This window comes from Pelobates fuscus, chromosome 3, assembly GCF_036172605.1.
Source record: "Pelobates fuscus isolate aPelFus1 chromosome 3, aPelFus1.pri, whole genome shotgun sequence".
NCBI lineage: Eukaryota > Metazoa > Chordata > Amphibia > Anura > Pelobatidae > Pelobates > Pelobates fuscus.
The window spans coordinates 397,479,551-397,619,825 of record NC_086319.1 but is presented as its reverse complement, the minus strand read 5'-3'; the positions used below and the strand labels follow the sequence as shown (position 1 = coordinate 397,619,825).

Here is a 140,275-nt window from a genome sequence, read left to right as displayed (position 1 = left end):
AGCGCAGTAGTGATTATAGCTCAAGTTCCCCAAACATCAGCCTAGACTTGATGAAGTGTAAAAAGAATCTGTTTAATCTGGCCAACTGGCCCACTAATATACAAAATCAGGAGGCTGGAAAACACGCCCAGAACACTCCCACAATACGCCCACAAAATGGTTACAAATTCCAGAATCAGCATGACTAGGCATGAAAAACAAATTATCAAAAACACATAAAAATATTCATAAAACATATAGGAACCCCCATAAATATTACATCCCCGGATAGCTTGGATTTGAGCACCCAAGTTGTCCAAATAGCGCTCAGATCCCAAGAACACAGCCAAATCGCCACCGGGGTAAAGTTTTGACCGACCGCAGGCGGTCAATATGGATTAAGAAGCACAGAGGTGGTCCGCAGTTTGTGAGTCTGTTTGGATCCCAAACAGTACAAATAAACCCCACAAATCAAGTCTTACAGGTCCTTTCCAAGGCCCATAGTCCTGGGGCAGGAGGCTAGCTAGCAGGCTCCTCCAGGAGCTCATGGCGAAGGCAAGTTCGTCACAAAATCCTAATTAAATATACTCTGGGATGGATATGCCACTGTCCACACACTCTGAAAATGTGTCCATTACCAATAAAAAAAACTACCTAACCCATTCACCCTAATAATAATGACTAATACCTTCCATATAAAAATTAATTATAACCAATGTGGCTATTAAAAATAAAAAAAACAAATAATTCTTAGTACCACCCTTCATTCTATTACCAAAAATTTAATTAGTTTTAATTTAACCATTATGCCTCTTCACCTTAATGATTTAATTAATAGTAAGAATGGAATAGATCTGTACACCCTACCTTATTCTTTAAATTGAAGCCACCAGCTCATGGGTGGTGCCACAGTTGGACCTTATTAGCAAGTGGGCAGCAATAGCTACCCAGTCTCGAGTCTACTGTTACAGTGAGCGCATGTTAACAGATATGCCCACACTCGCAACATGGTGAGTGGGACAATGAAGGAGGGATAAAACCTCCCTTGTACTAATATGAAGGGCAAATTAACTATCACAAGCTTTTTAAATAATCTGCATATATTTTTTTTAATGACCTGCACAAGTTTAAGTGGTAAACCATACAAAAATATACAATATTCAGTGAGTATTCATAGCAGTGGTAGCTAGTAACTGTTCAAGTTGGTGCGGTGCCAGACTGGACAAAGTCAAATACATATGTATTTGAATCTATGCATACATGTATATTTGACTTTGTCCAGTCTGGCACCGCACCAACTTGAAAAGTTACTAGCAAACCAGTAACCAACCTCATGCTGATGAGTTGCATTAACAACAAAACAGCTGTCCATGAGTGGTTCGCTGGTTTTGCATCTTTTCCTAAGTTGTGTTTCAAGCTGTTGTATACAGCAAACACAGATTAAAAGGAATCCATGTTTAAAATGGAATGAGGCAAAAATGTGATTCTTTGTTAAACTAATTTGCATATGCCCACCCAGAATCCTTTGCGGTTGTAACATCGCTGCAGTTTTGGGATTTCTGTGGGAAAATCAAGTCTTATGGCTTGACTGGTGTGCAGATTTTTGTTTAACATTGTATTAACTATATATATATATGTTTGGTTTTTAATAGGAATATTTCTATATGGCTCTCCTACCTCCAAATATGTGGATTATACCATATATGGGGAAAAAAACCATAACGACATGTTCTATCGTAACAATGCGTCAAATAAATAGGCTATTTTGGGGCTTAACTCAAATTACAAGTGTAATACAGAGTTTGGCCCCTAGATGCCAACAAATAATTATTTTTCAATTTCTTTTAACAGTAAAATGCAAGAGAAAATATATATTGCATTAGATACCATGTATTCCGATTTTTGGTTATAAAAGGAGGAGATTCTCCTGATAAGAACATTTAATAATAATAATTATAATACAATAAATAAGCAGCTTTACCGTGGCCAGACTACTTTAGTGACAGGTGCCTACTATTGGAGTGGTGCCTGTCACTGGCCACACTACCCTCTGGGTCTTGGAGATCTATTTTAATCCTATTAGGGCAGGCACCCAGTTGAAGCAGTGCTGGCCTTAATAAGGTCATTCAAACATGCAGAGGTTTCTGTTCGAGGAGAGAGAAATCATTTCATGTTAAAGCGGTGCCCGCTTTATGTTGTTTATTCAAATGTTTGGCAGCCTGAGGGCACACATTCAAACCACCCCTTCCTGATTCCCATTCGTTTTCCTTCCCCATTCTAAATCTGTCCCCAGTTCCCTTTTCTTTCACCTATATCTTTAGCCAACTTCATCCTTTTCTTTTCTTCCATGTACTTTCAAGTCAAATTTTATTTTCGCTAATTTCGTTTGGAACTAATAATCCTTTTCATTATTTATTTATATTTTCAAGTTTCTATCCATTTATCACTAAAAAAGTGGGGCCATTGTTTCAGATTCAACTTTACTATCACTGAATAACTTTATCATCACTGTATCCTACAAGGGCAATGAGACCCAGTTGGCCTCTGATCAGAAATACAGTAGTGATTGATAAAAATACTATATAAAAAAATGTACTCTCAGTGTAGGCTTTAGCAATCCTTAACTAATACCATAGTACCTCTAATCACTAAGAAATACAGTCCCTTCTTCATTAATAGAAAAAACAATACATATAAAGGCCTTATAATACATATAGACATTGCACAATAAAAGTAAAAGTACAAGTAAAAATAAAGGTAAAAATACAAGTCAAAACATCTATCCCATTAAAAAACACCATACCTTGTGCAAGAAAATATACCAAACTAACATAACATGAACACTAGTGCAAATAAAGTATCTAATCTTACCATACACCTATTTCCTGTGAAAATTAGCACATACCATAATTTAATTAATCAAATCCATTATACGCACAAAGCACAAACTGTTAAAACTAAATTATGATATGGTTTGCATTTGATAATTTTAATATATACATTTTACATGGATCCAGCCTTCCACCTGTGATTTCGATCTTGAATTTTAAAACTTTAAAGCGACTATTCGAATCCCAAATTAAATAAAATCACTGTTTAGTAGATACACACCCAATGAAAATGTGTGTGCGTTTCATTGTGCATTTTTCCATTGTGGGTATAACCATATAAACATCTTGCAAACGCTGCAGATCTCCCTTCGTTCCAAGCCAGACTTTTTGTCGCTGTCCAATCTTGAATTTAGTTCCACTGAGCGAAACAACCAGGAAGTAACGGGACAGACTGTCTGATTGACAGCCAGGGGGATTTTAAGAAGGTTCATTTATAAAAGTGCCAATTTCTACTGAAATGTGAACAGTTTGAAAAATAAAAAAGGAGGACACAATCCACACATAAAGCACATTAAGAAGCAGAAGTGTAGATCCAATCCTTAAACGTCTGTTTACTTACTCTGTTAAAGTTACATTTCAACAACATTGCATGGTAATTTTATTTGTTTTATTTGTATTGCTAATGATCTTTACTAAAAATAAAAAAAATAATAATAATTTTTACAAAATGAAAGCCTCCAATTATCAGTTGCCAAATGTTTCATCTCGTGACAAGGAAACTATCGGCAATTTCTTCCTAGTGTAATGAACAAACCACTGTCACCGGGGGAACAGTCTAAGGAAGGTGTTTTATAAAATTAATGTGACTATATTATAACAAATGGGTAATGGATCACTGAGATAGTTATTTTACTAAATTTACTGTGTCACTGAGCTAATTTTAAAACTTAAGATTGGTTGTCAAGATTTAAATACCATGTTGTAACGGCTACCCAGGTAGTGAGAGGGTATCAGCCGTTGGAGACGTCCTTTTTCCCGGCAAGCTGCTGTATAGTAATGAAGTTGGTTATTCCGATCCACAAGATCCAAGAGGAGAGTCAGGTTCAGCTGTTAAAAAGTAAAGTAATAATGCAGTAAAAATCCCCTTCCAAGAACGAGACGAGGCTACGTTTTGAAGGGTCAAGAAGAACTGAGTGCTGGCACACCCAGCCTGGTTTTTATTACGGTCTTGCATATACAGAACACACCCACTGGGAGGTATAAAGTAACCAATCAAATAACAGTACAACCCACACATTCCCTCCCCTCAGATAAACAGTTAACACAATCAGTATACACACATTTTTACCCGAGTTTTGGATGTACGAATACGAATGGTAAGTGCCGACCTGGGAAGTAAAATACCACATAATTAACTAGCAGGTTGGTCCGGTGTTCGGTAGTTTGTGTTCATTCTCATACATGCTGAATCTCTACCGTATGGATTGCACAAAATAGACAAAAGTGTTTAAATGTCCCGAACTGGGTTAAAAGTAATCCACATGAACCAGGTAAGCACATTCCATTGTGGTTATAGTCTCTGTTAATGTGCATGTACCTGGTTAGTGGTTAAAGGGCCAGTTTAGCAATAAATGTTCCCAGGCCAAGGTAAGGTTCTGTTACACATGCATAGAATTGTTTTCCGGTCAAACCACTGGTCTAACTGATGACAGTATTGGTATCCTTAACAATTGGTCTATTGCGTTCCAGACATATATTACTAGCCCTTTAAATAATTGATTAAGCATTTTTTCGTGGTTTTTGTTTAGTAATATTTAAATATGACTGGATATTTTCCTGTTTTTTTAAAGGACGATAACCTGCTCTACTCAACAGTGAATCACTCAGCATCTTCTGGTCCTTCCATACCCAAACATCAGCCTGTTCCTGATCCAGATCTTGTCTATGCTGCTGTCAAAAGAAACTGACTTTATTTTTACCAACTTAAACAGGAATTTGCAGCTAAAATTCTCAAGTAGAGTTGATATGGCTGTTGTAGGTCTTACAGAAAGCACATTGCTATGAATCTCCAAATTTGGGGAATTTTGGTATTGGTTCTGTTGCAGGATTATACACAAAATATATATACATGAAGATAACATTTTAGATTCTGGAGATTTGGTTTATAGAATTAAATTTCAATGGGAGATCATAAAGCCATGTGATTTTAGTTTTCACTCTGAAACTGAAATTATATTTTGTAATTGTTTTATTATTATTATTAGAACTTATTCTGTGATACTTAAAGGGACACTCCAGGCACCCAGACCACTTCTGCTCATTGGAGTGGTCTGGGTGCCAACTCCCACTACCCTTAACCCTGCAAGTGTAATTATTGCAGTTTTTTATAAACTGCAATAATTACCTTGCAGGGTTAAGTCCTCCCCTAGTGGCTGTCTACCAGACAGCCACTAGAGGGCACTTCCTGGTCCATAGCACATATTATCTGTGCTAGATTGTCGCTGGACGTCCTCACGCTGTGTGAGGACCTCCAGCGTCGCTCTATTCCCCATAGGGAAGCATTGAAATTAATTTTCAATGCTTTCCTATGGGGTGCGCCAAATGCGCCAATTGGGACTCCTCGGCCGGTGGGCGGGATCAGTCTCGCCCACCGGCCGACGGAGGAAGAAGGTGGAGTGGCGGGGGGGAGCAGGCAGCGACGTGGGACATGTCGCTGCCTGAGGTAAGTGACTGAAGGGGTTTTCACCCCTTCAGTAACCGGGGATTGGGGGGTGGGAGGGAGAGGGACCCTTCAGTGCCAGGAAAACTGATTGTTTTCCTGGCACTGGAGTTTCCCTTTAATGGTACTTTTTTTATTATTATTATTTATTTATGTATTTTTCTTTCTTAATCATCCATGCATGTATCATGTGTATACCACTTGCCTGCCGCTATGAAAAATAAAGGTAATAAGAGAAGACTTAATTGAAACCTGAGGGAATTCAAGCACTTGTACAAACCCAAACTGATATGAGAGGCCTTGAACTATGTAAGAATATGATAAAAAAGTAATATTGGATCATGTGACAACAATATCAAACTAGTAATAACGTTTTCCTTTATTAAATTAATGTAACATCTAACAGGATTCCGATGACCATCTTAATATCGTAGGCAATACATTTGAGAAATATACAATATACAGATAACTAACCACTTAGTAAACGGGAGAAGATTTACCACCTGTAGTGGTTATGAAGCCTGGAGTACTTTGGCCTGGTGCGCAGGTTGTAAGTAAGGGTTTGTGCCATTACTGGGTCTCCGCAAGGCACCTACTCTCTTCTCAGCACTGGTTCCACTAAAGTGGTCATGGTGCTTGGAGCAATGATTAATATATAATTTGTTAATTTTATTTTATTAAGAACTGGATGGGGAAAAAAGGGTGGAATTTCTGGCGGAGAGGAGCAGTCGCATGGCCGAATAGCTTTGTGCATAGGATGCCTAAAGCGACTATTCTGAGTGGCAATTGGGCATGACAAAGCCAACACTATTATCTACTTACCTTACCTTCCCATGATGTCTCCAGCAAAAATTCAAAAAAGCCACAATTTCTTTCAAAGATGGCAAAGCAGCAGGGCACTCACTGACCCACTCCTCAGGTCCAGGATTAGAGATTGAAATGCAAGTGACCCTCGATATCAAGGCACAGACGTGTGCAAGTGAATACCTATATTAGGTTCGCTCCACTACTAACTATCCCGCTATTGGTTAGGCTATTATAAACTTTCATCCATTGATACCAATTCTGTACATCATTTGAGGCAGCCTATAAGAGTTAAATAGGCTGGTCACATTCTGAGATCAATTCAAGTATCAATGATGACATTCAAGTTAATGTCACTGGTCTAATTTCATGCAAGCTACGTTGCCATTGTACTTTTACCAGTCTATTATGAAGCACTTATACCTTGTTGATACATCTATATATTCCAATAGAGTCAGCATACCAGAGCTACTTAGACTGGTGGTACATCTTGAGATTATCTCAGTATCAATAGGGACATTCCAAGTTAACGTTACTGGTTTTAGTACTCATTATTTTGTTCACCTTTTGTACACGAGCACTTATATACACTTATATAGCTTTTTCATCTTTTTCTATTGAATTTGTCTTAATAAAATGTATTTATTTTTTGCTTTTATTATCATTTAGTACCTAGTCTGGCAGCTATTTTTTGGATAATTGGTACTCGCATTTGAGTATATTTTATTCATCCCAGTCCCAACCAGTACACTTCCCTCGTTTGTCATGGAAGACATCCAAAAACATTTAGGAGATCTTGGCTCCAGGACAGTTGCTCTGGAGGTCAGGATGGATAAATTATGCTTAGCTTACAATAAACTAGAGGACAGGCTTCAAAAAAGTAGGATGACAACAAAATCATACTAGGGAACTAGGAGACATAGAAGACTGCTCCAGACGATAACATTCCTCTGACCTCCATTTGTAGAGTTGGATGATGGCGAGGTTAACAAAGATACCACAACTGCTAAACTCTGTAGGCATTACAACATTTTATCAGCTTCAATCTGACCATGACCTCACAAAAATTTAATTTTTTTTCTTTCGTACATATTAAACACATTCTCAGAGCATCAGTCCACCATCCACCCTCATTTAGCTAATACAGCTGACACGTCTTCAGAAATATATGTCAACAAAAACACTTTCACTGTAACACAGTGTTAACGACTTATCTAGACCATGTAAACTAAAATATGTGGAACAATGGGAGAAATAATTAAAATGGCAATTTTCACAGAACAACAGGCTTCAGCGTCTTCTCTAATAAAATTTACTAAAGTATGTTTAAACCATGAAGAAACATGCAGGAAACTACTAATGAGGTGGTACCTAACACCACTCCGCCTATCAAATATTGACGCAATTACGTCTTCTACTTGCTGGAGATGCAAACAAGAAGTAGGGGCCCTAAGTCACATATTCTGGTACTGTCCACAATTGGGCTCTTACGGGTAGACATGTAAGACCAAAAAATACATTTACAGGGAACACTGTTCAGCATAAACCAGAAGTATTTCTACTTGACGTGATACCAGACCACATTCGGAAGCTGGATAGGATTATGACAATGCAGATTTTAGTATCAGCTAAATTTAGTATTACAGCGGCTTGGAAATCCCCCAAAGCCCCAACTAGAACCGAAGTCTTGGATCGGTCACGCAATAATAAAATATACGAAGAGAAGTCACATAGGCTAGAAGGAACCACACAAAAATTCAAGAAGATCTGGTCCAGATGGCACAATCAATGATAACAATGTACCAATTTCTTTATGCTTTACCTAAACTATACCATTTGTGTAATGCACTTGTATTATTGTATTGTATGTTCTTCTATAAAATGTTACAGTTCTATATTATACTTGAAAAACTTTCAATAAAAAATTGGACATGGGAAAAAAAATAACTAGTGCAGGAGTCAATATAGGTGTTCACGTGGCACATAGAGCAAGGTGTATGTGGCACAGTGCAAGGAGCAGGTCCACCTATGAAAGGTGTGGATCTGCCCCTTACTGACAGCCTGCCGTCTAATGGCAGAACATGTACAGAGTTCGGATAAAGCTTGGCTGGTTTCAAAATGCTGTGCAGATCACAGACTACATTCAGATTTAATTCTATTCTTCACTTTTCACTTTTTCACAATCTCGAGTTGGTATTTTGAGGCTAAAAATATCTCCTTTTCATATCTTCAGCTAATTTTCTGGAATATACAGATAGATAATGTTATATTTATAAAAAAAAAAAAAAAAGAAGTCTTGTAAATATTAAAAAAATGTATAGTTTCATAATGAATTTTCTAACAAAAAGGCCAAATCAGCTGATATGAATCTCTTCGGTTTCTTGGTATGGTTATTGAAAGCTCTCTGGAAAGAGATACTTCCCTTAATTTAGTATATTTATTTATAGCCCTAGGCAAAAACAAACAAAAAATACAATAACAACACTGTTATAGTAAAGAGAACATACATTCTAGGTTAAATGTTGCTGTTCACTCAAATTATACCAAATAAAGAAATTAAAGACAAATAAATAATGCTCATTTTAATTTGCTTTACATAGACAAGACTGCAGCTGCCAGAGGGTGATGGTCATATCCCTGTGAAATAGCATGTGAGGGGAGGTGAAATCACTCAATACACTTCCTGCTGCAATGTTCCTAAGTGAGTGTGTGGAGTTGTAGCAACTCTAAGCAACTGTTTGCAGAAACACAGCAATGGGATATATATTTCATTCTACCCTAGGCAAGAAAAATAGTTGTTTATGGTGTTTGGAATGTGCTTTAAAGCAACACACCACGTACCATAACCACTGCATCTGTTCCAGTGAGCATAGTGACAGGAGGATCCTCCTTGTGCAAGTAGTCAAACTATTCAAGACATGTTTCATAACTTAATTGGGATCTGCCAGGTGTCTGTTTTTCCATAATTCACTGCTCACTAGAATTTTATGGGATAAGATCAGTCCTCATAGATTAGAAAAAAATATTCTTAAAGGGACACTATAGTGACCTGAACAACTTTAGCTTAATGAATCAGTTTTGGTGTATAGAACATGCCCCTGCAGCCTCACTGCTCAATCCTCTGCCATTTAGGAGTTAAATCCCTTTGTTTAAAGTCACACCTCCCTGCATGTGACTTGCACAGCCTTCCATAAACACTTCCTGTAAAGAGAGCCCTATTTAGGCTTTCTTTATTGCAAGTTCTGTTTAATTAAGATTTTCTTATACCCTGCTATGTTAATAGCTTGCTAGACCCTGCAAGAGCCTCCTGTATGTGATTAAAGAAAAATTTAGAGATTGAGATACAATTACTTAAGGTAAATTACATCTGTTTGAAAGTGAAACCATTTTTTTTTTTCATGCAGGTTCTGTCAATCATAGCCAGGAGAGGTGTGGCTAGGGCTGCCTAAACAGAAACAAAGTGATTTAACTCCTAAATGACAGTGAATTGAGCAGTGAAATTGCAGGGGAATGATCTATATACTCACACTGCTTTATTTAGCTAAAGTAATTTAGGTGACTATAGTGCTCCTTTAACCCCTTAAGGACCAAACTTCTGGAATAAAAGGGAATCATGACATGTCACACATGTCATGTGTCCTTAAGGGGTTAATTGGAGCCAAAGATGTATCGAGAGTATTTGGCACCTGAGGTGGAACTGTGTGATGGCCCTTCTCTGGAAATTAAACAAAACCAATTTAGTTGCACCCTCATGTCTTCCTGCTCCCTTTCTGCCCTTGTGTGTCTTCCCTGACTTCCTGGCATCATTTTGTGTCTCTCCTTTTCCTATTTATCACATTGTGTATATATATATATATATATATATATACACCGTATTTTTTCTGACATATGGTGGCAGTACATATGGGTTGTGCTTCCCTAATTGGGACAAGCATCTAAATGATAAGAATTGATTAAAGACCCTCCCCTTTACCATGTACAGGGCTTCCCCCGGCAAAACCACCTCAGTTTTTTCTTGTCCCATTCCGGGACAGATCAGGCATCTGTCAAAGTGGTGAGGCACACTGGTTGATGTCTGGGGGATGCCTGGATGGCAGGCTGAGTGGCCAGGCTCCTTCCACGGAGGTTCGGAGCTTCTTCATGAGGATATGCTGAGTAAGTACCGGAATTTGTTTGTCCAAGAGGATGCTTGAATTACATTGCAGGCTTTGCGCCTGAGCACAGTGGAGGAATGCACTCTCGGGTGGTGTTACGTTCCACTGAAGTTCCAGGTGCGCTATTGCACCTGTGCTCATGGAACTTCTTGGAAAAGGCCAAGTTCAGTTCGCTGTGCAGTTCCCCCTGGCAGTAGTATGCTTGTCAGTGGGGTTCTCCATGTCACCAGGCCCCACACGCTCAGAGGTTTTCAAGGTAAGATTAGTTAATCTTTACTTTGAAAATCTTTTCTGATGTAGGATAGAAAACTTGAAGAAAAGGAAGTTGTGGGTTCTTCTCAACATTGTTTCAGGGGATGTGGTTTATATATGCACCTAGGAAGCATGACCAAGTTCTTAGTTGGTAGTAGCTGTGCTACTCCCCTTCCTTATGATACCAGCGTATCTAATTGTAACCTAAATGCTACAATTTCTAGGTAAAATTTTAAGAAAAGACTATGCAATCATTTCTATCCTGGTGTTAAGGTTCTAATCCTATCTTTGTATTCTGGGGAGAATCAAATAGGTACTCCAGGCAGCAAAGGGACTAAGCTGTTCCTGCATTTCAGGGTGCTATAATATGGACTCCATAATGACTTAAATCAACTAAAGTGGTCATTTAACCCACACTATCCCCTGGTCATTATTAACCAACCCGTATGCTTAAATACAAATTCAGGCTGTGCCTGAGACGGTCCACAGAGGCAGATAGTTAAGAAGGCCTTTGGCTAATTCTATTGTGGATAATGCTCGTCTATCGCTAATTAAGACTTATCTGGTTCAACATATAGTGTGGAGTTGGTTCCCACCTGATGTACTAAGTAGGTTCATGAATCAGTCAGGTTGTAGGAGGACTCTGCTAAACTTGTATGAGGGTTTTCTATTCCTCAAACCCAGTGTCTTTTTATATGCAGAAATTGGGTAAAACCCTGTGTAACGAGCCTTTATGGCCAGATGTCTTAATATGTTTTCCATAAATGGGGTATATGTAACATCCCCAAGGTACACTGAGAATCCAGAAATATCTGCATTTCTCTTCCCTAATCCCATAGGTGAAGTAGCTGCTTTAAGATCCTATGGTAAACAATGCCGTGACTCTTACAGGCGTTGTTTTCATTAAAAGGCTGGCAGGTGCAGCGGTGTCCAGAACTAATAATATTGATGCATTAATTAATGAAGGTTTTTGGAGTCTACAAATAAGCAGCTTGTATGTTTACTGCAGTATTTGTGAATGTCGTATGCTTTTGTGATGGATATGACTAATATACTTTGAAGGTCTCAGCCAAGATCTTGGGTGACCTTCTGTTGCCCTTGTGATGTTTTTACTAGACTAAAGTGGTTAAAATGTTCTATTCCTTTTATTCATTTTGTAGCCCGCCTCCTTATAGTGCCATAATATTTGTATGTCTATTTTTCTCCCCAAGAATGTATCCAGCCAGTGATGTTATTTTGAGTTGACATGTTCACATATACACAAGGTCCCTGGACTCTTTAGATATTTTATTTTCTATCCAGTAAGCCCCTGTACTTTTCAGTAAATACATATTTATATATATTTTTAGAAGTATTTCCCCAAGGTCCATGTTACATCCTAACCCCACTGTAACAAAAATCGCAAATAAAACTAATCTTGCAAAAAAATAAAAATAAAATGTTTTATTCACATATGACACTATTGTTCTTACTGTAAAGCATCTTCTATATTTAATTCTGCCTAGATCATGAAGTGACTCAGCCAGTCACGATGCTTTCTTAACTTTTACCAGACGTGCTTGCACAACTGTGCTTTTTGAACACTGTGGGGTTTCTAGGAATTGTAGTTCAATTGCCAATTTTCTACTGTCGAATGAAAACATACAAACTGCATCTCCCAGAAGGGTTTGTTGTGCAGTCTGATTACATGACATATAGGTGCTATATTTAAACAGTATAAAACTGGCAACTAAAGAGTGTTTTTTTATTATTTTTAAAATGTGTTCTTAGTGAATTATCTGTATAATCCAGTTTTAATGTTCATAGATTTGTACATAGATTTTATCTAGAAAATATTCTAAACAAGTGTTTATCAAATCCAAATGGTAAAATAAGCAGCCGCATCGTGAAACATATGATACATTAATTATTATTTCTCATTAAGATGACATGACGGGTGCATAGTCACTATACGGGCAGGTGGAGATTACTTCCAAAACCCCATACCAACCCCTGTTACCATTCAAACGCGGACACTCAGAGGTATGGGTCAATATGTCCACAGCTTTATTGAATACATCATATATATAATAACCTTTTACAAAATATCAACTGAACTTGTAAAGTCATTGCCCTGCCCCTCCACCCCATACATCACCATACATCACGATACATCACCATACATACCAATCTGTCATAAATAAAAGTAAACATTTGCATAACAGTGTAACGACACATAAATATATACATAAATAAAGTGCAACATAAAGCTTAACTGCCTCCTGGTAGGGGTATACCCGGATACCCTACACCTCCAAGGTTCTGAGCCACCGACGGACTCGACACCCAACAACATTATACCAACATTGTAACTGACCAATTTGTAATCAATCAACCAACTTTCTTAACTCTTCTTAATTTGACCACAGACCATAGTTCGCCCTTGCCTTCCCCTCACCAACCAAGCTGCTGTGACCAAGCAAGGCTGTAACCCTGGAACCTAAATAAAGGGAGGGAGGGACAAACCCTAATGGTTAGTAGATTAGTTGTGTCAAAATTAAGATTGCCGCCCTATATATACTAGGCCTGCCCCCATCCTAACCAGCCAATCCCTGCCATCCCCACCTAAGCCTGCCTCCTAGCCCTTCCACTTTAGCTACGCTTGTTCGATGGGGCTACAGTATAGAAAAAAAATATCGTTCTGCTATTACAATTGAAATTGCTGCCTATATATTCATATTGTATGATACTGCTTGATGCTTGGAATACTTCCTTTTTTATTTGTTGTAATGCTTTGTAATTTACGTTGTTTATTGTTTGTTTTTATTATATATTATGTTAAAAATCCAATCAGAAATATTTGACTAGAAAAGAAAACGAAACAAAATAAATAAATTCAAATGGCAAAAATGGGTTATCTGGGAAAATTTCTAAAACTTATCTATAATTACAATTTGACTCTGTCAGCCCATTGTGTCTTTCAGATTTTAATTGGCTACAATTCAGAGTATAGTGACTATCTGTATGAAAATAAACAAATATAACAAAGCCATTTGTCTCTGGCAGTAGTGGTTGCAAAAGAATGTTGTATATATTTTTTTTCCTCAGAATAAGGAAGAATCAGATAAAGTGGAAGTGATGAAATTCACTTGTCCTACCAGTTGTAAGATGTTTGATGAGCAAAAAGAGAAGTGGACTGCAGAAAATAATGATACATCTGATAAAAATTCACAGTTTGATTGCAGTTTAATATAGTGAAAAAAAACAGAAGTCTATAGAATAAGCTGATAATAAGACTAACATTATCATATTAGGCTATTTGTTAAAGATTCAGATATTATTGATGGAAATTTGATTTTATAACTTTGATTTTATAACTAGGGGAGGACTGGCAAGAGTAAAGAGGGGGGCAATTACCCCAGACTGGTGGAGCATTGGGATTGTCTGTAGGCAGAGTACACCAGGATTGAGGTTTCAGGCAAGAATTGTGCAGGGAGTGGGGAGAGTTTTTCCTTTGATTTGGGAACTCTGTAAGTTTTCTGTGCAAAAAAAAGGGTTTTAAATACATAAAGGGAATCAACACAGCTGAAGTGGTAGTGGTTAACACAGTGAAGGAGTTTAAGCATGCGTGGGATAGGCATAAGGCTATCCTAACTATAAGATAAGGCCAGGGACTAATGAAAGTATTTAGAAAATTGGGCAGACTAGATGGGCCGAATGGTTCTTATCTGCCGTCACATTCTATGTTTCTATGTTTGCATTTATAATTGTTCAATCATCCGTTGATCCGGCCATCAATTTCTCAATTTCCTGATATTTTTCTTTTTCTGTTTAACAGTCTTTAAATTCTTTATACTTCCACATTGTTAATGTGCCCAAAGAAATCATAGTTGTTTGGGAAGACATGGTCAAAATGGTAATTATATGATATTTATTTGCTAAACATTACATTTTATGAATTAAAAAATTGAATTTTAAAAAATCAGGCTATACGGACAAATTGCCTTTAAAGCTGACTTGAATTTTTTTTCCAAATGAGAAACTTTAGCCCAAATATTTCCATTTGCTGCAGCCTTGCTGGGAGAGTGTAGCTTGGCAGTGGGATATTGCCACTAGGAGATTCCTGAAGGAGGACTAAAGGAGAGGATTGGAGGGTTGTTACTAGGAGTTATCTTGTTGCGAAGAAGGATACAAGTGTTTAGCAACGGCTTCTACAAAACAAAAAGAAGAAAAAGTCTAAAATTGTCTTGTTGTGAGAAATGATAGTTTTCTCAATGGAATTCTAGAAGTAAAATGCACATTTTCCCTTAATCTACACAGATGAAATCCATCAGAAAGAGATCAGGTAAGGGCACACTGCCAGTGAGTCCTCATGGCTGACACGTTCTATTATTCTTTCCTCAGTACTCATATTAAAGCTTTAATTTACTGAAATTGGTTTTCTGTTTTGTTCTTTTTTTTTTTTTTATTTTTTTAACCAAACACAGTTTTTTTTCTTCCTACAGCAAGAATGAGTGAAAAAGCAGAATCAGATTGTGAAATTTTCAAAGGAAATGACTGTAATAATTTAAGCTCTAACTTTAAGTGAAGAAGTCAGCTTTCTCAAGTGTTGTAATACAAGCTCTGTGCGGTTATACTATTCTTAAAAACATATTGACCATACCTGCCACTTACTTTAAAGGAATGCCCACTACAGTGCTTTGTGGTGCCCTGGTGACCTCTCAGATAAGTAGCCAAACCAGCACCCAACTACTCCACCAAGAGAAAGAAAAGTCCCCTACATTGAGTTAAGTCCAGCAGTGCGCTCAGCTCACATTCTCAGCCAATGAACTAGCTCTATACTGCAATGGAAGCTTCATGCAGAAACATCTGGCTCTTCTGGAGACTGTGACTAGTGCCCAATGGAAACAATTTGCAAATGGTTTGGTTACATACCATAGGTTGGCACCAGGACACTTCTGGCTATTCTACTTAATATGAAATTTGTCACACCGAAATCTTCTAAAACAGCACTTATTAGCCAAGCTCATGTTACAATGTAAATGGCTTAGTTTAAAAAAAAGTTTAGATCTTCACTTCTGGTGGTTAGGAAAGAAAGCCAGAGTCACCCTTTTACAACATTTTGTTAATATCGCCTTAGTCTTCTTTCCTCCACATACTCAAATCCAACCTAAAGTTTTCCAAGGATTAGTATAGGTGCAGTCACCACAATAATACCAGTATTTGTTGTTAACATACTCCTATATGTATGTCACCAAGCAGGGTCCTGGCTACACATTGTACGCACCATAACTAATTTTGTAAAATCATGAGTATCTGTTATCAGTTTAATCAAATCCCATTATTTAATAATGCCTGAATATCACTGGGATACCATAAATGTTACTCTTTAAATCTCACTCCCATATTATATTATAAAAGAAATACACTCGTGGCGAAATGTGTTGGAGAAGTACCAAAAGTGCTAGGATCCGTTGAGGTTGCCTCTACATCTGTTCTACAATCATTGTGTTTACAATCATTGACATCACTCTAGTGCCATGTATCTTGAGGATGGTGGATTTTGAGTCCAAATACAGTGGACTATAACATTGGGAGGGCTGACAAGGAATGACATTTTCCGGGGCAACTAGAATTCTGAGATTGAGGGCTTTCGTATCATAGTGGTAATCTACTGCTAGTTAAATGTAGTGGGAGGTGTGTTGTGAGGCTTTTTCTAGAATCTGAACTGCCCATGTTAACTGTAATGAGTGTGTCTGGTATCCTGGAAAGTTATTTGAAAGTGGCCACAGCTAGGAAATACACAAGATGCTCAAAATAATTCTAACAAAGTTGTTATCGGTGGCAATGGATTAACAAGAAGTAGATTAAATGCTGAATTAACTGAATTCTCTGTGTATGCTCCCTCCTGTTGTGCAGTTTTTACTGATTTAAATTGATGGAATATATGATGCCACACTTTTAGTCTCCTGCATCCTCTACCTATCAAATATATATGTTTAGCATACTCCATTAAAGAAGGACCATCCACTCACAAATCTATTACTTTTATGAGCAAAGGCCAACTGATATCAGTATTAATGAGTACATTCTTAGAGTGAATAGAACGTCTGTAGAATCGATTTCTCTATCTTCCTAAGATGTATAGAGTACATACTGCACATTACAATACTGAATGCTGCACAGCTCTGTGATACACTCATTTACTCTACACATTAGTGTGGGATCTAATGCATTGGAGCTCTGTGATACAATTAATTATACACACTGCACATTAATGTGTTTTTCTAGTGTAACTCTGTGGCAAAGTCATACATACAGTACATGCCTGTGGAGTTTTGTCTGCTGCGGATCTCAGTAGGTATAGCACATTGCTACGGATTTTATTACTACAGTGATCTGTCTTACACTCATACAGTACAATGCTGTGATTTTCTCATTAACACTGCACAATGCTCTGAGTTGTATTGCTGTAGAGCCCTATTATACATTCATACACACAGCACCTAACTAAGTTTTATTGGTATGGAATTCAGTCATGCACTCATACACATATTAGATAACTGCAGGTTTTACTGCTGTGGAACACTGAGATACTCTTATTTTATTTTATTATTTATTCATAAAATATTTTACCAGGAAGGATACATTGAGATTTCTCTCGTTTTGAAGTATGTCCTGGGTAATATTAATACACAATAAATACAAAAAATTTAACATAGAACAGGTCGGAAATATATAATCAACCATGACAGGTGCATTCTGTTTTGAGGTATGTAGAGAGGGATCTCTTAAAGGGCTTTAGGCTTGGGGAAGATTTTAAAGTGTGCGGGAGGTCATTCCACAATTGCGGTGCTCTGTAGGAGAAGGAGGTTCGGGCTGCTTTCTTTTTGTATTGAGGTAGACTAAGTAAAGTGTTGGTACTGGATCGGAGGTTATAGGAAGTGGGAACAGCTGGGAAAGCATTTTGTTCAGGTAGGGTGGGAGCTTCCCAGAAAAGCTCTTAAACACAAGACTGGAAAGATGAAGGGTGCGTCTGGATTCCAGCGACAGCCAGTTTAGTTCTTTTAGCATGTCACAATGGTGGGTCCTGTAATTACATTGTAGCACAAATCGGCAGAACGAGTTATACAATGTGTTGAGTTTATTAATGTGGGATTGCGATGCAGATGCATATACTACATCCCCATAATCAATGATTGGCATCAGCATTTGCTGTACAATCTTTTCCTTTACTGTAGGGCTTAGGCAGGATTTGTTTCTGTACAGGGCACCTAGTTTTGGATGAAGTTTAGATGCAAGCTTTTCTATGTGCAGGCCAAAAGATAGATTGGGGTCTAACATCATACCCAAGTATTTGAAAGAGTGGACTGCGGTCAGTGTGCCATTTGAATTTGTTTTGATGGATAGGTGGGAATTGTGTAATTTGTGTAATTTAGGTACTGTTCCAAAGATCATTGTGACAGTTTTGTCAGTGTTCAGGAAGAGTTTGTTTTTAGCGATCCACTTTTCTACCTCTGTAAACTGGTTTTGGAGCACAGCCTCAAGCTGCGGTAGATCGGATTTGCTCGCATAGATTGCTGTGTCATCTGCGTACATGTGTACATTTGAGGATTTGCAGACATTAGGCAGATCATTTATAAATAATGTAAATAGTAGGGGGCCGAGAATGGAACTTTGGGGAACACCACACGTGACTGATTTCAGCACAATGTCCCTCAATGCTTTCCTATGGGGATTTTGAGGATGCTGGAAGCATGAGAATGCCTAGCGTCATTTCATAGACTCCAGATAGGGCCCCTAGTGTCTGGCTGGTAGACAGCCACTAGAGGAAGTTTTAAATATATAAAGTAAACATTGCAGTTTCTCAAAGAGAACGGGGGTCAAGAGAACAGGGACACTGCACCTAGACCTCCTCAATGAGATGAAGTGGTCTGGGTGCCTATAGTGTCCCTGTAAACGGACTGATTCTAAGAGTGAATGGGCAGATGCCAGAGTCTGAGAGTGAACTGATTCACTGTGAGGCGAATGTGCAATACATACTCAAATTTAAAATCTGGTTTTCAAATCGTTTTGGCTGGCATTTACTTCATCAAACTCTACTTTGGTAAGTTTGTGCACATTCCTAACAAGGTTTAAATAGTGCAGATTGACTTCTGCTATCATTTGAGAAATTCACAGAGTATTTGGTATAACTTGCAGTGAGAAGTGTTTTCTCTGCATGTGAAGCATTGCTAAAACATTTCATGTGATTATCAGAAATTCTGAAATGGGTCAATATTTATTAATGATTCGGAAACAAACATCTGATAATAAATTAATTGTCACAGCTGCAATACATTGCTTTTGGGATAGTCCTTAATTTATACATTACTTCCCAGGTATAAAAGCACAGAGTAGAGGACTGCACAGGCATATATATAAAAATACTACTTTTGTGGTGCCAGGAAGACTGGAGTGGCTTCATTTCTATTCATAAAATAAATCAAAGAAAGGTTTGGGCACACACGGGTCATCTAAAGCAGACTTTATTGGATAAAGGAGTGACAACATCGAGGCTTGAGAATTATCCAATAAAGTCTGCTTTGAATGACCGGTGTGTTCCAAGAAATTACCTTGATTGTACTTCTACTAGATTATTACACTGCCACACTATAGAATATGGTAAAAGAATATGGTGGTCACTGATGATGACTTTTCTGCTGGACATGAAGTCTTCTTACTCAATAAAAACAGTAACCACTAGATGATATGGAACAGCCATCTTTGGATAATAAGGTTTCACATTTTAACCCCCAATAGTTCTAGGGATGGGCCTAGAAAAAACCTTGAATACATCATAGTCCAAATATTTTATTTGAATACTGTATATTGCTGGTCAGATTGGTATGAATTGAACAGTACAGAAAAAGAAACATTGTATAACTCAACATAGCAATATAGCCCGAAAAATGTACATACATACAAACATAGATTGCCATTAAATTTCATTATTATCCAATCGAGCTCGCACGCAGGACAGTTAAACTCACATTTACACCCAGAAAGGCTCACTTGTGCTTAATGTTCTTTTCCATTAAGGCCTAGTATTTTATTTATTACTGGCATTTCTAAAGTGCTAACATTCTGTAAAATCCTTGTAATTTGTATATTCTGGTTCAAAGGAGTTTAATGATCATCAAGGGAAATAATATAACTTTGTTCCTGTTACAAAGCTAGTAGAATTATTCTTCATTTCACATGTATCCACCTCTTATTACTTCCAATAGAGCCTTATTATCGCTACTTTTTACATATAATTCCCTACAGCACAAGGGAGACATATGTCCCCTGGAAACCCCACCAACAATCCAGACATCACTGTGCATTGACTGCATCCTACGCAGCCTTTCATATTATATTCTTTAAGAATAGATGGGTGATATATATCTTGCCTGAAATTATTAGGATGATAATCTGTTTATGTGTATTACTTTCATATAGAAGATCTAAACATGTTCAGAAGTTGTCGTATACCAGCACTAAGGTGTTGGTTTGCTGTTTTACTGTCCTGTGTATAAGGTATATAGATTACAAACATGATTATAAAAGGATAGAATATAAAAACAATAGCAATGCATAAAGATGCTAAAATTAGCAATATGTGCCCTAAGGACCTTCACAAAACTCCACTGTCTCTCTTTACTTCTTTTGGAATACCTTACCACAAGTTAAGGAGGAGAGGAAGGAAATTGCTGCAGTTGATCTCACTTTGCTGAAACACATGCTTACCATCACAAGCCAGGTCCTAGGCAGACACCTAGGTTAATTAGCATGTGACCCAGCTCTACATTTACTCCCTCCAGAGATGATCAAACCTAGTGTTGTACCAGCCCAATGCCACCCATGATACTGGGAGTGATAGCTGTTACGGTACCCCAGGGATGAAAGGGGTTAAAACCGTGTAAGATGCTCCTTTCCCGAATACGAAGGCAACTACAGATCACAACAATCAGCCGAACAGGAACCATACGAATCATACACTCTCCAAACAGCCGAACGAGAATCACCATACAAATAAATCCCCCCAAGTACGGGACAAAGCTCCGTATTTAGGGTCAGCAGGAATCTGGTTTATTATGGGCTACATGCCCGGTATTTATGCAGGTCTTCCACCAGGTGGACACTCCCCTAGGGGAGCTGGTGGAAGACTGTGACAATATGTGTACATTAGCCAATCACAAGGTTTAAGACATAAACACTCCTCTTGTGTTATATAGGACCCTCCTCTCTGCCCTGGAGATAATTGGGAAAAATACATAATACAAAAACTACCGAACGCAATAGAAACGTTCAACACATCCCCAGATAGCTCGGACCTGAGCACACATTATTACAGAATGGCGCTCAGATCCTATACACACAGTTCAATCGCCATGGAGCCAAAGTCTTTCACATAGTCTTTCGTTATACGAATGGGCTCCATGGCACAGCTATCTGGGATAAGTCTATTTGTGAAAAGAAACTACCAAACGGACCGTTCGTATGCTGGAATAATAGAAGGGAGGTCGGCGGCTTCAGCGGTGTTCATGAGAAATAGTGTCCGTTTTTAGTTCCATGAAATCGTCGACGAACACCGCTGAGCATTCGTATGTCCAAGATGGCCGCCACCTTGTGGTCGGCATACGAACGACGACCACCCAGTCGGCATTCGACAATTAGGAAGTGTCTGCGGTTAACCACAACGTTCTAATGAGGCCAAGAGGATAACCAGCAGCACACTTCCATGCTGGGTGGCCGGACGTTCGGTGAATTGTTCGGTATAAAAGAAACAAGCGTGGCGGCTGAACGGACAGGAAAATAGCCGAAGAAACAGACGAATGAGGGAACAATAAAAGTATTTCACAAGCAGTTGGTTCTGTCACAATAGCATACACATTCATACCTCCCTATAGAATCCCCACTAATAAGTGGTCTGTTAGTGAAGAACTAGATCTACTAAAGTGGATAACAATTATGTTTTTGAAGACATTTCACAGATATTCTCAAGACGTTCCCAATAGTTGAATAAAATAAAAATAAAAACATGTAAATGTGTCTCTAACTGGAGAGAAATAACCTGACCATGTCTCAGGACATTTTATTTTTATTTGGCAATGTCATCAAATACATTATCCTATTACTAGTACTACTACTAATAATCTCATATTTCATTAACCGTAGCATATGTATTGTCTGATTGAGGTGTTTTAACAGCAGCATAGAGGACTTGGGGTTCCTTCTCACATTGGGTTTTTCTCTTTAAATTTTCATCGTTACTTGGTGGCATATTTAATTGGGCGTACAGAACCCCTCCAGCATCCTGCATGGATACAACAAGTGGAAGGTGAAACAAAAGAAAGAGAGCCATAGCGCAGAAAGGATGAAAACCATCAGAAACATAATAGAGAAAAAAATGAGAGTAAACAAAAACAGCACACAAGAGACTAAAAGACAGGATAAAGACAAATACAACAGGAGAGAGATTAAAAAAACAGGTAGAGAAGACAAAAGAGCAGAGGAGATTTGGGATGATAATTAAAACATGTTTGGATATGAAAAGAGAAAAGGGAAGAGAAAAAAGATGTGGAAGTAACCCGAGGAAGAAGAAGAACATGTTTATATAATGAAGGAGTGAAAGGGAGGTAGTTAAGAGATAAACAAGATATTAGATGAAATAAGGAAAAAAAAGAGAATAAGGATTACATTTATCACCACTTTTCCAGCTTCCGCATGTGAATTGTTCTCATAAGCCGATTCTGGATTATAAATTGATAAAAGTCATCATTAACTATACAATAAGTGTAACTCTGGAATGCCCGTTCAATCTGTAGTAATATTAAATCAACAGCTATACACAACCTTGTCATCTCTAACTGACTCACAATACTGGCATTCACTGAGACCTGGGTGTCCCCCTCTTATAACGCTACTCCCGCTTTTTTATGTTTCGATGGACTACAATTCTCCCACACTCCCAGACTCAACTGTTAAGGAGGCGATGTAGGTATCCTTCTCTTCCCTCAATGTACCTTTCAACCTATCCTCCCTGCCCTTGCCCTTTCCTTTACTTCCTTTGAAGTTCACACTGTCCACCTTTTTAAGCCCACTCCTTGAAGAATTGCCATCATATATTGCCCCTCAGTCATCCCAGACTATTCAGTGAACACTTTTCTTCCTGGCTACCCCACTTTCTCTCCACTAGCACTCCCTCATACTCTTATCTCTCCCAACACTCATTCAGTGTCTCCTTTTCCAAGGACACCTCCTTCCCTTGTCCTGTCTCGGTTGGAGTTCCCCAAGGCTCTGTCCACGGTCCCCTTCTATTTTCACTTTCTACTGCCTCTTTGGCAAATTTATTGCCTATTTTGGATTCCACTACCACTTGTACGCTGATGACACCCAAATATATCTCTCCTCCCTGGACTTCTCCCCTGCCGTCCTGCAACGTGTCACTGCCTGCCTTTCTTCCATCTCTGACTGGATGTCCTCCCGCTTTCTGAAACTCAATCTCTCCAAAACTGAACTCCTTGTCTTCCTCCTCCTAATAGTGATCCTCCTCTTTCGCTCTCCCTTCAAGTCATTGGTATCCACATAAGTCCATCCTTGCAAGCACGCTGTCTTGGCATCGTACTTGACTCTGGCCTCACCTTTGAGCCTCACATCCAGTTTGTTGCCAAATCCTGTAGATTCCAACTTAAAAACATAGCCTGCATCCTCCCATTTCTTACAAAAGATGCTACCAAGGAGCTTGTCCATGCTCTAGTAATTTCCCGCATGGATCATTGTAACCTTCTCCTGATTGATCTTCCCAAAAGCCGTGTCGCCCCACTACAGTCTGTAATGAATGCTACCGTCAGACTGATTTTCCTCTCTAGTCGGTCCTCTCATACCTTCTGTCAGTCCTTACATTGGCTTCCTGAATCCTATGAGTCAATTCAAAGTGCTAACCCATACATATAAAGCACTGAACAATTCTAGCCCCTCTTATATCTCTTCACAGATCAATAGGTATGCCCCTCCTCGTTCTGCCCGTGACCACCTCCTGACCGCTGCTCGCACCCGTATGGCCAACTCGCACTTGCAGGACTTCTAGCGGGGGGCTCGCTTCCTACCCTCATCAGACTCTCCCCTAGTCTTCAATCCTCTAAAAAGTGCCTTAAAACCTATCTCTTAAGGAAAGCTTATGGCCTCCCAGAGTAACCTATACCTTACACACCTGTCTCTTGCTCTCTCCTATAAGGCAGCACTTTATTCTCTCCTCCAGCTCTGCTTCACTCCCACCTTATTTGATTGATATTCCTTTCCTAATGTGTTTTATACCCCCCCTCCTATAGACTGTAAGCTCGTTTGAGCAGGGTCCTCTTCAACCTATTGTTCCTGTAAGTTTTCTTGTAATTGTCCTATTTATAGTTACACCCCCCCTCTCATAATATTGTAAAGCGCTACGGAATCTGCTGGCTCTATATAAATGGCAATAATAATAATAATACTTGGGGACCTTAAAATCCTAATCAACAACCTCAACTGCCCTGATGCCTCCCGTCTGCTCTCTGTAACCTCCTCCTTTGGCCTTGCGCAGTTGTCTACTTCAGCAACTCCTACAGCAGGAAACACTCTTCACCTCATCTTCACCAATCTCTATACCACCTCTAATCTCTCCACTGTTCCATTTCCTTTGTCTGAACACCATCTGCTAACATTTGGCATCAGCATGCCCTGTGCCCAAATTTCACCACCCTCAACTCTCCAATCTTGCAGAAACCTCAACTGCCTTGATCTTCAGTGTGACAGACCCATCCGTCGGGACTAAACCTATTTGGGTTCGTCTGATTTGCCCAGTACTTATGGTCCCTGAGAGATTATGCGAAGGGTTGTGACTTTGTACAAATGACATTTCAAGTACAGCGGAAACTAATGAAACGCCCAAGCTACCAAAGTCCTCGAGGTGGCCGACATCGGACAAAGGACCACGTGGCGGCGGCCATTTTAACTTCGAACCCGCCGACCCGTACTATCGACGATACTTCGACAGTTCAACGAAAGTCGAAGTACCGACCCACCTCGAACGGGACTTAGCCATTTTTAGGCCAGCAAGTGACCGACCGCACAGCCCGAATCCAGGGAACTATTTTGGGCAAGAAAAGGTACCTGCGGTCGGTCATAAACGGACTTTCGCGTAACTTTTTATTCACTGAAGGGATTGATGTGATTTTTGAGAATGTTTATGTTTTAAGTATGCTGAATCTGAATATGTGTCTCTTATGTGAACATGATGGATGGATTTGAAGTTATGAAAGTTGTATAAAAGTATATTTCAAACTGTATGTATAATAGGATTATGTGTCACACCAAGGGGAGGGAATGTGTGGGATGTACCATCGATGCCAGTGGTTATTTTATGCCTCCCCTTGGGTGTGGCCTGTGTGTGTGAAATGCAAATAAAAGGCAGACTGGCTGATCCAGTCCTCAGTTCATGTTTTACCCTCATAATGGAGCTTGGTCTCGTTATTGGGGGAACCGGGAATACAAGTGACTAACGACTGTGTCTGGAGCTCGGAAGGTGGTACCGTAACAACTGGTGGCAAGCGACGGGATGATCTTCAACGCCCAAAGAAACCGCTACGACCAAGAATAAAATGGAACTACAATACCAAAACCTGAGAAGAGCTACCTTAAAAGACTTATTGGAACAAAGGGGCGGACAGGCCAGTAACCTCAAGAAGAGGGACATTATTGCTTTATTGCTGGAAATGGATGGAGTACCAGCGGCAGAGGGAGCCAATGGACCCAGCCCAGACGACAGAACCCCCGAGGAGGCAAGATTTGACCGGGCGGTAAGAATTCGGCTGGCCCATTATGGCCCCAACCCCTCCGCAGAGATCATCACCCAGGTTCAAGCCGCTGTGGAGGCCAGCCTGCTACGCCAAAACGGTACTGCAGCGGCCCCAGTCACAGCAAACCCGGGGGACAAACAGAAAGTGCCATTTGCGGCCTTCAAAGCCTTCAGTGAGACCGAAGGAGAGATTGACGGGTACCTTGCGGATTTTGAGCGGCAATGTGCTCTGCACAAGGTACCCCCGGCAGACTGGGTTGCTATACTGTCCGGCAAGTTATCCGGCCGGGCCAACGACGCTTTTCGGGCTATTCCGGATGAGGAGATCGGGGATTATGTTACCGTCAGGGAAGCTTTACTTGCCCGGTATGCCGTTACACCCGAGGCATACCGGAGGAGGTTCCGGGACACTGCAAAGACCACTGGGGACTCATACGTGGAATGGGCCTGCAAGGTACATCGCACAGCCGCCCACTGGATGGCAGGATGCCAGGCGGTGTCGGGAGAAGAGGTGCTGCAGATGTTTTTATTGGAACATTGTTTCGACAAATTGCCGACAGGGGTCAGAGAGTGGGTACGAGACCGTAAGCCTTCCACTCTACACGAGGCGGCTCGCTTGGCCGATGAGTACACTGACGCTCGCAGACTGGACAATTCCATCACCAAGGCCACAGCCCGAGCGGAATACCAACCAGCCGCTGCCACGTATCAGCCTCCCATAAACAGACCATCCGCACCCCCTCCGGCTGCCCAGTACCAACGTCCACCCCGGTTTAACGCCCGAGAGTACTCTGAACCCCTTCGGTGCTTCCTGTGCAATCAGCTAGGGCACCGGCGACAGGAGTGCCCGATGAACCGTGCCAACAGGAACCAGTCCTGGAGGAAACCCACGGGGGCCCCTTCCCCAGCACCTCTCCCAGCAGTCCACTGTGTAGAGGAAGAGGAATGCTGGGGCATATTACATGAGGCGGACCCTGTTCAGGCTGCCCACCAGGACAATCGACAACACCACAGACAGAGTGTAAAGGTCAACGGAAAGGAAGCCAGTGGGCTACGAGACACTGGTGCAACCCTGACTTTGCTCCAAAAGCACCTAGTGTCCGAAGCTCAACATACCGGGGATACCGTGGCAGTACGAGTAGCCGGGGGTGCAGTATTTCGTCTACCCGTGGCCCGGGTACATTTGGATTGGGGAGTGGGCGCTAGACACGTGAATGTGGGGGTCATTAAGGATTTACCCGCTGATGTTCTTCTTGGCAACGACTTGGCCCCCCTGGTTTCGGCCTTTGCTCCCATGGGCCCCGCTGCAGTGGACGCTGTTACGACCCGTGCCCAGACCCGTGCCACTGAGGCCGGCCCACCTGCTGTTGAGACCCAGGTAAGACTCTCTACCCCGACTTGTACCTTAGACCAGGCCCCGTTCGGCTGGGATACCCCAGAAATGTACGGGAAGGAAACTAGGGAGGACCCGACGTTAGCCAAGTACAGAGCCAGGGCCGACGCTGGGGAAGAAGGAGTAGGTGGGGAACACTACGAGTGGGTGGGGGATAGGCTGTACAGGATCCCAAAACCTTCCCCGAAACCGAATGCCCCTCCGCAGAAACGACAACTAGTAGTACCTGCAAAGTATCGGCAGGAGATTCTGCGGATTGGGCATGACGTGCCGTTAGCAGGTCATCTAGGTTCTCACCGCACAGCTCATAGAATCACCCAAAACTTTTTCTGGCCCAATTTTAACCGAGATGTGCGGATGTATTGTAGCACGTGCGACACTTGTCAACGGGTAGGTAAGCGGGGAGATCATCCAAAAGCTAGGCTACAGCCGATGCCTATCATTGGAGAGCCCTTTTCCCGCATAGCCGTTGACATTGTGGGTCCACTGGCCAGGGCTAGTCCATCCGGTAAGAAATATATTCTTACTGTGGTAGACTACGCCACCCGTTACCCAGAAGCAGTAGCGCTGTCTAATATAGAGGCAGAGACGGTTGCTGATGCCCTGGTTAAAGTCTTTACTAGGGTCGGGTTCCCTCAGGAGATCCTCTCTGATCAGGGAACCCAATTTACCGCTGTGCTCACCCAGCAGCTGTGGAAGGTGTGCGGCATCAACCCGCTACTTAGTTCACCCTATCATCCACAGACTAACGGTCTCTGCGAGCGATTTAATGGTACCCTCAAACAGATGCTGAGGACCTTTACTGACTCTTGCAGAGACTGGGAGCGATTCCTGCCTCATCTGCTATTTGCATACAGAGAGGTGCCCCAGGAATCAACTGGGTTCTCCCCCTTTGAGTTACTCTATGGGAGAAGGGTTCGTGGACCCCTAGATCTCATTAGAGGACACTGGGAGGGGGAGACGGAGCAAGAAGGGACCCCCATAGTGCCATATGTTCTGGAACTCCGGGACCGCATGGAGAAACTATCCCTGATGGTAAGGGAAAATCTCCGGGCGGCCCAGGGGAGACAGAAGCGATGGTACGATCGGGGCGCTCGACAGCGGGTCTTCCAGGTTGGGCAGAAGGTCCTAGTGCTCAAACCTGTGAAGGCAAACAAGATGCAAGCATCTTGGCAGGGCCCGTACAAGGTGTTAGCTCAGGTATGTGATACTACCTATCTTATAGCCAGCTGTTCGGATGAAAGGGTACAACGATCCTTTCATGTGAACATGCTCAAGGAGTATCAGGAACGACCCGAGGATGTTGCAGCAGTTTGTGCCCCAGCTACTGACGACCCAGAGAACTTACCTTTACCCGACCTGTTAGAAAGGGATCCCCAGACCGACCTTACTAGCCTCGTACAGTTAGGTGACCGACTAAGCCCGGCCGAGGAAACCCAGGCCAGACAGCTTCTGTGGGAGAAGCAGGCGACGTTCTCCCAAGAACCCGGGTACACCAACCTAGCTATACACAAAGTCGAGACACCCGGACAGAACCCCCTACGACAACCCCCATACCGTATCCCGGAAGCAGTCCGAGAAGGAATGCGGAAGGAGATACAGGAGATGACCCGGCTGGGGGTTATTGAGCACTCAGATAGTCCGTGGGCGTCACCCGTAGTCCTAGTACCCAAGAAGGATGGGACCACCCGGTTCTGTGTGGATTACAGGCGGCTCAACGAGCGGACTACCACTGACGCCTACCCGATGCCCCGGATAGACGAGTTACTAGACCGCATTGCCAGGGGGCGCTATCTGACCACCATTGACCTATGTAAAGGGTACTGGCAGATCCCCCTGGCCGAGGATGCTATCCCCAAGTCGGCATTCGTCACCCCGTTTGGCCTATACCAGTTTAAGGTTATGCCATTCGGGATGAAGAATGCTCCGGCTACCTTCCAGCGTATGGTGGATAGGCTCCTCGATGGCTTCCAGGGATTTGCATGTGCCTACCTGGACGACATCGCGGTCTACAGTGAGTCTTGGGAAGACCACTTAGTACACGTAGGGGTAGTGCTGGACAAGATTCGGGCCGCCGGCCTGACTCTGAAACCAGACAAGTGCCATTTAGGCATGGCAGAAGTACAGTACTTGGGTCACCGGGTGGGCTGTGGGAGCCAGAGACCCGAACCTGCAAAGGTGGAAGCGGTAGCTAACTGGCCCACACCTATCACCAAGACCCAAGTGCTTGCCTTCCTAGGGACGGCAGGGTATTATCGACGTTTTGTCCCCGACTACAGCACGATTGCCAAGCCCCTGACTGACCTGACTAAAAAGAACTTACCTAGGCAGGTCCTGTGGTCTCCAGCTTGTGAAGCCGCGTTTCGGGCCCTGAAGCAGGCTCTTGTGAATGCCCCTGTCCTGGCTGCCCCAGTCCCTAACAAACGTTTTCTTGTCCACACAGACGCTTCCATGTATGGACTGGGGGCTGTGCTGAGCCAGGTCGGGGAGGATGGAGGAGAGCACCCTGTCGCATACCTCAGCAGAAAGTTACTACCTCGAGAAGTGAGTTATGCGGCAGTAGAGAAAGAGTGTTTAGCCCTGGTCTGGGCACTGAAGAAACTGAGCCCTTACCTATACGGACAAGAATTTTCTCTCGTAACAGACCACAACCCCCTTGTCTGGCTTAACCGGGTCTCTGGGGACAATGGCAGACTGCTGAGGTGGAGTTTGGCATTGCAGCCTTACAATTTCACTATCAGCTACCGGCCCGGTAAGCAGAATGGGAATGCGGATGGGTTATCCCGGCAAACAGACGTCCCTATTCTCCCTAAGTCCGGTCATCCCCAAGTTGACCCGCCACAGGGTCAAGCCGGGTCTGCCGGAGTGTTCCACAAGGAGGGAGCCATGTGACAGACCCATCCGTCGGGACTAAACCTATTTGGGTTCGTCTGATTTGCCCAGTACTTATGGTCCCTGAGAGATTATGCGAAGGGTTGTGACTTTGTACAAATGACATTTCAAGTACAGCGGAAACTAATGAAACGCCCAAGCTACCAAAGTCCTCGAGGTGGCCGACATCGGACAAAGGACCACGTGGCGGCGGCCATTTTAACTTCGAACCCGCCGACCCGTACTATCGACGATACTTCGACAGTTCAACGAAAGTCGAAGTACCGACCCACCTCGAACGGGACTTAGCCATTTTTAGGCCAGCAAGTGACCGACCGCACAGCCCGAATCCAGGGAACTATTTTGGGCAAGAAAAGGTACCTGCGGTCGGTCATAAACGGACTTTCGCGTAACTTTTTATTCACTGAAGGGATTGATGTGATTTTTGAGAATGTTTATGTTTTAAGTATGCTGAATCTGAATATGTGTCTCTTATGTGAACATGATGGATGGATTTGAAGTTATGAAAGTTGTATAAAAGTATATTTCAAACTGTATGTATAATAGGATTATGTGTCACACCAAGGGGAGGGAATGTGTGGGATGTACCATCGATGCCAGTGGTTATTTTATGCCTCCCCTTGGGTGTGGCCTGTGTGTGTGAAATGCAAATAAAAGGCAGGCTGGCTGATCCAGTCCTCAGTTCATGTTTTACCCTCATAATGGAGCTTGGTCTCGTTATTGGGGGAACCGGGAATACAAGTGACTAACGACTGTGTCTGGAGCTCGGAAGGTGGTACCGTAACATTCAGCATTTCCCCAACAAACTCCAAACTCTCCTTTTACCCATCTCAAATCTAACTTGCTCTAACTCTGTAACCTCACTCTAAAACTGAACTCTCTCCTCTTAACTCGAAATTATGGCACCTACTACAATTAAACGCAGCAAGTGACCCCCCAATTACAACCCTTGCACACCAAGCTGACCCGTTACCTCCACAAATGTTCTAGAACTGCTGAAAGCTGCTGGAGAAAGTCTCACTTTGTATCTGACTTCCTCCACTATAAATTTATGCTGCACTCCTACAGCCTGGCTCTTTCCGCTGCAAAAGTAAATTACTTTAACACCCTCATAAGTACACTGTCCCATGAACCCAAACACCTATTTCATACTTTTGATGCTCTTCTTCATCCTTTTACTCCCCCTCCTTCAACCACCTTGTCCGTCACAAACTTTGCATCTAACTTCACTGAGAAAATCTCAACAATCAGAGAAGAGATCTCTAATTTCTCTCCTTCCCCTACCAATACATCACTCAACCCCACTCCCTCCATCACTCTTCACTCATTTGCACCTGCTGAAGCAGAAGAGGTTTCTGCTCTGCTCCAGTCCTCCCACCCCACCTCCTGTTCCCTCGATCCTATTCCCTCATATCTCATCCACACCTTGTCTCCCTCTCTTGCTTTTCCTCTCACTAAAATTTTCAATCTCTCCCTTTCCTCTGGCACATTTCCCTCACCCTTCGAACATGTAACCCCGATTCTGAAAAAGCCCAGACTTGACCCTACTGCGATCTACCTCCAAGTTTCAGGAACTGTTCTGATGTCTGACCATGGCTTCTGGTATCCAGTACTCTTTTTACAATTCTTGTTTAGTTTTTCTGGTTTTCTATTCTGTGTCTGGTTTTCTTGATGCTGTGTTTTCTGGATTCATGCCTTTATTCCGTTCCTGGAATTCCCAGTCTCCTGGATTCCTTTATATGTTTGTTTTATGTTGCCACACCCTTTCCTTTTCCATTTATCCTTTTGTTTCAGTTGGTTCCGGCAGGCAGTTGTTTCATGTCCTCTGCCCCTTCCTTTGCAGATAAGTGCTGTGTGTGTTTTATTATTGTTTATTTATATACATATCTAGGCAGTTTGGACCCACCGTACTTGGAGTACTTTGGTGCAGTGGTGGGCTGCATACATCTTGGCCATTTATGTATGTCTAAATCTCCAATGTTTTACATATATAGTACTTAGTTTTGTCTCCTCTTGTTTTGCCTTATATCGCTTGTCTTGTTTTATTTTTCTATGTCCATAAACGGTCCTGCCCCTGTTCTGTTAATGTTCCCCTTATGTATTGTGTACATGTTCTGGGTTCTGCTTTCTGTCCTTCTCTGGTTCTGCTAGTTTTGCCTTGTTTTCTTGTTTGGTGCCTATTCTAGTCTTACCTTGTTTCTAGTACTGGATACACATTAGTAATTCATCTGCTCTGGCTTCCACTAAAGTTCCATCAGGGTTCTGGTTGGTAGCTGCTCAAACGCTGGTGCTCAACACCAGGGGGCGTGTGGTTACCCTGCACCAGGCCATACTTATCCACTTCCATGCTGAAGACTCCGATCATCTTCTACATCAGGCACAGGGGCCTCAGACTTTGGACCGCCACCCTGACACCAAGGTCCTCGAGAGAGTTGTGTATACCAGACTGACTGACTTTCTCAAATCCAACTCTCTGCTTGACTGCCTTCAGTCTGGATTCCGCGCTGGTCATTCTGTCGAAACGGCTGTGACCAAAATATCCGTTATTTTATAATTGCTGATAAATGTTGCGGTCATTACTCTATCCTAATTCTCCTTGATCTTTCTGCTGCCTTTGACACTGTTGATCATCAACAACTTCTTCGCATTCTCCGTAATTTTGGTCTACGGGATACTGCTCTCTCATGGTGCTCCTCCTACCTCTCCTAGTGCTCTTTCAGTGTTTCTTTCTCTGACTCTTCTCCCCAACCACTCTCTGTCGGTGTCCCCCAAGGTTCTGCCCTTGGTCCCCTACTGTTATCTATCTATACTGCCTCCCTTGGTAAACTCATCAGCTCCTTTGGCTTCCGTTATCATTTCTATGCAGATGACATGCAAATCTACCTGTCCTCTCCTGATCTCTCTCCAACCATCTTGACTCATTTCTCTGACTGCCTCTCTGCGATTTCCAACTGAATGGCTGCTCACTTCCTTAAAAATTACCTACTAAGCCCTCAGTGAATACTTTTCGAACAATCTACTTCGTACCCCTATTTTTACCCTTTGTGTCACTATACCCCACTCCCTCTAGAATGTAAGCTCATTGAGCAGGGCCCTTCACCTCTCTGTTCCTGTACATCCAGTTGTCTGGTTACAATTACATGTCTGTTAGTCCACCCATTGTACAGCTACGGAATTTGATGGCACTATATAAATAATAAATTAATAATAATAAATGTTCATAGTTATAATAAACTATTATTTCTACTATACCATTGTTGAAATGCGCCTCGGTCTCAGGATGGTGTGTGGTAAGGTGATTACCATCATCCCTGTACGTAAAACAAATCTCTATATTATAATTTATATGATCAACATCAAACTGGGCACATACACACATATTTATGCACTTACAAAGACACATACAATGTATGTGCATATAATGTTGATAACAGAGGGGGGGAGGGGGGGAGTGGAGGAGGGCTGGTGTTTTCCATGTCCCCCAAGTGTTCCCCCTTGTGGCTAGGGCTACCCAAGCCCCTAGCCAACCCACACCACAATAAAAAACAAAACTACCTAATCCCTCACCCTAATAATAGTACGGAAGTCGAATAAATCTAAATATCTGTTACAAAAGTCAGGTATTTGTCCTTAAGTGTTCCCCAAGTGGATAGGAGTCCCAAAGTTCCCTACATAGCATTAGATGTCCTATTTCTTATAAAACATATTTTCTTCAGCCCCAAATAAAATTCTATTAAATGATGACACAACTTAAAATAAAAAATGAAACAGGATTACAAAAAAAAAAGACAGAAAATATAAAACACAACGCAATAAAAAAATAACTCTTGGGCGTTAGATTCAGTATTGTGAGAGATAGCTGTGTATATTATATAGAGAGGAGTAGAGTGAGAGATAGCTGTGTATATTATATAGAGAGGAGCAGAGTGAGAGATATCTGTGTATATTATATAGAGAGGAGTAGAGTAAGAGATAGCTGTGTATATTATATAGTTATGTATGGGAGGAGTAGAGTGAGAGATAGCTGTGCATATTATATAGCAAGGAGCACAGTGAGAGATAACTGTGTATCATAAAATAAAGCACAAAACAGAAATGAGTGGAGATGAATACTAACTGAATATGTTTAAACTAGATATGGATACTCACATAGTTTTGGATTTCTTAAAAATTTTACCTGGCAAAAAAAAGCGAATGCATTAGTTATCCATTCAAATACCTCCCTATTTGTCTGTGTGAATATCTTTTTTTTTTATTAATTATTTCATGAAGTAGATAGATACATGGAACATTTATGTAGTTGCAATAAAACAACCAGTTTGATAACTAACTTGAAAATTACTTGACTGGTGTATAGTCGCCATACGGGCAGTCAGAGCCTTGGACAACCCCCCACATACCTTTCCCAAGAAAGCACGGACACTAGGGTGTAAGGGTCAAAATTGTCCACAGCTTTTATTAAACAGTTATAATAATAATAATAATAATAATAATAATAATAATAATAATAACTTAACATAGAAAAACATGGGTCATTGCCCCCTGTCCCCGCCATCACATCCCTATCCTTCTGCTAAATATCAAAGAGCAAGGACCCCAATATAAATAACATAAACATAAATATATATAACATACTTCCATTAATATTAAAAACTGAAGATAACTTAAAGTGCCAAACATAAATTAACCATGGCAGGGGTATACCCCACCAGGTTCTGAGCCACCGACAGGACTCAAAACCTACCAACTTACCAAGGACCACAATTTGCCAATTCCATCCTCCTCCAAATGGGGAGCCTATTTCCTCTCCTTTAGCTCCCTATCCCGCCGCTGTGACAAAACGAGACCACTTACTTAAAACCCAAAAAACTCAGGGAGGGTGGATGGGACAAGCTCAGCCAGGGAGGTAATTAAAAGTGACTGTTTCAAAGATGACTGCCTATTTAAATGGTCAAACCCCTTCCCACAAAACACCAGTCCTTGCTTGCTTCCTCCTAAGCCCGCCTCCTAACCCCGGTCAAGGCCCTTTTCCGCTAAGCTGCACTTTTGCTTCATGGTGGCTACATGAGCAACTCACTGTCAAAAAAGGACAATAGACGTGACAACTCGTGGAGCCATTACCTCAGTAAACACTATTGCAGCATTTACTGAGGTCAATAATGAAGTAGCGGCAGTGGCGGAACTACTGCGGTCGCAGGGGTCGCAGCTGCGACCAGGCCCGTCACTCCAGGGGGTCCCACCAGGTAATTAATGCGGCCCGGCCCGCGCGGTATAACCGTTGGGGCCGCATGCATGGCCCATGCTGTTAGGGTCACCCGATGCCAGTGGCATACACACAATTCATGGGGCCCCGGTGCAAAAACGATGCATGGGACCCCCCATTCCCCCCCACCGCCACCCCATACAAACACGCACACATACATACTAACACATACATATATAGACACATATACAGACAGACATACAGACACATACATAGACACACACAGACACATACATAGAAACACACATACAGACACACATACACATAAACACACACACATACAGACACACACATACAGACACACACAGACACACAAACATAGACACACACAGACAGACACACATACATACAGACACATACACAGAGACACATATACGCATACATACAGACACACAGACACATACACACACATACATAGACACACACAGACACATACATACAGACACACACACATACACTAACACACACATGCAAAATATTGTAGTCACCCTCCTATTTAGGTGCAGGAGGGTGACTTCCCTGGGGTCCAGTGGTGGCTCAGGTTGATGGGAGTCAGAGTTCCCACTCTGACTCCCTCTCCTTAATCCCGCGCAGCTCCTGGTGGTTGCTGGGAGGAGTGACTGCGGCAGTCGCGCTGTTACCAGGCCCACTCTGATGATATTAATTTCCATTGGGTAGCCCTAACAGCATGGGTCACTCGATGGGCCCGTTCACCTGCGGCCCTGGCAATTACACTGCGCAGTCGGGGCCACAACACATGGCAGCGGGCGCCCGGTCGCAGGGGTCCACAGGGCGGCCAGGCCCCCTGGAGTGACGGGCCCGGATGCAGCTGCGACCGCTGTGACCGCGGTATGTACGCCACTGCCCGATGCTATGTAATTCCAGGGGGCCCAGTCAATGCTTTAACAGTGCGACCGAGCCTGCTGTGATGACATCAGAGGCTGGGAGGAAGTGACTGCCCCAGTCACTTCCTCCCAGCAACCAGTGGGAGCCAAGCGGGAGGAAGGAGTGGAAGTCAGAGTGGGAACTCTGACTCCCATCAGCCTGAGCCACCACTGGACCCCAGGGAAAGGTATGTGTGTCTGTATGTGTATTTGAATGTGTGCATGTGTGTTTCTGTATGTGTGTGTATGTCTGTCTGTTTGTGTGTCTGTATGTGAGTTTGTGTATGTCTGTCTGTGTGTCTGTATCTGTGTGTGTATGTATGTGTGTATGTCTGAGTTTGTGTCTGTATGTGTGTGTGTGTCTGTATGTATGTGTATTTATCTGTGTGTCTGTATGTCTGTCTGTGTCTGTATGTATGTGTCTCTGTGTGTGTATGTATGAGTGTGTGTTTGTATGTATGTATGTATGTGTGTGTGAGCCTGTATGTGTGTCTATGTGTATGGGGTAACATAGGGGACGGGGACAGTAGAGGAGGGTGGCGGGGGGTGTTGATGTACGGGGGGGGGGGCAGGCAATTTTCCCAACTGGGGCCCCTTGGTTTCTAGTTACACCTCTGAGTAGAGGTAAGTAAAAAGCTTACCTCTGATATATTTCCTCATTGTAGTGACCTTGCCGTCCCATGATATTCTATGACAATCTTGCACTTTGGCATCAAACACAAATATTGTACATACACAAGCACACTTGCCATTTTCTCTAGCAAGGTGTGGAAGTGAGAATTTATTTACTTTAAAAGGACACTGTAGATCTTTAGCTTAATTAAGCAGTATTGGTGTATAGTTCATGCCCCTGCAGTCTCACTGCTCAATTTTCTTCCATTTAGGAATTAAATCACTTTGTTTATACAGCCATTGGCACACCTCCCTGCATGTGACTTACACAGCCTTTCTTAACACTTCCTGTAATGAGTCATCTAATGTTTACACTTCCTTTATTGCAAATACCATTTAATTTAGAGGTTCCTATCTCCTGTTAGTAGCTTGCTAGACCCTACAGGAGCCACCTGTTGTATTTAAAGTTCAATTTAGAGAGCAGATTATACAAACTTTTAAAGTAAGTTACATCTGATTGAAAATCAAGCCATTTTGTTTTCATGCAGGCTGTGTCAGTCACAGCCAGGGAGGCATGGCTGGGTCAGCTTGGAAATAAACAGAGGTGATTTAACTCCTACATGGCAAATAATTGAGCAGAGAAAATTCAGAGGCGTGATCTTTACACTAAAATTGCTTCATTAAGCTAAAGTTGCTTTGGTGACTATAGTGCCCCTTTGAGTAATAAAATAACCCTTTAAGGACTGAGCCAAATGTACAAGTTGTGATCAACACAAATTGTAAACAAACACAGGTTTCGACTATATGTCTGTTCTACAATAACTTACCTCTTTCGTACTAACTGCACCCACACTTATTATATATAATTTTGTTCAGGAGAAATAAAGCACATTCATATATGGAACTCCATTTTATATGAATAAAACTAAAAAAGTTTTTAAAAATTATGAAATTTTTTATTTTTCAATTTCTGCATGGCAATTTAACTGTTAATGTCAGGATACTGTTTGATTTTACTGCAATAAAACATGCATATTTGTATTTAGAAATGTCTCAAGAGTAAAACAGTAGCCCCCATGTACAGGTTTTATGTTTTTTTGGAAAGTTACAGGGTCAAATATACAGCTTGTCCATTAATTGTTTTTCTACATAGAAATTTGACAGATTGATTTGCTGGACCTAGGTTGCCTTTGAGACCGTATGGCAGTCCAGAAATGAAAATTGTCCCCATCATGGAATACCATTTGAAAAAGTAGACATCCCAGGGTATTCAAAATGGGGGTTGTCTAGTGTTTTGTTGTAGCCACCTGGGCACAAATCTTAACCAAAGTTCAGATTTATTTTATTTGTTTGCATTTTTCACATACAAAATGTACTTTCAATTATAATATATAATATTTTACTGCCCAGAAACACTCCTAGTTCTGTTCAGTGTGCAAAGGGTGGAGACACTGTGCTCACTATGCAGCACTGCCCCAGGAAGCTCCTCTAGCAGCCGCCCGAGGAGTGGCCAGTGGAGGTTTCACTAGGCTGTAATGTAAACACTATTTTCTCAGAAAACACAGTGTTTAGAGCAAAAAGCCTGAATGGGATGATTCTAATCACCAGAACAAATACAATAAGCTGTAGTTGTTCTGGTGACTATAGTATCCTTTTAAGCATAGTCTAAGAGAAAGAGATGTACTTGTGTCCTTTGTCAGGAGTACTGGGTGCTTGCATGAGCATGACTTGCGCATGTGCACGGTTCTAGCTGTCCCAGCTGCCGTTTTCTCTCTGAAGTTGCTGTGACTCTCTGGTTGTCAGCTGATTGATAAAATCCAAATAAATCGGGAAATTGAAAACAGTGGTTCAGGATCTGTTATCTGTTATTGGAAAGACGACATCTACTATCCAGTAGCAATGTTAATTTCAATTCTGCAAAAGTTTTTTTACCATCAAAACTAAATACGTTTATCTGCGGTTTCTCTGAATGGGTTTACGTGATTTTCAAGAGTAAGTAGTACCCATGTCGTTCTGTAATAATTCTTTAGTTTAGCACATGTAACACTATTCTGAGAAAGATCAGACATCATGTAGAGCACCAAAGTCATTTAAAGGGACACTATAGTCACCTGAACAACTTTAGCTTAATGAAGCAGTTTTGGTGTATAGAACACTATTCTGAGAAAGATCAGACATCATGTAGAGCAGTGCTCCCCAACCTTTTTATCGCCGCGGACTGGTAAACGTTTGATAATTTTTCCGTGGCCCGCTTGTTTTGATTTAATAATTTTAATTTAATTGTATTTAAACATGCCTTCAAAATAAAATACAGCTACACCAAAAAATGAATATAAAGTGATTTATTTTGAATGAGAACCCTGAGCTTGTTTTTATGCAGATGGTGTGTGTATGGGGGCAGTGTTTGTGGGGCAGTGTGTGTAGTGTGTGTATGGGGGCAGTGTTTGTGGGGCAGTGTGTGTAGTGTGTGTATGGGGGCAGTGTTTGTGGGGCAGTGTGTGTAGTGTGTGTATGGGGGGCAGTGTGTATAGTGTATGTATATGGGGGGAAGGAGGGTAGGGAGGCTTTTTTTTAAATTTAATTAAATATATAATTTATGTCCCCCCTCCCTTCTTACCTTTACTGGGAGGAGGGGGGACATCTTCCGTTCCCTGGTGGTCCCAGTGGGATTCATTGGTGGTCCCAGTGGTAGGAGTGAACTCTAGCCCGCGCTCCTGGCAACGCTCCAAGCTCGCGAGAGGAGGACCCGGAGGAGCTGCTGGTAAGAGCTCCCGGGTCCTCTCTCACTCCCTAGTAGTGCCTGCAGACCGGGGAGGGAGAGCTCTGATCTCCCAGTTCCTCGGGCAGCCCCAGGGCCGTTGCAAGGATTTTTGGGTACATAGGCGAAGATGTATTTTTCCGCCCCGCCTTTCTCTCCCACCCCTCCCCCCCCTTAAAAATAACATCTTCACCTTTGTGCCTCTTAACCAGCCTCTCTCCCAGTCCATTATTGGTCCCCTCCCTTCCCTGTCCCTTAGTGTTCTTCTGACAGTCACACACACTCAATGACAAACACAGAGACTCACTGATCTGACACACAAACTAATTGACACTCATTGACAGACACACTGACAGTCACACACAGACTCAATGACAAAGATACTCTTACTGATTTGACAGACACTCACAAACACACACTGACAGACACACACATACACTGACACACTCATACACTCACATGCAACACTCATACAATCACTCACAGACACACACTCACATACACTCACAGTCACACATACACTCACTCACGCACACACTCACAGACACAGACACTCACACACACACTCACAGACACACACTCACACAGACACTCACACACACACACACACACTCACTCATAGACACAAAGACACTCACACAGGCACTCACAGACACTCACGCACACTCACTCACAGACACACACTCACACACACAGACACTCACACAGACACATCACATACATTCACAAATTATTTTAATAAATAAATATTTTCCACCCAGCCTCCCTACCTGCTGGGCGGCGTGCGGCAGTGCTGAGATCAGGCGTGGCGAGGGAGCTCTAACCTCTCTGCTCTGTTCCCTCGCGCACTGTCTACTGATGCCGCGGGAGCCGTAATATGACGTCATATTCCGGCTCCCGCGGCATCACTAGACAGCGCGCGAGGGAGCAGAGCAGAGCGGTTAGAGCTCCCTCGCCGCGCCTGATCTCAGCACTGCCGCGCCGAGGGCGGAGATGGTCACTGAAATCTTGCGCCCCTGGAGCCGGTGCGCCCTAAGGCGGTCGCCTGTGCCACCTTATAGACGCGCTGGCCCTGGGCGGCCCGGTACCGTTTGATCCACGGACCGGTACCGGTCCGCGGCCCGGGGGTTGGGGAACACTTGTGACGAAACCTCTCTCGCCACATTGTATTGGAGGAGCCTGGTTGCCCGCCTGCTGCCATCTACCAAACAAACAGCCGTTTACCAACCTCCCCAGAGCCGTGGGAAGCCGGGCGGCGTTGTTAAGTGGCCACGCAGAAGCTGGAGTGTGCCTCCTATTTACCTCCCTGAAGCTGCGGTTAACCGCAGTTTAATTGCTTGTTACTGGGTGGCCGCTGTTACACTTAGCGGCCGCTAGGTGGCGGTGTTCTGGAGCTCCCCAGGCAGCCAGCGCTTTTCTTTGCAGGAAAAATAAGGTGCGCTATGACTTTAAATAACTTAATAGTGTCCAATACAATAATAATTCTTAATATTATTGTTAAAAGTGCATGTGCAATGTGCAACACGTGAAGAAAATGGGGTAGCAAATCCACACTCACAATTTTAACGCCACTGGCGTGGATCACCCCTCAGGGCTATGAAAATATGTAAAACAAACACAAAAAAACAAAGATCATAGGGTAATATGTCTTTAAAACTAAAAGTATATGTAAAGGGAAAAATTCACACTTACAAAAGTAGAGCAGTAAAAGTCTGCTCTAACTATGATGGCAGAAGTCCTCTTATCTCAGGACTCAGAGACCTTTAGTATTCAGGACAGCAGACAAATCCTTCTGAAGCACTTTATTTGAATAAAGAATTTAAAAAGTAATTCACACAAAGTGATAAAATGTATAAAAATAGCTTCTAAGTCACCCGTCCAAATGATTCTCCTCGTCCAGCGGTCACGATATGTGCTGTTTGTATCCGCCGGTTGATAAGTATTATCACCTCAAGTCAATACTTCCGGGTTTCGGAGCGATCACGTGGTGACGTCGTGCGTGATGACGCGTTTCGCCAGATTGGCTTCCTCAGATCACATGTTGGATCCTGCTGTCCTGTTGGTTATATGACGATTTTTCTGGGCGTGGATTTCTTGAGAGGAAAGTCTATTGGTTCTGGGTCACCTGATGACTCCATAATTAAAACGTCCAGTCTCTATTGTTTTGGGCATATCGCCTAAACAGCACATTTATGTTGAAATGAAGAAATATAAAGGCTAATAATACTAGCATTTTCACACTTGTCTGTATAGGAAATTTAAAACATTTTAATATGCAATAATATTATAAATACAAGCTAAACACAAGTAAATGCAAAATAGGTACATATATTATTATTTTTATAATACAATTAAATAGAAAACATCATACCAGATGTAGTAGCAGCTATATTGTAATGTCCCACATCCTACTAATAGAGCAAAATAGATTAAAAAACACATTGTAAACAGAAGAAGTACAGATAATGGGAAAGTTGAGAAACATCATAAAAAATTAAAAAGATCAAATTCAATGTTAAGACCCATTGGTTCTAGGGTTCCCAATTTATGGACCCATTTCATTTCCTCTCTACCTATGTGCTGTATATGGTCACCTCCTCGCCAGGATTTTTTTACTTCTTGTATCCCTACAAAGGTTAGTCCGCTCGGATCTTTATTGTGGTATTTTTTGAAATGCGCAGACACACTATGTAGCTCAAATCCCTCGCGTATATTGTTAACATGTTCGTAAATACTTTTATGTAGCGGACGGATCGTTCTCCTTACATACTGCAGTCCGCAGTACGTAGGGAGAACGATCCGTCCGTCCGTCCCATTATCTGTACTTCTTCTGTTTACAATGTTTTTTTTTAATCTATTTTGCTCTATTAGTAGGATGTGGGACATTACAATATAGCTGCTACTACATCTGGTATGATGTTTTCTATCTAATTGTATTATAAAAATAATAATATATGTACCTATTTTACATTTACTTGTGTTTAGCTTGTATTTATAATATTATTGCATGTTAAAATGTTTTAAATTTCCTATACAGACAAGTGTGAAAATGCTAGTATTATTAGCCTTTATATTTCTTCATTTCAACATAAATGTGCCGTTTAGGCGATATGCCCAAAACAATAGAGACTGGACGTTTTAATTATGGAGTCATCAGGTGACCCAGAACCAATAGACTTTCCTCTCAAGAAATCCACGCCCAGAAAGATCGTCATATAACCAACAGGACAGCAGGATCCAACATGTGATCTGAGGAAGCCAATCTGGCGAAACTCGTCATCACGCACGACGTCACCACGTGATCGCTCCAAAACCCGGAAGTATTGACTTGAGGTGATAATACTTATCAACCGGCGGATACAAACAGCACATATCGTGACCGCTGGACGAGGAGAATCATTTGGACGGGTGACTTAGAAGCTATTTTTATACATTTTATCACTTTGTGTGAATTACTTTTTAAATTATTTATTCAAATAAAGTGCTTCAGAAGGATTTGTCTGCTGTCCTGAATACTAAAGGTCTCTGAGTCCTGAGATAAGAGGACTTCTGCCATCATAGTTAGAGCAGACTTTTACTGCTCTACTTTTGTAAGTGTGATTTTTTCCCTTTACATATACTTTTAGTTTTAAAGACATATTACCCTATGATCTTTGTTTTTTTGTGTTTGTTTTACATATTTTCATAGCCCTGAGGGGTGATCCACGCCAGTGGCGTTAAAATTGTGAGTGTGGATTTTCTACCCCATTTTCTTCACGTGTTGCACATTGCACATGCACTTTTAACAATAATATTAAGAATTATTATTGTATTGAACACTATTAAGTTATTTAAACTCATAGCGCACCTTATTTTTCCTGCAATGTATGTATAGTGGTGTTTTTTTGAGCTATTTTACACTTTAAGGTGCAGCTTTTAATATTGCTTCACTTGTAATAAGTAAATATTTGTGTTCACTATGACTAAATATATAGCGCCTACTGTTTGCCTGTAGATATCTCTTTTAGCCAGCGCTTTTCTGCCCGGCTTTCATGCACCAAAATCTGACACTTTTACGTGCAGGCACCGCTGAACCTCCAGCCCCTGGTTCTAATTCGTATGGATTTGGTAAATGCAGGGAAATTCGGTATTTTATGTTTTATGTGAATGCTTTAACCGAGCTAGCAATGCCATGGAGCCTGTTCGTATAATTAAAGACTTTAGCTCCATGGCACTTAAACTGTATTCGGGTGGTCTGGGTGCCATTCATCTAATAATGTGCACCCAGACCTGAGCTATCTGGGGATATGTTACATGTCTGTGTTTTATGTATAAAATGTGTCTTTATGTATTTTAAAGTGATATACTGTTTCTGTGTCACCACGTGCATAATGGAGTCTTGCCTTTGTCCTGGGAGATAATTGAATTACTTCATTAAGTATCTCCAGGACAGAGAGGAGGAAACCAGGATGTATTGTGGGAAAGTATTGAGGCTGTGTGTACGAAAGTGATACGTCTGTCTGCTGTTTCAGTCTTCCATTTGGTCCCCTAGGGGAGTGTCCACCAGGTGGGAGACCTGCATAAATACAGGGGCAGGTAGCCCACAATAAACAGACCACTGCTTGACCCTCAACACGGAGCCTTGTCTCGTTCTTGGGGGGATTCACTGTATGCTGTTGGAGATTGATTGTTAGGAGTGTAAGCTGATGTCTGCTTTTCCTGTTCGTCTGCTAGCAGCTATTCGTGAGGATCCAGTTTGGAGTGCTATTTTGTATCCAGTTCGGGAGTTTGGTGCATTCATATATATACGAATTCGTGAGTTTTGGTGCTTTTACAGTAGCTGTGCCTGCCTGTGAAAAGGGGATTATCGCCTAAACTGATTTTTACCCCGTGTATGCTGAAACGGTCCGTAACAACACTGATATATTGTAGAGCACCAAAGTAATTTAAGTATGGTTGAAAATTACACAGGTAGTGTTTGCATTATAAGAGAAAACCTACAGTGTATCCTCACCTCTCTTATACAGGAAGATCAGAATCCCACATAGTATGATCACAAGGAGCAGAACGATGACCAAGGCAACAATTACACCAATGCTAATACCTGAAACCATGAAATAAATGGGTTTACAAGGAGGATAGTTGGTTATCCATAATATAGAGAGGAGCAGAGTGAGAGATAGCTGTGTATATTATATAGAGAGGAGCAGAGTGAGAGATAGCTGTGTATATTATATAGAGAGGAGCAGGGTGAGAGATAGCTGTGCATATTATATAAAGAGGGGCAGAGTGAGAGATAGCTGTGTATATTATATAGAGAGGAGCAGAGTGAGAGATAGCTGTGTATATTATATAGAGAGGAGCAGGGTGAGAGATAGCTGTGTATATTATATAGAGAGGAGCAGAGTGAGAGATAGCTGTGTATATTATATAGAGAGGGGCAGGGTGAGAGATAGCTGTGTATATTATATAGAGAGGAGCAGGGTGAGAGATAGCTGTGTATATTATGTAGAGAGGAGCAGAGTGAGAGATAGCTGTGTATATTATGTAGAGAGGAGCAGAGTGAGAGATAGCTGTGTATATTATGTAGAGAGGAGCCGAGTGAGAGATAGCTGTGTATATTATGTAGAGAGGAGCAGAGTGAGAGATAGCTGTGTATATTATGTAGAGAGGAGCCGAGTGAGAGATAGCTGTGTATATTATGTAGAGAGGAGCAGAGTGAGAGATAGCTGTGTGCTAGATTACATTGAGAGGAGTTGAGGAATATTAGGCCTGTTATTTTTTTATGTTTTACTTTACCGGAGACTATTAATCTGGTTCCAGCTCCATGAACAGTAAATGTTTCATATTTGTTATTTCCAACACAGACCCGGAGTATCACCAAGCAGTAATAAAAGGTGTTATTGTCTCTTTCTCGCACATTCTGTATGTAAAGATCCGCCTGCCCTCTCAGGTTTGTCCTTCCTTTGTAAGTAGGACTGATCAGCCTATGTGAGGGATCATAGACATAATCTCCAGAAGGGCTGCCCGATCTCCAGTAGATGCCAATCCATAGAGGGTCTATTTTTTCAGAGTAATTATATGAGCAGTTAATAGTCACTGAGCCTCGTAGTGTGGCCGAAGAGTCCCGTGGTTGTTGAACAGTTAGCTCTGTATTTGATTTTGATTCTGAAATGCAATAGATAATGAACTGCTAGGATTTGATAATTTTAAGGCACAGGCAACTCATCTATTTTGTAATGTAAAATTTAATTATATTTATGCTTGGTTTATTTATTAGCTATTAATTACCATTCTTTCAAATTCCCAAAGCTTATTATACAAGCTGAACACAACAGTTATGTGAAATGTTTTTTTTTTTTTTTTTTGATTGGGTAACTAAAATGATAGATCAGGGTGGTGCAGTAGACATTGCTTACCTAGATTTCAGTAAGGCTTTTGACACTGTTGCACATAGAAGGCTTATCAATAAACTACAATCTTTGAGTTTGGATTCCAATATTGTTGAATGGGTAAGGCAGTGGCTGAGTGACAGGCAACAGAGAGTTGTAGTCAATAAGTATGTTCGAAGCTTGGGCTTGTCACCAGTGGGGTACCTCAGGGATCTGTACTTGGACCCATTCTCTTTAATATTTTTATTAGTGATATTGCAGAAGGTCTTGATGGTAAGGTGTGTCTTTTTGCGGATGATACTAAGATATGTAACAGGGTTGATATTCCAGGAGGGATAAGCCAAATGGAAAATGATTTAGGTAAACTAGAAAAATGGTCAGAGTTGTGGCAACTGACATTTAATGTGGATAAGTGCAAGATAATGCATCTTGGACGTAAAAACCCAAGGGCAGAGTACATAATATTTGATAGACTCCTAACCTCAACATCTGAGGAAAGGAATTTAGGGGTGATTATTTCTGATGACTTAAAGGTAGGCAGACAATGTAATAGAGCAGCAGGAAATGCTAGCAGAATGCTTGGTTGTATAGGGAGAGGTATTAGCAGTAGAAAGTGCTCATGCCATTGTACAGAACACTGGTGAGACCTCACTTGGAGTACTGTACACAGTACTGGAGACCATATCTCTAGAAGGATATTGATACCTTAGAGAGAATTCTGAGAAGGGCTACTAAACTGGTTCATGGATTGCAGGATAAAACTTACCAGGAAAGGTTAAAGGATCTTAACATGTATAGCTTGGAGGAAAGACGAGACAGGGGGGATATGATAGAAACATTTAAATACATAAAGGGAATCAACACAGTAAAGGAGGAGACTATATTTAACCCCTTAAGGACGCGGGACGGTTCAGGACCGTCATCGGCATTTTCCCATTGCCGACCGACGACGGTCCTGAACCGTCCTTAATTTAAAATGTACTTACCCGATCGCCGTCGTTCCCCCGGCGGCGATCGGCAGTGCTCCCGTTGTGGGGAGACTGCCTGCAGCCCAGACAGTCTCCCCATGGCGAATTAGGACCCCTGTGGCCATGTGATCGCCCAACAGGGCGACCACATGGTCACAATAGGTGTCCTAGTCTCTGCCTGCAGGGGGACTGTCTGTGCTGACAGGCAGTCTCCCTGCTGCTGTAAAATAAAAAAATAAAAATTAAAGTGAAAGTTAATAAAAAAAAAATATTATTATATATGTGTATATATATATATATATATATATATATATATATATATATGATATATAGACATATATTATACCTATATAATATATATATATATATAATGTCATGCTAAGTGTATTTTTATATTAATATGTACATATATTAATATAAAAATACACTTATAATTAAATTACACACGTATATATATATACACACACTATATATATATATATATATATATATATATATATATATATATATTATAAAATACAAATAATAAGTAAATTAAATTAAATAAAAAAAATTAAAAATAATAATAAAAAATTAAAAAAAATTATCTATACGAAATTTTATTCTAACTGTATTTTGATATTATTATATATATATATATATATATATATATATATATATCAAAATACACTTAGAATGAAATTGTATATATATCTATGTATATATAAATAAATAAAAAGAATACGAACTATTCATATGTCCATATAAAAAATTACATAAATAATTATATAAATATACACGTAGACTTCAAATATATAAATATGCATATATATTTAAATTCTACGTGCGTATTTATGTAATATTTTTACATAATTAAGTTATTTTATTGATTGCAATTTAAGGGACCTGCCTGCCAACCCAGGCCGAAAGTCCAGAGAATTTAATTTGCTATCACTGTATTTTACCCTGTAACGTTCTACGACACCCTAAAACCTGTACATGGGGGGTACTGTTTTACTCGGGAGACTTCGCTGAACACAAATATTAGTGATTCAAAACAGTAAAACATATCACAGCGATGATATTGTCAGTGAAAGTGACTTTTTTTGCATTTTTCACACACAAACAGCACTTTTACTGATGATATAATTGTTGTGATACATTTTCCAGTTTTGAAACACTAATATTTGTGTTCAGCAAAGTCTCCTGAGTATAACAGTACCCCCCATGTACAGGTTTTATAGCGTTTTTGAAAGTTACAGGGTCAAATATATGGGTCAAATATTTTTACATTGAAAATGGCCAGGTTGGTTACGTGCCTTTGAGAGCGTATGGTAGCCCAGGAATGAGAATTACCCCCATGATGGCATACCATTTGCAAAAGAAGACAACCCAAGGTATTGCAAATGGGGTATGTCCAGTCTTTTTTAGTAACCACTTAGTCACAAACACTGGCCAAAATTAGCGTTCAATTTAGTTTTTTACTTTTTTCACACACAAACAAATATGAACGCTAACTTTGGCCAGTGTTTGCGACTAAGTGGCTACTAAAAAAGTCTGGACATACCCCATATTGAATACCCTGGGTTGTCTACTTTAAAAAAAATATGTACATGTGGGATGTTATTCAGAGATTTATGACAGATAATAGTGTTATAATGTCACTATTGATACATTTTAAAAATGTATGTTTTGAAACCGCAATATCCTACTTGTACTTATAGCCCTATAACATGCAAAAAAATAGAAAAAAGCATGTAAACACTGGGTATTTTTAAACTCAGGACAAAATTTTGAATCTATTTAGCAGTTTTTTTCATTCGCTTTTGTAGATGAGTAAAAGATTTTTCACATAAAAGTCAAAAAACATGTATTTTTTTCAATTTTTCATCATATTTTTTCAGTTTTAAAAAATTTAATTACATGAGATTATATAAATAATGGTATGTAAAGAAAGCCCCTTTTGTCCTGAAAAAAACAATATATAATTTGTATGGGAACAGTAAATGAGAGAGCGGAAAATTACAGCTAAACACAAACACCACAAAAGTGTAAAAAGATGCCTGGTCGCAAATGTACAACATCGCAAAAAAAGTCCGGTCCTTAAGGGGTTAAAAGAAGAAAAACTACCACAACAAGAGGACATAGTCTTAAATTAGAGGGGCAAAGGTTTAAAAATAATATCAGAAAGTATTACTTTACTGAGAGGGTAGTGGATGCATGGAATAGCCTTCCAGCTGAAGTGGTATAGGTTAACACAGTAAAGGAGTTTAAGCATGCGTGGGATAGGCATAAGGCTATCCTAACTATAAGATGTATTGGGAGCTACAGACCATGCTAACTCCCTTAACACACCAACAGGAAGGAAGTGAAAAGCACAGAAATATCTCAAATATAACAAAATATACAAGAAAATATAAAAAAAAAAAAAATATGAATAATAATAATAAAAAAGAGCTCTCAGCAGATGCTGGTATAATGCCACTCACCATAAAACACAGGGTAACTAACTGAGATATTATGAAAACATAAATGAGGAGAGTGGCATAAACAAAATAAACCCTAACCAAATACCTTTCTAAGCAAATAGCTACATGTATTAAACATCTATAGTAAGGGAAATAAAGTACCTAGTGCCACATGAGATTGGCTAGCTCGACAGGAGGTGCACATGCAATTAGATATCACATAACAATCAAGTGTCTTACATATTACAAAACAATTCTAATAAAATAAATTCCTTGTAAAAGAGAAAACACAAAATATACTTAATTGGTGAAAATATCCATAAATAATTTCCATATCCCTAGGTAAAGGGAGAGAAGAGAAAGAGGGTAAATGAGGATAATAAAATAATATAAATAGAACCCAAAGTATTCATATAAATCAGTTGTTTCAGAATAATATTGTCACAATCTGGTTTATTCTCAGTCTGGTCCAGCACCTCACAGTGCCACTGCCTGTCTGTGGTGTTATTCCAGGCTGCTGCTGCACCCAGACTGATATCTCTCTCTGTTCCCAGCTGGCCTTACTTTGTGATTAACATCTCCCTATTTAGTTGAGACTCACCCCTTATTGTTTGCCAGTTCATTAAAGGACCACTATAGGCACCCAGACCACTTCAGCTTAATGAAGTGGTCTGGGTGCCTGGTCCCTCTAGGATTAACCCTTTTTTCTATAAACATAGCAGTTTCTGAGAAACTGCTATGTTTATAATAGGGTTAATCCAGCCTCTAGTGGCTGTCTCATTGACAGCCGCTAGAGGCGCTTCTGCGCTTCTCACTGTGAAAATCACATTGAGAAGACACCAGCGTCTATAGGAAAGCATTGTAAATGCTTTCCTATGAGACTGGCTGAAGGCGCGCGCGGCTCTTGCCGCGCATGCGCATTCAGCCGGAGAGGAGGAGAGGAGGCGGAGAGGAGGAGGAGAGATCCCCGCCCGGCACAGGAGAAATAGGTAAGTTTAACCCCTTCCTCTCCACCCTCAGGGCACTATAGTGCCAGGAAAACGAGTATGTTTTCCTGGCACTATAGTGGTCCTTTAATGTTAATCTGGTCCTTCCTATTCTGTGTTCCTGTGCTAGCTGTCTCCCTGTGTTCCTGAGCTAGCCCCTTCCCTGTATCCAGAGGCCATTCTGCTACATTCAGTTATCTGTGTTTTATTTTATATAACTATCTTTCTTGTATATATCAATGCACCTTTTTTGCCTTGATTTGTGTGTATATTGGTTTCTTTGCATTCTGGGTTCCACCCTATAGAAGTCGCTGCACTTGTTAGCACCCCTTTCTGACCAGACCACTGACAAATACCGTGCTACTCCTTAGCAGACACGCTGAAGTCGGCATAAAGCAAACTCGAACCTACAACGGCTGCAGAACAAACATGATGGCAATGGCCAAGATTAAATACAGTCAGTTAACCTAGAGTCCAGTAAAGTATTAATGCATAAATCAGAAGTTATAAAGGATCTACTGTTGCTTGAATGCTATGCAGTGAAGGGACCCAATAAGTAGCAAGTAACAATCTTACCACAGGCTCAGTCCATACATACAGTGAAGGATAATTAAGCAGTAGGCAAAATCAGATTGGCCACTTAAGAGTGGAGTTTGACTGCACAGGCTCACTTGATTAACCCCTTAAGAACACAGCTTCAGAAGCTGGACATACCCTTAAGGACACAAGCAATTTTTGCATTTTTTGCTGTTTGTGTTCAACTGCAATTTGCATATCTCTCATTTATTGTACCAACACATATTATATACCGTTTTTAGACAACAAAAAGGGCTTTAATTTGATGTGACCTATACATGTATAAATTCTCATTTATTAAAAAAAAATGCAACATAATGTGGAAAAAAAAAACAAAAAAACGCTTTTTTACCCACGTTTTGGCAATAATAATGTGTGTATAATATGTCCAGCTTAGGAAACGTAATTCAAAATCAATTAATTTATGTGTCTTGATTTACAAAGTACATAATATGTGTAGGATTTCAGTTTATTTTGAAAGTTACAGGTCACAAACTACAAAGTCTAAAATAACATTTCAATGTGAAACTATTTTAGAAGTTGGTATGTTTGTCTTGGAAGTTTAATAACCATTACAGGAAACAAAATTGCCACACAAAAGTATATATTTATATAAAGTAGACATCACAGGCTATGTACCTAAGGTTAATTTGACACTTTTTGCGTAGCCATTTCACCGCCGATCTCTGCTAAATATTGGAGTAAAATTGTGTTTTTTCTCTATTTTGGCATATACACATATAACAAGGTTTTTGTAATGTGTATTTCGTAAACCTAGTGTGTGCTATCCCTGTACAGAACCCCATATTGTGTTCAGCTACATCTGCTGAGTACAACGATACCCCCATTGTATACCTTTGCCTCTATTCTCTGAAGCTACAGTGCCATATAGGAGACCATGCTATTTCAGTTTCTATAGTTGGAGTTTTCATAGATGGTCATATGTCTGAATTTGTGGCATTATAGCCATTTGACCGTTCAAATAACCCCATAAAGACCTTACATTTTTTTACATACATGTTGCATTTTCGCTGGGTATTTCTTACATTTGATAAGTGCCACTGTCATAAATTCCCCCTAAGTATGCTTAGTTACCTCTTCTGAGTAAAACAATATGCCCAATGTATGACCCAGACACTATTTTGTGAAGTTACAGTGCTGTGAAAGAGATGTGATAAGTTCAGGTTTTTAAGTGTGAATTTACATGGAGAGTTTTAATGGGTCCATTTCTATTTTTAAATATGTTAGCAGGCTGCTTTTACCAACTACCCCAAAAAGGCATACTATTTCTTAAAGAAGACGCCCAAGGGTATTTCAAAAGGCACATTTTTAACCTTAGCGTGGGATAATTTTTCCGTTAGCTTGTATCAAGTGCAGTGGTAATAAGCATTTGTTTCTGCCTTTTTGACACACAGTGAGTTTGTACTGTATATTTTGCAAACCTTATGTGTGCTACGGCTTTATAATACTTTATATGTTGCTCAGCTATGTTGTCGGAGTACAGCAATACCCCCGTATGTACCTTTGCCAGGTATATGGGGACGTTGAAGGGGCACATTTCAGACACAGCCATTGCAGGTTTTTTCAAACTTTCAATTTTTTACGCTGTGTTGTTACCCCACTTTGGAGTTTTTTAGCAGGCTATATATTCCAACTATGCCATAAAAGCATACTATTTCTTAAAGAAGACATCCCAGGGTATTTCAAAAGGCATATTTTGAACCTTAGTGGGGGATCATTTTTCCGCTAGCTTGTACCAAGTGTAGTGGTAATAAGCATTTTTTCTGCTTTTTTGACACACACCGTGAGTTTGTACTGTGTATTTTGCAAACCTTATGTGTGCTACAGATATATAATACTTCCTGTCTTGCTCAGCTATGTCGTCTGAGCACTTTGCCAGGTATATGCGGACATTGAAGGGGCACATTTGAGACACAGCCATTTAAGTTTTTTCAAACTTTACATTTTTACGCTGTGTCCATACCCCAATTTGGAGGTTTGTTTGTAGGTTAATTATCCCAGCTACCCCATAAAGGCATACCATTTCTTAAAGAAGACACCCTAGGGTATTTCAAAAGATGTATTTTGAACCTTAGCGTGAAATAATTTTTCCGCTAGCTTGTATCAAGTGTAGTGGTAATAAGCATTTTTTACTGCCTTTTTTACACACACAATGAGTTTGTACTGTGTATTTTGCGAACCTTATGTGTGCCACGGCTATATAATACTTCTTATCTTGCTCAGCTATGTCATCTGAGCACAGCAATACCCCCATATGTACCTTGCCAGGTATATGCGGACATTGAAGGGGCACATTTGAGACACAGCCATTCAAGTTTTTTCAAACTTTACATTTTTACGCTGTGTCCATACCCCACTTTGGAGGTTTGTTTGTAGGTTAATTATTCCAGCTACCCCATAAAGGCATACCATTTCTTAAAGAAGACACCCTAGGGTATTTCAAAAGATGTATTTTAACCCTTAGCGTGAAATAATTTTTCCGCTAGCTTATACCAAGTGTAGTGGTAATACGCTTTTTATATGCCTTTTTGACATACTCAATGAGTTTGTAATATATATTTTGCAAACCTTATATGTGTTACAGCAGTATAATACATCATATTTTGCTCCGCTATGTCATCTGTGTACAGCAATACCCCCATATGTACCTTTACCAGGTATATGACAACGTTGAAGGGGCACATTTGAGACACAGCCATTCAAGGAAGAATTTTTACGTTGGGTCCATGCCCCACTTTGGAATATTTTAATAGGTTGTGTTTTCCATTTACTTCACAAAGGCATACTATTTCCTAAAGAAGACACCCCAGGGTGTTTCAAAAGGCATATTTGAAACCTTACCGTGGTATCATTTTTTCGCTAGCCTGTACCAAGTGTAGAGGTATTACGCATTTTCCCCCTTTTTAAATTTTTTTTTAAACTTTTTAAAAGTTTTTTTTACTTTTAAAAAGTGTTATTTATCTTTTAACAACTTATTTTACTATTTTAAAACTTTGTTTAAACTTTTCAAAAGTTTTTTTCACTTTTTATTGTTTTTTTTTACTTTTAACCCCTAACTAGCATAACCGTAAACCCCCCAATGTCCCCACTAATTTCTACCCACCTTAGCTAAATAAATAAATATTTTAAAATATTTAAAATAATTAATTAAATACATTTAAGCCCTGAGGATTAAAAAATAAATAAAAGTTAACCCTCAGGGGTTAAAAGAAAAAAATCAGATCACAGTGAAATACTGTGATCTGTATTTTGATCACTGCAGGCAGTGATCAAAGGGCAGGGAAGGGGTTACATTTTATTTAAAAGAGGTGAGGGGGGGTGGTATTTTGTAACTAACTGATTTTTTTTACAGCCAGAGACAGATCAGCACCGATCTGTCTCACACGGAGCTGCAGGGAAACAGATCAGGTTTCACTGCAGCACGTGTGATCGCTCTGACTCCCGGTCAGAGCGATCACATGGGCTGAATCAGTGAAACTGCCCATGGTAGTGTGCCTCCGATAGGGAGACACACTACAGGAAGATTAACCCTGCGATTGTGGCAATCAGGGGTTAATTTTCATTTTGGACGAAATTTTCCGTCCAGCGTCCTTAAGGGGAGTGCTGCAATGACGGAAAACTTCCGTCCAGCGACCTTAAGGGGTTAAATACAGATCGAGTAAATTGTTCTGAGACAATGTGAATGACAGCTGACAAGCTGAATCGGTGTCTGCTATTCGGTGTAGACTAAATAGCAGAGGCAGTAATATCAGGAAAATGCAAGAATGGGGGTCAAGGGCTGCGCTTGAACAAAAGAAGTAAAAAGTGTATAAAAATATATATAGATAAAATAAGCAATAATAATAAAATCAAGTAAAGTTCATCCGGATGTATAGAAAAATAAATATAAATGAAATTGAAACAGTCTCACTGGTGTGTAATGATACGGTAATTATCCTCAAGTGTTGCTCCGTCCGTATGGTAGGTAGTCCATATATGTGAAAATAAAAGAGAAAAGAAAAAGCTGCCAATGGTGAAATATTGTATGTCCAGATGTGGTATATATTCAAAGGAAATGTATTTCACTCACATTTGTTGGAGCTTTAGCCAGCTCTAGGAGAAAAGACACTTAGTGGTTTGATCCCCACTATCGGATGTACTTAGATGGTTGGTCCATCTATCCGGCTTGGGATTCCTGTAGTGTAGGCTAGGACCTACTCAGATATGCGTTGTTCTTTAATGCTGGGGAGATAGGTCCGCCTTTCCGGTATTGGATGGTAGATGTCCACGGAATATATATAAAACAGCAAATAGTGCTCTCAGTGTGAACAACAAGGTAATATATTTAAAAGAGTTATACTTACAAGAATAGAGCAGACAGGTACTGCTCTATTGCCACAGCGCTGGTGGAATTATCCCCACCTAAGGATTTCTTTTGACGGGATACACTCCGAATAAAAAATAAAAAATAGAAGGATAAAAAGTAATAATAAAACTATAGTATGATAATATAAAAATATATATAAAAAATATATAAAAAATATATAAAAAATGCCAGGAGTAGAAAAAGTGTATAAAATACAATAAAAATAAGTATACAATTGGTCCTAGTATAAAAGGTAACCAAAAATAACTTTTATTGATTAAAATACACTTATTAAAACCATTTACGCGTTTCACCTTTGGGGTTTTCTCAAAAAAACATTTTTTATTGGTACCTTCTATTTTTTATTTTTTATTCGGAGTGTATCCCGTCAAAAGAAATCCTTAGGTGGGGATAATTCCACCAGCGCTGTGGCAATAGAGCAGTACCTGTCTGCTCTATTCTTGTAAGTATAACTCTTTTAAATATATTACCTTGTTGTTCACACTGAGAGCACTATTTGCTTTTTTATATATATTCCGTGGACATCTACCATCCAATACCGGAAAGGCGGACCTATCTCCCCAGCATTAAAGAACAACGCATATCTGAGTAGGTCCTAGCCTACACTACAGGAATCCCAAGCCGGATAGACGGACCAACCATCTAAGTACATCCGATAGTGGGGATCAAACCACTAAGTGTCTTTTCTCCTAGAGCTGGCTAAAGCTCCAACAAATGTGAGTGAAATACATTTCCTTTGAATATATACCACATCTGGACATACAATATTTCACCATTGGCAGCTTTTTCTTTTCTCTTTTATTTTCACATATATGGACTACCTACCATACGGACGGAGCAACACTTGAGGATTATTACCGTATCATTACACACCAGTGAGACTGTTTCAATTTCATTTATATTTATTTTTCTATACATCCGGATGAACTTTACTTGATTTTATTATTATTGCTTATTTTATCTATATATATTTTTATACACTTTTTACTTCTTTTGTTCAAGCGCAGCCCAGGGGCGTATTAGCCGCGAGGCAAACAAGGCATTTGCCTTGGGCGGCATTTTCTAGGGGGCGGCAAAAAAAGCCGCCCCCCAAATGCCCAAGGCAAATGTCTTGTTAGCCTTGCGGCTAACAGACATGCCGGGCTGCTGCTGGGCGGTCGGGCGGCGCTCTTGGGCAGCTGGCGAGGGAGCACTTCCTCTGAGCTGTCTGCTCAGCTCCCTCGCGCGCCGCAGAGTGAGGCTGGGAGCCGGAATATGACGTCATATTCCGGCTCCGCCTCCCAGCCTCACTGTGCGGCGCGCGAGGGAGCTGAGCAGACTACTCAGATGGAGTGCTCCCTCGCCAGCCGCCCAAGAGCGCCGCCCGACCGCCCAGCAGCAGCCACTGGACCACCAGGGAAAAAAGATGCCCCCCCCCCAGCATTCCCAAAGGTAAGGAGGCTGGGGGGGGGGGGTTGAAGTAAAAAAAAAAGTGTTAATGTGAGTGAGTGAGTGTGAGTGTCTGTTAGTGAGTGTGAGTGTGTGTCTGTTAGTGAGTGTGTGTGTGTGTGTCAGTGAGTGTCTGTTAGTGAGTGTGTCTGTTAGTGAGTGTGAGTGTGTGTGTGTGTCTGTTAGTGAGTGTCTGTTAGTGAATGTGTGTCTGTTAGTGAGTGTGTCTGTTAGTGAGTGTGAGTGTGTGTGTGTGTCTGTTAGTGTGTGTGTCTGTTAGTGTGTTTGCCTGTGAGTGTGTGTGTGTGTGTGTCTGACTGTGTGTGTGTGTATGTTAGTGAGTGTGTGTGTCTGCTAGTTTGTGTCTGCTAGTGACTGAGTGTGTGTCTGTTAGTGCGTGTCTGTTAGTGCGTGTCTGTTAGTGCGTGTCTGTTACTGAGTGTGAGTGTGTCTGTTACTGAGTGTGAGTGTGTCTGTTAGTGTGTTTGCCTGTGTGTGTGTGTGTGTGTCTGACTGTGTGTGTGTGTATGTTAGTGAGTGTGTGTGTCTGCTAGTTTGTGTCTGCTAGTGACTGAGTGTGTGTCTGTTAGTGCGTGTCTGTTAGTGCGTGTCTGTTAGTGCGTGTCTGTTACTAAGTGTGAGTGTGTCTGTTACTGAGTGTGAGTGTGTCTGTGTCTGTTAGCGAGCGTATGCGTATCTGTCAGTGAATGTGTGTGTATTTAGAATGCGGGACGGGGTAAAGGTTGGGTGGGGGTGGCGCGGGGGGGGGAGGGCGGGGGGGGTGGGGTGCCTGAGTTTTGTCCTGCCTAGGGCAGCACAAAACCAGGATACACCACTGGCGCAGCCCTTGACCCCCATTCTTGCATTTTCTTGTTTTCAATAAAGGGTTTCCCGAGGGATCTCCCTTTTAGGGTTGCTGCTTAATTGAATTAGCGCAGACTCTTCCTCCTTTTAGTAATATCAGGAACTAATTCTGTGAATTCAAAAGGGTCACCTAGGTTAGTGCCCACAAGAACGTGTTATATCCGTACAAGTGGACTTCTTCAAGACTAGATGATTGTAAGCACAAAGAATAACAAAGGTAGTTATAACCAGGTCCAGACAAGCCTCCTTTCTAGTTGCTGCTTTTACCAGTTGTGACATTAAAGTGTCATCTAACAGGTTCAAAAACCTGCTTCCCCTTACTGGAATACTAGTCCCTCCATCCCAATTTATGTCCGGGTAATTTAAATCTAATCACACCAACACAAAAAAAGTCAAGTTTTTACCCAATAATCATGCTAGTTGACAGAAATGTAAACATTTCTTTCTTTTTTTTTCTTTTAAAATTTGCATTTTTTTTAATTGTTTCAATGTATACTGTATAGTGGGCTGAAATTATGTAAAACAATAAATTTTTGTAGCAGCCCCAAAAAGATGGCAACTATTAATTTAAGAGTCTGAGCATAAATAATAAGGGGTGCAAAAAAAAATAATTAAAATGTAAATATGCATTCTTTATTAAAAAATTAAAAAAATACGTAATGGGGAAATTATCAATAACAATAAAAATAATTAAAAAAAATATCAAAAGTGCATGTCTGATCAAAAACACAAGAGGGTCTGGCCATTCCAGATGTCCAGTCCTACTTCCATGTCTTGATATTGGCCACTGTCCTTCCTCACATACTCGCTACACCCTCTCCACAATGGGTCCGCCTGGAGAGACATCTCTACCTCACAACCTCTCTTGTCTACATTGGCTTCCTAAAAACCTTCGCCCTACTATACCTAAGGCCCCCACAGCTAATATACTGCTCCAAGTCTGGGATAAATGCAAATCCAAATTATGTAGCACTACCACATTGTCTTTATCAACTCCATTACATGAATTGACATATTCTATTCCCACATTCAACGCTAACAACTAGATAGAAAATGGAGCCACGCACCTGTAGCAGACCCCGGGTAACTCAACCGGTTATCTCTGCTAATTATCTCTGCTAATTCCTTCCTTTAGCCACTCTGGAACCACTTAAAGAGTAAGGACACCCATTCCCCCCAGTAACTGGACGAGACACAGCTCTAGGAGTACAACTCGATTTTATTATGCCACACATGGCTTTTATGCATAACCCCTTGCAAGGGGTCTCCCACACAAACAGAAAGGGGTTTGCATCCCAGGATCCTCTGTGCCTGGGAGCCCAGGCATGGGAAAAGGGACCACGTCTCTTTCTCTTTATCTCCCAGGTACAGAAAGCCCGCCACAGATACAAGGGGTCTTCCACACCAAATGACATGGGTCTTCCTACCATAGTCAACTGTGCCTGGGAGCCCGGGTGTAGGAAAAGGGACCCAGTCTCTTTGTCTCCCAGGCACAGAAAGCCTGCCAAGATAGACAGTGCCCCTAAAGTGTCCCCGCCAATCTTAGGAACCCCCACACAAGTACATTTCCCTGACCAGTGTCTGTGCGCAAGGCTCCTGTGCGAACACCAGGCAAAGGAAGCGGCTTCTTTCAGGATACAAATGCTCCCCCTGGTTTGTCTGTACGAAATGGGGGCCACCCAGAGGAGCACTCATTAATTACTTCCCTTGCGGTTTCGAACTTATGTTACTAGTGTGAACGTTCTAATTAATTGGTGGTGAACATTCTAATGGGGCACCAGGGTGGTCCCCGTTTGGGAGACGAATGGATTCTGTTCGTATGGCCGCTCCTGAATTGGAAAACAAGGCACAGCACACGAAATACAAGGGGAAACACACAATACAAGTGAAAAACACATGAATAAGCAGTGGTTCTGCCACAGCACCTATACTACCTACATCATGTAAATGGCCTGTTAGGTTATGACACCGTAACAAACAACTAAATATACAGTTCCTTACTCCTCACACTACTCATATTTGCAATTATACTCTTTAAAAACACCATCTCATATCAGATGCTAGGCATACTACTTTGACATCTGGAATAACAATATGGGAACAACTCTGTATAAATAAACCCATGCCTCCCTATGTAAACCAATCTCCATGTACTATAAATTGGTTTTAGACCATATGCCCTTCTCAGTCTCCAACCTGCAAAGCAATGGATCTCTGACTTGAACTGTACAATACCCCGGAAGCAATGGGAATCTATTTTCAACTTCTCTTGAAAACTACTGAAAGCATTAACCTTGGCAATTTACTGCTGGTATATCGTACCAAGCAGACTGAAATAGCTCTCTCTCCCTACCTCTCCCACATGCTGGCACTGCAAGAATATGAAAGGCTCCACTTTACATGTGAGGTGGCACTGTGTGCTCCTCCAACCCTTTATTTCATAAAAACTGAAACACCCAGTATCTTTCCTGCCCGCACCTACCTTCTGTTAGGCCTACCAAACATGGTGCATGGGCGAGAGATGAAACTGATCTTTCATGTAACCCTCATAGCTGAAAGCCTAGAAAACTACCAAAATCCTGTTACTATCTCTCCTGCTTACAGCAATTGACAGACAGTGCTCACACGAACAATGCTTTCCCACTATTGTCTCTTCCTCAAAACTACTCTTGGATGCATGAAACTTATTGGATACATGGATATCGGGTACCCACAGATTTCTGTACCAATTTTGTTGTGCCTGTGCAGCTCGGAAAATATGCATTGCATGACTGTACAAACATTTGTTGTGCTGTATTTCACTATTGTGCTGCTGTTTGTCCCCTTCCTTTCCCTTCAATTTTCCTTTTTGTATCCTCCCCGTAAATATAAAAACTCAATAAAAAGGGAGTGTATGTCAGAAACAGGTAGGATCAGTGGAAAGCATATAGAATATAAGATGCAAGATATCTAGAGCTAACAATACTATTGCACAGTAATGCTGGGAATATGATCAGTGAAGCCAAAAGTCAGATTAGGAACAATATAACAGTAACTGGTAAACAGTCTTGCTGTTCTAATATAAGGTCCTCCAGAAAGGTGCTAAATACAGCTACTAATGATATTGACTGGAAAAGAATCCAATGTGTGTGATATCCAAGCCACCACCATATACTCATATATATATATATATATATATATATCCTCATGTCACTCTGGGCTGTATCTGGCACCTTCCTAGAGGACCTAATTTTAGTACAACTCTCTACTAGGTACCACCATTCAAAAGATAAAATAAATGATGTGGATAACACTACCCCTTATATATCTAAGTGACACTGTTTGACAAAATTACTTGGCAGTTTGTAAATGCCAGTTATTTTTTATTTCATTATTATTTGTTGCAGAAAGGTGATTTAAGAATGAAGAATGTTAAAGACAAAATCTTCAATCAAGACTTTGATGGGTAATGATTTGTTTATATTTTTATTTTTCATTCCCACAAATGACTTACAGTTTTGATTTCTTTGGCAGGGAATGCCCTTAGCATTTTACATCTATTTACCAGAAGGCACAACTATTCATGTCTGCATTAATATTTGTTTAATTTAATAATAATGTTTTTTTTTTTTAGATATACTGCTTAGCAAAAAGAATTGTCTCCTAACTTCTGTTGGGTTGCATATCAAAATGCCAGAGGTTCAAGAGAAAGGCATCTAATTTGCTTCACTTTTCTCGTGATACTAACAAATGGCTCATTCAACTCGCTAAAAACAGTCATATTAAGGTTTGCAATACTTTAATCTTTCAAGACAAAATAAATTTTGCAATGCTGTAATAAGTCAATAGCACTATTTTTACAATAACATAATGAATCATGTTGGCTTGTAATTACACTATTTAATATATTATATTATTATGATCAGAGGTTCTGTGCATCCTCGTGCATCCATTATATGACCCCAACCCCATCAAAGACAAATATAATGTTACTCAGTGCTACAATTACATAAAACAAATGACATACAAAAAAGCACAATAGACGAAAGCAAATTCAGTGACAAAAATGTGACAAACGAAACACAGAATATACATTTGCACAAACATCACTGAGAATCTTACAGTAGGCTAGTGGGAACACATACAAAGAACATTGGAAAAGAAACAGTTTAGGTGATTTGTCCCTTCACCTGTTTTAACCAATTGTGAGTGCAGCTTTTAATTGTTATTTAGGGGTTAGTACTGGACATATGAAAATGACAAAAAATAGAGAGAAAAGATTATTGTGGCATATAGTTTCACAATTAAAATGTTTTAAAACTCACATTTTTTAGAGCCTTTAGTTACAATAGGCTCTAAACTTCAGGGCTTCAGTTCTGTTTCTTTTCTTTAGTAGTTTTCTCCAAGTATATCCTCACAGATATAAGTTGTAAGGAAAAAAAGAGAGAAGATCTGGGTGCAACACCTTTGGTCTTGTGTACAAAGTAACACACAATATCCTCACAAAAATTGTGAGTGCTCCATGCAGGATAAGATTTTAAGGTGGAAAAAGCCTTCCCATGATTCGAAGTCTCAGTCAGAGCCTCTGACAAGCAGTTGTCACCTTTGTTGAGCCTTGCATGGGAATATTCATATGATGCAGGTCTAATTGTCACTATTTATTTGATGCGTCGCACTATTGACCCATGGCTTTATAAGGGCTCATCGTGGAGGTATAACATTGCTGGTGTGAATGATGGCTTTAAAACATATTTACACACTGAGTGTCAGTGGCATCTCTAGGATAAATTTTTCTTGGGGGCACATGATGGGTCAGGGAAAAAATTAGGGGTCTGTTATAAAACATGCATGTATGTGCATTTGTGTGTATATATATATGGGGGGGCAGTGTGTTGGAAGGTGACAGTGTGGGGGGAAGGGTAAAGGAAGGTGACAGTGTGGGGGGCAGGGTGAAGGAAGGTGACAGTGTGGGGGGCAGGGTGTGGGGATGACCGTGAGGGGGGTAAAATCACACACACAGGCTTACAGTCACACACAGGCAGAGTGTGACGCACACACAGTTACAGTCACACACCAATACAGTGAAACAGAGACAGCCACACACAGAGGCAGAAAGTCACACACAGGCAGACAGTCACACATACACACACACACACACACACACACATAGAGACAGTTACACACACAGAGGTAGACAGTCACACACACACACACACACACACACACACACACACAGATAGGCAGACAGTTACACACACAGAGGCAGACAGCCACACTCACAGAGCATATAGTCACACACACACACACACACACACACACATACACAGTTACAGTCACACACAGGCAGACAGACAGTCCCACACACACAGGCAGACAGGCAGACAGTCACACACACACACACACACACACAAGAAAACAGTTACACACACAGAGGCAGACAGTCACACACACACACACACAGGCAGACAGTCACACACACACAGGCAGGCAGTTACACACACAGTGGCAGACAGCCACACTCACAGGTGCAGATAGTCACACACACATAGTTACAGTCACACATAGGCAGACAGTCAAACACAGAGGCAGACAGTAACACACACAGTTATAATCACACACAAAGTTATTCTGTCTATTATGGGCTGGAGTGGAGGCAGTGCAGCTCCTGGAGTCTGGATATTGGGGAAGCAGGGACTCCTTCCTGCTTCCCTCGTCCAGTGCAGCAGTTACCCCTGACAGATTTCTTCTGGGGATTTTATCCATGCCCCTACAGTCATCTAGCCCTGCCCCCAATGCACAGTAAGCCCTGCCACAATGAATTTGTTTGTTTGTTTTTTTAAGATTTAACTTTTCTCCACCAGGGATAAAAAAAGAAAAAAAAAAGAAAAACACACATTACTTCAGGTAGCCTGCATTTGGAAGGGGTGCAAAGGAGGGCATAGCATGATGTAGAGGGGGGCAGTAACCCCCCTGGCTGCCCACTAGTGACACCCCTTCTGAGTGGAGGATGTGCTGGAGAAACTAGGTAAGATAAGCATTAAGCATTCAATTAGATTAATAGTCAATAGTAGCTGTAATATACAGATATAAACTACAAGAAATGCGTTATAAGAAAAATCCTCTAAAACAGCACTTGATATTAGCGTTATATCACACTTCCTCTCTTGAGGAATATCTGTTGATTACAACAAACTACATATTTACCTATAATGGCCAGCTCAGTGGCACGATGAGTACTATATGTTCGACTTTCTGAAGTCACTTCACAGCAGTACCAGTTCTTGTTTGAAGATTTCACATTTATTATACTTAATGAGATATCATCTGGAAAATTCACCAGCGAGAATTGATCTTTACGCTCTGATTTATTTTCTAAGTTCCAAACATGAAGCTCTCCATAATCTCGACACAGGTCACTATCTCCCTTACGCCAGGTCACTTTTTGTACAGTAAAGGTACTTCCAGTAGGGTAAGTAATATAACACGGAATGATGACTGTTTCTCCTTTTAAAGCGGGGACAGCATCCAACTGATCCACATATATCTTATCTGTAGAGAAAGCATTGCACAATATTACATTACATTAAGTAATTTTAAATTTTATAGAAATTGCTTCTGCATTGTACACATGTTGCTGTCTATCATAATGCCCTTGGTCAATGTGACATCTACTGACACCATAGCCTAATGTTACCTTTTTTATTCTCAATTTTGATACAGATATATGGAATTGGCAACATTTAAGATGACACATGACACTTCCTCTTGATTCACTCTGGTTCATCACTTACATTTCTGGGTAATTAGTGATGCTAAACATTTATACAACAAAAAAACTGTGTTGTTTAAATTTCTGCAGCAATGTGTGGTCCTCAATTCTGCTATGTGTAGACTAACATACCTCTTAAAATTAAACTTATTAGAAAAGGCCAAAATGACTGAATTTAAATGCCATTGTAATAGGCATGTAGCCATGGTCAAGAAGTTGTTAAAACAAATATTCGAATAAGGAATGTATCATTGTAACGGACCGTTTCAGCAGACAAGGGGTAAAAACCGCTTAGACGATAATCCCCTTTTCAGAGACAGGCACAGCTACTGTAGAATCACCAAAACTCACGAATTGAATATAAGTGAATGCACCAAACTCCCGAACTGCATACAAGGGAATAAGGTAGCGCTCCAAACTCCCGAACTGGAACCTCACGAATAGCTGCTAGCAGACGAACAGGAAAAGCTCCCAAGCGGCTTACAATCCTGGCAATCAATCTCCAACAGCATACAGTGAATCCCCCCAAGAATGAGACAAAGCTCTGTGTTGAGGGTCAAGCAGTGAACTCCACTGTAATGGCCACACACTGGCTTTTATGCAAGTCCCCATGCAAGGGGACATCCCACAGGGTGGGACACAGTACAACCAATCATTTACAGGAGAACCGTAAAACACACCCAGCACAAACATACAATCCCTCCTCTCTGGCCTGGAGATAATTGGGAAGGAATCCAATTATCTCCAAGGACAGAGGCAAAACTCCATTACACACGGCAGACAAAGGACAATAAAATACATAAAAGTACATACTGTTACATTTAGTACATAAAACATACACATTCCACATATCCCCAGATAGCTTAGATCTGAGAGCACATTATCACCGAATGGCGCTCAGATCACATACATACAGTTCAATCGCCATGGAGCCAAAGTCTTTCATACCGTCTTTCAGTATACGGCTGGGCTCCATGGCATAGCTATCTGGGGTAGCATGGCTTTAACAGTCCGCATAAAGGCACAAATAAACCTTTCTGCAGGTAAAATAAAAGTTTAAAATGCAGGACCATAGTCTAAAGGGAGCAGGCGGGCAACCAGGCTTCTCCAATGCAATGTGGCGAGATTGCTCTCGTCACAATCATCATACCTCCCAACATTGGTCCCATCACTAATGGTGTTACTGGCAACACCCATATTGGTTGGTTCCTCCCAGAAGAAGGCATGTGAGCATAGGCATGCACAGCATGTTTCATTATGGTATGCACCCAGGAGTTCTTTCTCTATGTTGTTTATTTAGATATAAATTAAATATTAAATATTAATTAAAATAACATTCCAAACACTTTAACCACTACAGCCCCTGCTTATGGTTTATCCCTGCAGACCATTATTTAGCCTTGAAGACTTCCAGCGTCCCCTGCAGGAGAAGACCAATGTCTGTAGGACCAATAGAAATTGTTAAATCGCCCAAAAAGTGAGGTGTGTGTATGAGTGTGGCAACTGTAAGTGTGAGTAGCTGTGTGTATAATGTATATGTTTTGACTGTGTATGAAGTGGCTGCGTATGTGGGTAGCTGTGTGTGATGGATGTAGGCAGCTGTGACTTATACATGTGTGTGGGCAGCTACGAGTGCCATGTGAGAGAATCTGTAGGTATCTGCGAGTGATGTGTGTTGCTGTGTGTGGGTAGCTGAGTGTTTTGTGTATTGCTGAGTGCACATTAGAATTGTAAAAAAACAAAAAAAAAAACAGGTTACCTTTGACCTGGGGGTTTTATGATCTTGATTCCCTGGAGATCATAGTCCCAAGCCCTGGTGACCATAGCCTTGCTTCCTTGTGGCCCATTGGGTTCTAATATGTTGCTCCCTGGTGGTCCAATGGTTCGGGCTTGTGGTCTCCACCTCTGATGGATGCATCACTGAGAAAAAATAATTTTGGTCCAGCATTGTGAGGGGGCATCTGCACCCATCTGCACTCATGGCATGGACCAGGTTGGGGTGGCACAAGTAAAGGACTTGGACACCTTTCTACGCATCTGCAGACCATACAGAGAAGGCTGTTGAAGCTCTAGTTCCTACTGCATAGCACAAGAGGGACATCAAGGAGCTAAATCAGTAGTACAGTGGGCAGGATCCTACAACTTGGACTGTCCTGCTGAAAGTGGGACAGTTGGGAGGCTTTCATTATCAAACTGATGATGACTATGATATGACTTCTGATACTTGATATAATAATTTCTGCATAACATATACAGGTGACCTCCAGCAATATTTAGTAAGGATTGACCGATATTGATTTTTTAGAGCCGATACCGATACCAATAATCTATTTCAGGCCCATAGCCGATAACTTGCCGATATTCTGTACATTTACCATTTTGAAAAAATAAAATATTTCTAAAGGTAAATGCACAAAATATACAAGCCACATGCAGTGGATGCAGTGTGTTTAGACAGTGAATCTGTGTATATTTGTGTAGTGTGTATATAATGAATGCAGGGTGTGTTTGTGTAGTGTATATAGTTAATGCAGTGACTGTTTGTGTAGTATGTATATAATGAATGCAGAGTGTGTGTGTTTGTGTAGTGTGTGGTGTATAAATGGAATGCAGTGTGTGTGCGTAGTGTGCATAAAGTGAGTGCAGTGTGTAGTGTGTATAGCGAATGCAGTGTGTGTAATGTGTGTGTGTAATGTGTGTGTGTGTATAGTGAATGCAGTGTGTGTAGTGTGTGTATAGTGAGTGCAGTGTGTTTGTATAGTGTGTGTATATAATGCAGAGTGTGTAGTGTGTGCATTATACACACACACAGTACATTATATATACACACACACACTACACTACATAATAGACACACACACTACACTACATAGACACACTACACTATATACACACTCTGCATTATATACATTGTGTGTAGTGTGTGTATATAATGCAGAGTGTGTGTGTTTTCCTGAAGGGATGTGATTTGTGTAAAATGGTGGTGGGGGGGGGAAGCATTTTTTTATTTACATTTTCAATGTTTGCTTTATTTTAATTTTTAATATTTATGTTTGTTTTTATTTTTAATATTTATGTTTATTTTTTCATGTTTATTTTTAATATTTATGTTTTATTATTTTTTGTTGTCCCCCCTCTCTGCTTGTTGCCTGGCCAGGGAGGGGGGCTATGACAGTCCCTGGTGGTCCAGTGGCATTGGCTGAGCAGTGAGGGGGCCGGCAGGTAGCGCTTACCTCCCTTCCCTGCAGCTCCTCCAGCTCCCAGTGTAAATCTTGCGGTTTGTGTGCCGCGCGGAGCGTTGCCACGGTTATCCGTGGCAACGCTCTGACAGCCGCGAGTCTCGCAAGATTTACACTGGGAGCTGGAGGAACTGCAGGGAAGGTAAGTAAATGCTACCTGCGGGCCCCCTCAGGACTGCCGGGCTTGTAATGAGCCTGGCGGTCCTAGGAGGTGTTATCGGCAATATCGGTATCTATATTGGTCAATACCGATATTGTCGAAAATACGGAATATCGGACGATTATATCGGTAAAACCGATAATCGGTCGATCCCTAATATTTAGTCACTACAGTCTGATACTGTATCGATAGAGGTTTATGAAATAAAGAATAAAAATCTATAAGAGGCAGTTTTACAGGAAGTTGCAAGATAAAAGATTATAAACAGTTGTTGCATCCATACCTCTAATCATGCCTATGGTAGAGTGAGAATTTGAAATATGGGATAGGGATTCATGATTTAATCTAGCTGTGAAGGATTATGGCTGTATGAAAGGATGTGTGGAATAATACCGCAAACACATTTTGTAATTAATCTATCTATCTATGATCTGTCTACAGATAAACAGAAAAAGCCTTGGTTCTATGATTCTATATAATATTTAAACATTATAGGATTTAAAAAGTATGTATATGTATACAGTCAGGTCCATAAATATTGGGACATCAACACAATTCTAATCTTTTTGGCTCTATACACCAACACAATGGGTTTGACATGAAACAAACATGATGTGCTTTAACTGCAGACTTTCAGCTTTAATTTGAGGGTATTTACATCCAAATCAGGTGAACGGTGTAGGAATTACAACAGTTTGTATATGTGCCTCCCACTTTTTAAGGGACCAAAAGTAATGGGACAGATTAACAGTCATAAATCAATTAATACATGGTTGCAAATCCTTTGCAGTCAATTACAGCCTGAAGTCTGGAACGCATAGACATCATCAGACGCTGGGTTTCATCCCTGGTGATGCTCTGCCAGGCCTCTACTGCAACTGTCTTCAGTTCCTGCTTATTCTTGGGGCATTTTCCCTTCAGTTTTGTCTTCATCAAGTGAAATGCATGCTCAATCGGATTCAGGTCAGGTGACTGACTTGGCCATTGCATAACATTCCACTTTTTTCCCTTAAACAACTCTTTGGTTGCTTTTGCAGTATGCTTTGGGTCATTGTCCATCTGCACTGTGAAGCACCGTCCAGTGAGTTCTGAAGCATTTGGCTGAATATGAGCAGATTATATTGCCCGAAACACTTCAGAATTCATCCTGCTGCTTTTGTCAGCAGTCACATCATCAATAAATACAAGATAACCAGTTCCATTGGCAGCCATACATGCCCACGCCATGACACTACCACCACCATGCTTCACGGATGAGGTGGTATGCTTTGGATCTTGAGCAGTTCCTTTCCTTCTCCATACTCTTCTCTTCCCATCACTCTGTTACAAGTTGATCTTGGTCTCATCTGTCCATAGGATGTTGTTCCAGAACTGTGAAGGCTTTTTTTAGATGTTGTTTGGCAAACTCTAATCTGGCCTTCCTGTTTTTAAGGCTCATCAATGGTTTACATCTTGTGGTGAACCCTCTGTATTCACTCTGGTGAAGTCTTCTCTTGATTGTTGACTTTGACACATATACACCTACCTCCTGGAGAGTGTTCTTGATCTGGCCAACTGTTGTGAAGGGTGTTTTCTTCACCAGGGAAAGAATTATTCGGTCATCCACTACAGTTGTTTTCCGTGGTCTTCCGGGTCTTTTAGTGTTGCTGAGCTCACCGGTGTGTTCTTTCTTTTTAGGGATGTTCCAAACAGTTGATTTGGCCACACCTAATGTTTTTGCTATCTCTCTGATGGGTTTGTTTTGTTTTCTCAGCCTAATGATGGCTTGCTTCACTGATAGTGACAGCTCTTTGGATCTCATATTGAGAGTTGACAGCAACAGATTCCAAATGCAAATAACACACTTGAAATGAACTCTGGACCTTTTATCTGCTCCTTGTAAATGGGATAATGAGGTAATAACACACACCTGGCCATGGAACAGCTGAGCAGCCAATTGTCCCACTTTTGGTCCCTTGAAAAGTGGGAGGCACATATACAAACTGTTGTAATTCCTACACCGTTCACCTGATTTGGATGTAAATACCCTCAAATTAAAGCTGAAAGTCTGCAGTTAAAGCACATCTTGTTCATTTCATTTCAAATCCATTGTGGTGGTGTATAGAGCCAAAAAGATTAGAATTGTGTCGATGTCCCAATATTTATGGACCTGACTGTATATATTTATATATATATGTATATATATATATATATGGCCCGAGTCCTGCAGGGACGTGTGGGAACCACGTTCCTGCACTTTCCACACAGCAGGAATGCTGTTCCCGTTAATAGTCCTGAAGGCTCTGATCAAGCCCCCTTCCTTGAGCTAGCAGGGAGATCAAAAGATCTCCCTGTCAGCTGTAACAAACTCCCTGGTGGTCCAGTGTGCTGCTGGTTTGGTCCCTGGTGGTCCAGTGTGGTGCTAGTGAACCCCGTGGTGGTCCAGTGTGCTGCTGGGGCTGCCGCACTCCCTCGCATTACCGGCGCACTGTGAGTGTCAGAGCACAGGTGCCGGGTTCCCAGCCTGCGCTCTACTTCATCACAGTGCGCCAGAACAGCGAGGGAGTGCGGCAGCCCCAGCAGCACACTGGACCACCACAGGGTTCACTAGCACCACACTGGGCCACCAGGGACCAAACCAGCAGCACACTGGACCACAGAGACCCACTGGAACACCATGAAATTAATTATTGCCTTTACTGCCTGCACAGAAGATAAGCAGGAGGGGGGCAAAGCAAAATGTATTAAATGTGTTTTAAGTCTGTGTGTTTTCCTCTCACTCTGTCACACTAACCCTCTAACCCCCTAACCCTGTCTCTCTAACCCCCTAATCTTGTCTTATTAGGCTCCCTAAGCCTGTCTCTCAAAGCTCCTAACCCTGTCTTACTAGCCCCCCAACCTTGTCTCTCTAACCCCCTAACCTCCCTTACCCTGCCATACTTACCTCCCTAACCCTGCCACACTAACATCCCTAACCCGGTCTGTCTCCCTAACTCTGTCACACTAACCTCCCTCTATCATCCCTAACCCTGGCACACTAACCTTGTATATGTGCATATGAGCGTATATATTTTATTTTTTTTTAGAGGGGGAGTAGATCTTGGGTGAGTTTCCACACTTTTTTCACCAGGACCTGACCCCTGTATATATACTATAGTTTTGTTTTATGGAGGTATCCTGGTACTCAAAATGAGCTATCAGTCTTCAGCCCACATGAGTCTGTCCCTCCCCCTGCAGGGTGACACAGTGACACAGACAGAAGGAGCTATGAGTCTGTCCCTCCCCGTGCAGGGACACAGACAGAAGGAGCTATGAGTCTGTCCCTCCCCCTTCAGGGTGACTCGGTGACACAGACAGTAGAGTTAAGTGAGTGTGTTATTACCTGTAACAGGAAACCTCAGAAAGGTCCCAGGAGGGTTCTGCCATTGTTGGTCTATGTTTTGATGATTTTTATATTGCAATCTACAGCAGTACATTCTACCATCCTTTTTATTCAAGTTTTGTATTGTGATTGAAGCAGTTTTATTTCTGATGGGGTCTCCCACCATGGAGATTCTCCCCGTGTAGTTTTCATGAGTCCATGGTTTTGGTTTTGTGTGATTGTAAATGAATTCATTCCGCCCACATGGGCTGTTTTCTCCACTTCTCCAGTGCACTGTGATCTCTGATTTGTCCCAGTCCTCCTTGGGGTAACTGAAGCTGCACGGAATGGTGACAGAACCTCCTTCTTCTACCAGGATGAATCCTACCTGGTTAGTGCAGAATGTGTCTTCACTGTGAATTCTACCTGTAAGAGACAAGGTCACATTAGATTTTTACTAAGAGATTTACTGCCTACAAAGCTTTCCTTGCAGTTTATTTACCTATGGGGACATGTTATGACACATTATATAACAGGGTATAAACATTCAATAACTTCCTTAAACAAAAGTACAACTCTGGAATATTAATGGGAATAAAGGGCCCCTTAGTGGGCAGTGATATATTAAGGGATTGTCTCTTTGAAGGGAAGTGTGCTAAATAGTTACATTGTAAGCAAGAGGAGGGGCCTTCTATTACCATATTAGGGTCCTTCCAGCTTACCAGTTCTCTGTCTCTGGCTGATTCCCACCACATGTTTCCCCTTGTTTGTGTCGTGAGTTTCTCACCTCTCCTTAGTGGGAGTGATTTTTGCGCATGTTAGAGTGTATAGAGTGTGGTTTTGGAGGACGGGAGTGCCTGCAAATGTCTAGTTGGGTGGCTGTCCCCTACAGGTAGTGGCTCTTCCAAAGCATCTCAGGGATGTGCTGGGTTGCAGATTTCCCCTTCACTTTTATGCCTCTGCTTGAGTGGAAGCAATGGGGACCTTGCTGCAGATCCAAGTGTGAGCTGCTTCCTCTTGTGGTCTGAGACATGTAGCTAGGGCCTCAGTGCCACCACTTTATTTAATAGCTATTTATTGATAATATCGGTTACAAACTTCAGGTGCCTTTTCATTATCAATAAAGAAACCAGTGTACTGTCCATAATCCTGATAATATGTTTGCACTACATCTAGTGATTGTGTGCTGTAATTGCAGTCTAGGTCAGATAGAAAGTCATGTGATTCTCTCTCCTCTCTCTCAATGGAGAAAGTGTAGCCCCGTCTGCAGCAGCCATTTTAGTTCAACAGTAAAGTTTTTCAACCTTTGCTTTCTAGATTTACAGATGTCTATAAGTTTATGGATTGAGTCAACTTGATTGAGTCAACTGACCATGTACACATGTGCGCTGTGAGGTTAGAGATGGGCAGGATTTTGCCTCGCAAGCTGCTGGCCCGTCGCGACGGCATTGGCAATGGTCTGTGAAGCCTTTGCGGCCATGTAGCACAGAGGTCCGCGCGGACAGCACTCTGATTGGAGCACTTGTCTGTGAGGGCACTGTAAGGCAGGAAAATACAATATATAAGGCGTCCTGAGGTAACATCAGGCGCCAAAAAAGTAAAATAAAAAATTTATTAGACCTGTTCCCCGCCCTCCCCCCTAAAAATGTTATTTTATGTCATGGTGTTTTATTGGGGTTGAGGTCATCTACCTATTTTAAAGTGGGGGGGAGGTGGACTAGCTGAGTTTGGTTATATATTTGTTAAAGTTCTGTCTAATAGTGCTGAACTCTGGTAATTCATGTGTTAAAATCTCTGGGTTTTAAGACCAGGGATGTTTGGTTACAAGTTATATATTTTGAAACGTAAAAAAGTTATGGTTTGTAATGTGTTATAAATAAAGTTGAGTGAACATTACGTTTTTTTTACCCCGGACCCGAACACGGACATTTCACTGTATGTTCGGGTTGGAGTTCGGTGTTCAGTGATTTAATGGCGCGTTTTGAAAGACTCTCTCAAGGTATTAGGGAGTTATCTACCAAAAGGCTGAAAGATCTAAATTGGTCTTTCAGCCAAATTTACTAATACTAAGTCAAAATGATTTAGTATTAGTACATTTTGGCCCTACTCGCTATACCGCGAGTAGGGGCATGTCTAGTAAAAAGTGAGCAGCCTGTGGGGATTTGAGCGACGCTGGAGGTCCTCACACAGCGTGAGGACATCCAGCGACGCTCTAACACAGATAATCTGTGTTATAGAGCAGGAAGTGCCCTCTAGTGGCTGTCTAATAGACAGCCACTAGGGGAGGACTTAACCCTGCAAGGTAATTAATGCATTTTATAAAAAACTGCAATAATTACAGTTGCAGGGTTAAGGGTAGTGGGAGTTGGCACCCAGACCACTCCAATGGGCAGAAGTGGTCTGGGTGCCTACAGTGTCCCTTTAAACCCTCACTACTGCACCCAAACTCCCCCCTCCCATCTTCCACTACTTCCCACATGTATTTCCCATACAGCACACATTACCCCACACAACATTCACAGCGGCCCAAAGTCATTACTCACAGCTACTCACACTGCTACACATACCACTCACAGCTGCCCAAACACAGCCATTGACAGCTATACACACATTACACACAGTCAGCCTTATACAGCATGCACACAAAAAAGCCACAACACACCTCACACATAGCTACAACACTTCATTCCTGGATCAAGATGCATTTACCCTACATTGCCAAATTATATCCCTCAATATTCTGTTTTTGCAAGTATGGATCTAGTTGCTGTTTGAACATCTGTATGGACTCTAATAAAATCACTTCTTCAGGAAGAGAATTCCAGATCCTTATTGTACTTACGGCAAAAAAGCCCTTCCTTTGCCTTAGACTAAATGTCTGATTGACAGCCAGGGGTGTGTAAAAAATATAAATTTATAAAACTGCATAGTGAGAAACTTAAATTGAGAAGTTTTAACATGAGAGAGAAGTGTCAGAAGATACAATCTGTTTATAGAAATCTAATATGAACAAATGTAGACAGCAGCCTGCGGACTGAAAACTCAACATAAAGTGTTATTTGTGCCATAAAGAGCATGTGCACTAAACATAGGGAATGATACAATATAATAGTTAACAGTATAGATAAAATAAAAGGAGACTTTGCGAATAGGACATAAAGGGTTTCATAGGAGATATGAACTGCTGATAGAGAACATTCCATACTATGTTATAAATAGCTTTCCAGTATTGATAAGGGCAAAGCTAAAAGGGGAGCAGGGGCGGACTGACAGGTCGGGCAGATCGGTCATGGACCGAGGACCCGAGGCAGTCAGGGGGCCCGGCAGCACAGTCATGCTCTGGCTGAGGAGATCAGAGATCTCCTCAGCCAGAAACATGATTTCTCCGTTATTCTAGTGATATGCTGCAGGACCCCTGCAGCATATCACTCTGTTAACCCCCTCACCCGTTTCCCCTCTCTCAGGGAGACCTGGCAGTGAGTATTCACTTCTTGCTGCCAGGTCTCCAGCCGTGCGGTGCTGTGTGTGAGGAGGAAGAGGCGGGGCCAGGAAGTGACATCACGTCCTGCCCTGCCTGAAGAGCAGCCGGAAGATATGGAGCTGCAGCAGCCTGGCAGACAGCACAGGTAAGCTTCAAATAATTTTAATTCAGCTCAGCACCCACCTCAGCCCCAGTACCCACCTCTGATCCCACTGTACCCACCTCTGATCCCACTGTACCCACCTCAGCCCCAGTACCCACCTCTGATCCCACTGTACCCACCTCAGCCCCAGTACCCACCTCTGATCCCACTGTACCCACAACTGATCCCACTGTACCCACCTCAGCCCCAGTACCCACCTCTGATCCCACTGTACCCACCTCAGCCCCAGTACCCACCTCTGATCCCACTGTACCCACCTCAGCCCCAGTACCCACCTCTGATCCCACTGTACCCACAACTGATCCCACTGTACCCACCTCAGCCCCAGTACCCACCTCTGATCCCACTGTACCCACCTCAGCCCCAGTACCCACCTCTGATCCCACTGTACCCACCTCAGCCCCAGTACCCACCTCTGATCCCACTGTACCCACCTCAGCCCCAGTACCCACCTCTGATCCCACTGTACCCACCTCAGCCCCAGTACCCACCTCTGATCCCACTGTACCCACCTCAGCCCCCTGTACCCACCTCAGCCCCCTGTAACCACCTCAGCCCCCAGTACCCACCTTAGCCCCCAGTACCCACCTCTGCTCCCACCTAAGCCCCCATGTAACCACCTCAGCCCCCTGTACCCACCTCTGCTCCCACCTCAGCCCCCAGTACCCACCTCTGCTCCCACCTCAGCCCCCCTGTGCCCACCTCAGCCCCCTGTACCCACCTCAGTGCCCACATCAGCCCCCCTGTACCCACCTCAGCCCCAGTACCCACCTCTGCTCCCACTTGAGCCCCCCTGTACATACCTCAGCCTCACTGTACCCACCTCAGTGCCCAGTACCCACCTGTGCTCCCACCTTAGCCCCCCTGTGCCCTCCTCAGCCCCCCTGTAACCACCGTAGCCTCCAGTACCCACCACTGCTCCCACCTAAGCCCCCCTGTGCCCTCCTCAGCCCCCCTGTAACCACCGTAGCCTCCAGTACCCACCACTGCTCCCACCTAAGCCCCCCTGTACCCACCTCAGCCACCTGTACCCACCTCAGCCCCCAGTACCCACCACTGCTCCCACCTCAGCCCCCCTGTACCCACCTGTGCTCCCACCTCAACCCCCCAGTACCCACATCAGCCCCCCTTTACCCACCTCAGCCCCCAGTACCCACCTCTGCTCCCACCTCAGCCCCCCTGTACCCACCTCAGCCTCCAGTACTCACCTGTGCTCCCACCTCAACCCCCCAGTACCCACCTCAGCCCCCCCTTTACCCACCTCAGCCCCCAGTACCCACCTCTGCTCCCACCTCAGCCCCCCTGTACCCACCTCAGCCCCCAGTACCCACCTGTGCTCCCACCTCAACCCCCCAGTACCCACATCAGCCCCCCTTTACCCACCTCAGCCCCCAGTACCCACCTCTGCTCCCACCTTAGCCCCCCTGTACCCACCTCAGCCCACAGTATCCACCTCTGCTCCCACCTCAGCCCCCAGTACCCACCTCTGCTCCCACCTCAGCCCCCCTGTACCCACCTGTGCTCCCACCTCAGCCCCCCTGTACCCACCTGTGCTCCCACCTCAGCCCCCCTGTAACCACCTCAGCCCCCAGTACCTACATCAGCCCCCCTGTGCCCACCTCAGCCCCCAATACCCACCTCTTCTCCCACCTCAGCCCCCCTGTGCTCCCACCTCAGCCCCCAGTACCCACATCAGCCCCCATGTACCCACCACTGTACCCACCTCAGTGCCCAGTACCCACCTGTGCTCCCACCTCAGCCCCCCTGTTACCACCTCAGCCCTCCTGTACCCACCTCTGCTCCCACCTCAGCCCCCTGTACCCACCTCAGCCCCCCTGTACCCAGCTCAGCCCGCAGTACCCACCTCTGCTCCCACCTCAGCCCCCCAGTACCCACATCAGCCCCCCTGTGCCCATCTCTGCCCCCAGTACCCACCTCTGCTCCCACCTCAGGTATGTGTGGCTCTCATGCAGCCATTCTGTGTGCTGGGCAGCCTACACATAATATATGTGTAAAAGCGGCAGAAAGAAGGGGGAGAAGAGTAGCAGGGGCCAGAAAACCAGGAGGGCGGGCCCTTGATCACCCACTGCCCGAGGGCCCTGTGAGGTGTCAGTCCGCCCCTGAAGGGGAGCACATGATGCAGTGCATTCAGGAACCTCTCCTTTGAATGTTGATTTACTCTGTCTGCAGCTCCTGTGGATTCTCGTTATATTTGCAGAACTCTCAACAGTCTTCATTTCAGTGGAACAGTCCTATTTCAAGGTCCTGTCCCAGCTGTAACTCGAGATCCCAATACACCTGCACATCTTTACAAGACCAGGCAGTCAGTGGATAGAATACCTGGTGCCCTCTCTCATTCCAGCAGACAGCCTTGCTTGGATGGAGTGAGAACGGTTTTGCTATAAATTCCGTTTTACTGTAATTCTGTCCTGCAGCAGTGAGTTTATTATAACATGAGACAGCATTTATCATGTACTTGTCCGATAACATAAAGAAGTGATAAGCATCAGAAAAAAAACATGGTTCTGGCCATCTGGGTCTGAAGGTATGTGTGTACAGACAGAATAACATGTCTTAATTGTTATCTACTATTGTAACCAGCCAAAGTACATAAACAATAAAGCTAATAAATAAAAAGAAACAACGTAGTAAAAAAAAAAAAATACATATATTATTAAGTAATCACAAAATTAGTGCTTGGTGAATATTTACATTGGAAAGGTTAAATTTGAGAATGAAATGTCAGAAGATAAAATGAGTAAATCTCTTACATACCGAGGAGAGACCAGAAGATCAGAAGCAGGTTGGTTACATCCATAGTTTGCTGATAAAGAAAAGAGGAATGATGGACTTCCCTAAATGGTCTATAACGGTGTATTATCCATTGATCTAAGTGAACCAAACGTTTCCTGGGCTTTGCACCCTGCAAACAGTCACTTCATACAATGCCAACTTCTGTATTCACACAGGCTCACAGCACGGAGAGAAAAGTGAAGTGGAAGTGGCTGTGAAAACCCCGTCAAGGAGTGACAATATTGTCCTGTGACATGAAAGACCTTCCTGTCACGACAATGCAACAACAAAACCTAGGATAGAATGGTGTTTAATTACTCTTTGTCACAATGGAAATGTAAAATACATTATCAATACTGCCTTGATAACCAAGCTTTGTTATGATAAGCCTGAAGAAGAACCATTTACTCACTGGTCATGGTATTGCAAAATGTTGGTCACAATAGAAAAATTGAATAAGAAATAGAAAAGTGAATCCAGGCACTCCAAATGAATTCCAAGAAAAAGGCAATTTATTGGAACCAGCAGCTACAAAGCGACGTTTCAACCCCTAAGGGTCTTTATCAAGCTACTGAAGCACACACAAATGATACAATATATAGGTGCATAACATATTGAATCAGTGAATACACATGTGATCCAATAATTGATTGATAACATTAAAATTAAACATCTGAGTAAAATACAATTGTCTCACCAATCATCTACTTTTAAATCAAGGATGTCAAGGAGCCTAGATGAGCACAGCCAATGAATTTACAATTTTTTAATCAATGAGCCCACAACTCTTTAATAGTTTTATTATACACAAAAAGGATCCAATATAAGTTGGTTAAAAGAAAAAAATCCAGTTTAGTTAAAAGCCTTACCCTTATGGCAAGGCAATGGAATATTCACATAAACCAAATAATATTAATAATGTATAGATGGATAAAATGTGTATTTAAAGGCTAGCTCAACTAGTGCTCTTAAGTGGCAAATCCATGATTTATAACATATATATATGTATATGTATTAAGGCCGTTTGGCCTGTATTTGTGGGAGGGGCTTAAATTAATTCACTCCCCTATATAAGGGACACCCCTTACCTGACTCATATCACTTGAGGTCAGCATCAGAATGACCCTCCCACCCACTCCTCATTTCAACACTTTCTCTTTTCTTTCCATTTACTTTTACTTTCTTACTCCTTGGTGGGCCCTCTTTATTTACAGGCCTACCGTATCGTCGGTCTCGGCACACCACAACCGACTTGCTCCCTTTATATTATCCTACGCTTATGCTGGATCCTTACTCCATATACGGCTATTTGCCCCTTACACAAATATATATATATATATATATATATATATATATATATATATATATATACATACACAATAATTATATATAATTCATGAAGTACTATATTTGATCTTTAGCAAAATCACAAATAAATAAACAGTGGACAATATTATAAGTCATCATACATAAAGTAAATATAAATTAACATAATGAAAATAATCTATGATCTTATATACTAGCAAAAATTGTATTATATTTAAGAAGCAAACATTGCTTTAAAGTGACAAGTGCTTAAAAAACAAGATTATGTCTCGCACTAATGCAGGACATAACAAATATGGAGTGATATCTAAAAATTAAAATAAGTGCTATAATGTTATACCAGTACTAATGTCCAAACATAATAAACAGTGAATTATATTTAAAGTGCAGGTATTAGTCAAAAGTGAATAATGCTTTAAAAGCAACTTCTATATCACACGTAGAAGCCAAATCTGTTGAATATAAGGTGATATATACCCAAAAGTATAATGAAAAAATAATACAAATCCAAAACATAGTCTCACAATGAATAATAAATATCTTATAGGGGGTTAAATAGTCACTTGAACCAAAGGTTAAAAAAGACAAATATAACTCAATATTATTCATCCACCAATTAAGTTCAATTAACTATAGATTCATCATTATACAAATTATTCAATAATTTAACATTAGTGGATGACAGTCCATAATTCTTCAGTTGTATTATATTCATATTTTATATATAAAAAATATATATTGACCCTAACTCTGCAAGCAGATAAATATGATTATTTCCATATTCACATGCTTCTTCTTTCTTATGCTTTCCACACCTGGGGAAACACTGATCTAACCTGTGACAAACGCTCCTTCCCACATACGTTTTCCATGGACTTCTGTAGGAGTGAGGAGCCGGCCTCCTGCCCACCGACCATGGTCCAGGTCTGGGACACCGTTTGGGAGCTACCCTACCCAGCCGCCTGTGAAGTACTACACTTCGCCACTGACTTTTGGAGAGGCCTGCTTGCCAGCCTCTTACCCTGTGACTATGGGGTGTATTGCCATTTAAAAGTCTATTTGGGCTTATTGGATTTTAAAACACCTTTTCTGCCCCTTTAAATCCATGAGAAAATGTGCCTCCTCCCTTTTTTCTTGTCCTATTGTTCATCAGCAGGGTGTTGTCCCAGGGACACTGCCAGACCAGTTTAAACTGGCTCCTTTTTCCCTCCTCAATCTCCCATCAGCTCTTGTTATTGTTTAACCCTATGGCGATCCAACTGTATTCGTGAAATCTGAGCACGTTTTGGATTTATTGATTGCTCAGATCCAAGCTATCTGGGGATATGTTGGACATATAGGTTAAACATTGTATTATAAGAGTTATGAATTTTTATGTGGTTTTTGTAACAGTTTTGACATAGAGATATTCCCTGTACCTGGAGATAATTAAGTTACCACAGCCACTTAAGCCAATTCCCTAGACCAAGATTCCCTAGACCAAACAGCGGTGCTGAGGAATATCTGTAAGGGACTCACTGGCTTCTAGAGCTGCTGAAGCTTCAGCGCCCCAAACCAAATGTGCCCCGAAGGAACTCGCCACGCCAGCCAATGAGAGAAACCACTGAATCCAATGAGTGATCGTAGGTGCAGAAACAGCCCTAAACGGTTGTATGTTGGAAATCAACAGCTGTTTGTAGTCCACTACAAATGGTTCACCCTGGATGCGAACAGATCCGAGTGAAGGGGGTCTCGAAATGAGTCCAGTAGCCGAAAGGGTGAAGTTGCCAGTTGGTGGCATCTCTCCAGTGTCGGGAGAACCAGTCCGCTACTTGATTGTCCTATGAGATATTCTGCCACAAGTCACATTTCTTGCCCAGACAGTATAGAAAGAGATCCTTTGTGAGATCCAACAGCAGTTTGGAGCGGGAAACCTCCCAACTGATTTATGTAACAGACAGCCGGGATGTTGTCTATGCGGAGAAGCAGCGAGCAATGATTCTTCCCCTTGGTGAAGCTGTGAGTGGCGACCGATCCTGCAATTAGTTCCAGACAGTAGATTTGAAGAGCTCTCTCCTCTGGAGTCCAGAGTCCTACTGTCACCATGCCATCGCATGTAGCGCCCCAGTCCATACAGCTGGCATCTGATTCCAGGACAAAGTCTGGTTGAGGTCCGAAAATCGCCTTGCCGGTCCAGGCCTCTATATGTCACAGCCACCAATGAAGTTCCAGACGGGCTTTGTTCGAAAGCCACACGACTCGGTCATATGAGGCCAATGACCTGAGATAGCGAGCCTTCAGGTGTTGGAGTGCCCGATAGTGCAGGGTCCTGGAAAATGGCTTGAATGGAGGATGACAACAGGCCAAACGTCTGGGCCAGGTCCCTTAGTGTGACCTGTGTGTCGCAGAGCAGGCATCTGATTTCCTTCCTGAAGGTGGTCACCTTGGACATAGGAAGAAGACAGAGCACCACCTGAACCGAATCCACTACGAAACTCAGAAATTATCCCGGCCGACAGGCAACTGGTTCCCATAATTCCATGTTGAGGGCGAATCCCAGGTCCTGAATCAGATTGGGACCGTGAGGTATTAATCCCTCAGATCCAGTTGAGAGAACCAATTGCCCTCACAGAGCAGGTCTCTGAGGAGATGGATGGCCTCTATCTTGAAAAGTCGATAGATGACATACGCGTTGAGGGCATGCAGATTGATTGTCTTCTTTTTACAAGGGAGATATTGCTCAAAAAGTGAGGTGGGCCAGTCGCCCACTCCACTGAGCCATTGTCCAGCAGGGATACATTTTCTGAATGAAGGGGGAGGGCCGAAAGAATCCAGAATCTCACCGGGGTCATCAGCGGTCATTGGCGGGCCCTTTAATGAACAGTCAGGAGAGATGCCAACACCGTCTCCCTCACTTAATGCGAATGGCCTGGCTGAGAAAGAAACCCGCACTGGGGGATGTGGCACCAGAGTTGTCGGTCCGGTACTTATCCAGGACATCACAACCCTCCTCCACCAGGTGGTGGCCTGAACCAGAGGCCATCTTGGTTAACTTGGCAGGCAGCTTTCTCTTTATCAGTGGGAGCACCATGGCCCTTCCAAGGTCCCTTACGTGCGGAGCCCATATCCACAGAGTAGAGGGAGCCCTGAGAACCTGAGGTGCCAGGTGCAGGGTGGTCGGTGGAGCGTCACCATGGAAGGAAGTGAGGGCTTCTCAAAAGACATTCTTCATCAGGTGGGCTCCCTGGTTGGCATGCAGTCGGCGGATGTTACACATCCTGGACCCGATGGATTTCCTAGAGCAGCCCCTGGGCCTTTGCAGGTGGGGGGCTTGGCCGATGAGTCTGATGTTGCACTACACTCTCATATGTTACTGAATTAATTGCATACCTTACTTAACACTTTGGGGGTGGGTAGACCGAGTTTGGGCACCCGGGGTGGGCGTCACTTTGGGGCGTGGTCGGGAGCAAGGTCCAGCACCGGCTCGCGGCAAATCTGGGTATGAGGTGGGACAAGATGGACCTACCTCTGTGGATGAAGCTGATGATGACGCATAAGACGCCACCCTTTCAGCAAGTGGCCTTCCCAACGCTTGGGTTGTGGGGGCACCCACGGCCTTAACAGGTGTTTCAAGCGTGATAAAGCAGGGGCTCCTACAGGGGGCACACCCGCTGTTGCGGAGCCGAACCCCAGTGAAGTTAGAATTTATGGTGCTGTGGCTAAACTGCTGTAATATGTACAGTAAATAAAGACTGGTGTTTTTTGTAGACCCTCTACGGTATCTTTAAATATTTTATATGTATTTTCCATAGTTCTGGTATAGTGTCTAATATATGTGAATTTCCAGTTCTTTGTCTTTCTAATTGTTTTATGTACTGCTGGGAGCTATGTAATATTTTCATGATTTGTCTACAGTTATAATAAAATGGATACTATAGTCACCAAAACAACTTTAACTTAATGAAGCCATTTTTGTGTATAGGTCATTGTGAAGAAATGACTATTTGTTCGGTATTTTTTTGCATATTTCTTGCTTTTTCTGTGTATTTTCATTCGGCAGATGGGACTGCCGAACAAAGACCACCCCTGGCTCACTTAACTTCAAAGCCGGCATCACTTTCACCCCCTATGTGTGCGGTCAGTGTTCGTACTGCCGAACGCCACGTGGCAGAGAAAACCGCGGCCATCTTTTTTTCGTCAAACAAAGGCAGCGGGACTTGGTCGTCGAGTGTCTGGAACTAAAATCGGACACTCGACTTCCCGAACACCGGTCTCAATCATACGAACGCTGGAACTATTGATACCGATTAGCTAGAAGAGCGCTATTCGGTACAAATATGCACACGAATGAGGGGAACAATCGCTGCTAGGAGCCAGGGGAATTCATTCGGTACTTTTATTCATTTTTTCCCTTTTTCTAAAGTGACCGGCAAAACCACACGAATCTCTGGAACTATTTTGGGCAGCCCACCCACAGTGAACCGGTCACAAAGGACTTCCATGGTTTTTGTGAACCCCTGAACCGATCTGGGTGAAATTTGGATATGTTGGTCACCCAGATCGGGGCTATCAGGGGACATAGGATTTGTGGGGATACCCCAGGCATAAAGGGGTGTTCCAGAAATTGGGGAAAACAGTGAATTTTCAGCCTGGAGATAATTAGGTTGTTACTATATCAGACCTGATTATCTCCAGGACTAGGGGAGGGAACTGCTTGTTTGTATTGGGTGTGTTTTATATTTGTATTGTTCAGGATTGGATAAATGTTACTCCTCCCTGTGGGATGTCCCCTTGCATGGGGACCTGCATAAAAAGCCATGTATGTGAATAAAAGTTAGTTCTACTTGTATCCTGATCCTGGACTCTGACTGTTATTTGGAATTCGTATGCTTTACCAAGGGAATTATCTTGTGAAGCTGTTATATTTCGTATGGACTTCGTTTCCTGTACCTGCCGAACAGAACTCTCACTTTCTTAGACTCTGGCATTTCGGGAGGAAACTACCGAAAACGGTTTGGCTAGACTTGGTTTCCTTACAACTGGTGGCAAGCGGAGGGATTCGAATCCCGAATGGACATTTCAAACCAAGCAAAGGAATGAATGGCTCAGCAGTACCAGCTACTTAAAAGAACCACACTAAAGGACTTACTGGAAGCTCGAGGCAGAGTGGCAAGTAACAAGACAAAAGCCACGTTAATTGCAGAATTAATACAGAGCGATAATACCAGTAATACAGAGATGGATCAAGAGGAAGAAACCGTGATGCAAAAGGACATCCGATGGATGATCAGTCTATTGGGACCCAGCCCAACTGCAGAGCCGCTTCTGCAGGTCATGGCACAAGCCAGACAAGTGCAAAAAGAGCGAGAGGACCGGGACAGACCGTCACAGGGAGATTTACTACACTCCCCGGGAGGTACTGGGGAAATATCAAAGAAGGTAAATTATGCAGCCTTTAAATCTTTTAATGACAATGAGAAATTGACAGTTACTTGCAAGACTTTGAACGTCAATGTGCACTGGAGGGATTAGACTCCACGAAATGGGCTGCAGTCATTAGCAGTAAATTGTCAGGTAGAGCAGCCGAGGCGCTGCGAGCAGTACCTGAGGGTGACATACATAATTATGAAAAAGTAAAAGACATTTTGTTGGCCAGATATGCTGTAACTCCGGAGGCATACCGGAAAAAGTTTAGAGATCTGAGGAAGACTGGGAGAGATTCCCATACGGAATGGGCTTTTCGGCTACAACGGGCGGCCCGCGATTGGATGAAGGGCTGCCAAGCAACCACCATGGAGGATGCTTTGCAACTAATGTTACTGGAGCAATTTTTTAATCACTCTGCAGAGGACATAAAAGACTGGGTTAAAGATAGAAAACCAAAAACTGTGGAGGAAGCCGCCAGGCTAGCGGATGAGTACCAGGATAACAGGAGGAAGGAGAAAGGGGTGAGCAGACCACCTTTTAAGCCTAATTACACGGCTCCAACAACCCCTACCCCTCCTAGACCCTCCATGAGTAACCCCTCACTAGTGTTGTCGCGAACCCGGAATTTTCCGGTTCGCGAACGGCGAACGCGAACTTCCGCAAATGTTCGCGAACCGGCGAACCGCGCGAACCGCCATTGACTTCAATGGGCAGGCGAATAAAAACAACAGGGACTCTTTCTGGCCACAAAAGTGATGGAAAAGTTGTTTCAAGGGGACTAACACCTGGACTGTGGCATGCCGGAGGGGGATCCATGGCAAAACTCCCATGGAAAATTGCACAGTTGATGCAGAGTCTGCTTTTAATCCATAAAGGGCAGAAATCACCTAAAATTGACACCTGTCCTCAAAGCCCAGCCCTGATACACACTGACACAGAGCAGAATAGAGACTGTTCCCCCTACATAGGGTCACTTGGCAGATATGGATTGACACCTATCCTAATGATCCCTGATACACACTGACACAGAGCAGAATAGAGACTGTTCCCCCTACATAGGGTCACTTGGCAGATATGGATTGACACCTGTCCTCAAAACCCCTGATACACACTGACACAGAGCAGAATAGAGACTGTTCCCCCTACATAGGGTCACTTGGCAGATATGGATTGACACCTATCCTAAGGATCCCTGATACACACTGACACAGAGCAGAATAGGGACTGTTCCCCCTACATAGGGTCACTTGGCAGATATGGATTGACACCTGTCCTAATGATCCCTGATACACACTGACACAGAGCAGAATAGAGACTGTTCCCCCTACATAGGGTCACTTGGCAGATATGGATTGACACCTATCCTAATCATCCCTGATACACACTGACACAGAGCAGAATAGAGACTGTTCCCCCTACATAGGGTCACTTGGCAGATATGGATTGACACCTATCCTAATGATCCCTGATACACACTGACACAGAGCAGAATAGGGACTGTTCCTCCTACATAGGGTCACTTAGCAGATATGGATTGACACCTGTCCTAATGATCCCTGATACACACTGACACAGAGCAGAATAGGGACTGTTCCTCCTACATAGGGTCACTTGGCAGATATGGATTGACACCTATCCTAATGATCCCTGATACACACTGACACAGAGCAGAATAGAGACTGTTCCTCCTACATAGGGTCACTTGGCAGATATGGATTGACACCTGTCCTAATGATCCCTGATACACACTGACACAGAGCAGAATAGAGACTGTTCCCCCTACATAGGGCCACTTGGCAGATATGGATTGACACCTATCCTAATGATCCCTGATACACACTGACACAGAGCAGAATAGAGACTGTTCCCCCTACATAGGGTCACTTGGCAGATATGGATTGACACCTATCCTAATGATCCCTGATACACACTGACACAGAGCAGAATAGAGACTGTTCCCCCTACATAGGGTCACTTGGCAGATATGGATTGACACCTATCCTAATGATCCCTGATACACACTGACACAGAGCAGAATAGGGACTGTTCCCCCTACATAGGGTCACTTGGCAGATATGGATTGACAAATCCCTGACAAACAGCTACCACATGCAAGGAAGGCAGCAGGGGCGCAAATGACCCACTCCCGACGCGGGAAGGTAGTGACGACAAATAACAATACAGGACTCTTTAGAGGCCCTGTAATTGTAATCAGTCCACTTGAAATCCTTTAACTTTGATCAATTGGAGGGAAGTCTGGTGCAGAGCCACTGACCCATGCGCAGGGCCAGCCTTAGGCCTTTGGGCGCCCTGTGCAAGAAATCTTCCCGACGCGGGAAGGTAGTGACGACAAATAACAATGCAGGACTCTTTAGAGGCCCTGTGATTGTAATCAGTCCACTTGAAATCCTTTAACTTTGATCAATTGGAGGGAAGTCTGGTGCAGAGCCACTGACCCATGCGCAGGGCCAGTCTTAGGCCTTTGGGTGCCCTGTGCAAGAAATCTTCCCGACGCGGGAAGGTAGTGACGACAAATAACAATACAGGACTCTTTAGAGGCCCTGTGATTGTAATCAGTCCACTTGAAATCCTTTAACTTTGATCAATTGGAGGGAAGTCTGGTGCAGAGCCACTGACCCATGCGCAGGGCCAGCCTTAGGCCTTTGGGCGCCCTGTGCAAGAAATCTTCCCGACGCGGGAAGGTAGTGACGACAAATAACAATACAGGACTCTTTAGAGGCCCTGTAATTGTAATCAGTCCACTTGCACCAGTGGGCCTAAAAATTAGGCATGTACACATGCCTGAAAAATTTGGTATTGTTGCAGCCGCTGCTGTAGCAGCGTCCAGAAAAAATTATGTTTGTTTCACAGGCAGAAAGTGCCCTAAAACATGGCGGCTTGAACCCTGGTTGGTGGCGGATAAGTCACGCAAGTCAAACGTCATTCAGAGCTAAAATACAGCAGCGTGTGGACCATTTTTAGCCCAAGGCAGCTCATCTCATCAGGTCTTTTTTAATCGAATGTATCGCCCAGTGTCAGTCCCTTCGGGATCCATCCCTCATTCATCATAATAAAGGTGAGGTAATCTAGACTTTTTTTACCTAGGCGACTTCTCTTCTCAGTGACAATACCTCCTGCTGCACTGAAGGTCCTTTCTGACAGGACACTTGAAGCGGGGCAGGCCAGAAGTTCTATCGCAAATTGGGATAGCTCAGGCCACAGGTCAAGCCTGCACACCCAGTAGTCAAGGGGTTCATCGCTCCTCAGAGTGTCGATATCTGCAGTTAAGGCGAGGTAGTCTGCTACCTGTCGGTCGAGTCGCTCTCTGAGGGTGGATCCCGAAGGGCTGTGGCGATGCCTAGGACTTAAAAAGGTCCGCATGTCCTCCATCAACAACACGTCTTTAAAGCGTCCTGTCCTTGCCGGCGTGGTCGTGGGAGGAGGAGGATGACTTCCACCTCTCCCCCTGTTAGATTCCCGTTGTGCTGTGACATCACCCTTATACGCTGTGTAAAGCATACTTTTTAATTTATTTTGCAAATGCTGCATCCTTTCCGACTTGTTGTAATTGGGTAACATTTCCGCCACTTTCTGCTTATACCGGGGTCTAGTAGCGTGGACACCCAGTACAGGTCGTTCTCCTTCAGCCTTTTTATACGAGGGTCCCTCAACAGGAAGGACAGCATGAAAGACCCCATTTGCACAAGGTTGGATGCCGAGCTACTCATTTCCCGTTCCTCCTCCTCACTGATGTCATTGAAGGTATGTTCTTCCCCCCAGCCACGTACAACACCACGGGTACCAGATAGGTGACAACGAGCACCCTGGGATGCCTGTTGTGTTTGGTCTTGCTCCTCCTCCTCCTCAAAGCTACAATCCTCCTCTGACTCCTCTTCCTCACAATCCTCTTCCAGCGTTGCCGCAGGTCCAGCAAGCGATGCTGATAAGGCTGTTTCTGGTGGTGATGGTGACCACAACTCTTCCTCTTCCTCTTCACGCTCATCTACAACCTGATCCAGCACTCTTCGCAGGGCACGCTCCATGAAGAAAACAAATGGTATGATGTCGCTGATGGTGCCTTCGTTGCGACTGACTAGGTTTGTCACCTCCTCAAAAGGACGCATGAGCCTACAGGCATTGCGCATGAGCGTCCAGTAACGTGGCAAAAAAATTCCCAGCTCCCCAGAGGCTGTCCTAGCACCCCGGTCATACAAATATTCATTAACAGCTTTTTCTTGTTGGAGCAGGCGGTCGAACATTAGGAGTGTTGAATTCCAACGTGTAGGGCTGTCGCAAATTAAGCGCCTCACTGGCACGTTGTTTCGCCGCTGGATATCGGCAAAGTGAGCCATGGCCGTGTAGGAACGCCTGAAATGGCCACACACCTTCCTGGCCTGCTTCAGGACGTCCTGTAAGCCTGTGTACTTATGCACAAAGCGTTGTACGATCAGATTACACACATGTGCCATGCACAGCACATGTGTCAACTTGCCCAACTTCAATGCCGCTATCAAATTTTTTCTGTTGTCACACACCACTTTGCCGATATCCAGTTGCTGCGGAGTCAGCCACTTTTCCACCTGTGCGTTCAGGGCGGACAGGAGTGCTTGTCCGGTGTGACTCTCTGCTTTCAAGCAAGTCAAACCCAAGACGGCGTGATACTGCCGTATCCGGGATGTGGAATAGTACCTGGGGAGCTGGGGGGGTGCCGTTGATGTGGAGCAAGACGCAGCGGCACAAGAGGACTCAGCCGAGGAGGTTATGGAAGAGGATGGAGTAGGAGGAGTAGAGGAGGTGGCAGCAGGACTGCCTGCAATTCGTGGCGGTGTCACCAACTCCTCTGCAATGCCACGCATTCCTTGCTTGTCAGCCGTCAGCAGGTTTACCCAATGCGCAGTGTAGGTGATATACCTGCCCTGACCATGCTTTGCAGACCAGGTATCAGTGGTCAGATGGACCCTTGCCCCAACACTGTGTGCCAGACATGCCATGACTTCCTTTTGCACAATCGAGTACAAGTTGGGGATTGCCTTTTGTGAAAAGAAATTCCGGCCGGGTACCTTCCACTGCGGTGTCCCAATAGCTACAAATTTTTTGAACGCCTCAGACTCAACCAGATTGTATGGTAAAAGCTGGCGTGCTAATAGTTCGGACAAGCCAGCTGTCAGACGCTGGGCAAGGGGGTGACTTGGTGACATTGGCTTCTTACGCTCAAACATGTCCTTGACAGACACATGACTGTGGGCAGATGAGCGGGAACTGCTCAAGGCGGGAGATGGAGTGGCGGATGGTTGAGAGGGGGCAAGAAGGACAGCAGTGGTTGACGTGGCTGAAGATGCTGGACCAGGAGGAGGATGGTGGCTTAGAGTAGGCGTGCTGCTTGTACTCATGTGTTGATCCCATAGGCGTTTGTGATGTGAGATCATGTGCCTACGCAAAGCAGTTGTACCTAGGTGGGTGTTGGACCTCCCACGACTCAGTTTCCTTTGGCACAGGTTGCAAATGGCATCGCTGTTGTCAGAGGCAGACACACAAAAAAAATGCCACACTGCTGAGCTCTGCAATGACGGCATTCTGGTGGTGGACACAGCATGCGTTGATTGGCGTGCTGTCGGGCTGACCCTGGGTGCCGATGCATGCTGTCTGACTGTGCCACTAGCTCCTTGCGACAACCCCCCCCTGCTTCCAACTGGTCTCCTCCTCCTCCTCTCTGTCTCCCCATCTGAACTTTCGCCCTGTTCTTCTTCTCTTCTAGCGGGCACCCACGTGACATCCATGGACGCATCGTCATCATCAACCGCTTCGCTTGTATCTGACAACTCAGAAAAGGAAGCAGCAGCGGGTACAACATCATCATCATCACACCGTACCTCCATGTGTTTAATGCTGCCTGCCTGAGACATATCCCTGTTATCTACATCCTCTAGCAATAATGGTTGCGCATCACTCATTTCTTCAAACGGGTGTGTGAATAACTCCTCTGACATACCAAGTAAAGCGGCTGTGGTGCTAGTTTTGGTGGTGGCGGCAGGCGGGTGAGTGCTATCTTGAGAGGTGCCTGAAGCTAAGCTGGAGGAGGATGGTGCGTCAAGGTTCCGAGCGGAGGCTGTACAAGATTGGGTGTCCTGTGTTAGTCAGTCAACTAAGTCCTCAGAACTTTTCAAGTTCAGGGTACGTGGCTTCTGAAAACTGGGCATTATTCTAGGGCAAAAGGGAATCACAGCACCACGACCACGACGGCCCCTGCGGGGTGGCCTGCCTCTGCCTGTCATTTTTTGGGGGATTTGTGGTACTATGCGTGCAAGCTACTGTGAGACCAGATATTGGCAATGTGCACTGGAACAGTGCTGCAGAGTACACACTGTAGGCCTGAGACACCCGCTTGAAGACAAGTTACTGCTATTCAATCTATAACAGTAAAAAACAAATTTTGGTTGTAAAAGCACGCTATAGAGACACAAGATATGAGTGGCAACTGTCAAAGCACACTGGAACAGTGCTGCAGAGCACACGCTGAAGTAGGCCTGAGACACCCGCTTGAAGACAAGTAACTGCTATTCAATCTATAACAGTGAAAAACTAATTTTGGTTGTAAAAGCACGCTATAGAGACACAAGATATGAGTGGCAACTGTCAAAGCACACTGGCACAGGTCTGCAGAGCACACGCTGAAGTAGGCCTGAGACACCCGCTTGAAGACAAGTAACTGCTATTCAATCTGTAACAGTGAAAAAATAATTTTGTTTTAAAAAGCACGCTATAGAGACACCAGATATGATTGGCAATGTGCACTGGAACAGTGCTGCAGAGCACACGCTGAAGTAGGCCTGAGACACCCGCTTGAAGACAAGTAACTGCTATTCAATCTATAACAGTGAAAAACAAATTTTGGTTGTAAAAGCACGCTATAGAGACACAAGATATGAGTGGCAACTGTCAAAGCACACTGGCACAGGTCTGCAGAGCACACGCTGAAGTAGGCCTGAAACACAGATGCTTGCAGACAACTAACTGCTCTTCTATTACAGTGAAAAAAAAATATTTCTTTTAAATCGAAAGCTTAACCAATTGTTAAAACAGATATGAGTGGTGGCACTGGGCTAATAGGCACAGTATCCAATGTGAACCTCACACAGAAGCTGGCAGGCAGGAAACTGCTCTTCTATTACAGTGGAAACAAAATTTTGGTTGTAAAAGCACGCTAAAGAGACACCAGATATGATTGGCAACTGTCAAAGCACGCTGGCACAGGTCTGCAGAGCACACGCTGAAGTAGGCCTGAAACACAGACGCTTGCAGACAACTAACTGCTCTTCTATTACAGTGAAAAAAAATTATTTATTTGAAATCGAAAGCTTAACCAATTGTTAAAACAGATATGAGTGGTGGCACTGACTGTGCAAATGGGCAAGGCATCCAACCTCACACAGAAGCTGGCAGGCAGGCAACTGCTCTTCTATTACAGTGAAACAAAATTATTTATTTGAAATCGAAAGCTTAACCAATTCTTAAAACAAAAATGAGTGGTGGCACTGACTGTGCAAATGGGCAAGGCATCCAACCTCACACAGAAGCTGGCAGGCAGGCAACTGCTCTTCTATTACAGTGAAAAAAAATTATTTATTTTAAATCGAAAGCTTAACCAATTGTTAAAACAGATATGAGTGGTTGCACTGACTGTGCAAATGGGCAAGGCATCCAACCTCACACAGAAGCTGGCAGGCAGGCAACTGCTCTTCTATTACAGTGAAAAAAAATTATTTATTTTAAATCGAAAGCTTAACCAATTGTTAAAACAGATATGAGTGGTGGCACTGACTGTGCAAATGGGCAAGGCATCCAACCTCACACAGAAGCTGGCAGGCAGGCAACTGCTCTTCTATTACAGTCAAAATAAATTATTTATTTTAAATCGAAAGCTTAACCAATTTTTAAAACAGATATGAGTGGTGGCACTGACTGTGCAAATGGGCAAGGCATCCAACCTCACACAGAAGCTGGCAGGCAGGCATCTGCTCTTCTATTACAGTGAAAAAAATATATTTATTTTAAATCTAAAGCTTAACCGATTGTTAAAACAGATATGAGTGTGGCACTGACTGTGCAAATGGGCAAGGCATCCAACCTCACACAGAAGCTGGCAGGCAGGCAGGCAACTGCTCTTCTATTACAGTGAAAAAAATATATATATTTTAAATCGAAAGCTTAACCAATTGTTAAAACAGATATGAGTGGTGGCACTGACTGTGCAAATGGGCAAGGCATCCAACCTCACACAGAAGCTGGCAGGCAGGCAACTGCTCTTCTATTACAGTGAAAAAAAATTATTTATTTTAAATCGAAAGCTTAACCAATTGTTAAAACAGATATGAGTGGTGGCACTGACTGTGCAAATGGGCAAGGCATCCAACCTCACACAGAAGCTGACAGGCAGGCAACTGCTCTTCTATTACAGTGAAAAAAAAATATTTATTTTAAATCGAAAGCTTAACCAATTGTTAAAACAGATATGAGTGGTGGCACTGACTGTGCAAATGGGCAAGGCATCCAACCTCACACAGAAGCTGGCAGGCAGGCAACTGCTCTTCTATTACAGTGAAAACAATTATTTATTTTAAATCTAAAGCTTAACCGATTGTTAAAACAGATATGAGTGGTGGCACTGGGCTAATAGGCACAGTATCCAATGTGAACCTCACACAGAAGCTGGCAGGCAGGCAACTGCTCTTCTATTACAGTGGAAACAAAATTTTGGTTGTAAAAGCACGCTAAAGAGACACCAGATATGATTGGCAACTGTCAAAGCACGCTGGCACAGGTCTGCAGAGCACACGCTGAAGTAGGCCTGAAACACAGACGCTTGCAGACAACTAACTGCTCTTCTATTACAGTGAAAAAAAATTATTTATTTTAAATCGAAAGCTTAACCAATTGTTAAAACAGATATGAGTGGTGGCACTGACTGTGCAAATGGGCAAGGCATCCAACCTCACACGGAAGCTGGCAGGCAGGCAACTGCTCTTCTATTACAGTGAAAAAAAATTATTTATTTTAAATCGAAAGCTTAACCAATTGTTAAAACAGATATGAGTGGTGGCACTGACTGTGCAAATGGGCAAGGCATCCAACCTCACACAGAAGCTGGCAGGCAGGCAACTGCTCTTCTATTACAGTGAAAAAAAAATATTTATTTTAAATCGAAAGCTTAACCAATTGTTAAAACAGTTATGAGTGGTGGCACTGACTGTGCAAATGGGCAAGGCATCCAACCTCACACAGAAGCTGGCAGGCAGGCAACTGCTCTTCTATTACAGTGAAAAAAAAATATTTATTTTAAATCGAAAGCTTAACCAATTGTTAAAACAGATATGAGTGGTGGCACTGACTGTGCAAATGGGCAAGGCATCCAACCTCACACAGAAGCTGGCAGGCAGGCAACTGCTCTTCTATTACAGTGAAAAAAAAATATTTATTTTAAATGTAAAGCTTAACCTATTGTTAAAACAGATATGAGTGGTGGCACTGGGCAAATAGGCACAGTATCCAATGTGAACCTCACACAGAAGCTGGCAGGCAGGCAACTGCTCTTCTATTACAGTGGAAACAAAATATTTATTTTAAATGTAAAGCTTAACCTATTGTTAAAACAGATATGAGTGGTGGCACTGGGCAAATAGGCACAGTATCCAATGTGAACCTCACACAGAAGCTGGCAGGCAGGCAACTGCTCTTCTATTACAGTGGAAACAAAATTTTGGTTGTAAAAGCACGCTAAAGAGACACCAGATATGATTGGCAACTGTCAAAGCACGCTGGCACAGGTCTGCAGAGCACACGCTGAAGTAGGCCTGAAACACAGACGCTTGCAGACAACTAACTGCTCTTCTATTACAGTGAAAAAAAATTATTTATTTTAAATCGAAAGCTTAACCAATTGTTAAAACAGATATGAGTGGTGGCACTGACTGTGCAAATGGGCAAGGCATCCAACCTCACACGGAAGCTGGCAGGCAGGCAACTGCTCTTCTATTACAGTGAAAAAAAATTATTTATTTTAAATCGAAAGCTTAACCAATTGTTAAAACAGATATGAGTGGTGGCACTGACTGTGCAAATGGGCAAGGCATCCAACCTCACACAGAAGCTGGCAGGCAGGCAACTGCTCTTCTATTACAGTGAAAAAAAAATATTTATTTTAAATCGAAAGCTTAACCAATTGTTAAAACAGTTATGAGTGGTGGCACTGACTGTGCAAATGGGCAAGGCATCCAACCTCACACAGAAGCTGGCAGGCAGGCAACTGCTCTTCTATTACAGTGAAAAAAAATTATTTATTTTAAATCGAAAGCTTAACCAATTGTTAAAACAGATATGAGTGGTGGCACTGACTGTGCAAATGGGCAAGGCATCCAACCTCACACAGAAGCTGGCAGGCAGGCAACTGCTCTTCTATTACAGTGAAAAAAAAATTATTTATTTTAAATTGAAAGCTTAACCAATTGTTAAAACAGATATGAGTGGTGGCACTGACTGTGCAAATGGGCAAGGCATCCAACCTCACACAGAAGCTGGCAGGCAGGCAACTGCTCTTCTATTACAGTGAAAAAAAATTATTTATTTTAAATCTAAAGCTTAACCGATTGTTAAAACAGATATGAGTGGTGGCACTGACTGTGCAAATGGGCAAGGCATCCAACCTCACACAGAAGCTGGCAGGCAGGCAACTGCTCTTCTATTACAGTGAAAAAAAATTATTTATTTTAAATCTAAAGCTTAACCAATTGTTAAAACAGATATGAGTGGTGGCACTGGGCTAATAGGCACAGTATCCAATGTGAACCTCACACAGAAGCTGGCAGGCAGGCAACTGCTCTTCTATTACAGTGGAAACAAAATTTTGGTTGTAAAAGCACGCTAAAGAGACACCAGATATGATTGGCAACTGTCAAAGCACGCTGGCACAGGTCTGCAGAGCACACGCTGAAGTAGGTCTGAAACACAGACGCTTGCAGACAACTAACTGCTCTTCTATTACAGTGAAAAAAATTATTTATTTTAAATCGAAAGCTTAACCAATTGTTAAAACAGATATGAGTGGTGGCACTGACTGTGCAAATGGGCAAGGCATCCAACCTCACACAGAAGCTGGCAGGCAGGCAACTGCTCTTCTATTACAGTGAAAAAAAAAATTATTTATTTTAAATCGAAAGCTTAACCAATTGTTAAAACAGATATGAGTGGTGGCACTGACTGTGCAAATGGTCAAGGCATCCAACCTCACACAGAAGCTGGCAGGCAGGCAACTGCTCTTCTATTACAGTGAAAAAAAACTATTTATTTTAAATGTAAAGCTTAACCGATTGTTAAAACAGATATGAGTGGTGGCACTGACTGTGCAAATGGGCAAGGCATCCAACCTCACACAGAAGCTGGCAGGCAGGCAACTGCTCTTCTATTACAGTGAAAAAAAATTATTTATTTTAAATCTAAAGCTTAACCAATTGTTAAAACAGATATGAGTGGTGGCACTGGGCTAATAGGCACAGTATCCAATGTGAACCTCACACAGAAGCTGGCAGGCAGGCAACTGCTCTTCTATTACAGTGGAAACAAAATATTTATTTTAAATGTAAAGCTTAACCTATTGTTAAAACAGATATGAGTGGTGGCACTGGGCAAATAGGCACAGTATCCAATGTGAACCTCACACAGAAGCTGGCAGGCAGGCAACTGCTCTTCTATTACAGTGGAAACAAAATTTTGGTTGTAAAAGCACGCTAAAGAGACACCAGATATGATTGGCAACTGTCAAAGCACGCTGGCACAGGTCTGCAGAGCACACGCTGAAGTAGGCCTGAAACACAGACGCTTGCAGACAACTAACTGCTCTTCTATTACAGTGAAAAAAAATTATTTATTTTAAATCGAAAGCTTAACCAATTGTTAAAACAGATATGAGTGGTGGCACTGACTGTGCAAATGGGCAAGGCATCCAACCTCACACGGAAGCTGGCAGGCAGGCAACTGCTCTTCTATTACAGTGAAAAAAAATTATTTATTTTAAATCGAAAGCTTAACCAATTGTTAAAACAGATATGAGTGGTGGCACTGACTGTGCAAATGGGCAAGGCATCCAACCTCACACAGAAGCTGGCAGGCAGGCAACTGCTCTTCTATTACAGTGAAAAAAAAATATTTATTTTAAATCGAAAGCTTAACCAATTGTTAAAACAGATATGAGTGGTGGCACTGACTGTGCAAATGGGCAAGGCATCCAACCTCACACAGAAGCTGGCAGGCAGGCAACTGCTCTTCTATTACAGTGAAAAAAAATTATTTATTTTAAATCTAAAGCTTAACCAATTGTTAAAACAGATATGAGTGGTGGCACTGGGCTAATAGGCACAGTATCCAATGTGAACCTCACACAGAAGCTGGCAGGCAGGCAACTGCTCTTCTATTACAGTGGAAACAAAATTTTGGTTGTAAAAGCACGCTAAAGAGACACCAGATATGATTGGCAACTGTCAAAGCACGCTGGCACAGGTCTGCAGAGCACACGCTGAAGTAGGTCTGAAACACAGACGCTTGCAGACAACTAACTGCTCTTCTATTACAGTGAAAAAAAATTATTTATTTTAAATCGAAAGCTTAACCAATTGTTAAAACAGATATGAGTGGTGGCACTGACTGTGCAAATGGGCAAGGCATCCAACCTCACACAGAAGCTGGCAGGCAGGCAACTGCTCTTCTATTACAGTGAAAAAAAAAATTATTTATTTTAAATCGAAAGCTTAACCAATTGTTAAAACAGATATGAGTGGTGGCACTGACTGTGCAAATGGTCAAGGCATCCAACCTCACACAGAAGCTGGCAGGCAGGCAACTGCTCTTCTATTACAGTGAAAAAAAAATATTTATTTTAAATGTAAAGCTTAACCGATTGTTAAAACAGATATGAGTGGTGGCACTGACTGTGCAAATGGGCAAGGCATCCAACCTCACACAGAAGCTGGCAGGCAGGCAACTGCTCTTCTATTACAGTGAAAAAAAATTATTTATTTTAAATCTAAAGCTTAACCAATTGTTAAAACAGATATGAGTGGTGGCACTGGGCTAATAGGCACAGTATCCAATGTGAACCTCACACAGAAGCTGGCAGGCAGGCAACTGCTCTTCTATTACAGTGGAAACAAAATTTTGGTTGTAAAAGCACGCTAAAGAGACACCAGATATGATTGGCAACTGTCAAAGCACGCTGGCACAGGTCTGCAGAGCACACGCTGAAGTAGGCCTGAAACACAGACGCTTGCAGACAACTAACTGCTCTTCTATTACAGTGAAAAAAAATTATTTATTTTAAATCGAAAGCTTAACCAATTGTTAAAACAGATATGAGTGGTGGCACTGACTGTGCAAATGGGCAAGGCATCCAACCTCACACAGAAGCTGGAAGGCAGGCAACTGCTCTTCTATTACAGTGAAAAAAAAAATTATTTATTTTAAATCGAAAGCTTAACCAATTGTTAAAACAGATATGAGTGGTGGCACTGACTGTGCAAATGGGCAAGGCATCCAACCTCACACAGAAGCTGGCAGGCAGGCAACTGCTCTTCTATTACAGTGAAAAAAAAATATTTATTCTAAATGTAAAGCTTAACCGATTGTTAAAACAGATATGAGTGGGGGGGCGGGGCCGGGCCGCCGAGCGGAATGGTCGCAGGACAGACCAGCTCCTGCAATCCCGATCTAATAAGCCTATATACAGGAACTTTCAATAAATTAATTGATCAACAACTGCGACCCTCGGTGTGCAAGGGCCACCGGAGCTGAGGAGAGGCTTGCTCGTGGAGCTTTAGTCCCTCGGGGGAGAGATCCCTGCTGTATTGGCGGGACCTTGCCCGGCGGTGAGTGGAGTGGACGGCCGCCACTCCACTATCCTGCCCAACGGAGCCCGACAGACAGGCTGAACCTTTGCGGACCCGGTCCCGATTCCCCCCCCTTTGGACCGGGGGGGTGATCCCGGGGGGGTTATCAGCACTCGGAGGTAATACCAAACCACTATACAAGCCCTAGGCCCAAATCAAGATGGCCGCCAGACCTGGGCCCACCTTGCTGAAGGCCCGCTTAAAGCATGTTCTTATGGTGGACCCGCCCGCACAAGAATCCGACAACCTGTGCCCACAACCTTGGACGAAACTGCGAATGAGCAGACAACCTCCTGCCCATCAGTACCTACCTGCATGATGCATGGAGCGGCCCCAGCTGTGTGTCCCTCGGGGATAACGCTGAGGTGTAGACGCAGATGGACGCCGCACTCTGAGCATCAGCCACGACAGCACAACCTCCGAGTCGGCCGCCTGTCACCTGAGCCGCGGGCAGCCCGGAGGGGTCCTTGTTGGTGAGTACCCCGCGGAAGGAGGACTTTACCCAAGCAGAGCTGAACACATGAACCGCGAAGCCCACACGCTGCTAACCCAACGACCGGACAGGATCGGCCTCAGAGGGGCGCTGCACCGGAGCAGACTGCGGCTAGGGATAGTTGGAGCGATCAGCTCAAGCATACTGGACTTAGCTGACTCGGCTGAGAGAGCTGAAGGCGATCTTTAACAGTCTTGAGGTCATAATCTGTAATCCAAACTAAATGCTGTGTTAGCTGTGGCCGGATCTATTAACTGAGTTTGAATATAGCTGCACCCTCACCGATGCATAGGACAAGCTTTATGTCATTAATTGATATTATTCCCACACACTGAGCAACAACCATCTGTAACACTTATATTCACTACCAGCCAATACTAGTTGTTACACTATAATTGTAAAATTGTGCAGTAAAACAGACAGCGACCTCGTTAACAATAACTCATGTATCACTATGCAATGTATTTGATAACCTGTGAACCTGCAAAGCACAACAAAAATCACCATAATAGGAATGGAGTGGCCTAGCACAGAACATATGTTGTTTTATGCGCTGTTTTATATTGTGTCATAGTTAAACATGTACCTCACCTGTCCTAACAAGCAGAACAAGTGTACATACTTAATATAAGTTAGTGACAGGCCCTGTCCACTGTTTCGCCTAATTTTGCGACCTACCATATATTGCCTAAACAATCATTATGTACGTCGCCTAATCTAGTGAGAAATGTTAGCATGATGTTTATATAGGTGTTTAGTCCCCTCTATTACCGCTCCAACTGAGAGGCAATGCACCTTTAATTTTACAGACCAGCACGCCTCCAGTGCGTTTTGAGACTCTAGTTACCCCATCTCCAGCTACCCTAAGCACTGTGTCGCACCCTGATTCATAGGATTTATATGCTATACTTCTCCCGTGATGTCACTTTTTGTGCTCCATGCCTTGATGAGGTTTGGGCCACCGTAGAAAAAGCGTGACCCAATGGTTTCCTGAGCAAATTTTGCTTATACCTATATTGCCAGCTAAACGTTTAGCATTTCTGTGCTGTGTTATTTACCTGCGCTAACTGTCTAGATACACCAGCGAAGTTACCCCTCAGCCAAGCTATAGAATTAACTGTTGATCCCTCTAAGGTACGCGGAAACAGACGAGTTACTTAGCAAATTGTTTTATTGTAGCTCATTCATTTCTACCTATTACTATGCTCTTCGAAAAAAAAAATTTGTGCACTTTCTTTCAGCCACTGTATTACTCGCATATGTTCCAGTATAAATGCACGCTGTTGTGGCGTATGTCAATCGTATGTACTCCCTTTGCACACCAAAAATAAAGAATTAAAAAAAAAAAAAAACAGATATGAGTGGTGACACTGGGCAAGTGGGCACAGTATATGCTGTGAGCCTGACACACAGGCTGGCAGGCAGGCACCTGCAATTACATTACACAGGAAAAAAATAAATAAAAAAGCAGCCTGATGTTATAGCCCTAAAAAGGGCTTTTTGGGGTGCTGTACTTACAGCAGAGATCAGATGAGTCCTTCAGGATTGTAGTGGACACTGAATACCCTAGCCTAGCTATCAATTTCCCTATGTAATCAGCAGCAGGTAAACTTTCCCTCCTCTCACTAAGCATGCATCTTCCGAATGAATCGAAAATGGATGCTGGGAGGGAGGTTGGAGGGTGTGGAAGGGAGGGAGTGCTGCTGATTGGCTGTAATGTGTCTGCTGACCGAGAGGCACAGGGTCAGAGTTTGCCCAATGATGACGAATAGGGGGCGGATCGAACTGCGCATGTGTCCGCCCGCCGCGGCGAACGCGAACAAGCTAATTTCGCCGGGAACTGTCCGCCGGCGGACAGTTCGGTATATCACTACCCCTCACCAAACCCAGCAAACACAGTTCGACCCCCTGCAGTGTGCCATTATTGCAAGCAACCAGGACATTATAAGAATCAGTGCCCTCGCTTAAACCGGGGAAGCTGGGAAAGGCAACCCCCACAACAACCCAGGGCAGCTGCTCATTGTGTGCAACAAGAAAGCACAACCTATGTCCCTAACCAAGAAGAACAGTGGAGCGTGCTACACGAGGTCAACCCAGTTCAAGCTGGGGGTGACAACCGGGACCACCACCGCCAATGGATTACCGTAGATGGCGTGGGGGCCCGGGCGCTGAGAGACTCTGGGGCTACTTTGACTGTGGTGCAACCTCACACGATCAGAGCACAAGCTCGCACCGGACGCACAGTCGCTGTGAGGGTGGCTGGGGGCGCTATCCACAAACTGCCCACCGCCAATATCCTTGTCGATTGGGGTTCCGGGTCCAAACAGCTGGAGGTTGGGATTATGCAAGAACTACCCGCTGAGGTTCTGTTGGGAAATGATGTGGGATGCTTAACCTCTCAACTAACCCGAGACCCCCCTGCCGAGGCATACCCGGTTACCACCCGAGCTCAAGCCAGACTGGAGGCTCCGCTGCACTCTGAGGAAAACCAGGTAAGAGTCGAAATACCCCCCTTACCCGATCCCCCCTTTCCTTTCTGGGATACCCCCCAGGGGTTTGAACAAGAGCAGCGCACCGACCCCACATTAGAGGGTTATAGGAAGGCAGCGGCCGTTACCCCAGGGAACAACCCGCACGAAAAGTTTGAGTGGTATAAGGGGTTGCTGTATAGAGTGACCGAGGGGGTGGGACAGGGGGCCACCCAGGTCATCAAAAGACAGTTAATTGTACCCCGTAAATTCCGGGCTGAGTTGTTAAAACTCAGCCATGACATTCCCCTAGCAGGACATTTAGGGGTCAAAAAGACAAGGGACAGGTTAACCCAAACCTTCTTCTGGCCCAGGGTCACCCAGGACCTCAAGTATTATTGCAGGACGTGCGACGTCTGCCAAAGGGTAGGGAAAAGGGGAGACCTTCGGAAGGCCAAACTTCACCCATTGCCCATTATAGAACAGCCCTTCCACCGAGTAGCGGTAGATTTAATAGGACCCCTCAGCCGACCCAGCCAGTCGGGCAAAAAGTTCATACTAACGGTAGTCGACTACGCCACTAGATACCCGGAGGCAGTCGCCCTCACCAATATAGAGGCAGAGACCGTGGCAGAGGCCCTTGTTCAGATATTCACCCGAGTAGGTTTCCCGCAGGAGATCCTTTCCGATCGGGGAACTCAGTTCACGGCTACCCTGACACAACAATTGTGGCAGAGCTGTGGAGTGAAACCCCTGTTCAGCGCCCCGTATCATCCCCAGACTAACGGGCTCTGTGAACATTTCAATGGCACCCTAAAACAGATGCTAAAAACCTTTACAGAGTCCCACAAGAATTGGGAACAATTCCTTCCCCACCTTCTGTTTGCCTACCGTGAGGTGCCCCAGGCCTCCACTGGGTTTTCCCCCTTCGAACTCCTGTACGGGAGAAAAGTTCGGGGCCCACTGGAGCTCGTACGGGAACACTGGGAGGGCAATACAGATGAGGGGGGAGTCCCTATCGTCCAGTATGTCCTGGAGTTCCGGGACCGTCTGCGGGCCCTCACCGAATCGGTTCGGGAGAACCTGCAGACGGCCCAGGAGGACCAGAGGAAATGGTAAAATAGGGGAGCCCAAGATAGAGTACTGGACTTAGGGCAGAAGGTATTAGCTTTGAGACCAGGGCAGAAGGTATTAGCTTTGAGACCAGTTAAAAAGGATAAGCTGCAAGCAGCCTGGCAGGGACCATTTAAGGTAGTAGAACGGGTTAGCGAGACTACCTACATCGTGTGCAAATGCTCAGATGAAAGACTGACCAAAGCCTTCCATGTGAACATGCTCAAACCATATTTTGAGAGAACAGAGGATGTGGGCGCCGTGTGTGCCCCCGCCACGGAAGATAGTGAAGGACTACCCCTCCCTGATTTACTAGACACCGCCCCCTGTGCTATTGACCAAGTAAGTTTGGGTCAAAATTTAAAACCCATAGAGAAGGGTGAGGCCACTCAACTGCTGCAGGGATACCGAGAGATGTTTTCCGCCACCCCAGGCTATACCTCCGCTGCGGTACACCGCGTGGAAACCCAGGGAGAGACGCCACTGCGGCAACAGCCATATCGGATCCCGGAAGCAGTGCGTGAGAGTATGCTCACCGAGTTAAGGGATATGTTACAGCTAGGGGTGATAGAACCCTCTCAAAGTCCTTGGGCCTCCCCGGTAGTACTAGTACCGAAGCGCGACGGCACCACGCGCTTCTGTGTAGACTATCGGAGGCTTAACGATCGTACTATAACAGACGCCTACCCCATGCCCAGAATAGATGAGCTCTTAGACCGTATGGCGGGGGGGAACTACTTGACTACCCTGGACCTGTGCAAAGGTTATTGGCAGATCCCCTTGGAGCCTGCGGCCATCCCCAAGTCGGCATTCGTCACCCCTTTCGGGCTATACCAATTCAAGGTTATGCCCTTTGGGATGAAGAATGCCCCGGCTACGTTTCAGAGGATGGCCGATAGGCTCCTGGAGGGGTTTCAGGACTTCGCATGCGCGTATCTAGATGATATTGCCATCTACAGCCGCACATGGGGAGACCATCTGGGTCATGTGTCCAGGGTACTCAAACGAATCCACCTCGCAGGGCTCACATTGAAACCCGACAAATGTCACGTAGGCCTGGCCGAGGTACAGTATCTCGGCCACCGGGTGGGTTCCGGTAGACAGCGTCCAGAGCCAGGTAAGGTAGAGGCCATAGCTAACTGGCCCCAGCCTCGGACCAAAACCCAGGTGCTAGCCTTCTTAGGGACGGCCGGTTATTATAGAAAGTTTGTCCCAGAGTACAGCGCCCTGGCCAAACCCCTCACCAACCTTACCAAAAAGGCCCTTCCCAAACAGGTCTCCTGGACCCCAGAGTGCACGGACGCTTTCCAGAAGCTTAAAGCGGCATTGAGTGAGGCTCCTGTGTTGGCAGCACCCGACTACACTAAACAATTTCTTGTACACACAGATGCCTCCATGTTTGGGCTGGGAGCCGTGCTAAGCCAAGTGGGAACAGACGGCATGGAACACCCGGTGGCATACCTCAGCCGTAAACTTTTACCCCGAGAAGTCAGCTATGCCACCGTAGAAAAAGAATGCTTGGCCCTCGTGTGGGCACTCAAGAAGCTTCAGCCCTATTTGTATGGGCGGGCATTTACACTTATGACTGACCACAACCCCCTGGTATGGCTTAACCGGGTAGCTGGAGACAATCCCAGGTTATTACGGTGGAGCCTGGCGCTTCAACCTTATAATTTTACTATGCAGTACCGGCCCGGCAAACAAAATGGTAATGCGGATAGCCTGTCACGCCAGACCGAACTGGACTCCTAAACATCGACTTTTCTCGGACATCCCCAAGCCAACCCGACAGGGTCTAGGCGGGTATGCCGACCTATGGACTTATAGGGGAGCAGTGTGAAGAAATGACTATTTGTTCGGTATTTTTTTGCATATTTCTTGCTTTTTCTGTGTATTTTCATTCGGCAGATGGGACTGCCGAACAAAGACCACCCCTGGCTCACTTAACTTCAAAGCCGGAATCACTTTCACCCCCTATGTGTGCGGTCAGCGTTCGTACTGCCGAACGCCACGTGGCAGAGAAAACCACGGCCATCTTTTTTTCGTCAAACAAAGGCAGCGGGACTTGGTCGTCGAGTGTCTGGAACTAAAATCGGACACTTGACTTCCCGAACACCGGTCTCAATCATACGAACGCTGGAACTATTGATACCGATTAGCTAACAGAGCGCTATTCGGTACAAATATGCACACGAATGAGGGGAACAATCGCTGCTAGGAGCAAGGGGAATTCATTCGGTACTTTTATTCGTTTTTGCGCTTTTTCTAAAGTGACCAGCAAAACCACACGAATCTCTGGAACTATTTTGGGCAGCCCACCCACAGTGAACCGGTCACAAAGGACTTCCATGGTTTTTGTGAACCCCTGAACCGATCTGGGTGAAATTTGGATATGTTGGTCACCCAGATCGGGGCTATCAGGGGACATAGGATTTGTGGGGATACCCCAGGCATAAAGGGGTGTTCCAGAAATTGGGGAAAACAGTGAATTTTCAGCCTGGAGATAATTAGGTTGTTACTATATCAGACCTGATTATCTCCAGGACTAGGGGAGGGAACTGCCTGTTTGTATTGGGTGTGTTTTATATTTGTATTGTTCAGGATTGGATAAATGTTACTCCTTCCTGTGGGATGTCCCCTTGCATGGGGACCTGCATAAAAAGCCATGTATGTGAATAAAAGTTAGTTCTACTTGTATCCTGATCCTGGACTCTGACTGTTATTTGGAATTCGTATGCTTTACCAAGGGAATTATCTTGTGAAGCTGTTATATTTCGTATGGACTTCGTTTCCTGTACCTGCCGAACAGAACTCTCACTTTCTTAGACTCTGGCATTTCGGGAGGAAACTACCGAAAACGGTTTGGCTAGACTTGGTTTCCTTACAGTCATACCCCCTGCAGTCCCACTGCTTAATCCTCTGCTACTTAGGAGTTAAATTACTTTGTTTATGTTTATGCAGTCCTAGCCACCCCATTGCTGGTTGTGATTGACACAGCCTGCATGAAAACAAAATGGCTTTATTTTCATTCAGATGTTTACCTGCATTAGAAGCATATATCTCCTGCTCTGTAATTTGAACTTTAATCACACACAGGAGCTTCTGCATGGTCTAGAAGACTGTTAACAGAGTAGGAGATAAAACAATTCTAAATTTAAGAAAGGATGTGCAAGCCATTTGTACGTGTGTGTGTGACTAAATAGCAGAGAACTGAGCAGTGACACTGTATGGGGCATGATCTCTACACTCAGGGCCCGTGCAAGGATTTTTTCTGCCCTAGGCCAAAAAAAAATTTGCCGCCCTCCCCCCCCATATGTGCTGCCCACCATGTGACATCACAATGCCCCGCCCATATGCTCTGCTATGTGGGCCAACGTCAGTCTGCGCAAAGTGTCTTTTATCTGAAAAGACAGTGTGTTAACATTAAAAAGCCTACAGGCACAGGCTATAGACACCAGAACCACTACATTATGCTGTAGTGCTTCTGGTGACTATAGTATCCATTTAATGTGAGGTAAATTAGAGATTAGTGCCACTAATAATATATTGGATTGCCTACTTACCACCAGATGAGGTCAAGAGGCTGATGATGGGTTCAGTCTGGCTCCACATGTCTGGTGTAGAACAGGAAGCAGGGCCATTTTTTGGGGCCCCTTACACAGCTCAAGGTCTGGGCCCCGAGGGCTTGACCGTGAGTATGCCTACAATGCCCACACATAAATCCACCTACATGGCCCACCCATGAGTTCTCTCACAGGTAGTGGAGTGTATGTGTGTAGGGGATGTTTTATGTGTTATTGTAGAGGATGTAATGTGTGTGTGTTCTTATAGAATGTAGTGTATAGGGATGTAGTGTGTGTATAGTGGATGCAGTGTGTGTTTGCGTGTAAGGAATGCATTGTATGTTTCTGGGTGTGTGTGTGTAAGGGATGCAAGGTGTGTTTCTGTGTATGTAATTGAATGCAGTGTGTGTCTGTAAGGGGTGCATTGAGTGTGTAAGAGATGCATTTTGTTTCTGTGTGTAAGAGAATGAGTGTTTGTGTGAGCGTAAGGGATGCATTGTGTGTGTTGGGTGTGTCTGTGTGTGAGTAAGGATGCATTGTATGTTTCTGTGTGTGTGTGTGTGTGTGTGGGGGGGGATGAATTGTGTATGTGTGTAGTGTAAAAGAGAGGGTTTGTGGGGTAGGATAGGGACTGAGAGGGGATCAGCTCTTTATTTATTTTTTTTACAAATTTTAATTGTGCTCTCCCCTCCTGTCAATTAGTGATTTCCCCTTCCCTCCTGTCCCTCAGTGTTCTCCCTTTCTGTCCCTTAGTGCTCTCCCTTGGCCCCCTGTCCCTCTGCAGTCCCCTCTTGGTGGTCTTCTCACTCCCCCCTCTCCCTCTTAGTGGTCCTCCCTCCCTCAGGGGTCCTTCATCCCCCCCTTTGGCGGTCCTTCCCCTCTTCCCCCTCCTTAGTGGTCCTCCCTGTGTCAAACCCCTAGTGGACCTTCTCCCCTCCTCCCTCAGCGGTCCTTACTACCCCCTCCCTCTCCCTCAGTGGTCCTTACTCCCCCCTCATGTGGTCCTTACTCCCCCCTCCTCCCCAGTGGTCCTTACTCCCCCCCTCCTCCCCCAGTGGTCCTTACTCCCCCCTCCTCCCCCAGTGGTCCTTACTCCCCCCTCCTCCCCCAGTGGTCCTTAGTGTCCCCCCTCCTCCCCCAGTGATGCTTAGTGTCCCCTCCCCCTCCTCCCCAGTGGTCCTTAGTCCCCTCTCCCCCCTAGTGGTCCTTAGTCCCTATGGGGAATAGAGCGACGCTGGAGGTCCTCACACAGCGTGAGGATGTCCAGCGACGCTCTAGCACAGAAAACCTGTGCTATAGAGCAGGAAGTTCCCTCTAGTGGCTGTCTAATAGACAGCCACTAGGGGAGGACTTAACCCTGCAAGGTAATTATTGCAGTTTAAAAAAAAACTGCAATAATTACACTTGCAGGGTTAAGGGTAGTGGGAGTTGGCACCCAGACCACTCCAATGAGCAGAAGTGGTCTGGGTGCCTGGAGTGTCCCTTTAAGGCCTCTAAAGCCACAATGGTGTGGCATTATGTGAGATTTGAGAATATAGTGCTGCAATCTCTTGAATTTTATAATTACTTTCAAGATCAGCAACTATAAAAAGGTATTTGTTCTAAAGGTATCAGTATCTATAAAAAGGTCTTCATTGCCTATTGTTATTTTTCACACTTCTTACCAGCAATCTATATCCATGTATCTTGTTTTGTGATGGCTTTAAAAATATCAATTTCTCCTGATTTAAACCTTTTCTTGGCTCTATTGGTGTCGCTTGCAGTGTTTTCATTGTAGTGTTTTATTGACAAGTTAATTTATTTACTTTTTGTAAAAGTGTGGCAATATGTATAGAGTTCTGTGCTAAAGTGTTAGCATAATTTAGCGTTGTCATTGCTTCCTGTAACTTAGCTTCTACTTCCCTAATTTTCTGGCATTCTTATCTAATAGCATCTTTCCCTGAAAATAAAACCGGGTCTTATATTTATTACACCCTCCCCTCCCCCCCCCCTCCCCCCCCCCTCCCCACATCCCCACCCACAAAAAATGCACTAGGGCTTAATTTCAGGGGATGTCTTATTTTGGGGAAAAACAATAGCAAGCATGTGCTAGAAAGTAGGTCTACGTTCAGGGGAAGTCCACTGAACATAGACCAGTAACTTAGGGCATTGAATCCTGCGAATCTGTGTTCAGGGGAACTTTCACGAAAATAGACCAGTTCACTAGGGCATGGAATCCACAAATCAATGATTCCACGATTAGCTTACTCACAAATGGAATCCCGTGAATCTATGTTTTGGGAAAATTCCCAGAACATAGATTAGCGAGCTAGCGACTGGGGCTTATTTTCAGGGCATGGATGATATTACGGGCATCCCCCGAAAATAAGCTAGGACCTATTTTCGGGGGATGTCTTATTCTCGGGGAAACAGTGTAGTCTGAACTAGAAGCTAAAAGGTTCTTGCTTACTTACCCTTATCATTCATTTTTAGGGATAACAATTATCCCATGACTCTTGAGAGACATTCTAAGGAATCCATGTCAACATCTGTCCACATACATGGGTCTACTTCTTTTTTAATAAGTGAACCAACAAATTCCTCAAATTGTGGCAGTAGCCATAAAAAGATACCTGAAATATATTACTTCTATTTTTTTTATCTACAGAAGTGACCTTTCTATCTACATCCACACCCCCATTGTATAATTCTGATTATCAACATATAACAAAACATATAACAAATCCCAAATCCTCTACATACATACCCTCCTACAAAACTTTCAAATCCTACTCCCACCTTCACTTCCTTTCTATCCTTCTGCTCCTAGCAGCTGGTGACGTCTCTCCAAACCCCGGTCCCCTCTCAACAAACACAGCACATACTAACCCAAAGACCCACGCTAATCTCATACCCATCTCATGTTCCTCTAGATCCTCCTTCAATACTGCCCTCTGGAACGCACGCTCTGTTTGCAATGTAACTAAATCCACTGCTGTCCATGACTTCTTTATCTCTCGTTCAATAGATTTACTAGCCTTAACAGAAACCTGGCTCTCCCCCTCTGACACTGCCACCCCTGCATCTTTGTCCTTCGGTGGTCTCCAACTTACCCACAACCCAAGAAACTCTGAATGTAAAGGTGGTGGTGTTGGGTTTCTCCTCTCCCCTCACTGCTCTTTTAAACCTCTTCCCATCCCCCCTTCCCTCTCTTTCCCGTCATTTGAAATACACTCAATTCGCCTTTTCAAACCCTTCTCTGCTAACATTGCTGTTATTTACCGTCCCCCTGGTTCCCCTCTTCTCTTCCTTGACCACTTTGCTGCCTGGCTACCCTATTTCCTCTCTTCTAACATTCCATCCCTAATTCTCGGGGACTTCAATATTCCTATAAACCCACCTTTGACCTCTGCAGCCACTAAACTACTTTCAATTACTTCCTCCCTCGGGCTATCGCAGTGGGCAGATTCTCCCACCCATGTAGCTGGCAATACCCTTGACCTAATCTTCACTTATGCATGTACAGTAACTAATATCTGCAACACTCCATATCCACTCTCTGATCACCACCTCTTATCATTTGCTCTTGCGTACCCCCTCACCCAACAACCTCAGCCTAACCCCCCTCAACTCAGGAGGGACCTTAATTCTCTTGATCTCCAACAGTTGTCAGCTGACATTGATTCACAACTGCTGTCCATCCCTTCCCTCTCCTGTCCTTCACTGGCCATCTCCATATATAACTCTACTCTTACATCTGCCTTGAACACTGCAGCGCCACTCCAAACCAGCACCTCGAGGAGGACCCGCCCCCAACCATGGCATACTAAATCAACGCGCTACCTGCAAAGATGCTCCCGTTGTGCTGAACGCTCCTGGAGGAAGTCTCGTACCCAATCAGACTTTCTCCATTATAGATTCATATTGTGTTCATACAGTGCATCCCTTGCCCTTGCCAAACAGTCCTATTTTTCCTCTCTCATTAGTTCATGTTCCCGCAACTCCAGGCGTCTCTTTGACACCTTTAATTCTCTTCTTCGCCCTGCTGTGGCCACCCCCAAAACTAACCTTACTTCTGATAACTTTGCATGTTACTTCACTGACAAGATTGAACAGCTAAGGAAAGAACTCTCCCCTCCTTGCCTTTCTGTTTCTCAATCACACATAAATCATGCCTTTCCTACCCTTCAGACATTCTCCCCAGCTACTGACCAAGAGGTGGCTGCTCTTCTTTGCTCCTCTCGCCCCACCACTTGCCCGCTCGATCCTGTCCCATCTCACCTTATCAGATCTCTCTCCACTTGTCTCGTGCCTTCTCTAACACACATCTTCAACTGCTCGCTCTCTTCTGGCATCGTCCCTACTGACCTTAAACATGCCACTGTAGTACCTATACTAAAAAAACCATCCCTCGACCCATCCACCCTTTCTAACTACCGTCCCATATCCCTGCTCCCTTTTTCCTCAAAGCTTCTGGAAAGACTTGTCTTTACCCGTGTGTCTCATTTCCTCAATTCCAACTCTCTCCTTAACCCCCTTCAATCTGGCTTCCGCCCTCTCCACTCTACAGAGACTGCCCTTATCAAAGTCACTAACGACCTAATCGCAGCTAAATCCAAAGGCCACTACTCCATACTAATTCTTCTTGACCTCTCAGCGGCCTTTGACACCGTTGATCATGCTCTCCTTCTTCAAACTCTTCAATCGCTTGGTCTCTGTGGCTCTGTCCTCTCGTGGCTTTCCTCTTATCTCTCCCAACGCTCATTCAGTGTCTCCTTTTCTAATGATACCTCCTCCCCTCGCCCTGTCTCGGTTGGAGTCCCCCAAGGCTCCGTCCTTGGTCCCCTTCTATTTTCTCTTTATACTGCCTCTCTTGGCAAACTTATTACCTCTTTTGGATTCCACTACCACCTGTACGCTGAGGACACCCAGCTATATCTCTCCTCCCCGGACCTCTCCCCTGATGTCCTGCAACGTGTCACTGCTTGCCTTTCTTCCATCTCTGACTGGATGTCCTCCCGCTTTCTGAAACTCAATCTCTCAAAAACTGAGCTCCTTGTCTTTCCTCCTCCTAATACTGATCCTCCTCTTTCGCTCTCCCTTCAAGTTTGTGGTACCAACATCAGTCCATCCTTGCAAGCGCGATGTCTTGGCGTCATACTTGACTCTGGTCTCACCTTTGAGCCTCACATCCAGCATGTTGCCAAATCCTGTAGATTCCATCTTAAAAACATAGCCCGCATCCGCCCCTTTCTTGCACCAGATACTACCAAGGAGCTTGTCCATGCTCTAGTAATTTCCCGCATGGATTACTGTAACCCTCTCCTGATTGGTCTTCCCAAAAGCCGTACTGCACCCCTACAGTCCATAATGAATGCTGCTGCTAGACTGATTTTCCTCTCTAGTCGTTTCTCTCACACCTCACCCCTCTGCCAGTCCTTACATTGGCTTCCTGTATGCTATAGGAGTCAATTCAAGGTACTAACTCACACCTATAAAGCAATGAACAACTCTAGCCCCTCTTATATCTCCTCACAGATCCATAGGTATGTCCCTTCTCGGTCTCTCCGCTCTGCCCGTGACCACCTCCTGTCCGTTGCCTGCACTCGTACGGCCAACTCGCGCTTGCAGGACTTCTCGCGGGCGGCTCCCTTCCTATGGAATAGCCTGCCTACCGCCATCAGACTCTCCCCTAGTCTTGCATCTTTTAAGAAGTGCCTTAAAACCCATCTCTTTAGGAAAGCTTATGGCCTCCAAGACTAACCAATACCTCACATACCTGTCTCTTGCCCTCTCCTAAAGGGCAGTCCACCTTATTTGATTGCAAATTCCTGTCCTAATGTGTTTTACACCCACCTCCTATAGAATGTAAGCTCGATCGAGCAGGGTCCTGTTCAACCTATTGTTTCCTGTAAGTTTATTTGTAATTGTCCTATTTATAGTTAAATCCCCCCTCTCATAATATTGTAAAGCGCTACGGAATCTGTTGGCGCTATATAAATTGCAATAATAATATTAATAATAATAATAATAACATAGTATAGGAAAACAATGAATATAAACTTGTACATGCCTTCCTGAAGAAAGTAAAACAGTTTTCTTCTTCAAATGGACCAGAGGATAGATGTTGCCTTTTCCATATCTAAATTAGACCACAGGAACCCAAACCACCTTTATTATTATTATTATTACTGGTATTTATATAGCGCCAACAAATTCCGTAGAACTTTACAATATTATCAAAGGGGGAGATTTAACAATAACTGAGACAATTTACAAAAATTTACAGGAACAATAGGTTGAAGAGGGTCCTGCTCAAACAAGCTTACAGTCTATAGGAGGTGGGGCATAAAACACAACAGGACAGGAGGTAGCAATCAAACAAGGTGGAGTGAAGCAGAGCTGGAGGAGAGAATAGAGTGCTGCTCTTTAGGAGAGAGCAAGGGACAGGTATGTGAGGTAGAGGTTACTCTTGGAGGCCATTAGCTTTCCTAAGGTGGTGGGTTTTAATTCACTTTTTAAATGAGTGAAGGGAACTAGGGGCATGGGCATCCGCATTAATTTTTCCAGGGGGAGGGCATAATTGTAATGACATCCATGCTTGGTCCCTTTTTTACAGTGTCATGAAAGGGAATTGCATAGTCATTATCACATAAAGCCAGGGTGAATAGCGTTTTCACAGCTATGGTGTCAGGAATACATGTTTGTATTCCTGACACTATGGTCAGTGGCGTACACACAACCCATGGGGCCCCGGTGCGAAAACTGATCCGTGGGCCCCCCCCCGCGCGCGCGCTTACTCTGCGCGGGCTGGGGCCGCAACACATGGCGGCGGGCACCTGGTCGCAGGGCTGCGACCCCTGCGACCACGTTATGTACGCCAGTGCATGCATAAACACATACACTTAAAGGACCACTACAGACACCCAGATCACATCAGCTCAATGAAGTGGTCTGGGTGCCAGGTCTCTCTAGTTTTAACCCTGCAGCTGAAAACATAGCAGTTTCAGAGAAACTGCTATGTTTCACTGAGGGTTAATCCAGCCTCTAAAGGCTGTCTCATTGACAGCCGCTAGAGGATTTTCTGCGTTTCTCACTGTGAAAATCACAGTGAGAAGACGCTGAACGTCCATAGGAAAGCATTGAGTAGTGCTTTCCTATGGGCGGTTTGAATGCGCGCGTGGCTCTTGCCACGCATGCGCATTCGGAGCTCAGAGGCGGAACGGGGCGGAGAGATCCCCAGCGCCAAGGGAGTCCGGCGCTGGAGAAAGGTAAGTGCTTAAGACACACACGCACACATTAACTGACAGACACACACTCAGTGACAAACATACATACACACTCACTAACAGACACACACTCTAACACTAACACGCACACTCCAACACACACTCTAATACTAACACACACACACACTCTAACACTAAGACAAACACTCTAACACTTACACACACACACTCTAACACACTCACACACACACACTCACACACTAACACACACTCACTAACATACACTCACACACACACTAACACACACTCACTAACATACACTCTCACAACACACACACTAACATACACTCACACACTAACACACACTCACACTAACATACACTCACACTAACATACACTCACACTAACATACACTCACACTAACATACACTCACACTAACGAACATACACTAACACACTCACACACTAACACACACTCACTAACACACACTCACTAACACACACTCACTAACACACACTCACTAACATACACTCACTAACATACACTCACACACACACTAACTAACATACACTAACATACACTCACTAACATACACTCACACTAATATACACTCACACTAACATACACTCACACTAACATACACTCACACTAACACACACTCACACTAACACACACTCACACTCACACTAACACACACTCACTAACATACACTCTCACACACACACGTTTTTTTTTGTTTTTTTTGGTTTTTTTTTGTTTTTTTTTCTATTTAATCCCCCCAGCCTCCTTACCTGTGGGAGAGCTGAGGGGATTCCCTGGGGTCCAGTGGTGTCACCCGGCGGGCAGTCAGGCTGGCGGGCGCGCGAGGGAGCACTCTCCCCTGAGTGCTCCCTCTTCAGTTCCCCCGCGCGCCGCGTACTGATGCCGGAGCCGGAAGATGACGTCATCTTCCGGCTCCGGCATCAGTACGCGGCGCATGAGGGAGCTGAAGAGGGAGCACCCAGGGGACAGTGCTCCCTCGCGCGCCCGCCAGCCAACCGGGTGACAGCCTGGCCAGCAACACCACTGGACCCCAGGGAATCCCCCCCAGCTCTCCCACAGGTAAGGAGGCTGGGGGGATTAAAAAAAAAAAAAACGTTTGAGTATGTTAGTGTGAGTGTGTGTGTTAGTGTTAGTGAGTGTGTGTGTTAGTGTTAGTGAGTGTGTGTGTTATTGTTAGTGAGTGTGTGTGTTATTGTTAGTGAGTGTGTGTGTTAGTGTGTGTGTTAGTGAGTGTGTTAATGTTAGTGAGTGTGTTAGTGAGTGTGTGTGTTAGTGTTAGTGAGTGTGTTAGTGAGTGTGTGTGTTAGTGAGTGTGTTAGTGTTAGTGAGTGTGTGTGTTAGTGTTAGTGAGTGTGTGTGTGTTAGTGAGTGTGTGTGTTAGTGTTAGAGTGTGTGTGTTAGTGTGTGTGTCTGTTACTGAGTATGTTTGTGTGCGTCTGTCACTGAGTGTGTGTCTGTCAGTAAATGTGTGCGTCTGTTCATGAGAGTGTGTGTGTGTCTTAAGCACTTACCTTTCTCCAGCGCCGGACTCCCTTAAGGCTGGGGATCTCTCCGTCCCCATCCACCTCTCAGCTCCGAATGCACATGCGTGGCAAGAGCCAGGCGCACATTCAAACCGCCCATAGGAAAGCATTACTCAATGCTTTCCTATGGACGTTCAGCGTCTTCTCACTGTGATTTTCACAGTGAGAATCGCAGAAAATCCTCTAGCGGCTGTCAATGAGACAGCCACTAGAGGCTGGATTAACCCTCAGTGAAACATAGCAGTTTCTCTGAAACTGCTATGTTTTCAGCTGCAGGGTTAAAACTAGAGAGACCTGGCACCCAGACCACTTAATTGAGCTGATGTGATCTGGGTGTCTGTAGTGGTCCTTTAAGTGTATGTGTTTATGCATGCACTGGCATACATACCGCGGTCGCACGGGTCGCAGCCCTGCGACCAGGTGCCCGCCGCCATGTGTTGTGGCCCCAGCCTGCGCAGAGTAAGCGCTCGCGCGGGGGGTGGGGGGGCCCCCGGATCAGTTTTCGCACCGGGGCCCCATGGGTTGTGTGTACGCCACTGACATCCATGGTTTAAAGGAAAATTAAAAATGAGAAAGGAACTCCGCTAAATATTTTACGTAAATCTATGATTCATTGATCTAAGTGGGTTGAACATTTCCTTGACTTCACACCTTGCAAACAAACAGTCTCTTTCCATAATGTAAAAAAATAAACCTCATATTGCGGAGAACTACAAGAACAAGGCAAATTTGATTAATTCTCTAAATCAGCTATGGTTCCAGCTCAGCAATTCCTGATTTACCAAATAACCCCATATATTAAGGCATTCTTACAATTCTATTGACTGCACTTTTCTAAAGACAGAAAGCTGATATTACACTGACAGAAAGCTGATAAATAAAATGATGCCATAGGCAGTATTGTAATATTATGTAACGTAACCATAAGACATTACTATCAGACATGAATGTTGGTATTTCAAGATCTCCCAGAAATGGATTATATGTATCTCTCATGCCATGGCATTGAAGAAGTGGTTACAAGCAGGTGGACACTGACAGACAAAGTTACCCAGTAATAAAATTGTAAGAATTTCCAGAGCAACACAGTCACCTACATAAGCCTTCTAGAATGATGAAAGATAGATAATAAATGCATTAGGTCAGGGGTGAGACCTCGATCTATCAGTCAATCACGATGCTGGTAGATGACAGCTGTCTCTTTAATTAGTCATGGGGCGAGGGCCACACTACTTCATCCTGTGAAGGAGCGTGGAAGCACGCAATGCCGCGCAATGCCAACGTTAACATGCCAACATGCTCGGCCTTCCTTCAGTGTTTCCAGGCAGAGGAAGAATCTGCTCTGACACTGGGTGAAGGTGGCACAGGGGCGGTAGAGCTTTGAGGCCGAAGTTGAACACTGTCAGCAGCAGCAGAAGTCGCAAACAGTGAGTGAAGTTTCTGCTTGCTAATATTGTTTTTTTTTTTTTTTTTTATTGAATCTACTATAAGGGACAGGGCAGGGCTTTTGTAGAAGGGGTGACATGAGTTTTATAGAGGGGACAGGGATTTTGTAGAAAGTGTTAACAGGGGTTTTGTAGAGAGGTGACAGGGGTTTGTAGAAGGAGGTGACAGAGGTTTTGTAGAGGGGGCACGGGTTTGTAGTGAGCGTGACAGCGGTTTTGTAGAGAGGTGAAATTCCCATGGAAGCCATAAGGGTGTACTTAGTTTTTCCAAACATTGCTTCTACATTTTGGCTTTATTTCTGTTATATAAAGCATGACACTGTGTACTATGTCATGTGTTGTTGTTCATCTGAGGTTGTATTTATCTAATTTTAAGACCTGCTAAGAAACAGACAATTGTTATCATGTCCTGATATGTAAAACCATAGAATTCAAAGAAGGTGTTCAGGAGTATGGTTGATATATATTCAATCTATGTTAAAACCCCTTCTGTTTCTTACCTGGGTCCAGCACCAATGTCTTTCGTGCTGTCTTACACAATCTCACTAATACACACACTCTCTCACTGGCATACACACTTGCACATTCTAACTAACTTACACACTCATACACATACACATTCTCACTGACCTACACATTGTCACTTGCACACGCTCACTGATATACACACTCTCACTGACATACACAGTGTCACTTGCACACTCTCACTAACACACACACACACACACACACACACACACACACACACACACACACACACACACTCACTCACTTACATACACAGTGTCACCTACACTCTCTCACTAACATACACATTCTCAGTTACACACTCTTACTAACACCACACACAGTGTCACTTGCACACACACACACACACACACACACACACACACAGAGTTACTTGCACACTCTCAATAATACACACATACACCCAGAGTCACTTGCACACTCGCATTAACACACACACACAGAGTCACTTGCACACTCTCACTAATACACACACATACCCAGAGTCACTTGCACACTCTCAATAATACACACACACACACAGAGTCACTTGCACACTCTCAATAATACACACACACACACACACACACACAGAGTCACTTGCACACTCTCAATAATACACACACCCACCCAGAGTCACTGCTTCCTGCTCCCTTCACTGTGCTTCCGGTGTTCACAGGCAGGGGACAGCCAGGATACCAGGTTTCTGAGGCTGCAATGATGTGCTCCAGGACCATATTTTTTATCCTGGGACATGAAGGTTGATCTATCCAGAGCAGCAGAAACATTTATCTCCATTTCATCTAAGATCATGGGATGATAAGTATAAAACTGTATAATTTTGTTATAGCTTTTATACTTTTGTTTAGAATTGCTTGGATAACCTTTGATATGTTTTAACTGCAATCGTTGGAAATATACGATTAGTAAAGCCAAGGATAATTGTCTAAACACAAAGAAAAGAAGTAAAGAGGAAGGCAGGCTCCCTAGCTCCACAATACTGAAACATCCTATTAATTATAAGTCAATATAAAAAACTTGCAAAAAAAAGAAATACACTTTATTAGACATCAAAACGAAAATCTAAACATAGACAAATATTGTTAGTGAACACCCACCCACCCTGTGCGGTGTTAATGTAGAACATAAGTGAAAAAAATTAAATAAAATAAACTACAGCAAGTCTAGATGCCTATGATAGAGATAACAGCCCTGTCACAGTATGGCAACAGAGTTGCAAATATGTAGCTCAAAACGCAAGCTAAAGGTGTCAGTAGTATCGCACTGCAACAAAAAAGCAATTCATTGAGTTGTAGAAAACCCCATTAATATAGACATGTCGGTAAGGCAGAATACATAGGCATCAACCTACTGTCGAATGGTCCGTTATGACCTATGAATAGACTGGGTCTAGTATATGTCCACGAATAGAGCATGTTAATTAATATTTGTTATATTTTCCTTAACATCTTTTTATTAAACATTATATTTTGCTGCACTGTGAGTGAGTGTCATTTGGTCTTTACATGTTAGAATATAACTCTGCCGAAATATCTTATGCAACTAATAATCTAAATTTATAGCTGTACAAAATAAAAGGGTTGGTTTTGAATACTTGCAAATATATGTGGACTTCCATCAACTCTATTGTTAGTGTAACTGGTTTATGTCTATTGTTAGTGTAACTTGGTTACACCTGGACACATGACTGGTGGCCATCTTGATGCTCTTTGAAGCACATAGTCGGCAGCAATCTTGGCGCTCCTGACAGTTTAACACAGTAGTTGTTGTGAAACCTTTTGAATTGTGCAAACTAATACATCCAAAACCACGAACCACTGCGATATCACAGTGCTCTGATTGAAATTGTGTTTGGTAGAGATGTAAAATGCTTTTTCAGAGTGGGATATATGTGCACTCAGCAATATTTAAGAAAAAAAGAGTTCATGAACTAGAAGAGGATGTACAAATATAGGTACATCCCCAACAAAGGTTATGAAAGACATTCAATTTCAAAACAGCTAAAACAGCTGCACAAACAAATAACATAGAGATGGAAGATGCACGAAAATAAACAAAATATTAATGGTAAACTAAATGGTAATAAACATTACATTCCTCAATAATGTTAAAATTGCTTCTTTTATAGATTTAACTAACATATATGTTACATTTTTTAGGGTTTCTTTTTATATTGTAGTTTTATTTACTTTACTTTTGCTTTGCAATTGCCTTATACTTATTGCATTCTTTGTTTAATATATAAATAATGGTTTGTATGACAAATTTAAAAATTGGTAATTTCAGGGTTTGTCCATGTGGCTTTTCAGTTTAGATGAATTTCTTCCAAGCAATCCTTTTCAGGGATAAATGGTTTAGACAAGGCAAACAGGTGTGTAAAGGGGCAAATCAGTATACTGTAAAATATAAATATCAATCATGATGTATATTGTGACAGTAGTTACCATCACGAGGGTCTGAAGACGGACACTTTATGGAGGTGCCCAGATTACTTGTATGTTTTAGTCACCCTGTGCCTGTTATAGGCACAGGGTGTGTAATGTATTTTTTATTTTTTTTGTTAGTTATTCTCTCCCCCTCCCCCGTTTCCTTGTTGTTTTCGCAAAAGGGCATTGGTCCATTGTTCCAGAGATCCCTTTCTTCTGCTGCAAAGTATTACATGTGCTTTTACATGTGTTATTACATGTGTTTTTAGGAGTTTCCAAGTACTATGGGAGATAATTGTGTTAGCGTGTCTGTGTGTATAAAAGGTAAAACAGAATAGAAGATAACTTGTTTATTATACAAAAGCTATTGTGCTATGGATCTTGGTGTCAGACAGGTAATTCAGTTATGGACTCTTGACTTAATAATGTTCTAGACACCAAGACTCCAACTAGTGACTTATATTGTTTTGTTTGATGATCCCCTGTTGTGATTACTCCTATCCAAACCTGTGGTTCACTAAATAAAACCAGTTCTTATTCACCCTTCACTAAGTCTCGGCTAATGTTTGCGTGAGACAGCTATACACTTCCGCAGGAGAGCTTGGTCACTTGGAGCTGTGGCACAGGACCCTGTTCCAGGGTGGGATACTCTGGATAGACCCCAGTCAAGCTGCGGTGACTGGGTGTTGAAGTGCTAGAGGTGTACTAGTTAAAGCTGGTGTCAGGATATTTATATAGACAGACATTTTTGTGCAATAATAGAAATTAAAAGTGTATTTTGTCAGAGTCACTCAGAACAGAGCAGACTCCATTTTGCTATTTCAAGCTAACAAAGACACAAAATTTATATTCTTTCTGTAACACTAACCTTAGCCTGAACTAAGGAATGCATTGTATCAACAAACCAAGTGATAAGCAATAAAATAGGGAGATGGATAGACTGTCTAGATGTTAATGGAATAGAAATAATTCTAAACCCAGACATTTGTGACAGAGAAGATTAAATAATTCATTTTACTTTCTAAATTTTACAAGGTCCCATTGTAAGAGAAAGGTAAGATTGAGTTGATAACTGTCATTTTAGAAATTACAACAGGAATTGCCGACACACTGTCTGGAGAAAACCCAAAGAAACGCTTTGAACTGACAAGTTAACTTAAATTATAATGGTCATTTTAGATAAGCCAAATGACGTCGAAATCGTCACCAGGAAAGTTAACTCTTTCCTGGATAGGTATGTTTAGTGAGACGAGACTGCCCTCTATGGACCTAATACCTAAATTGCTATCTGCAAGGTAACCACACCTTCAGTTTCCTATTGGTCTTATCAACTAATGACGTACAGAGAGCTTGGCCCTTTAAAAAGTTAGGACAAAGGGAAGAGAGTCAGGATCGCAAGCAAGAAAGAGAGAGTTGGAGTTTGGGCTTCCAGATTGGGACATACAGAGAAAGATCCATGACAGATATCCACTCGAGGACACTAAACGTGTCTTACACACCTCCATGCAGAGAGACCCATGACAAACAAGTTCCTGAGAATACCTACTCATCTGATGAGAATATCTATTCAACTGGTAATTATGCTGGTTTCATTTAATTAATCTAAATTAATAAAAACAATTCTGATAGCATGATATATGACTGGATAGATTACGGTCAGATTTCAATATTTAGAAATCTTAATTAACTAAAGAATATATAGTTATAAACATTCCATTCTGCAGGTGGAATTAAAGAAAATTATATATTAATGTGATTATTATCATATGTTAGTATACCGTTGTTTTTATCCAGGTGTATTCATTTGCTCTAATTAAGATAAGATATCTTTTTAGGCAAATTAAAATTCGGCTTATAAGAATCTGGTAGATTATTTCTTATTGGATGGCTCCAGGAAATGATTAATGAGTTGGGTTAAATGTTATTTTGATTGAAAATTACATGATAATAGGATGTTAAATGCCTAGGAGGATCTAGCCAGCATTGAAAGGGTTATTCAGTAACTGTTAGCCAAAGTTTTATGGCCTTTCGCTGCGCTATGAACGTTTTTCTTTGTCTGTGAAGTACCCTCATAAATCTAAAGTCTTGACAGTTGATGCTGTAGATTTTTTTTTACTGTGTTAGCCATTGGAACGTGTATAGCCATTCCATTGTATTGTATACTTATGTTATACTTAATATTCATTGATTATTATCACGCATGTTACATATTATTATTATTTAATTTGTCACAATAAATTGTATCTATTTTTATAACAAATTGTGATTTTATTTGTATGGAATACATTTCACTTACGTGATAACGATCTTTGGGATCTAGAGAATTGAAATAGTGGGCAATTCTCGACTGTTTACTATTATTATCCCATAAATATCCCCACACTAGGAAGTGTGTTTGGCGGAATTACCCAGCCGGCATACCAGGCTTTCCACCCCATATATATTTTGCAGAACACAGGTAGCTGCATTTTCCCTCCATTCAGTTAACAGATTAAGGGAGAAGAAGTAGCCAATAGATGGAACAAGAGGAGGTGCAGTTGATGCAATCCATATTTATTTATTTATATATTTATGACATATGTATATATAGATTTTTTTTCTTCTACTGCTTATCTTTTCCCTCAGTTGAGTTTTTTTCACTTTAGCTCTGCATAAAACCAACAATCAAGCATATTTTTACCTATCAGTAGTGTTGTCGCGAACCCGAAATTTTCGGTTCGCGAACGGCGAACGCGAACTTCCGCAAATGTTCACGAACCGGCGAACCGCGCGAACCGCCATTGACTTCAATGGGCAGGCGAATTTTAAAACCAACAGGGACTCTTTCTGGCCACAAAAGTGATGGAAAAGTTGTTTCAAGGGGACTAACACCTGGACTGTGGCATGCCGGAGGGGGATCCATGGCAAAACTCCCATGGAAAATTACACAGTTGATGCAGAGTCTGCTTTTAATCCATAAAGGGCAGAAATCACCTAACATTGACACCTGTCCTCAAAGCCCAGCCCTGATACACACTGACACAGAGCAGAATAGAGACTGTTCCCCCTACATAGGGTCACTTGGCAGATATGGATTGACACCTGTCCTCAAAACCCCTGATACACACTGACACAGAGCAGAATAGGGACTGTTCCCCCTACATAGGATCACTTGGCAGATATGGATTGACACATATCCTAATGATCCCTGATACACACTGACACAGAGAAGAATAGAGACTGTTCCCCCTACATAGGGTCACTTGGCAGATATGGATTGACACCTGTCCTCAAAACCCCTGATACACACTGACACAGAGCAGAATAGGGACTGTTCCTCCTACATAGGGTCACTTGGCAGATATGGATTGACACCTGTCCTCAAAACCCCTGATACACACTGACACAGAGCAGAATAGAGACTGTTCCCTGTCCACAGAGACCATGATACACACTGACACAGAGCAGAATAGGGACTGTTACCCCTACATAGGGTCACTTGGCAGATATGGATTGACACCTGTCCTCAAAACCCCTGATACACACTGACACAGAGCAGAATAGAGACTGTTCCCTGTCCACAGAGACCATGATACACACTGACACAGAGCAGAATAGGGTCATAGGGTCACATAGGGTCACTTGGCAGATATGGATTGACACCTGTCCTCAAAACCCCTGATACACACTGACACAGAGCAGAATAGAGACCGGGGGTCTAGTAGCGTGGACACCCAGCACAGGTTGTTCTCCTTCAGCCTTTTTATACGAGGGTCCCTCAACAGGCACGACAGCATGAAAGAACCCATTTGCACAAGGTTGGATGCCGAGCTACTCATTTCCCGTTCCTCCTCCTCACACAGAGCAGAATAGGGACTGTTCCCCCTACATAGGGTCACTTGGCAGATATGGATTGACACCTGTCCTCAAAACCCCTGATACACACTGACACAGTCTCTATGATACACACTGACACAGAGCAGAATAGGGACTGTTACCCCTACATAGGGTCACTTGGTAGATATGGATTGACACCTGTCCTCAAAACCCCTGATACACACTGACACAGAGCAGAATAGGGACTGTTCCCCCTACATAGGATCACTTGGCAGATATGGATTGACACATATCCTAATGATCCCTGATACACACTGACACAGAGAAGAATAGAGACTGTTCCCCCTACATAGGGTCACTTGGCAGATATGGATTGACACCTGTCCTCAAAACCCCTGATACACACTGACACAGAGCAGAATAGGGACTGTTCCTCCTACATAGGGTCACTTGGCAGATATGGATTGACACCTGTCCTCAAAACCCCTGATACACACTGACACAGAGCAGAATAGAGACTGTTCCCTGTCCACAGAGACCATGATACACACTGACACAGAGCAGAATAGGGACTGTTACCCCTACATAGGGTCACTTGGCAGATATGGATTGACACCTGTCCTCAAAACCCCTGATACACACTGACACAGAGCAGAATAGAGACTGTTCCCTGTCCACATAGACCATGATACACACTGACACAGAGCAGAATAGAGACCGGGGGTCTAGTAGCGTGGACACCCAGCACAGGTTGTTCTCCTTCAGCCTTTTTATACGAGGGTCCCTCAACAGGCACGACAGCATGAAAGAACCCATTTGCACAAGGTTGGATGCCGAGCTACTCATTTCCCGTTCCTCCTCCTCACACAGAGCAGAATAGGGACTGTTCCCCCTACATAGGGTCACTTGGCAGATATGGATTGACACCTGTCCTCAAAACCCCTGATACACACTGACACAGTCTCTATGATACACACTGACACAGAGCAGAATAGGGACTGTTACCCCTACATAGGGTCACTTGGCAGATATGGATTGACACCTGTCCTCAAAACCCCTGATACACACTGACACAGAGCAGAATAGGGACTGTTCCTCCTACATAGGGTCACTTGGCAGATATGGATTGACACCTGTCCTCAAAACCCCTGATACACACTGACACAGAGCAGAATAGAGACTGTTCCCTGTCCACAGAGACCATGATACACACTGACACAGAGCAGAATAGGGACTGTTCCCCCTACATAGGGTCACTTGGCAGATATGGATTGACACCTGTCCTCAAAACCCCTGATACACACTGACACAGAGCAGAATAGAGACGGTTCCCTGTCCACAGAGACCATGATACACACTGACACAGAGCAGAATAGGGACTGTTCCCCCTACATAGGGTCACTTGGCAGATATGGATTGACACCTGTCCTCAAAACCCCTGATACACACTGACACAGAGCAGAATAGGGACTGTTCCTCCTACATAGGGTCACTTGGCAGATATGGATTGACACCTGTCCTCAAAATCCCTGATACACACTGACACAGAGCAGAATAGAGACTGTTCCCTGTCCACAGAGACCATGATACACACTGACACAGAGCAGAATAGAGACTGTTCACCGTCCACAGAGACCATGATACACACTGACACAGAGCAGAATAGGGACTGTTCCCCCTACATAGGGTCACTTGGCAGATATGGATTGACACCTGTCCTCAAAACCCCTGATACACACTGACACAGAGCAGAATAGAGACCGGGGGTCTAGTAGCGTGGACACCCAGCACAGGTTGTTCTCCTTCAGCCTTTTTATACGAGGGTCCCTCAACAGGCACGACAGCATGAAAGAACCCATTTGCACAAGGTTGGATGCCGAGCTACTCATTTCCCGTTCCTCCTCCTCACACAGAGCAGAATAGGGACTGTTCCCCCTACATAGGGTCACTTGGCAGATATGGATTGACACCTGTCCTCAAAACCCCTGATACACACTGACACAGAGCAGAATAGAGACTGTTCCCTGTCCACAGAGACCATGATACACACTGACACAGAGCAGAATAGAGACTGTTCACCGTCCACAGAGACCATGATACACACTGACACAGAGCAGAATAGGGACTGTTACCCCTACATAGGGTCACTTGGCAGATATGGATTGACACCTGTCCTCAAAACCCCTGATACACACTGACACAGAGCAGCATAGGGACTGTTCCTCCTACATAGGGTCACTTGGCAGATATGGATTGACACCTGTCCTCAAAACCCCTGATACACACTGACACAGAGCAGAATAGAGACTGTTCCCTGTCCACAGAGACCATGATACACACTGACACAGAGCAGAATAGAGACTGTTCACCGTCCACAGAGACCATGATACACACTGACACAGAGCAGAATAGGGACTGTTCCCCCTACATAGGGTCACTTGGCAGATATGGATTGACACCTGTCCTCAAAACCCCTGATACACACTGACACAGAGCAGAATAGGGACTGTTCCTCCTACATAGGGTCACTTGGCAGATATGGATTGACACCTGTCCTCAAAACCCCTGATACACACTGACACAGAGCAGAATAGAGACTGTTCCCTGTCCACAGAGACCATGATACACACTGACACAGAGCAGAATAGAGACTGTTCACCGTCCACAGAGACCATGATACACACTGACACAGAGCAGAATAGGGACTGTTCCCTCTACATAGGGTCACTTGGCAGATATGGATTGACACCTGTTCTCAAAACCCCTGATACACACTGACACAGAGCAGAATAGAGACTGTTCCCTGTCCACAGAGACCATGATACACACTGACACAGAGCAGAATAGGGACTGTTCCCCCTACATAGGGTCACTTGGCAGATATGGATTGACACCTGTCCTCAAAACCCCTGATACACACTGACACAGAGCAGAATAGGGACTGTTCCTCCTACATAGGGTCACTTGGCAGATATGGATTGACACCTGTCCTCAAAATCCCTGATACACACTGACACAGAGCAGAATAGAGACTGTTCCCTGTCCACAGAGACCATGATACACACTGACACAGAGCAGAATAGAGACTGTTCACCGTCCACAGAGACCATGATACACACTGACACAGAGCAGAATAGGGACTGTTCCCCCTACATAGGGTCCTTTGGCAGATATGGATTGACACCTGTCCTCAAAACTCCTGATACACACTGACACAGAGCAGAATAGAGACTATTCCCTGTCCACAGAGACCATGATACACACTGACACAGAGCAGAATAGAGACTGTTCACCGTCCACAGAGACCATGATACACACTGACACAGAGCAGAATAGAGACTGTTCCCTGTCCACAGACACCATGATACACACTGACACAGAGTGTCCGCGTGATATAGGGCCGTGAGTAATGACGTCACGGGTAGCCTGCCCATAGTATCGCATAGGGTGGAAGAGCTGATAGGACATCTGAAACGTATTGGGATGGAGATGCTTAATTGTTCTCCAAAATGCTTGACACCACCCCATAGTGAATCTCTGCAAACTTTAATACCATCAGAGGAGGAAGAATGTGGCAGCCCACTGGGATAATTCGAAAAATTTCAAATTGATGATTTTCCAGCCCCTGGGGTTGACATTAGTCCAGATTTACATCTTGTGAACCATGAGGATGTTCCAGGCACTACTTGTGAAATAAAGACAGATAATAAAGTGAATGATCCTTCTCCTTGGGACTTGCACCCTGTCGTTGAAGGTGGAGTAGGAAATGGCAAGAGCATGCTGTGGGTAGTCAGTGCAAACACTCTCTTCCCGGTGAATAATGAGGAGACTAACTATGATGACGTTATTTGCGTTGAAAGTAATGATGCCAGAGATCTTTTGAAACCATATGGAAGGAACGAATTGGTTAAAAGAAAGGCAAGAGACCACCTGCATATAGACAAGAATACGCATAAGAGAAAGAAGAGAACAGGTGAAAGAGAAGCTGCAGACTGCCTATCTGCAAATAGTTGAGTTATGTCCTGAAGATGTCCGTGTTACCACAGTGCAGACTCTGTTTGATACACTACTGAGGAGAGTCAGAGAAACCCCAGATCTTCACGTATTGGATGAGTCGGTGCGTGGAGTTGCAGAGAACGTAGAACAAGAAATATTTAAACTTTTCCTGTGTACTGACAGCAGATATACATAGGGTCACTTGGCAGATATGGATTGACACCTGTCCTCAAAACCCCTGATACACACTGACACAGAGCAGAATAGAGACTGTTCCCTGTCCACAGAGACCATGATACACACTGACACAGAGCAGAATAGGGACTGTTACCCCTACATAGGGTCACTTGGCAGATATGGATTGACAAATCCCTGACAAACAGCTACCACATGCAAGGAAGGCAGCAGGGGCGCAAATGACCCACTCCCGACGCGGGAAGGTAGTGACGACAAATAACAATACAGGACTCTTTAGAGGCCCTGTAATTGTAATCAGTCCACTTGAAATCCTTTAACTTTGATCAATTGGAGGGAAGTCTGGTGCAGAGCCACTGACCCATGCGCAGTGCCAGCCTTAGGCCTTTGGGCGCCCTGTGCAAGAAATCTTCACCCTGTCACACCCATGTGCAAGAAATCTTCACCCTGTCATAGGGTCACTTGGCAGATATGGATTGATAAATCCCTGACAAACATCTACCACATGCAAGGAAGGCAGCAGGGGCGCAAATGACCCACTCCCGACGCGGGAAGGTAGTGACGACAAATAACAATACAGGACTCTTTAGAGGCCCTGTAATTGTAATCAGTCCACTTGAAATCCTTTAACTTTGATCAATTGGAGGGAAATCTGGTGCAGAGCCACTGACCCATGCGCAGGGCCTGCCTTAGGCCTTTGGGCGCCCTGTGCAAGAAATCTTCACCCTGTCACACCCATGTGCAAGAAATCTTCACCCTGTCATAGGGTCACTTGGCAGATATGGATTGACAAATCCCTGACAAACTGCTACCACACGCAAGGAAGGCAGCAGGGGCGCAAATGACCCACTCCCGACGCGGGAAGGTAGTGACGACAAATAACAATACAGGACTCTTTAGAGGCCCTGTAATTGTAATCAGTCCACTTGAAATCCTTTAACTTTGATCAATTGGAGGGAAGTCTGGTGCAGAGCCACTGACCCATGCGCAGGGCCAGCCTTAGGCCTTTGGGCACCCTGTGCAAGAAATCTTCACCCTGTCACACCCATGTGTAAGAAATCTTCACCCTGTCACACACACACACACAGGCAGACAGCCATACACACGCACACACACAACTGCGACTGACTAGGTTTGTCACCTCCTCAAAAGGACGCATGAGCCTACAGGCATTGCGCATGAGCGTCCAGTAACGTGGCAAAAAAATTCCCAGCTCCCCAGAGGCTGTCCTAGCACCCCGGTCATACAAATATTCATTAACAGCTTTTTCTTGTTGGAGCAGGCGGTCGAACATTAGGAGTGTTGAATTCCAACGTGTAGGGCTGTCGCAAATCAAGCGCCTCACTGGCATGTTGTTTCGCCGCTGGATATCGGCAAAGTGAGCCATGGCCGTGTAGGAACGCCTGAAATGGCCACACACCTTCCTGGCCTGCTTCAGGACGTCCTGTAAGCCTGTGTACTTATGCACAAAGCGTTGTACGATCAGATTACACACATGTGCCATGCAGGCACATGTGTCAACTTGCCCAACTTCAATGCCGCTATCAAATTTTTTCCGTTGTCACACACCACTTTGCCGATATCCAGTTGCTGCGGAGTCAGCCACTTTTCCACCTGTGCGTTCAGGGCGGACAGGAGTTCTTGTCCGGTGTGACTCTCTGCTTTCAAGCAAGTCAAACCCAAGACGGCGTGACACTGCTGTATCCGGGATGTGGAATAGTACCTGGGGAGCTGGGGGGGGTGCCGTTGATGTGGAGCAAGAAGCAGCGGCACAAGAGGACTCAGCCGAGGAGGTTATGGAAGAGGATGGAGTAGGAGGAGTAGAGGAGGTGGCAGCAGGACTGCCTGCAATTCGTGGCGGTGTCACCAACTCCTCTGCAATGCCACGCATTCCTTGCTTGTCAGCCGTCAGCAGGTTTACCCAATGCGCAGTGTAGGTGATATACCTGCCCTGACCATGCTTTGCAGACCAGGTATCAGTGGTCAGATGGACCCTTGCCCCAACACTGTGTGCCAGATATGCCATGACTTCCTTTTGCACAATCGAGTACAAGTTGGGGATTGCCTTTTGTGAAAAGAAATTCCGGCCGGGTACCTTCCACTGCGGTGTCCCAATAGCTACAAATTTTTTGAACGCCTCAGACTCAACCAGATTGTATGGTAAAAGCTGGCGGGCTAATAGTTCGGACAAGCCAGCTGTCAGACGCTGGGCAAGGGGGTGACTTGGTGACATTGGCTTCTTACGCTCAAACATGTCCTTGACAGAAACACATGACTGTGGGCAGATGAGCGGGAACTGCTCAAGGCGGGAGACGGAGTGGCGGATGGTTGAGAGGGGGCAAGAAGGACAGCAGTGGTTGACGTGGCTGAAGATGCTGGACCAGGAGGAGGATGGCGGCTTAGAGTAGGCGTGCTGCTTGTACTCATGTGTTGATCCCATAGGCGTTTGTGATGTGAGATCATGTGCCTACGCAAAGCAGTTGTACCTAGGTGGGTGTTGGACCTCCCACGACTCAGTTTCCTTTGGCACAGGTTGCAAATGGCATCGCTGTTGTCCGAGGCAGACACACAAAAAAAAATGCCACACTGCTGAGCTCTGCAATGACGGCATTCTGGTGGTGGACACAGCATGCATTGATTGGCGTGCTGTCGGGCTGACCCCGGGTGCCGATGCATGCTGTCTGACTGTGCCACTAGCTCCTTGCAACGACCCCCCCTGCTTCCAACTTGTCTCCTCCTCCTCCTCTCTGTCTCCCCATCTGAACTTTCGCCCTGTTCTTCTTCTTGCCGAGCGGGCACCCACGTGACATCCATGGACGCATCGTCATCATCAACCGCTTCGCTTGTATCTGACAACTCAGAAAAGGAAGCAGCAGCGGGTACAACATCATCATCATCACACCGTACCTCCATGTGTTTAATGCTGCCTGCCTGAGACATATCCCTGTTATCTACATCCTCTAGCAATAATGGTTGCGCATCACTCATTTCTTCAAACGGGTGTGTGAATAACTCCTCTGACATACCAAGTAAAGCGGCTGTGGTGCTAGTTTTGGTGGTGGCGGCAGGCGGGTGAGTGCTATCTTGAGAGGTACCTGAAGCTAAGCTGGAGGAGGATGGTGCGTCAAGGTTCCGAGCGGAGGCTGTACAAGATTGGGTGTCCTGTGTTAGCCAGTCAACTAAGTCCTCAGAACTTTTCAAGTTCAGGGTACGTGGCTTCTGAAAACTGGGCATTATTCTAGGGCAAAAGGGAATCACAGCACCACGACCACGACGGCCCCTGCGGGGTGGCCTGCCTCTGCCTGTCATTTTTTTTGGGATTAGTGGTACTATGCGTGCAAGCTACTGTGAGACCAGATATGAATGGCAATGTGCACTGGAACAGTTCTGCAGAGCACACGCTGAAGGAAGGACTGACAGAGCCGCTTGAAGACAAGTAACTGCTATTCAATCTATAACAGTGAAAAAAAATTTTGGTTTTAAAAGCACGCTATAGAGACACCAGATATGATTGGCAATGTGCACTGGAACAGTTCTGCAGAGCACACACTGTAGGCCTGAGACACCCGCTTGAAGACAAGTAACTGCTATTCAATCTATAACAGTGAAAAACAAATTTTGGTTTTAAAAGCACGCTATAGAGACACCAGATATGATTGGCAATGTGCACTGGAACAGTTCTGCAGAGCACACGCTGAAGGAAGGACTGACAGAGCCGCTTGAAGACAAGTAACTGCTATTCAATCTATAACAGTGAAAAACAAATTTTGGTTTTAAAAGCACGCTATAGAGACACCAGATATGATTGGCAATGTGCACTGGAACAGTTCTGCAGAGCACACACTGTAGGCCTGAGACACCTGCTTGAAGACAAGTAACTGCTATTCAATCTATAACAGTGAAAAACAAATTTTGGTTGTAAAAGCACGCTATAGAGACACAAGATATGAGTGGCAACTGTCAAAGCACGCTGGCACAGGTCTGCAGAGCACACGCTGAAGTAGGCCTGAAACACAGACGCTTGCAGACAACTAACTGCTCTTCTATTACAGTGAAAAAAAAATATTTATTTTAAACGTAAAGCTTAACCTATTGTTAAAACAGATATGAGTGGTGGCACTGGGCAAATAGGCACAGTATCCAATGTGAACCTCACACAGAAGCTGGCAGGCAGGCAACTGCTCTTCTATTACAGTGAAAAAAAAATATTTATTTTAAATGTAAAGCTTAACCTATTGTTAAAACAGATATGAGTGGTGGCACTGGGCAAATATGCACAGTATCCAATGTGAACCTCACACAGAAGCTGGCAGGCAGGCAACTGCTCTTCTATTACAGTGGAAACAAAATTTTGGTTGTAAAAGCAGCTATAGAGACACAAGATATGAGTGGCAACTGTCAAAGCACGCTGGCACAGGTCTGCAGAGCACACGCTGAAGTAGGCCTGAAACACAGACGCTTGCAGACAACTAACTGCTCTTCTATTACAGTGAAAAAAAAATATTTATTTTAAATGTAAAGCTTAACCTATTGTTAAAACAGATATGAGTGGTGGCACTGGGCAAATAGGCACAGTATCCAATGTGAACCTCACACAGAAGCTGGCAGGCAGGCAACTGCTCTTCTATTACAGTGGAAACAAAATATTTATTTTAAATGTAAAGCTTAACCTATTGTTAAAACAGATATGAGTGGTGGCACTGGGCAAATAGGCACAGTATCCAATGTGAACCTCACACAGAAGCTGGCAGGCAGGCAACTGCTCTTCTATTACAGTGGAAACAAAATTTTGGTTGTAAAAGCACGCTATAGAGACACAAGATATGAGTGGCAACTGTCAAAGCACGCTGGCACAGGTCTGCAGAGCACACGCTGAAGTAGGCCTGAAACACAGACGCTTGCAGACAACTAACTGCTCTTCTATTACAGTGAAAAAAAAAATATTTATTTTAAATGTAAAGCTTAACCTATTGTTAAAACAGATATGAGTGGTGGCACTGGGCAAATAGGCACAGTATCCAATGTGAACCTCACACAGAAGCTGGCAGGCAGGCAACTGCTCTTCTATTACAGTGAAAAAAAAATATTTATTTTAAATGTAAAGCTTAACCTATTGTTAAAACAGATATGAGTGGTGGCACTGGGCAAATAGGCACAGTATCCAATGTGAACCTCACACAGAAGCTGGCAGGCAGGCAACTGCTCTTCTATTACAGTGAAAAAAATATTCATTTTAAATGTAAAGCTTAACCTATTGTTAAAACAGATATGAGTGGTGGCACTGGGCAAATAGGCACAGTATCCAATGTGAACCTCACACAGAAGCTGGCAGGCAGGCAACTGCTCTTCTATTACAGTGGAAACAAAATATTTATTTTAAATGTAAAGCTTAACCTATTGTTAAAACAGATATGAGTGGTGGCACTGGGCAAATAGGCACAGTATCCAATGTGAACCTCACACAGAAGCTGGCAGGCAGGCAACTGCTCTTCTATTACAGTGGAAACAAAATGTTGGTTGTAAAAGCACGCTATAGAGACACAAGATATGAGTGGCAACTGTCAAAGCACGCTGGCACAGGTCTGCAGAGCACACGCTGAAGTAGGCCTGAAACACAGACGCTTGCAGACAACTAACTGCTCTTCTATTACAGTGAAAAAAAAATATTTATTTTAAATGTAAAGCTTAACCTATTTTTAAAACAGATATGAGTGGTGGCACTGGGCAAATAGGCACAGTATCCAATGTGAACCTCACACAGAAGCTGGCAGGCAGGCAACTGCTCTTCTATTACAGTGGAAACAAAATATTTATTTTAAATGTAAAGCTTAACCTATTGTTAAAACAGATATGAGTGGTGGCACTGGGCAAATAGGCACAGTATCCAATGTGAACCTCACACAGAAGCTGGCAGGCAGGCAACTGCTCTTCTATTACAGTGGAAACAAAATTTTGGTTGTAAAAGCACGCTATAGAGACACAAGATATGAGTGGCAACTGTCAAAGCACGCTGGCACAGGTCTGCAGAGCACACGCTGAAGTAGGCCTGAAACACAGACGCTTGCAGACAACTAACTGCTCTTCTATTACAGTGAAAAAAAAATATTTATTTTAAATGTAAAGCTTAACCTATTGTTAAAACAGATATGAGTGGTGGCACTGGGCAAATAGGCACAGTATCCAATGTGAACCTCACACAGAAGCTGGCAGGCAGGCAACTGCTCTTCTATTACAGTGAAAAAAAAAATATTTATTTTAAATGTAAAGCTTAACCGATTGTTAAAACAGATATGAGTGGTGGCACTGGGCAAGTGGGCACAGTATATGCTGTGAGCCTGACACACAGGCTGGCAGGCAGGCACCTGCAATTACATTACACAGGAAAAAAATAAATAAAAAAGCAGCCTGATGTTATAGCCCTAAAAAGGGCTTTTTGGGGTGCTGTCCTTACAGCAGAGATCAGATGAGTCCTTCAGGATTGTAGTGGACACTGAATACCCTAGCCTAGCTATCAATTTCCCTATCTAATCAGCAGCAGCTAAACTTTCCCTCCTCTCACTAAGCATGCATCTTCCGAATGAATCGAAAATGGATGCTGGGAGGGAGGTTGGAGGGTGTGGAAGGGAGGGAGTGCTGCTGATTGGCTGGAATGTGTCTGCTGACTGAGAGGCACAGGGTCAAAGTTTGCCCAATGATGACGAATAGGGGGCGGATCGAACTGCGCATGTGTCCGCCCGCCGCGGCGAACGCGAACACGCTAAGTTCGCCGGGAACTGTTCGCCGGCGGACAGTTCGGTACATCACTACCTATCAGTCATTTAGTTTTGTACCACAGATGGAAATATGAATCACAAAATAAAATAAATGGCTCATTTGTTGTTTGTTCTGTTTGTTTTGTGATTCGGTCATCTGGAGATCCGGAATTCTGAAATTTAGACGATTCACCTACCACCAAAAATTCAGACTACTCAAGATTAATTTGAAACCTAATGCACACGTTTATGTTTAATGAATTAATCTTTAATTCATTATTGCATATTGTATTCAAATAAAACCTCATAATACTGGACGATTCTCACATCAAGAGAGCATTACATGCATTCACTGTGAATGGTTGGCTTTTTAAGCCCCCCAATCACAATGCTTCATCAGAAACTAAAGATGGTAGAGATGTATAATGCTTTTTATGTTTTTGTTTGTTTGTTTTATTTTTTACCAGCGTGGGATCCATGTACAGCAAGAAATATTAAGGAAAACAAATACAGTGGAAGTAATAAAAAAAGGATGTTCAAATACAGATGCAAAGTTAAGTTATATTTACTTGTAACAATGATTAACAGGGCATTAACCCCTTCAGGACCGGCCTGTTTTTGCGATGTTTGTACGTTAAGGACCAGAGCAGTTTTAACACTTTTGTGGTGTTTGTGTTTAGCTGTAATTTTCCGCTCTCTCATTTACGGTTCCCATACAAGTTATATACTGTTTTTTTCACGACAAGAAGGGCTTTCTTTACATACCAGTATATATATTATGTCATATATTGTATTTAAAAAAAATAATAAAATATGGTGAAAAATAAAAAAAAAAACATGTTTTTGGACTTTTACTTGAAAAATCTTTTACTTATCTACAAAAGCTAATGAAAAAAACTGCTAAATAGATTCAAAATTTTGTCCCGAGTTTAAAAACACCCAGTGTTTACATGCTTTATTGCTTTTTTTTGCAAGTTATAGGCCTATAAATACAAGTAGGAAATTGCTGTTTCAATATATATATATTTTAAATGTATCAATAGTGACATTGTTACACCGTTATCTGTCATAAATCCCCGAAACACACCTAACATGTACATATTTTTTAAAGTAGACAACCCAGGGTATTCAAAATGGGGTATGTCCAGTTTTTTTTAGTAGCCACCTAGTCACAAACACTGGCCAAAGTTAGCATTTATATTTGTTTGTGTGTTAAAAATGCAAAAAACGCTAACTTTGGCCGGTGTTTGTGACTAAGTGGCTACTAAAAAAAGCTGAACATACCCCATTTGCAATACCTTGGGTTGTCTTCTTTCGCAAATGGTATGCCATCATGGGGCTAATTCTCATTCCTTGGCTACCATACGCTCTCAAAGGCAACCTAACCAATCTGACAAATTTCAATAAAAAAAAAAAAGGAAAATCAAGCCTTATATTTTACCCTGTAACTTTCACAAACACTATAAAACCTCTACATGTGGGGTACTGTTATACTCAGGAGACTTCGCTGAACACAAATATTAGTGTATCAGAACAGTAAAATATATCACAGCAATAATATCCTCAGTGAAAGAGCTGTTTGTGTGTGAAAAATGCAAAAAACTTCACTTTCACTGACAATATCATCGCTGTGATATGTTTTACTGTTTTGAAACACTAATATTTGTGTTCAGCGAAGTCTCCCGAGTAAAACAGTACCCCCATGTACAGGATTTAGGGTGTCATAGAAAGTTACAGGGTTAAACACAGTGCTAGCAAATTAAATTATCTGGACTTTTGGCCTGGGTTGGCAGGCAGGTCCCTCAAATTGCAATCATTAAAATTACTTAATTAGGTAAAAATATTACATAAATATGCACGTAGAATTTTAATATATATACATATTTATATATTTGACGTCTACGTGTATATTTATGAAATTATTTATGTAATTATGTATGTGGACATATGTATATTTCGTATTATTTTTATTTATTTATTTATACATAGATATATATATCATTACATTCTAAGTATATTTTGATATAAATATATATATATCAATATCAAAATACTGTTAGAATAAAACTGAATATATATATATAATTTTTTTTAATTATTAAAAATTATTTTTATTTTTTGTTATTTATTTTTATTAACATATTATTTGTATTTTATAATAATATATATATACCATATATATAGTTATTATATATATTGTATATATTCGTGTGTAATTTAAATATAAGTGTATTTTTATAATTATATACGTATATATAAATATAAAAATACACTTAGTGTGACATTATATATATGATATATATACATATATTATATATAGGTATATATAGATATAATACATGTATATATAGCATATATATACACATATTATTTTTTTTTTTTACACAGATTTTTTTTTACACTTTATTTTGGATTTTTCACTTGCAGGGAGACTGCCTGTCAGCACAGACAGTCCCCCTGCAGGCAGACACATGGACACCTATTGCGGTCATGTGATCGAGTGATCACATGGCCGTGGGGTCCTGATCTGCCGAAGGGGGACTGCCTGGGCAGACAGGCAACCCCCCTGGACCGGGTGGAGCACTGATCGCCGCCGTGGGACCGACGGCGATCAGGTAAGTAGCCCAAAACCGTTATGACGGTTCAGGACCGTCAGCGGTCCAAACGCACGTTTTACCGCTGACGGTCCTGAACCGTCAGCGGTCGTTAAGGGGTTAACTACTTCAGGACGGAGTCAATAGTGCACATTCTGATCAAAACAAAACGTAAACAAAAACTGGAATTTGCGCTATATGTCTGTTCAAGAGAGGAACTCTTTTATATCATATGCACCCACACTTATTATATATCATTTTGTTCAGGAGAAACAGGGCTTTAATTTATCATTAACTATTCATATATGGAACATAATTTATTATGAATAAAATTTAAAAAAATGTGAGAAAATAAGATTTTTTTTTAAAAATTTTATTTCCGTCTGACATTTTAGCTGTGAATGTCGTAATACTGTTTTACAGCAAAACAATGCACATATTTGTAATCAGCGATGTCTCACGAGTACAACAGTACCCCCCATTAACAGGTTTTATGGTGTTTTGGAAAGTTACAGGGTCAAATATAGTTCCATTTTCAAATTGAAATTTGTCAGATTAGTAATGTTACCGTTGAGATGGTGTGGTAGCCCAGGAATGAGAATTACCCCCTGTGACAAAGTGCCCTTCACCACTTGGGCCTGGAGAGGACTGCTTGCCAGCCTCTTGCTATGTGATTATGGTCCCTGGGAGATTGGGCCCTTTTAAAAAACGTATTCGGCCCTAACAGAGTGCATGTCACTCATTCTGGCCCTTTAAACACAGTGGGGCCATTCTGTGGTGGAATCTCGGTAAAAATAAATTTAGTAGGCCGAGATTACCACGTGGCATGTGTACGTGCATATGCTGACGTATCGATCAGTTGGTTGCACGAGGCAAGATACGATCAGTAGTGTACGGAGCATGTGCAAGAATACAGGATGTAGTATTCCCCCTCCTCCATTGTGCTGGACAAGCCATGCGGTCAAACAGGAAGTTAATTCTTATTTGTGTTGATTGGTTAAGAGAATGTGCGGGTGGAGCTTAATATGGGAGGAGTTATGTGCCTATATAAGGAGCCTGCACTATTGTCCGGGGCTCAGAATTTGCTGTATTTTGGTGACGCTAGTCCCTCTGAGTCCCGATCGGTGATCCAATAAAGAATCTCTTCCTTCCTGAAGAAACCTGTGTCCATCTCTCTGTGCTTGGCTTCCGTCAGTTTCTCCGGTATCATTTGGTGCATTGGCCGGGAAGCTCATCGTTCAACGGTAGCTGAGAGGCAGAGGCGTGAGACGGTCTATCTTTGCCCACGTTCTCTACGGCTGCACCCCTGAACTTCTGCGTGGACCTCCCTTCGTCTCGGCGCCACTGGTCTGTTGTCCAGGAGATCATCGGCCTCTACGTGAGAAGTGCTGGGGTGTCCCCGTCGATGAGTGTGAACTCAGGTTCAGGAACGAGGAGGTAAGACAACTGCTGTTTTAGACGGCAGGACCCACTAGGGGTATACCGATTGTGCGGTAGGCCCAAAGGGGTTTGAATCTGTGTATCTGCCCCCTCTGTCGGAGGGAAGGAGCGAAGGCGCACCGCTCGATCGAACGCTCTTTAGTCAGACCGTTTGATTTTGTTAGTCAGGCGGGGTCCTGGTGTAAATAGCCCTAGCCGGACACCGGTGTCTTGTCTAGACTAGCGTTCTAGGGTGTATATTACGTTCGCTAGGTCGGAGGGACCGGGAGACTAAGCGGCGCCTGTGTAAATTCGGTTCGCTAGCTCTCAACCTATCTGGGCTAAGTGCGAAGGCGTGTAAATTTGGAACCCACTAGACTTTTGATAGTGCGACTAAGAGGCGCCTGTGTAAATTCGGTTCTCTAGCTCGCTATATGTGGTGATTGGGCAGTGTGGCTAACCAAAACGGGTGTATATAGTTTTAGGTAGTCCATTCAAGGTACTGGCCAATAGTTTAGTTGGGAATTGTAAATGTGTTAACGATTGTTTAGTAAAGTGTATATCTTGTTAGATAGCGCGAGCTCAGCCGTCTAGCGAGAGTGTTAATAGTGTGTTGCTGTATTATAGTGCACGGTACCATAACCCTGTATATTTACTGACACTGTATATAAGTACTAATCATTGTCGTCCATTGCATGTTTAACACCATAACCACTAATAATTGTATTGTGACCTTAACTTGTGCTTTGACCTATGCTAACCGTACTGTAACCGCTATTTGTAAAAGACGATGTTACTGGGGTGTGTTATAGACGGGTAATTCGTATATAGAGAATTATAGCGTGGGTGACTGTATAGTTACGCCAAAGGGCATAATATTGATTATATAGTGACTGGTGTAGCAGCTGTGTGTGTACGGGAATTCCCTGAGTGTTTATTGTTATTGTGTACGTTTCACTTGGTAACCGTACCACGTGGTGCTGTTGCCAGAGGAAACGGGTGTGACTGTTGAATAGTACGCGTGTATAGTATTCGTTGTCGACGACGTTCCATTGTTAAGTATGGGTGCGTCGCAGTCAACGATTCCGGATCCCTTAGGTTGTATGGTGAAGAATTTTAAAAAGGGATTCAAAACTTGTGATTTTGGGGTTAAAATGTCTCCTGTACGTTTGGTCACTTTGTGTACTAGGGAGTGGCCTACTTTGGTTGCGGCATGGCCGCCACGTGGCAGTTTGGATCCAACTCTGGTACAGCGCTTACACGTGGCTGTATCGGGTAGGCCTGAACTTTACGGCCAGTTTCCTTATATTGATTGTTGGAGACAGGCCGTAAATGACTCGCCAAAATGGCTCCGGACATGCCACGAGGAGCAGTGTCGCCTCATGGTAGCTAGGACTTGTTCGTCCACTAGGACTGGTGCTAGGCCCATTTTGGACACGCCCCCTGAGTCCGAGATCCCTTTGCCGCCCCCTTACTTTCCGTTAAGAGGAAGTGACGCGAATGCAGGAAGTCCTGCAACCCTCCCCTCATTACCCCCATCCACTTCCGCTTCCTCCTCCAGTACAGGATCCACCCCCCCTCGTACTAAATCTCCCCTTCCGGAATCAGAACCAACCCCCATTAAAAACGAATATCCTGATTTGGCGCCACTTCAGACTTCCGGTCAAGCTTCATCTAGCTCGGCTCGAAGTGTTTTATTTACAACCTTTTCCCAAAACCAAGCTCCCATATCCCCATACCCTATTTCTCCCCGACTGGAACCTATGACTGACGCCCCTCCACGTAGCCCCATACAGACCCGACAGTTGACCGGTGCCCAACAATTAAGACACTATCAGATGCCTCTTCGTCTGAATCCTGGGTCAGCCTATATCGATGCCGCAGGCCAAATGGCACATGCTGACCCAGTCTTTGTATATGTCCCATTCACGACAACCGATCTTTTAAACTGGAAGACCCACAATTCCTCGTATACTGAGAAACCACAAGCTATGACTGATCTGTTCACCTCAATAGTACAGACACATAACCCGACATGGGCTGATTGCCAGCAGTTATTAATGACTTTGTTTAACAATGAGGAAAGGACAAGAATAAATCAAGCAGCCATTAAGGCACTAGAGGATAAAGCCCGTACTTTGAACCAAGCTAATCCAGCAGCATGGGCCGCAACACATTATCCCAACACCGATCCCGATTGGAATGTAAATGGTGCTGATATGGTTCAACTCAGAGCCTATAGAGACGCTATAATTGCTGGCATGAAAGCCGGAGGAAAGAAAGCTATTAACATGTCGAAGACAGTTGAGGTGATTCAGAAAAGCGATGAAGCGCCCAGTGTCTTTTATGACCGATTATTGGAGGCATACCGCTTGTATACCCCCTTTAATCCGGAAGACGCAGACAATTCCCGAATGGTGAACTCCGCCTTTGTCAGCCAAGCTTACAGAGATATTAAGCGCAAGCTACAAAAGTTAGAAGGGTTTGCAGGTATGTCAATCACCCAACTAATGGAGGTAGCGAATAAGGTTTATATGAATAGGGAAACAGAAAGTAAGAAAGAGGAAGAGCGCAAGATGCGCAAAAAGGCTGATATGCTAGCGGTAGCGATCGCAGGCGTAGATAGACGGGGCCCAGATAGAGGCGATAGTAGATGGAGTAGGGAGCCTTTGAGTAGGAATCAGTGCGCGTATTGCAAGGAAGAAGGG

The 140,275-nt window shown here is 43.2% G+C and overlaps 1 protein-coding gene across 2 annotated transcripts; it reads right to left on the bottom strand.

The window, feature by feature from the left end:
• Positions 1–21,266: 21,266 nt before the first annotated feature.
• Positions 21,267–77,409, bottom strand: LOC134601520 (uncharacterized). Of its 2 annotated transcripts, none has more exons than XM_063446028.1 (9): positions 77,308–77,409; positions 70,910–71,314; positions 63,585–63,929; positions 45,153–45,521; positions 44,368–44,457; positions 34,007–34,034; positions 33,110–33,168; positions 22,443–22,495; positions 21,267–22,059 (listed from the first exon to the last, which is right to left on the bottom strand). In XM_063446028.1, the coding sequence occupies exons 1-9, from the start codon at positions 77,348–77,350 to the stop codon at positions 21,901–21,903; spliced, it is 1,551 nt and encodes a 516-aa protein (XP_063302098.1). In that variant the 5' UTR covers positions 77,351–77,409; the 3' UTR covers positions 21,267–21,900. The 2 variants fall into 2 exon arrangements, with proteins under 2 accessions (XP_063302098.1, XP_063302099.1); XM_063446029.1 differs by having other exon boundaries at positions 22,452–22,495.
• Positions 77,410–140,275: the final 62,866 nt, after the last annotated feature.

What these genes read in the sequence shown, in the direction of transcription:
- LOC134601520 (XM_063446028.1), bottom strand. Translation starts at nt 77,350, where the DNA reads ATGGATGTAACCAACCTGCTTCTGATCTTCTGGTCTCTCCTCG. An exon ending in TCTGAGGTTTCCTGTTACAG is followed by an intron (nt 63,930 to 70,909) that starts GTAATAACACAC and finishes CTTTCTCTACAG; the next exon opens with ATAAGATATATGTGGATCAG. An exon ending in CTGGAAAAGTGGTGATAAAT is followed by an intron (nt 22,060 to 22,442) that starts GTAATCCTTATT and finishes GTATCCATGCAG; the next exon opens with GATGCTGGAGGGGTTCTGTA.